Source organism: Ursus maritimus, unplaced genomic scaffold (assembly GCF_017311325.1).
Source record: "Ursus maritimus isolate PB19 unplaced genomic scaffold, ASM1731132v1 scaffold_25, whole genome shotgun sequence".
NCBI classification, from domain to species: Eukaryota; Metazoa; Chordata; class Mammalia; order Carnivora; family Ursidae; genus Ursus; species Ursus maritimus.
The window spans coordinates 26,280,921-26,423,283 of record NW_024425008.1 but is presented as its reverse complement, the minus strand read 5'-3'; the positions used below and the strand labels follow the sequence as shown (position 1 = coordinate 26,423,283).

The 142,363-nt window shown below is 42.2% G+C and overlaps 5 protein-coding genes and 1 long non-coding RNA gene across 13 annotated transcripts in view; 4 read left to right on the top strand and 2 right to left on the bottom strand.

Annotated features, from left to right (window-relative positions):
* The first annotated feature begins 34,767 nt into the window (after positions 1-34,767).
* PTGR2 (prostaglandin reductase 2) lies at positions 34,768-58,625 on the top strand. Its single transcript, XM_008699929.2, has 10 exons — positions 34,768-35,019; positions 39,697-39,780; positions 41,247-41,365; positions 48,991-49,182; positions 51,863-52,033; positions 53,020-53,229; positions 54,143-54,264; positions 55,309-55,396; positions 56,922-56,961; positions 58,080-58,625. Exons 2-10 carry the CDS (start codon positions 39,744-39,746, stop codon positions 58,154-58,156), a joined length of 1,056 nt encoding a protein of 351 aa, XP_008698151.1. The 5' UTR covers positions 34,768-35,019; positions 39,697-39,743; the 3' UTR covers positions 58,157-58,625.
* Positions 58,626-60,756: 2,131 nt separating this feature from the next.
* On the top strand, positions 60,757-99,014 carry ZNF410 (zinc finger protein 410). 4 transcript variants are annotated; one of them, XM_008699918.2, is made up of 12 exons: positions 60,757-60,892; positions 73,085-73,267; positions 74,318-74,453; positions 77,689-77,907; positions 79,080-79,271; positions 83,395-83,545; positions 84,153-84,334; positions 87,891-87,980; positions 90,283-90,408; positions 91,149-91,289; positions 92,759-92,886; positions 98,236-99,014. In XM_008699918.2, the coding sequence occupies exons 2-12, from the start codon at positions 73,235-73,237 to the stop codon at positions 98,254-98,256; spliced, it is 1,419 nt and encodes a 472-aa protein (XP_008698140.1). In that variant the 5' UTR covers positions 60,757-60,892; positions 73,085-73,234; the 3' UTR covers positions 98,257-99,014. The 4 variants fall into 4 exon arrangements, with proteins under 4 accessions (XP_008698140.1, XP_008698131.1, XP_008698136.1 ...); XM_008699909.2 differs by lacking the exon at positions 60,757-60,892 and adding an exon at positions 65,834-66,469; XM_008699914.2 differs by lacking the exon at positions 60,757-60,892 and adding an exon at positions 71,629-71,648.
* A 434-nt stretch (positions 99,015-99,448) lies between these two features.
* On the bottom strand, positions 99,449-112,840 carry FAM161B (FAM161 centrosomal protein B). Its single transcript, XM_008699900.2, has 9 exons — positions 112,622-112,840; positions 109,804-110,126; positions 108,315-108,865; positions 106,413-106,759; positions 105,674-105,801; positions 103,696-103,860; positions 103,370-103,469; positions 101,322-101,464; positions 99,449-100,556 (listed from the first exon to the last, which is right to left on the bottom strand). Exons 1-9 carry the CDS (start codon positions 112,673-112,675, stop codon positions 100,418-100,420), a joined length of 1,950 nt encoding a protein of 649 aa, XP_008698122.2. The 5' UTR covers positions 112,676-112,840; the 3' UTR covers positions 99,449-100,417.
* On the top strand, positions 101,372-105,676 carry LOC103671288. Its single transcript, XR_570825.2, has 3 exons — positions 101,372-101,511; positions 101,724-101,868; positions 105,554-105,676. It is a non-coding gene; the product is annotated as an uncharacterized LOC103671288 (long non-coding RNA).
* Positions 112,841-112,951: 111 nt separating the features above from the next.
* Positions 112,952-127,604, top strand: COQ6 (coenzyme Q6, monooxygenase). 2 transcript variants are annotated; one of them, XM_008699885.2, is made up of 12 exons: positions 112,952-113,178; positions 119,193-119,327; positions 120,694-120,752; positions 121,047-121,170; positions 123,080-123,210; positions 123,869-123,976; positions 124,068-124,130; positions 124,513-124,620; positions 126,069-126,271; positions 126,351-126,466; positions 126,637-126,803; positions 127,480-127,604. In XM_008699885.2, exons 1-12 carry the CDS (start codon positions 112,995-112,997, stop codon positions 127,507-127,509), a joined length of 1,428 nt encoding a protein of 475 aa, XP_008698107.1. In that variant the 5' UTR covers positions 112,952-112,994; the 3' UTR covers positions 127,510-127,604. The 2 variants fall into 2 exon arrangements, with proteins under 2 accessions (XP_008698107.1, XP_008698110.1); XM_008699888.2 differs by lacking the exon at positions 119,193-119,327.
* A 4,893-nt stretch (positions 127,605-132,497) lies between these two features.
* Positions 132,498-142,363, bottom strand: part of ENTPD5 (ectonucleoside triphosphate diphosphohydrolase 5 (inactive)) — a 46,935-nt gene continuing 37,069 nt past the window's right edge. For 3 of the 4 annotated variants that reach the window (XM_040641666.1, XM_008699875.2, XM_040641668.1), the window contains 5 exons: positions 141,668-141,769; positions 140,796-140,936; positions 140,045-140,101; positions 136,867-136,982; positions 132,498-134,331 (listed from right to left, as the gene is read on the bottom strand). In XM_040641666.1, coding sequence (XP_040497600.1) covers positions 134,245-134,331; positions 136,867-136,982; positions 140,045-140,101; positions 140,796-140,936; positions 141,668-141,769 — 503 coding nt within the window. In that variant the 3' untranslated portion in view covers positions 132,498-134,244. Of the gene's footprint in view, positions 134,332-136,866; positions 136,983-138,902; positions 138,967-140,044; positions 140,102-140,795; positions 140,937-141,667; positions 141,770-142,363 lie in introns of those variants that run through there. The other variant, XM_040641667.1, reaches the window with a different exon arrangement.

Here is a 142,363-nt window from a genome sequence, read left to right as displayed (position 1 = left end):
AAAACCTGAGCTTTCTGAAGTACAACCTGGTTATGAAACTCCCCTGCATGTCCTTTAGTATCTCTCCACTGTCCTTTGGATATCATGACCCCTTAGCCTGGCTTTCAAAGACCCCTGTGAGCTGGTGTCTCCTGAACCCTTCAGCCTCTTCTCCCTCCCGTCTTCTCTCCACTTACTATGAGACAGTCATGTTGACACTAGTTATAGTCTCCGAGTGCCTCTAGATATCCTTGACATACAGTCGGTGCTCACCAAACAGTAATTAAGCACCATGGCCTCTTGCCTCCAGGTTTTACAAGTGCTGTTCCCTCAGTCCGAAATGCACCCCCACCCCACTCTCCCATTCTGACTGGTTCTTTTGGGCTCTGCCTACATGTCACCTCCTCAAAGAACCTCCCATGCCCTCTAAGCATTAGGTGCATCTGTATGTGTTCTGACAGTGTCCTGTGCTTTCTTCCATCATCATGAGGCAGAACTACTGTGGAGGAGCTGGAAGCATAGGCCTTGGAGTCAAACTACTTGGATTTAAGTTCTAGGTATGCCACTCACCCGAGCTATGTGACCTCTCTGTGCCTCCATTTCCTCATTGGTAAGATGGAAATAACAATAATACCTACTAACAGGATTCCAGTGAGGAGTACCTGAAACAATGCATGGTTAAGGGTCTAGTGCAGAGTCTGGCACATAGTAAACACTCAATAGATATTAGCTACTATTATTTCAACATGCATCACAATCTATTATAAATACAAGTCCCCTGCTTTGTCTTTCTCACTGTAAGCATCTTGAGGTCACAGAATGGGTCTCATTCACCATTGAATCTCTGGGTGCCCAGCATAGAACCTGACACACAGAGTACTCAATTTATAATGAATGAATGAATGAATGAATGAATGAATGAATGTCTTGCTCCCTGGTTTATCTCAGATGACTTTACCTGATCCTGAAGCTCTCTTTGGATTCCCAAGACAGTTTTCCCTGCTCTGGATAGGCCAGAGCCCAAATCTTGTCTATGGTATTGTGATTTCAGACAGAAACAACTGGGGTCAGTACAAAGCAGAAATACCTCCAGATAGCATAGAAGGAAAATATCTCACACAGTTTGTCCTCTTAGCACTTCCACCTCCCTTGGTTCTAGTTTGTCATGACTGTGTGTGGGCAGAGCCCAAACAGAGCAGGTCAGTCATCCCTTCAACAAGGGTTTGCTGGGTCATGCCCTATTGGGTGTTGAGGATGCCAGGAAGGGTAGGGCATGAGCCTTGCTTCCAGAGAGCTTCCTCAGGGGTGGCCAGGTCCATATCTGGCTGGTCAGGCAAGGAGATGAGCAGTTCTATTGCAAGGCACATTGGGCAGATGTCAGGATCTGACCTAGCTTCACTACTGGGAGCCAGGACGTGAATGCAGGACCAGGGAATCTGGCTCCCAGGATCTGGAGCAAGTCCAAGGTTAGGGCAGGAGGTTAGCCACACTGAGAGAAGGCAGAATTGAGACAGGCAAAGGTTGGAATCCAGCAGGTAAACCCCAGCGCCAGTATGGGGGCTATTATCTGCTTCCTCTTTCTTCTTCTCCTCCCACTCCATCTCCTCTTTCTTCTTCTCCTCCTCCTTCCTCTCCTTCCCCTTCTTCTCTCCAGGGAGGAGATTGAAAGCAGAGAGAAAGCCACTGGGGGTTTCCTGCTCCAGAAAGTAAGGGCAAATAAAGCAGCAACAGCAGCCCCAAGCCAGTATTTGGAAGCAGCTTTGGGTCTCCTGTCAAGACCTGTCTCAGGAAGGCAGTGGCTACGGGGCTGGACAGCCAGGCCTGCTCCCGGGCCAGCTGGTGGCAGCACGATAAGGGGGACACTGAGGACTGGCACAAGACCAGGAGTCTGCCACTAGACCAGTTGTGTGGCCTTGCATAAGTCACTTCACCTCTTGGGCCTCCATTTAGAAAAGGAAGGTTGGGGGGCAACTGGCTGGGCCAGTCAGTGGAGCGTGCAACTCTTGATCTCGGAGTTGTAGTTTCAAGCCCCACGTTGGGTGTATAGATTAATAGAAATAACATCTTTAAGGGGGACCTGGGTGGCTCAGTTGCTTAAAGCATTGGACTCTGATTTCGGCTCAGGTCATGATCGCAGGGTCGTGAGACTGAGCCCCACATCAGGCTCTGTGCTGGGGATACAGCCTGCTTGAGATTTTCCCTCTCCTTCTTCCTCTGCCCTTCCCCACCTCCCCTCCTCCTCAGGCTCATGCTCTCTCTAAAAATAAACAAATTAATTAAACAAATAAAATCTTTAAAAAGAGGGAGAAAGAAAAGAAAAGGAGAGGAAAGAAAAAGAAAAGGAAGGTTGGGACAGTGCTATGGTTTTCTCCAACCTTAAAATATGAAGACTTGTTTTCAAAGCAGAGGATTTCAAAGGCTCCACAGGATGGCAATGGTAATCTGTACCTGTTGATCAAAAAAATGTGAAATGGTAAAAAAAACACACAACAAACAACAGTCACTTTTGAATCCTTTAAAGGAATCTGCATTTTGTTAATTGCAGGAATATCTGTCATTTATAAAAATTAGGGGTACAACATCCTTTGAGGCTCAGAATCACAACCTCTGTGAAAAGCTCCTACCCAAATCCAACCAGGAGAGCTTTTATCTTCCTTAGAACTCACAGAAATTAGTCTCTGACACCTCCAGCTTGAAAAATATAAGGTACACCAGAGCACTGGCCCAGTGTTTTTCAAAGTTGTACTTATTATAAAGTCCACCAATGATAATAATATGATGGAACAAAATCTGAAAGCGGAGGTGATAGGTGACATTTGTCACTTTTTGGCTGTCCAGCTTCAGAATCCCTTCCCAGCTGCGTGGAAGACTCCACCTTATGAGTCTTAGTGGAAGTTCAAGTTCACTGCTCGCCTCTCACCATAGAGACAGAAATCATAAGACACTTGCTTCCCAGCCTCCTTCATTGGCAGGACTCAGACATGTGACCTGGGCTTGGCCAATCAGGAGCACCACCTGGATTCTGACTCAGAGACACAGAGAGAACCCCTTAGAGAACCTTCTCCGGTGAGGGTGGCAGCAGCTGTGGCAGCCGTGTACAGATTCCAGGGTAGCAGCCACAGCCCGGTCACCGTTCAGGCCCAGCCCTGATGGCGGCCCAAGCTTCCCAGGGTTCTGAGGCCAGGGCAGGTCTTCTGTGCCACAATTTTGGCTGTGCTCCTGGCTGCTTCTGGGCACCCTTTGTTCTCATTCATGCCCTGTGCCTGGTCCTCTGGCCTTCCCAGAGATTCCATGGGCTACCCAACATCCTTTCTGTCAATTCCTCTTCAGCTTTACTCACCCAGAGCCAGTTCCTGTTGTGCTTTTAAATCAAAGCCCTGGCTGATTCACAGTCTTAAGTCAGTCTGGGCATCCAACTTCTTTTTTGATTTTGCTTTGGTCACCCAGCTCTGAGAAAAGTCTGATCATATAAATGGGCGGTGTCTCAGTTCGTTTGGGCCGCTATAACAAAACACTGAAGAGTGGGAGGCTCACCAACACCAGAAATTTGTTTCTCACAGTTCTGGAGGCTGCAAGTCCAAGGTCACGGTGCCAGCATGGTGGGGTGAGGGCTTTCCTCTGAGTAGCAGACTTCTCTCCTCACACCACAGAAAGGGCTGGAGAGATCTGTGGGGCCTCTCTCATGAGGGGGTTTCGTCAGGGCTCTGTCCTCATGACCTAATCCCCTCCCAAAGGCCCCTATCTCCTAATACTATCACCTTGGGGATTAGGATTTCAACATAGGAATTCTGGGGGAACACGAACATTCAGAACAGAGGAGATGGTTATAAGTAATAGTGATAGATACCATTACATAGCACCCACTACGTGGCAGGCCCTATTCCACACACTTTACATATATTAAGTCACCCAACAAAACTTTGAGGTAGATCTATCATTAACATTCTGCTGTTACAGGTGGAAAACTGAGGTACAGAGGAATGGAATAATTTGCCCAAAGTCCAAGGTTTTGACAATCCTGCGTGAGGGTCCGTGCTCTTCACACCTGCCAACAGCTTCTTTTTTTTTTTTTCTTTCAGTTTCTCTTTGAGATTACAATAGTATTCAATTAAATCAATCTTGAAGCTAGAAAGGGTAGTGTCAATTTTTGTTTCAAAGTTGAATGAGTAACTATCAACATACCCAACAACTGCTCTTTATTCTCATCATAAACATAGAAGTCAGGCCATAAACAAGTAAAACTTACAACAAGTACTAAACAAACAAGACAGTTTTATCGCTTCATAGTCACTGGGATAAGCCAGGTGGTTTACGGAGCCCAGGGCTCCCTGTGCAGGAAGCGCTCTGCTCTTCGTAAGCAGACATGCCCAGGCTGGTGCAGCGGGAACCTCACAAGGCACACCCACGATCCGTGCCAGCCTGAGCTCAGAGATGCCAGAAGGAGCTTGTGCCAAAGTCAGCACAAAACTGAGTCTACAGAAAAATACGATATCGATGAGGGTATGTCATAGGGACATAGGAGTCAGCAGAAAGTCCTCCCAGGGGCCAAAGCTAGGACATTTGAGGAACAGAATAAAGTAGCATTAGATTATAGCCCAAAGGAGATGCCTGGGTGCTCAGTCGGTTGAACGTCTGCCTTCGGCTCAGGTCATGATCCCAGGGTCATGGGATCGAGCCCCAAGTCAGGCTCCCTGCTCGGCAGGGAGTCTGCTTCTCCCTCTGCCTGCCACTCACTCTGCTTGTGCTTTCTCTCTCTCTGACAAATAAATAAATAAAATCTTTAAAAAAATAAATTATAGCCCAAAGTATAAAGTAAATGTCAGTGAGTCCATACTTATATACGTTTTTTTTAAAAAGAAGACTTGACAGTGGGGAAATCCAACAAACACTACTTCAGCCAGGTGGTCACGGTCTACGTCAATAATCGTAGACCATGTCGGTATGTATTTTTGTACGCTATACATGATGTGATGAAAATGGTACTTTATGTCTGTGACCTTCCTCCCCCAAACCTACAACCCCAGTCTACTTATGAGAAAAGCATAAGACAAATCCCAACAGAAAAGTATCCTACAGAAATCCTACAAAACTCAACCAGTACTCACAAGATCATCAACCAGAAAAGTCTGAGAAACTGTCACAACCAAGAGGAACCCCAGAAGACATGACACTTTAATGTAACGTGACATCCTACTTGGGATACTGGAACAGAAAAAGGCCATAAGGAAAAAACTAAGGAAATTTGAATGAACTACGGACTTGAGTTAATAAGGATGTCTCAACACTGATTCACCAATACTGACTAATGTACCACACAAATGTAAGATGTTAATAGTAGGAGAAAGTGAGTGCTGGGGGGGGGAGGGGGATATGGGAATTCTGTACAACCTGCTCGGTTTCTTTCTAAATCTAAAATTTTTCTGGGACGCCTGGGTGGCTCAGTCAGGTAAGCGTCTGCCTTTGGCTCAGATCATGATCCCAGGATCCTGGGATCAAGTCCCGTGTGGGGCTCCTTGCTCAGCGGGGAGCCTGCTTCTCCCTCTGCCTGCCGCTCTCCATGCTTGTGCTCTCTCTCTCTCTCACAAATGAATAAATAAAATCTTCTTAAAAAAAATAAGTAAAAGTTTTCTTAAAAAATAAAATCTGCTGGGGTGCCTGGCTAGCTCAGTCAGTAGAGCGTGCAACTCTTCATCTCAGGGTCGTGAGTTCAAGCCCCACATTGGTCGGGGAGCCTTCTTAAAAAATAGTAGTCACAAAAATAAAGTCAATTAATAAAAAAGAAAAATAAAAACGGCTGCCCTCCCCTCAAAAAGGTTAGTTTACCTAGCTGTGCGACTTAAACCACTGCCATGTCGACAGGCTAGGCGTGTATATTGAATGCATTCACATTGCTACACACTAAACACTTTTTAATAGCAGTTTTTAAAATACTGAAATATTGTTTCAAATAAACTTCTAATCTTCACATTGCTTCCCTGGATCCTCTGAGTAGCTGAGTACTGTTTGAGCTGCTCTGATGGAGGGAAAATCACAAATAACATCCTTTGTTTCTGTCCCAGGAACACTGGATCTCTGAAACTCCGTCACCTCGAGGCAAAGCAAAACACAATCCCTTCCCCTCCCCCACCGCACCCACACCGCTGTGCGGCAACTGTTGGAAGCCGGGGCTGCAGTTGGCCTTGTGCTGCCTTTGCCTGTCAAGCCCAGCGCCCCTCGGCAGCGGGAAGGGCAGAAGGCTGGTATGAAGCGGGGGAACAGATGGCTGGGACACGTCCTCTTGAGGCTCAGCTGCCCTGGCCAGCCTGCCAAGCTGTGTACATTTCAGAAGTTTGAGGTTCAACCAAGAGAGACGAGTAATGATTTTAAATCACTTGCTGAAGCCCATGGCTAAGCCCGGGGTAGCCAGAGAAGAGCGCTTTAAAAACTCCCTCAAATCCAGTGCAGGACGCGAGGAGACCCTGTGTGCTTTCTGGGCTTTGCGCCCAGATCAGGCCGTCCTGGGGGCAGTCGGGCATTTGTCCAGCATCCCAGGGTGTATCCTGCTTCCTCTGCTTTTAGAAAGGGTGTGATGTTTCAGTCTGTGTGTTTATTTGGGGTGAGGAGGGGCAAGGCTGTTTAGCAAGCAGGTTCGGGTCCTGAGAGATTACGCACCCTGACACTTGCCTTCCCGTCTGGAGTCGGGAGAACTCTAGTCAACCCACTTTATAAGTTCAGTCAGTGCCGTTTCCCTGTCCGCGTTCGGGCGCTTATTTCTTGCCTGGATTACGCCAACAGTCTCCTATTGTCCTTGGCTTCTCAGTCTTGCGTCATTAGAATATTCCATGATGTGAGGTCATCTCTGTTACTGCACAGCATCGCCCATCTTGAATATGCCCTTTTCTTGCCCCTCCATCTCTCCTTTACCACAGAGCTTCCTGAACTAAGAGGTTGCTCTCCCTAGTACTTTTTTAAAATTTTATTTTAAATTTATATTTTATTTTTAAGTAATCTCTACACCCAACATGGGGCTTGAACTCAGGACCCCCAGATTGAGAGTCACATGCTTTACTGACTGAGCCCCCTAGGCACCTGAATGATGCTTTTAAAGGAAAGAACACAACTCATTGGTCACCTGTGGAGGATGCATGTTTGGGGCATCCTTTCTTGCCTGGATTACTCCAACAGTCTCCTACCGCCCCGGCTTCTCGGTACTGTGTCAGAATCTCCCGTTCCAAGAGGCCATTTCTGTTATAACACAGCATCTCCCATCATGAACACACCTTTCCTTGCCCCTCCGTCTCTCTCCAGCCACTGCTCCCATTTCTCCCTGTGGAGGATGTTTTATTCTGAGAACTCGCAAATAAAAGTAAAGCATTAAGCATGTATTCTGACTTTCCTATATGAAAATGACCACGTGAACCAAATAGTTGATGAGGGAATGTTTCCCTTCATAGACATAGTCCAGCTAAGAAATGAAAAAAAAAAAAAAAAAAGAGAGAGAGAGAGAGAGAGAGCATTAGAACATCACAATTTCACAACCTCTAGGGAAATAACCAATCTAGGCCATGATCACCAACAGCTGCTCACATCACAAATCAAGAGTGTGAGATATTATGTGCCTCCTGATGGATGGACACAACATCTCTTGTGAAGTAGTTAGGATTGAATTCCCAATAAATAGCAAATAATGTTTAGTATAAGTATATCTCAAATATTCCATGAGACATAATAAAAACTATTTATTATTTATCTGAAATTCAAATTTAACTGGGCATCTAATATTTTTATTTACCATACCTGGCAACCCGAGACGTAGTCTAGCCAAAAATAAATCAGACCTAAATCTGATAAAGTCTTAAAAATCTAACTACCAGGAAATATGGGAGACAGGAGAATATGTTAAAAACTACACCACCATGGCATTGTCACCAGCAGAATGCAGTTGGTGAGGACAGACCACCCAATTTTTTCAACAGAGAGGGAGACACAGAGAGAAAGGGGGATGGAGGGAGGGAAGCAGGGGAAGTTTGTTTGGATTCTGGTTCAAAAGGTCAAGGGTAGGTGTAGCCACTAGGAAAAATGTCTGGCTTTTGAGGGCCACGTGCCTCTGACTCCAGGCTTCCTCTCTGGTCTCCTGCCGCCTGCCTTACATTTTGGGATTCTGCAGACACATTGAATCGAGGCTCCCCAGAAGCAATCTTGAGAGACACTTGGGGTCAAGTTTTGTTTTACTAAGCCAGGTTGCAAGCAGAGGGTTATTGTGAGGAGGAGAGAAAAGGCTAAGATCTTGCTTTCAGGTTGGGATGAGATAAGACCTGAGATGTGGGAAGTGCAAGGTGAGCGGCACTTCAGAAAAGAAGTAGAGACACTTTGCAAAGAGGGTGAGGGGCACCTGGCTGGCTCAGTTGGTAGAGTGTGCGACTCTCGATCCTCAGGGTTGTGAGTTCAAGCCCCACATTGGGTGTAGAGGGTACTTACAAACAAACAAACAAACAAACAAACAGAAAACAACAGCAACAGAACAAATAAAAAGAGGGTGATCAGGAAGTCTTGTGGGTGATGAGTGGTGTGTGCCTGTCCTTTGCCTGCTCAGGGAATGCTTTTGCAGAGGGTGATTTGAATGCTGGAACAGGTCTCCAAGGCATAGCAGGTGGTCCTAGTTACATTCAGGTCATCTCACAAAATGTGATTATTAGATATATGATTGCCTCCTGAAACACTGACTTTAACTATTGCCATTTCAATACACCATAAAGGAATATTTTATTTTATTTTTTAAAATATTTTATTTTTAAGTAATCTCTACACCCAATGTGGGGCTCGAACCCACAACCCTGAGATCAAGAGTCACACACTCCATCCACTGAGCCAGCTGGGTGCCCCACCATAAAGGAATATTTTAGACTTAGAAACGAGGGACAGCTCACTGGGACAAAAGATGGAGAATCAGTTCCCAGGCATCTGGAGACATTTCTGTCTGTGGTGGAAAGCCCAGCTTGCTTCCGGTTTTGATTTGCAGCTTCCATTCTGAGTGTCTGCCATGTGCACGTCTTGTGACGTGTTATGGCAGCTGTGATGAGGCTTGCATCACAATTATGTCACGACCTTGGAAGGAGATCCCTGGTCAAGTTGGGCAATCAAGAGTCTCACTCTGGGAAGCGCTGGCTGTTTTGAAAGACCTGAGCCTGGCACATCTATTTACTCAAGAGTAAGATCAAAAGAGAGAAAGAAGAGATAAAGATCCTGCTCCCTCAGCTGTTCCCCTCTCTAGAGCAAAGGAAAAACAGAGAAAAAAAGATGACGAAAGGCAACTGAACAAGGACCTAGGGCTTGAGTTGAAAGGGTCTCCTTAAGTGAATGAGAATTTTTAAAAATCTGAATAACATTGTTCTTCCACACCATCGTCTTTTTTTTTCTTTTAAGATTCTATTTATTTATTTAAGAGAGAGAGAGAGAGAGACACCCTGGGCTGGGGGAGGGGCAGAGGGAGAGAGACAAGCAGACTCCCCGTTAAGCAGGGAGCCTGATGCAGGACTCAATCCCAGGACCCCGAGATCACGACTTGAGCTGAAGTCAGACCCTTACCCGACCGAGCCACCCAGGTGCCCTGCCATACCATCATCTTAAAAGTTATAAAAGTAGGGGCGCCTGGGTGGTGCAGTCGTTAAGCATCTGCCTTCGGCTCAGGGCGCTATCCCAGCGTTCTGGGATCGAGCCCCTGCATCAGGCTCCTCCGCTGAGAGCCTGCTTCTTCCTCTTCCACTCCCCCCGCTTGTGTTCCCTCTCTCGCTGGCTGTCTCTCTGTCAAATAAATAAATAAAATCTTAAAAAGAAAAAGTTATAAAAGTATCCCATTGATATTGTTATTAAAATATTTTGGGATTTTTTTTTGGTTAGGTTTTTAGAGGAAAAATAAAGACCTAAACTTTTTTAAATTTTATTTTAGCTATTTTTTTCAGCTTAATCATGCATCTTATTCTGCAGACATGGCTCTGAGGGACTCTGGGTGGTCCCAAACCTCATCTCTTCCTTCAAAGATGGCGGTTTGTTACCACTGGGAACATGCCGTAGTTAGGCCGGTGTTACTCGGGCAGGAGGCATGGAGAGGCGTAGAGGCAACATCGACATGGGTGGAGCGGTGGAGCAGTGTGAGGCTGCCCCGAGGCTGGAGGCCCAGGGAGGCCAGAGGCCACAGCTGCCGGTCCCTGACACGCTGCAGGTGTGCAGTAGGGTCTGCTGAATGAATGAGCGTGAGAAAGACTGTCAGTGCATAGGAAAGTTGTGCCATGTGTGTTAAAAATTAGAAAAAAGAAGCTCAATTTTTTTCATTCATTCAGTCTCACAGAGGATCTGAAAATGGCATTTCCAGCTGCTTCTCAAGGAAGCTGAGCCCACGTCACAGGAGCAAGAAGTATGAGAGACAGCCCTGGATTCCTCCAGCACTCAGGAACAGCACCAGAGTCCCAGGAGATGTGAAAAAAAAATTTTTTATGGAAACAAATGCCAAAAAGGTGCCCTTCAGTTAAAATACTACAGGCTTTTTTATGCACACTGATAAAACCTCAGGCTTGGGAATCTGTATGATTAGTTTCCTTGGGCTGCTGGAACCAAGTACTACAAATTTGGTGGCTTGAAACAGCAGAAATTTGTAGTCTCACAGTTCTGGAGGCTAGGAGTCCAAAACCAGGTGTCGGCAGAGCCATGCTCCCTCTGAAGCCCGTAGGAGCGTCCTTCCTTGCCTTGCTTGTGGTGGTTTGCTGGCAATCCCTGCCATTTCTTGGCCTGCGGCTCCATCTCTCTTCCCATCTTGGCCTCCAGCCTTCACATAGCCCTCTTCCCATGTGTCTGCCTACACACGACCGTCTTCTTATAAGGACACCCATCCTATTGGATTAGGGGTTCTTCCTACTCCAGTATGACCTCATCTTAAATAACCACACCTGCAATGACCTATTCCTAAATTAAGGTCAGATTCTGAAGGACTAGAGTTAAGATTTCAATGTAACTTTCTGAGGGGGGCACAATCCAGTTCATACCAGGGACAGTTTGGGAACATGTCACAATTAAAACAGGATTCCGTGACCCAGTTGACCCAGAAAATCAAACTGGTACCTGTTTGGTTACTGCTTTCTGAAAGTGGATAGGACGCATCACGCTCCAGTTGACCAAATTTCCCAATGGATTAGCCAAGCCTGTCTGGCCAAACCCTTCTGGCCTGCTGTTTTCTAGAGTTCGAGTCCAAGGGTTGTGCTAACTATGGGTAACTCATTTCTGGGACACTCATTTCCTGCTTTTTCTTCTAGAGTAGAAGCTCAACCATCATTAGATGGATCATTAGGACAAAAAAGTTCTTTACTCATCAGTCTCTGGCCCTTCATGATCCCATGGCTGGCAATGCCATTGCTCTAAATCCGTGCTCCTCCTTCCTATGTCTATCATGGCACACAGAGGGAGAAAAGATAGCATTTGGAAAGCACTAGGGAAAAGGGACAGGCCTCCTTTAGTTACTTCAGGCCCTTCCCAGCTTTGTGAGTGCTGAGGACATCACCATCTCAGACGACCAGACACCTACCTACTGGGCCCTGGGGGGGATGCCTAGGGCTAGATGATTGTACCCAGATGTCAGTCTAGAGGTAGACTCTGACTTTACCACCCCAATTCTCCCCTTCAATGGATCTCCACGTCGTGACTCCAGACCTTTTCCTCACATATACCCAATTCACCTGCATAAACGGAAACAACCAGCCTAGATTGGACCATCTCCAGGAAGAACAGCCACAGTTCTAATTCCTTAGGAGAGGAAACTTTCCAGTTCAGATCTAGAATAGATCTGAAGTGTGTGAGATCACAAAGCAGTCCAGAGCCTAGTCCAGGATCAGAGCTAAAACTGAGGATCATCATCTTCCCTGGGTTGAAGTCCCTCCTTATGGAAGATGAAGGTTTCAGCATAAGGACAGGTGGCTGGCTTGTGAGTGGGGAATGGGCTCTTGTCTGGCCTCTCTCTTGGGTTACCTGAAGAGATTTAGCCAGCTTCCCTAGGCTGCAGTTTCCTGAAATGGTAGCATCTCCTCAAGGGCACGGATTCTTCCCAAGTACCTCCTCCTCCAGGCAGCCCTCCTTGACCATCTAGCCTGAATCTGGTGTCCCTTCTCTGTGCTCTGGCACCTACTTTCTCCATTGCACCTATTGTACTGTAAAGTCACTTATTGTCTGTCTTTCTTACCAGGCTGCAAATCTCCTGGCTCTTAGTTTCCTTTTATTGCCGATGGCCAGCACTTGGTAGGCACACCAGCCTATTAAATGAAATGAATGTCACAAATCACTTTTTAAAGAAATTATTTATTTATTTATTTATTTGTGAGCAAGAGAAAGAGAGAGAGAGAGAATGAGCGGGGGGAAGGGGCAGAGGCAGAGGGAGAAGCAGGCTCCCGGCTTAGCAGGGAGCCCGATGTGGGGCTTGATCCAATGACCATGGCCTGAGCCACCCAGGCGTCCCGTCAAAAATCACTTTGAAGACAATGGATGACTACTTCCAGAAGTCACACACAATTTCTGCTTGGTGCCCTTACCATCTCCTTCTCTGCTCACAGCTGGTTCCAGGCAGCCATCAAATTGGCTGTGCTCTTTTACTCAGGGACGATCCTGGCGGCTCCTCTTACTTTCACGCCAATCCCTGTTCCTCAATTCTGGTTTCCTCAGTTTCCATGCGTTGCCACCTACCAGGATTTTCCCACAGAGAAGGGGCTAAGAGGCGTTGGTTACACTTCTCCCCGTGGGTGTCTCCTGATTGTTCTTCGCTCCTTCCTTGGCGGCTTGTGTGTGGGCCAGGTCTGATCACCCAACCCGGGTCAATACCCAGAGCCCCAGGCTCCTGCTCATTAGGGAGAAGGGATCTGGCTGTCTGTGACATTCATTCATTCATTCATTCATTTATGTCTCTCCTTATTTATTTATTTACTTAGCATAATGGCTTTATTGAGATATAATTCCCACCAATTCATTGGTTTTAGTATATTCACAGTATATGCATAGAATTGTGCAACCGGCACCACTATCTAATTCCAGAACGTTTCATTACGCCCAAAAGAAACCTCATACCCATCAGCAGTCCCTCATCAACCCCCTTTCCCCAGGCCTTGTCAACCACGAATCTACTTTCCGTCTCTATGGAAGATATGTCTCTAGATATGCCATATAAATGCAATCATCCACTATGTGGCCTTTTGTGTCTGGCTTCTCTCGCTTAGCGTAATGTTTTCAAGGTTCGTCTATGCTGTAACATATATGAGTAGTTCCCTCCTTTTTTAGGGCTGAATAATATTTCATCTTCTGGACGTACCACATTCTATTTTATCTATTCATCAGTGGGTAGATGTTTTGATTGTTTCCACTTTTTGGCTATTTGAATAATGCTGCTATGAACATTCATGTACAAGTTTTTATGTAAATATATCTTTTCAATGATCTTGGATATGTATGTACCTAAGAGTGCAAAGTAGCTTTTTGTTTAACTTTTTGAGGAACGGCCGACTGTTTTCAAAGAGGCCATATCATTTAGAGGCCCACCAGCACTGTATGAGGATTCCAATTTCTCCACATCCTTGTCAACACTTGGGGTTATCTGTCTTTTTTATTTTAACCACCCTAGGGGGTGTGATGTGGTAGCCCACTGTGGTTCTGATTTGCAATTCTCTGCTAGCTGATGATGTTGACTATCTTCTCATGTGCTTATTGACCATTTGTATGTCTATTCAATTCCTTCGCCCAATTTAAAAATCGGGTTTTCTTTTTATTGTTGAGTTGTAAGAATTTTTATATATTCTGGCTACAAGTTCTTCACCAGATACAGGATTTGCAAATATTTTCTTCCATTCTGTGGGTGGTCTGTTCACTTTCTTAGTAGTGTTTCTGAAGTGCAAAAGTCTGAATTTTTTTTTAAAGATTTTATTTATTTATTCGACAGAGATAGAGACAGCGAGAGAGGGAACACAAGCAGGGGGAGTGGGAGAGGAAGAAGCAGGCTCATAGCGGAGGAGCCTGACGTGGGGCTCGATCCCATAACGCCGGGATCACGCCCTGAGCCGAAGGCAGACGCTTAACCGCTGTGCCACCCAGGCGCCCCCCAAAGTCTGAATTTTGATGAAATCCAATTTATCTATTTTTTTCTTTTGTTGTTTGTGCTTTCGATGTGATATCTAAGAAACAGTCATCTAATCCAAGGTCATGAAAATTTGCTCCTGTTTTCTTCTGAGAGTTTTGTAGTTTTTAGCTCTTACATTTAGATTCGTGACCCCTCTCTTATTTTTGGTTGATCATCTCCCAAGGTCAAAAGCGTTTCATAGCAGTTTGTTTGGTACTGTTCTCTGCACCATCTGTTGCCTTTACCCTGGGATGAGATACTTCCTTAAAGAAGTTGTTCCTATTTAGTTGTTCTGTGAAATAGACATTTACACCTTTAGCAACCTTTGGCTTCCATCACACCAAAAACAAACACATATGTAATAAAATATGCTTTTCAGACTCCATTCAGGCTGATATTCCAGGCATTGGCAATTTTGAAGGTGGTTTGAAGCTTGGTAGTTTAAACCAGAACAGATAATCTCCTGTGACCTCAATCCCGAGGAAGGAGGAATACAACTGCAGAACTCGTCAGCGGGGGACCTTGATGCTTGGCAAACTGTCACCTCGCCACAAGCCGGACCACCCAGGTCCCTTTTTGCTTCTGTGGCTTATTGTTCCTGTGGTTTTGGTTATTCAATTCAGTCATTGTCTGAGCCATTGTCTGCAAAGATGTTTGGGTTTGAAAATCCTTCATTATGCCTCTGAGCAAATGATACCCCATTTTCTCTGAGCCCTGCATTCCTCTGTCTTTGAAAGTTGATGACAAAATTAGTCTTAGTTTCTTGGACATTGGTTTTGTATCGTTGTTGGTCCTCTCCAAATGGTATGTTTTTTCTCCTATTTGTCAGCCAATCCTTCAATTTTTTGTTTATTTGAATCCCTTCCAAAACAAGAAATGAATTCATTTTAAAAATTCAAACTCTATTTTTCATCTGGCTAAGTCTCCTAGGATTTAGATTTAACACAACTGGAAGAACAGTGCCACAGAGAAAGGTAGTTTAAATGTGGTATATATATCAGGGCACCTGCATGGCTCAGTCGGTTAAGCATCCAGTCGGGTCATGATCTCAGGTCCTCAGGTCGAACCCTGCTTCGGACTCCCTCTCCCACTCCCCCTGCTTGTGCTCTCTCTCTCTCTGTGTCAAATAAATAAATAAATAAATAAATAAATAAATAAAATCTTTTTAAAAAATCTGATATGTCTTTACATATGAAGCCATTATTTTATCCTTTTTTGAACCAAACCTCCCCAAACAATATAATGAGCAAGGGCTACATTTATAACTTTCCACAATGAGGTAATCGCCTTCTCTAGGGAGAACCAGCTAGAATCTGGCCATCCAAAATCGTCACTTTCTAGTAAGCCAGCCCAAACAATATGCAGATAGACAGCCTTCCAAGAGAGATTCTGAAGCTGATCTGTGATTATCTTTTGTTATCCTACAAAGGGAAATCACATCCACCATCCAGGAAGCCATTGTGTGGGGAAACCTACAGAAGAGCACAGAGCACACAAGCTCTTGGCTGTCAAAAGCCCATGCCATTTAGAGATGTCGATCCAAGGATGGACTTGGCTTCCTCTGCTGGTGATTTGCTCCGAGACATGCCAGGCTCTCGTGGTCAGGACAACATAACCAGATCCAAAGCCCAAATAATGGTATGGGGTCTCGGCCCATCTCACTCATTGTCAGAATGCCTTTTAATGGAAATACCTGAGTTAATAACATGTATGTAAAATTCATTTAAAATTGAGAGCTTAAGAGATGCCCATGAGATCTTGTTGATCCAGTTGAAAAGAAGCAACTATAAAATGGTATGATGGTCCTACTGGTAAACTGTTTATATGTGTTTAAGTCTGGAAAAGAGATATGTTATAGTGTTTCTCCAGATAATAAAACTACAAGTCTTCCAGTTTATTTAAAAAAAGGTAAAGTAAATAAATAGATAGATAGATAAGTAAATAATTGTAATGAATATATTTTACTTCCATAATAAAAAAAATAATTGGATGGATTCTATTTTTGAAAAAAAGAAAAAAGGAAAGAAAAAGATTTACGTCTTACCCTGAATTCAAATGCATGTTCTGAATTTTTAAAGTATGTAGCCAAGAGTACTTACTTGAATCTGCTACTCTGCAGGGAAACTTAAAAATAGTCAGCCTTTAATGGTGGAGAAGCAGGCCAAATGTCCGCTGCTGGGGAAGGCTGGCCCAGCCCTAAATGCCAGCCGGGTCTCAGGGCAGCCGGCTCATGGTGCTTCTGCCCCCTGCTGGATAACTCTGGAAAGTGCAGGTTCTGGCCCAGGTATTTTCTCTCCAGCGAAACCCGAGAGATGATGAGTGTTGGCAAACCCAGGGATACTTAGGAAAACTGGCCTTATTGCTCAAAGCTATTCCGGAAGGTCTTGCCACAGGGACACTACTCATGTAGCAATCCTTTCGTGCTCCCTGCCCCCCCCTTTTAAAAATATTGTATTTATTTATTTGACACAGAGAGAGAGAGGGCACAAGCAGAGGGAGAGGCAGGCAAAGGGAGAGGGAGAAGCAAACTCCCCGCTGAGCAGGGAGCCCAACGTGCGCTCTATCCCAGGACCCCGGGTTCATGACCTGGGCTGAAGGCAGACGCTTCACGGACTGAGCCACCCAGGCGCCCCTCCCTGCCCATTTTTTAACACATATATTTGTTTTTTAAATGTCCCAGATTTTATTTTAGGCGTTTACATATGGATAGAATGTACAGATAAAAATAGATGGTTTTGTGCCCCCCCCCATTTTATAGTAACATTGTATTGTGTTGCACTTTGTAAATTAATGCAATAATTGTATTCACTGACTTACCGGTTTCACCTATTGATATCTCCTGGCAGGGCCAGTACCTGGTTATGACAAGTGAGATCTGCATGACATTGAGAATGGCCTTCTTGCATTTTGTGGCCTTTGTCATGACAGGCAGGTCAGCCTCTTTCTTTCTGACCTCTGAATAGCATTCTATGGTATGACTAGGTCACGATTAACCATTTCCCTCTCAATGAACCTTTAGGTCATTTCCAGTTTTTAGCGAGTACTAAACTGCTCTGTTGAAGTCCTTGCAGATGCCTCCTTGTGCAGAGTCAAAGTTATCATTTCATACTCTCAGTTTGTGTCTTTTACCTTGTTTCAGAGGCCTTCTCTACTCTAGGGTTACAATAGTGTCTTTCTGTATTTCCTCCTCCTCCTTCTCCTTTCCCCCCTCGTTTTGGACCTCTGCTGCAGAGCTGAGCTGCTCACACTCCTTGGCTCCTCAGTCTGACTCCGCACAGTCATCATTGGTCCATGTAAGACACTTTTTTTTTTTTTTTTAACTCCCTTTACCTGCTCCCATTTCCCCTGCGCACCATAGATGGTCACTCTGACGTGTTAGATAGGTATGATAGTATGTATAGGTTTCCTTATAAAGTATGTACTATAGACGCGGAATATTTATGTAAATGATGCTGTGCCGTAGACCTTATTCTATTTCTTACTCTTTTCATTCAACACTGTTTTACAAGCATGCACATGACCGTGGTACATACTGTTTCTTGCTAACTGCTTCTCCCAACCTTCCGCCTCTACGGAGCCCCTGGAGCCTGCAACTACCATAACCGCAAACAGCCCTGCAGTGAACAAGCCCATGCACGGTCAGTCCTATGTGAGCGGCTCTCTAGGTTGTGTTTCCAGACTGCTCACATTTTCTTCTAGTACTTGTATAGATTTTTTTCTGTTTAGAGGCCCATCCACATTGAATTAGTCCATGTAAGCCCCTTGAGCTTTTGCTATGATCTTCACTCTGTTGGTTTTTGAAATTTTCTTAATTCCTAATTTCCGTTTTGACTATGTTTTTTTCTTTTTTAAGATTTTATCTATTTATTTGTCAGTGAGAGCGAGCACAAGCAGGGGGAGCAGCAGGCAGAGGGAGAAGGAGAAGCAGGCTCCCCGCTGAGCAAGGAGCCCAATGAGGGGCTCGATTCCAGGACCCTGGGATCATGACCTGAGCCGAAGGCAGACGATCAATTGACTGGGCCCCTTGACCATGTTTTTTTGGGTTTTTGTTTGTTTGTTTTGTTTTTTGTTTTCTAAAGATTATCTATTTATTTATTTGTCAGAGAGAGAGAGAGAGAGAGAGAGCGCACAAGCAGTGGGAGCAGCAGGCAGAGGGAGAAGCAGGTTCCCTGCTGGGCAAGGAGTCAGATGCAGGACTCCATCCCAGGACACTGGGATCATGACCTGAGCCAAAGGCAGATGCTTAACCGACCGAGCCACCCAGGGGGAGTCCCTTGACCATGTTTTTTGAACACTGAGGTAGAGTTTGGGCAGGGTTGGGTTTTTGTTTTGCTTTGTTTCGTTTTGTCGGAATCTCAGCTCCCAAATTTATGTTAGATAATAATAATATAATTTGGTTTGAATTCCTCCTCAAGCAGAACTGAGGCAAGGACTTGGGTGACAATCATTTGTTTGTGAGGCTATCGCAAGAAGACAATGAAGAAGCAAGGAGAGTGGCATAGGGAAGAGGGGAAAGCCCATGAAAGATGCGTTACAGAGCTGGTCATCGCTGTGGACAACTGGCACAATCTCCCTGAAGACCCTTTCAAAAACCATATAGAAAAGCCTCCTAGAAATGCCCCTCTGAACTATGGGAGGTTGGGACATTTATCCATCCACCTTCATTCCCCACTGGTTGAGAGTTGCCCCTGGGCGGCACCCCCACCCCCACAAGCACCATACTTCCCCACTGTGGCTGCCTGCAAGCAGACTGAGCAAGCTTCCAGGCTAGGAGAAATCCCAAGGCAAAAAAGCTGCAGGACTCACAGGTGCTTGACTCTTGGCTGCCCTGGGAGTGTGCACATCTCTGTCCGCCAGCTGCCGTCTGACCCACTTTCCCCCCCTGTACCTTGCTGCTCGTGGACAGACTCCATCTGACCTCTCTGTCCTGACCCAGTAAGACCCGCTCAAACCTCTCCCTGGGCTGCACCTGTACAGCGTTCCCTGTGGCGCGCTGACTCCAGCCCCCGCTCCGCTCACCCCTCTGGCTGGCCCTCAGCGGCTGGCCTCTGGAAACCGGGCCCTTTCCTCCCGCACCGCAGACGCACTCCTGTCCTGTCTCTCTGGCTTCAGTGCTACTCTCTCTCCTTCTTCTCTCGCGTTGATGCTTTAAGGCTGCCTGGATCCCCGATAGCATCAGCGAACCCTGCTCAGATCGTCTGTTTACCTGTTCTCACAGAAAGGGCCTCAGCTTCAAATAATAAAAAGAAGAACCATACCGAGCACTGTGTGAGTACGTACCAGGGGCCAGCACTGCGTGAAACCCAGCTCAGTCATCTCCTTACTTTATCTTCACAACGATCTCCTCAACTAAGTACTCTGACACGTCAATTTCACAGAGGAAACCGGCCTGGAAAAGGTGACTCAATAGTTGATGGAATTCGGCCTCAAGCGTGGGTGTCTGGTCTTAAGGATTTCCTTTTGACCCCTCCAGGTAGCTTAGCCACTACCTGCCAACTGACCCTCGGAGAAGGTGTCACCTCCTGTGCCTGGTTTCTGACCTTCCACACAGAACAGCCTTTATGGTTTTCCTTGTTTTTCATAAAAGATTCTTGGAAGTATGAAATAAGATTTTTTAAAAACACTAAATGTAATACCTCAGCTTTTTTTTTTTTTTCTCCCCTTATTTGTTTTGTTGTGGTTTCAGTTCTCTGGGGTTTCGTTTTCTTGGTTCATGGTCTTGCCGCTATGCGACAGTTTTTACCCAGGGCCAACCCTGATGGATTTCTCCCTCAGCTTCCAGATACCTAAAATTCTACAGTGAGAAATTAATGCATTTGATGTCAGTTCACAGTGACAGGGGAGAGGCTACACGGTACTTCTCAACCATTTTCCTAACTTAGCATGAGGGAACGTACGATCTTCTCTGAGAGCTAGTTTTGAAAGAGGAGACGGGGGAAAAACATGAATGCACTAAGCCTGGATTAAAAGGAAGCCACGCTAGGTCATTGCCCTCGAAAAGCTCTTGCACATGTACCAGAATTTATGTGCAAGAATGTTCTTGGCAGCATTGTTCATAATAGACTCAAGCTGGAAACAACCCTATCCATCAAGAAGAGAAGAGAAAGATGCATTGTGGTGTATTCAGACAATACAGTGATGAAAAGGAGTGACCTGCAACTACGGCAGGTGACTCGTTTGAAACTCACAAACATAGTGTTGAGGGAAATAATGGTGACACAGAAGAATGTATTCAATAGGAATCCATACACGTAAAGTTCAGATAGGTAGTAAAAGTACAAAGAATATGAATGACAGGATAATAGTAGTTAATTCTAATGAGGAGGGAGCGGGTTGTGATGACTCAAGGGACCCACAGGAGGCTTCTGGATGCTGACACTTGCTACTTCTTGATCTGGGTGTTGGTTACACAGACGGTGGCTTGCAATTATTTGTTTAACTCTACAACTATGTTTTATGTGTTTTTATGTATATACTTTTTGTTTGTTTGTTTATTTATTTATTTTTTTAATTTTTTTGGAGAGATAGAGACAGCCAGCGAGAGAGGGAACACAAGCAGGGGGAGTGGGAGAGGAAGAAGCAGGCTCATAGCGGAGAAGCCTGATGTGGGGCTTGATCCCATAACGCCGATCACGCCCTGAGCTGAAGGCAGACGCTTAACGACTGCGCCATCCAGGCGCCCCTATGTATATACGTTTTATCTCACTCTTTTGAAAAAACTGAAAGGAAGGAGGGAAAGAAGGAAGGGAGGGCAGGGAAGCTAGTCACTCAAACTAGACCTCATTTCTTTGCAAAGCTAATCCAGACCAGGTTCTAGGAGACCTGGAAGAGAGGGGCTCAGGTTTGGGACAGGTGGCAAAAGGCTCTGTGCATAGCATCTGGGGATATTCATAGCATCTCTACTAGATACTGCCAAACAGTTTTCCAAAGTGATTAAACCAATTTATCCTCTCATCGGAAGTGTGTGATATAGAGTTTCCATTGTTTTACATGTTCCCTTTCATTTGATATTGTCAGATTTTAAAATTTTACTGTTTTTTTTTAAGATGTGTAAAGTTATCTCATGATTATTTACATTATCCTTATAATTAATGAAGTTGAGCATCTGTATATGTTTTTTGTCTTTGTGAAATGTCTGTATAAGTCTTTTGCCCATTTTTTTCTACTGGGTTATTTGTCTTTTTTTTTTTTTTTTTTAAGTTTGTTCTACTCCCAGAGTGGAACCCGACATGGGGCTCAAACTCACAAACCTGAGATCAAAACCTGAGCTGAGATCAAGAGTCTGATGCTTAACTGACTGAGCCACTGGGCCCCTGCCCCCATCTTTTTCTTATTCATATACTGGAATATGCATACATTTTGGATATTAGGGCTTTGCTAGTTGAAAATATCTTTTCCCATTATATGGCTTGTCACCTGCGTTTTTCTAGGTGAGAGGGATGAGGCAGCAAGAGTTTGCCGCCTCTGAATTCTTTTGTCTACTGCTTGGGGGGCTCAGGGAATTTGCTCAGCCTTCATGGGCAATGGCTGCCCTTTGTGACCCAACTTGGAGTTCCTGGCTCCACAACCACCAGCCCTGCTCTCCGCTCCAGAGGCAAGCTGCCTAGGAAGCGAATGAGCCCCGGTGAGAATGAGGATGTTAGCCCTGTGCAAACGGAGCCTGTTTTGTGTTTTCTCTTCTACTCTCTTGCCATTAACAGAGAAAATGGAGGCTTGGCACTGTCTCAACCACATAAACTTCTACTTCATACAACGGTGCCAAAAAGAACGAAATGGGAAAGGACACAGAGGTTGGCCAATTTCTAAAACCCTTTGTACCAGCCTGGATTTTACTGTCTGGACAAGAGTAAGTGCTACCTGAGAACTGTGAGCCTGACGGTGCCAGGGCAGACGGAGAGGTTTGCAGGGTGCCAGGGGACAGTGGGTCACATTACCTGCATCAGCGTTTGAAGCCAACATAAACCATGAGGCTGATGGGCTTGGAGGTCATTAGCAACCCTTCCTGCGATACTTACTTGAACTGGAGACCAGCTTCCAGTGGAAGGGAGGGGTAGTTGGGTTGTAGATGTAGTGTTACTCCGTGCTAATTCTTGCTGAGAGGAGGACTGACTCTCCGGTGGTGGGAAGGGTGTGGTGGATCCTGAATTATGGTCAATTTGAACAGTTCATTTTCACAGGTGACCCAGACAAAATTTTTTGCAGTACAGTCAGTCTTCCCCACCCCCACCCCTACCCCTTCACTCATCCCAACCTCTTTGAGGACCATCTTGGTTTGTGTGACATGGCTGGTGGGCCAGTGCGCGCCGGGGGTGGGAGAGAGCCCCCTGCGGCCTGGAGCCTTTGGAAAACTGAAGATGTAGGCAACTGCCTTACGGGTGAAACTTTGGAGGCTGGAGAACTTCCAGTGTCTATGAGATAATGTTACTCCTTCCTCATCTGACCTCTCGGGAGATATTTTTTGCTAAAGGCATAGTGACTTAGGCTGTCTCGAGTCAGACCTGTGTTTCTTTTCTTTCCCTTTCTTTCTTTCTTTCTTTCTTTCTTTCTTTCTTTCTTTCCATTTTAAAAATTATGTTCAGTTAGTCAACATATAGTACATCCTTGGCTCTTGATGTAGTGTTCAATGATTCCTTAGTTGCCTATAATACCCAGTGCTCATCACCACGCTAGCCCTCCTTAATGCCCATCACCCGGTCACCCCATCCCCCCACCCCCAGACTTGTGTTTCTTTTGACGAGGATGCAGCGCTAAGGTACGCCTTAAGGAAGGAAACGGGGGCACGTGAGTGTATCTGGGTCACATTCACGTGCTTCTCGATCTGCCCCAGCAGTGTCCTATGCACAAACATAGGACGGGTACAGCTGTACAGGATGTAAGAGCATTGAAAACCTGGGACCCTGGGGACCCGCTGGGCTTCCCAGCAGGCGTGATTGACAGCTCTGCGGGGGCGCCCACGCTGGAGCGGTGCTTAGACATTGGCAGTATCTCCCCTGCAGCCATGGATGCGTGGTTTTTGAAAACTTAGGGCACATCTTTACAGTGAAACTTACGGGGTTCAGTCCCTTCTTCCATCCGGTGAGGTCTGTTGTAGGTTGTGTTTTCTCAGAGGCTGACCGGGGATGAATGAGCGCGAGTTACTTATTTGGGAAGCACCTCGGGGAAGCACCAGGGGAGCGGGAGGACCTGGGGGCCCAGCGGCTGCCCCACCCACAAGGTGACCTCGGAGGTCAGCGGCAGCCAGGGCCCTAAACGACCTCGGGAGCCTCAGGGCTGGCGCTTTGCTTCTGCCTTCCAGATCTCCCGCGATCTTTCTCTTGTGGCCAAGCCCAATGTGTACAATACTGGGGAGGGAGTTCTGGAAAACGTAGCTCCAGCAATACGGTAAAAACCCTCCACAGTTCTCCCAATAAATGTGCAGAGAAGACGATTCTCGGGCTACAAAGTCCGACTCGCAGCACAGCGTTTTCTTTGTTTTGCACGTCAACTGCGTTTCTGCCTCAGAGCCCCATTCTGACAGACAGTCCTGCCTGGTGTTTCCCCTCGGGGATCTGGCGAAGATTTCACAATCTTCCCCAATTCCGAGTCCGCCGGCCATTCCCTTCTGGCACGGGGTCATTCGTGAGTGATTCGCCGTGGGGACAGACGTTGTGTCTTTCCTGGGAGCACCCCCAGGTCCGGTGTCACCTTTGTTTTCCTGCCCCACTTGGGACATGGGATTTGTTTGCCAGGCTGAGGACCCCAGTGCTTTTCTTCTCTGGAGTTTTGTCACATCTCTGGGGCCTTGCCAGGAAGCCGAAACTGAGGGGGGTCTGTTCCTTTTAACCTTCTTAAAAAACATTCCACTGTCAAACTCTTGAACCTTTTTCTTTTCTCTTCATTCTACTTCTACCATAAGCTGCATTCTTCTACGCGCTTGGGAAATGAGAAACCCAAGTCTCTGCTTTCTGCCATTTCATATACTTTCTCCGGGCAGTAAAGCATAAAGCTCCCTGCTGGATGGGAAGAGAATATACAGGGAGACGGAAAAAAACAAACACAGAAACCATAACTTCATCTTTTAAAATACATTCTGGAGCCGTGGTGGCTCTTCCTTTGTGTCTGGACGAGGACAGTATGTGGGAACAGCACCTAGAGCTGGAAGCCGGCATCCCCCTTCGCTGTCACCACACTCTCTGCCTTGCCCCCTGCCCAGCCCGCTTCTCCCAGTTGTGCTGAGGCGATGCGGGGAGGGAGCTGCACCAGTGTGAGGCCTTCAGTCCACAAGAAACCTCTGGATACCCTGAGGGGCCGAGAGACACATGCTGTGGAGGGAATGATGCATCTTGTTGCCAGTAGGGTAGGCAAGCCTTCCTGCCTGGGTGACCACCCAGCCGTGACACCTGCTGATCACTTGGGTTCATATTCTTCCCCGCAAAGAAAATACAGCCACTCAGTCAGCCACCAACTCAGGGCTTGACAGAGGCGAGACCCGCTAAATGAAACGCATTTGCAGATTACATGTGACAGAAGCAAAGAGAACCAAGACGAATTAAAGGGAAAAACCATCTCGGTGGATCTCATACCAGTGGATACCTGACCCACCCTGGCCAAGCCCTGGGAACCACCAAAGCAGCTGGCCTTAAGGCAAACCTAGGCAGACCACACCGAAAGGGGCAGTATTAAAGCCAGCCAGGGAAGACTGAGGGAAAAGGGCAGCAAGCTTTTAGGTGTTCCCGTGATGCCAACATGCAATGAGCTGGACGTTATGCTGTTTACAGTAAGAGGTGATGCATTGTATATGCATGCACATGTGATACGTGGAGACTGTGTACACAGGTGTCTAAGACAGAAACCTCGGCAACTCTCGCGTCGCCTGCGCCACAGAGCCTGGAGAGCAATATGGTGCGGCTACATCTTCTGTTGACCCTTGAAGAGCTACTTAGTTTCTTCTGGCTGAGCCTTAAAATAGTCTTTTTTTTTTTTTTTTTTAGTTAGTTAGTTAATTTATTTAAGCAATCTCTCAAGACCCCGAGATTAAGAGTTGCACACTCTTCTGAATGAGCCAGCCGGCCACCCCTAAAATAGAAAATTCTTAGTAATTTACTCAGAATACTCTAACTTCCAACACACAAAAATGCTTACATCTTTATTTACATGTTCACCTACCCACTTTTACTATGTATCTGTCATCTAGCTGTTGCTTGGGATGATGTTCAGTACTCTGGGGCTTGGCCATCCTTTTCCAACTGGAGTCCGAAAATAGTGGCTTAATTGAATGTTCTCCCTGAGAGTAATTTCATAAGGTTGCCAAGGATTTGGTTGCACCAAACTGGTGTTTGAGACCAGTTGCACTTGACACTCCTTTTGCGTTATTTTCACTCCTGATTTTATTATCCACACCCCTTTGCCCCTGCCCTTCCCTAGGTATGTCCTCCACCCCACACACAGCCCAGCACATCTGCTCACCGGCCTTGGGCAATCGGAAGACATTCTTGTGAAGCTGGCTTCCTGATCGTGCGCTCAGGCTGATGAAATGCTGAAATCAACTAGAGGAGGTCGGTTGATTAGTGGTATCAGGAAAAATGGGGGATGGCTGTAGCTGAAAACTGATAACTGATTAAAAACTCGAGTTGGCTGCTCGTGTGACATATATGCTGTTGACCTGGGCACAGTGAGCGTCTCCTGCTTCCAGTACCTTTTCCCTCGTGAATAATTAGATGTACCTTTCTAAAGAGAAAGACACCACATAATAACTTGAATACAATCTTCAACTCTTTTTACTTCCCTAGAATCTCTACATCTTTACATCTTTTAGGAAACCATCTCTTGCCACGAGAAACACCGAAGCAGAGCGTTCACGGCAGCACCGTTGCGTTGGTCCTGGCGCTGCAGAGAGCAGGTGCTGACCTGCGGACCGGCAGCTGTTACAGCAAAAGCCTTTGCCCACTATTCCTTCAGCGCCAGCGAGCTAGGAGGAATAGCCGGGGCCAGGTATCAGGAAGTCCTTTCTGGAGTATCGGAAGGTCCCTGAGAGGAGCCTCACAGGATTTGTGGAGCAGGTGGGGGAGAAATGTGAACTATTGAAAAGAAGTGTTTGAGGCTCTCTGATGCTGGGCCTCTTCTGCTCCTGGCTTCTCACAAACTGAATGTGGAACTAGAAAAGGGAAAAAGATTATGCAAGCAATAGCAGTTCAGGTTGTTTGTAGAGCATATGCCTTTTCTCTGAAGGTCTCTCCTCTAAGCAGTAATGCAGCTGAACTCCTGTTTTAAGATTCTTGTGAAAATGACAAGATCACAGTGAGGGTGTTATTACTGCAATAATGGATGCTTCATTTTTCCATTACTGAAGGAGAAAACTCTCTGGGGAGTGAAATTCAACACTCAATTTAACAGTAGCACTGCATACTAATTCATGCTGAAATGTTAAAACCAATCCAGTTAAAAAAAAACAACAACACATCCAGATAAAATGAAATGGGCCGTGATAATGGTATGGGCTTTCGATTAGATGGGTCTCATGTTATAAGGATTACAAATTCTTTCCTAAATGTTAATTAAGTTCTCAGTGCCTCTGGTAGTAAATATAAAGGTGGTCAGGTCGTGGATGAGAAAATTGAGCCAAGAGGCTCTGTGACTGGCCCCGGGGTGAATGAGAAGTTACAGGGAGGACACAGATACTGAATTCCTGGTTTCAGCTCCTGTCCTCGATTGCATACCTAAAGCTTAGACTCTGACCACAGAGCTTAGAGGTTTAGGCTGAGAGACTGCAGACAACTTAAATTTGGAAGACAGCCTCTAGACTTTTTTTTTTTTTTATTCGACAGAGATAGAGACAGCCAGCGAGAGAGGGAACACAAGCAGGGGGAGTGGGAGACGAAGAAGCAGGCTCATAGCGGAGGAGCCTGATGTGGGGCTTGATCCCATAACACTGGGATCACGCCCTGAGCCGAAGGCAGACGCTCAACCGCTGTGCCACCCAGGCGCCCCTAGACTTTTTATTCAATCATAAATATATATTGCACAGTTTATATATGTCAAATACTGTGTTAGGGGCGCCTGGGTGGCACAGTCGTTAAGCGTCTGCCTTTGGCTCAGGGCGTGATCCCGGCTATATGGGATCAAGCCCCACATCAGGCTCCTCTGCTATGAGCCTGCTTCTTCCTCTCCCACTCCCCCTGCTTGTGTTCCCTCTCTCGCTGGCTGTCTCTATCTCTGTCAACTAAATAAATAAAATCTTAAAACAAAAACAAAAACAAAAACACTGTGTTAGCCACTAGGATTCTCAACCTGAATAAGATACAACTCCTAGGTTCAGGAAGCTTGTCTATAGTAAGAAAGATGTGTAAATAATTGTTAAGTGGGGCAACGATACATTTATACAGGATAGAGGGGCCACAAATGCATTTTTCTGGTAATTACAAAACAAGTGTCAAAAAATAGTACCATCAGTTTACTCCATACTGCAGTCACAATTCCCCATGCCACTGAAATACTCTCACCAAGATCGCCGGTGAGGTCCCTGTGGCTAAATGATCTGTAAGGGAGGAACATTAATTTTCCTCTATGCTTCTGGTTCTTAGCTGAGATGCCTGTAATAAGATTAACAAGAGAAAAACAAACAAAAGTGTATTATCATGTATACCTCATGTACACATGGGAGATACCCAGGAAAAACGAGTAACTCCCCAAGATGGCTTAGAATTCAGGATTAAAAACCATCGTAATAGGGAAAGGAGAGGAGGGCTGTAGGTCTCTAGGAAGATGAATGGGTCCTTAGACCAACAGATGGGAGGTATGATGGTTTGTCACTAAGTTTGTCTGGGTGTGGTGTTGACTTCTAGTCTCCTCTCCTGTAATAAGAGTCCATCTTCCCTGGTTGATGATGAAACTCCAGGGGAGGGCATCTATGACAAGTGGACAAGTGAGTTCCTTTTAGAGGATCTGTCATTAGACATACAGGGGAGTTCAGAGAAAGCCCCTCTTTGCATTTGCTGTTTTACAAGTGCCTACAGCTCAGAATAACCCATACACCAAAGGAGCCTAGTTTTCAGTGGCATATCCTGAACTCCCACAGTCATTATTGGGGGTGACATGTTCGGCTACCCTTCAGATCTGAAAGTCACAGCTCAGTTTTCATGTACTTGGCCTTTCTGCAGCCTTGGACACTGTTGACTTTGTCCTTATTTTTGAAGCCCTCTCTTCCCTTGAACTTTGTGACATTTTGTTATCTTGGTTTTCCTTCCAACCTCTTTGTTTCCTTGCAGACTCTTGCAATCCTTTTCAGGGCTCTGTAGTGGGCTTTTTTCCTATATTTCTATTACTCTTTCTGAGCAATCTTGTCCCAGGAATCCTGACTGTCTAATCTATCTCTAGTTCAGCTATCGGTCTTAAACTCCAGATGGACCTGTATATCTCTACCTGTTGGCTGTCTCCCCTTCAATTTTTTCTCAAGTCCTGTTGATTCTAACTCCTAAATGTCCAATGGTCTGTGCATTTCTTCCCATTTCCAGAACCATTATCTTTATTTAGGTCACCATTATCTTTTGCTTAGACTCCCTGCCTCCAGTCTCCCCCATTTGAAATCCATTCTCCTGGGGTGACAGGGTGGCTCAGTCAGTTAAGCATCTGCCTTCCACTCAGGACACGATCCCAGGGTCCTGGGATCCAGCGCATCCCGCTCCCTGCTCAGCCGGAAGCCTGCTTCTCCCTCTGCCTGCCACTCCCCCTGCTTGCGCACGCACATGTGTTCTCTTTCTCTCTGTCAAATAAATAAATAAAATCTTAAAAAAAAAAAATCCATTCTCCTAATTCCAGCCAGGGCTGACCCCTTTAAAATGCAAGTACAGGGGCACTGGGGTGGCTCAGTCGTTTAAGTGTCCAACTCTTGGTTTTGGCTCAGGCTGTGATCTCAGGGTCCTGAGATCAAGCCCCATGTGCTGGGCTCAGCACAGTGGGCTTGTTTTTCTCCATCTGCTACTTCCCTTGCTTGCTCTCTCTCTCAAATAAATACATGAGTAAAATCTTTGAAAAAGTGCAAATACAATCAGGTCCAAGTCTTTAAAACGAAACAACAAATCTGTTATAGTTCCTCCATTGTTCTTAGGATAAAATTTAAATTCCTTAGCACAGCTCACAAGGCTCCATGTAATCTGATGGTCCCTTTCAGCTTCTCCTACCTCATTCCTTTCCACGCTTTCCCCTCAAACTCGGTGCCTTAGCCATACTAAACTTCTTTAAGTTCCCTGAGTATGCTTTGATGTCTCTTGCCTCCAGACTTTAATATGTAGTATTCCCACAGTTTGGATTGATTCCCATCTACACGCCATTCTGCTCCCCACCCACTCCTGGCCTAATCTGGCCTAAGATCTTTCCAGTTTCAGTTTAGAGAGCTTTGCAGACCCCCCAAGTCAGGGATTAGTTTTCCTCCTGTGCGCTGTCTCAGCATTCTGCACTTTCCCACTGTTGCCCGGGCCATGCAGTATTGGAACTGCCCCGTTACTTGTCCTTGTCCCCTCTAGAAGAAGCTTGGTGAAGGGAGAGTCTGTGCCGGCCTTTTTTACCATTACATACTGCAGCACCTGCATGTAATGGGCAAGAAAGAATTATTTGCGTGATGGATGAATGAATGAAGCATGTATAGCCAATCTCACTCCATTTGGCACTTATTATATACTGCGTATACTGTTACATGCCCGTCTTCTCAACTGGATTGTAAATTTCCCTGGATCAGGGACTTGAACTTGAATGTGATACGCCACTTAGCACCTGAGTAGTGTTAAGCACACAGTGGACATCCATTCACTTGTTAATTAATTTAATAAGTATATAGAGTGTGTTTACAATGTCAGAGGCAAATGTGAACTTTGTGAGGAGGGAGGTTGGTGAGAAGGAAGCTAGGAAATGAGTCTGATTTAAACCTGCTGTAACTACTGCAATTTTTTATATCACATAGTAGTTGTAAATATGGCCTTAATCACAGAGAAAACCTTACCTATTACCAGCTTAGTAAAGGCAACTTGTTATTTCCAGTTGCCAAGGGAGCAAGGAATCAAGGTTTAAAAATAGATTAAAAAAATTTTTTTTAAGATTTATTTATTTATCTTGGGGCGGGGGGAGCGTGAGAGGGAGGGGCAGAGGGAGAGGGAGAGAGAATCCCAAGCCGACCCTGCGCTGAGTGCATGGAGCCCGACCCGAGGCTCACTTCCAGGACCCTGAGATCATGATCTGAGCTGGAATCAAGAGTCTGTGGCTTAACTGACTGCGCCACCCAGACATCCCAACGGATTCAGGGAGAAGCAGACTTCCTGCTGAGTAGGGAGCCCGACACGGGGCTTGATCCCAGGACCCTGGGATCATGATCTGAGCCAAAGGCAGACGCTTAACGGCTGAGCCACCCAGATGCCCCCAATAGATTCTTTAAAAAGTCCCTAACATAAAGGAGAAAAAAGAAGGGAGCAAGAGAAAAATAATAGGACTAAGTAATCCAAGGGGCCAGCATCTCTAGCCGGGAAGGAGCTGCCTCAGGTATCACGTAATTCATGTGGTTTGGCAGAAATGGGGTGAAAGAGCCCTCTTCCCTCCAGTTAAAGGATAATTATATTTTAAATGTAAAATCATGACTCATAGAAATATAAAATTAACAGGGTCTAAGATTCTATTTAATGCATTAATTAATGAGAGAACCAGGAAGATATTACAACTGATTCAAAAGATATTCCGAAGAGCAGACAAATGTGTAGACAATCAGGAATGCTGAAATTAATCCGCTTAATAGACACAACACTGGTTTCTTGGGTGAGGAGGAGAGAGATCAGTTGTACTCTAGGAACACTTTGCATTTGCATTTTTATGGGCAAGAATCATCTGCACTGCTATCAGGGTTTTTTTGCAACTCAAGAGTTGTAAAATAGCTCAAAGACAATGAAAGGTGAAGATAATCTGGAAAGGCTGGACACCTAGTAATCTTTTTCACCCAGTCTTTCAAAGTCTTTCACAATTTTTCCTGACCACTAGAAGACCCCTCAACTTATCCTCCAACGTAAGGCTTCATTGTGTGAAGGCTTAGGGTTTTTCTAAAAAGAGTTAAGGGGGAAAAAGGTTTTTAAAAATTAACCACACAAAAGTAAAGTCTCCAGTCTCCTCAGGTAAGACATTGAGTGGGGGAAAAAATCTCAGTTCTATTTGGATGCTTGTAAGCTCCAAAAGCCAAATTGATCTTTTTCTTTGAAATGTAACTCTCCTGTCCTTCTTAAAACAGTATGTCTGGTAGTTAACCTCTTTTTTTTTTTTTAGTTTGTTTTCATTAAATCTTTTATAAATACAGTTTGTAGAATGATACAGCAAACATCCAAATACTCACCACTCCGTTTAAGAAATACAGTTGTATTTGTCCCGTCCTCCTGATCTTATTTCTCTCCCTCTAGAAGTGACCATTCTCAATATGGATTGGGCGTTTATCATCCCCTTGGGTGTGTTTATGCTTTTGCAGCATAAGTTTTATTCCTAAACAACAGATAATATTGTTTTGCATGTTTTTAAACTCTATATAAAATAGAATCATACTTTGGTTCCTTCTGTAACTTGCTTTTTCTGTCCATTGTTATGTTTTTGAGATTTTAGATCTGGTATTGTTTTTGTTAAAAATGATGACTTAGAAACCGAGTGCTTGATTGGTAACAAAATGGGAAACTGGCATAGTTTTGATCCATTATTCATTATTATAAAAGTCCTGGTCATTGTATCCATAGCAACAGTACATGAAAAGAAGGACAGAGGTGAACAACTGATGGCAATACATTTTTTAAAAGATTTATTTATTTTATAGAGAGAGAACAGGAGAGAAAACTGGAGCAGGGAGAGGAGCAAAGGGAGAGGGAGAGAAATCCCCAAGAGGATTCCCCACTGAGCATGGAGGCCAACATGGGCTCGATCCCAGGATCCTGAGATACTGACCCCAGCCAAAATCAAGAGCACGCTGCCCAGCTGACTGAGCCACCCAGGTGCCCTGAATTTAACAAAGACTTTAAAGCAGCTATTATAAATATGTGCAAAGAACTAAAGAAAACCATGTTTAAAGAATTAAAGGAAAGCACACAACAGTGTATCAACAAAAAGAGATTCTCAATAAGGATATAGAAAAATTTTAAAACAAAACCAAATGGAAATTCTGGAACTGAAGAGTACAATAACTGAAAAAATCACTAGAGGGCTCAACAGCAGATTTGAGGTGGCAGGAATGAACTGGAAGATAGATCAATAGAAATGACCCAATCTGGGGGCACCAGGCTGGCTCAGTCGGGGTTAAGTGTCCAACTTGGTTTTGGCTCAGGTCATGATCTCAGGGTGGTGAGATCGAGCCCTGTGTCAGGCTTGGTTCTTGGTGTGGAGTCTGCTTGAGATTCTCTCTCTCCCTCTCCCTCTGCCCGCCCCCCAAATCTAAGAAAAAAAGAAATGACCCAATCTGAATACAGAGAGAAAGAAAATCAAAGAAAAATGAACAGAACTTCAGAGATCTGTGAGATATTAGCATACTAACTAACATACATGCAATGGTAGTTTCAGGAGAGGAAAGAGAGAAAGGGGCAGAAAAGAATATATGAAGAAACAATGGCTGAAAACTTCCTAAATTTGATGAAAAACGTTAATCCATACATCCAAGAAGTTCACTAAGGAAATATTATGAATAATTTTACGCCGGTAGCTTCTTTCCAACCTATGGTGACTGGTATTGACACTATAAAGCAAGATGGTTCTTTCTTGGAATAAAAGCCTTTATACTCATTGGTTGAATCTGGTTTAAGAAAAATTCAAACAAAATTATTTTCTTCTTCAACAAAGAAGATATTAGGTACACATAGAGAGCATGGACTAAAACCGAACATATTGACTTTTAATCTTAATGTGATTATTTTTGTGTTGATAATGTTTTCCTTTTTTAAAGATTTTTGAAAAAGATTTTGAGAGAGAGTGAGCTAGAGAGAGAGAGAGAGCACGAGCAGGGGGGAATGTCAGAGAAAGAGGGAGAAGCGGACTCCCCACTGAGCAAGGAGCAGAACGCGGGACTTGCTTTATTGGGCTCTCTGCTCAGCAAAGAGTCTGCTTCTCCCTCTCCCTCTGCCTGCTGCTCCCCTGCTTGTGCTCTCTCTCTCTGTGTCAAATAAATGAAATCTTAAAAAAAATTTAAGAGATAAAACTACCAGAAGCTCCAACCTGTTGAATGATTTTTACCCCTTTGCTCACTACCCCAGTCATCATTCAGCTACTAAATACCATGATTTATGCTGAGCTATTAGCTCTGACATGAATACAATATAAATAGCAATTCCTTCACCTGCCTAATTCAGGATGGTCTCTCTTAGGGTTTATTAAAGTCCCTGGGGATCCAAGCTGTTTTAGGAATAAGCCTTGCTCAACCCAGTTCAACACAAAGGGTAATTAATAATTAATGAAATTGAGATGTCAGTCCACACCGTAGCGGGGAGGCGGGGGTACAAGGGCACCTGGCTCTGGGGATCCCAAACAGGCCAGGTTTGGCCACTTGCCGCTAATGAAATACAAAGGCAGAGAGACAAATGGTGAAACGAGAAAGGCATTTTATTTCAGTGAGGCTAACACTGGGAAAACAGTGGACTAGTGTCTCAAAGACTGCCTCCAAAGTGCTGAAAATACTTCCAGGTTTATATAAGGAAAATGTGGGGCAGAGGTCATGGGTATGTGCAGGTGGGCAGTAGAGGTCACATCAATCATTGTCTTGGGGTCTGTCACTGGGGTCTTGCTGGCTCGGGGCAGTCCTTATTGCCCGAGGGGATGCTTTGCCCGCAGGATCTTTTGCCTGAGTTAAGAGATAGACTTGAAAGAATTTAATCATTTAGCAAGTTTGAGGTCAAAAAGGAGCAGTGGAATTCCTCTTTCAACATTGGGTAATCCATCTTTGAGGAAGCTGGGATTCTTAGTGAAAGAAAAGACAGCCCTTTTGTAAGGGAAAGGGTCCTAGCCCCGCGATTTGGAGAGGCAATTTTAACCCCAGCATTGCCCCTAACCAGCGGAAAAGCGGGTGATCCAACCACATCGGCTTTCCTAGTCTCAGTTTCCCTGTTTATAAAACCAGGGATAGGCTTAATGGCCCCTGTCTGAGGCTCAGAGAAGTCCACACAACAAATTAAATTCCTTCAAGGGCTGCTGGACCTGAACTCAGTGGTCAAGGCTAAACGAAGGATTGCTCTTTGGGTCCAGGCAGTACACCGCGGCCAGACGGTCAGCTTATTAACACAGTTTGCCCAGGGGCGCCTGAGTAGCTCAGTTAAGCCACCCACTCTTGACTTGGGCTCAGCTCATGATTCTCAGGGTGCTGAGATCAAACTGGGCCTAGGCTCCTTGCCTGCTTAAGACCGTCTCTCTCCTTCTGCCTCTCCCCCGCCCACAACAACAAAAAACCCATAACACACTACCCAGACAAATGAGGATCTTTCATAACCCCACACCTTCCGCACCTCTCTCAGAAATGTGGGAACCCCGGAATCCTGCCTAAACTGTGAAAGCCCGCCCCCGCACGGGAGGGGGCGGCGGCGAGGAGCAGAGGTCTAGCAGTGCGCCTGCGTACTGGGTTCGGAGGGCAGCGGTCGCTCGGCGGGCCCCTCGCGAGCGCCGCACACCACGCGAGATTTCCTCCCCAGCGGCGGGGCGGTGACTGCCGGGAGTCGGGAGGTCCCACAGCTGCTGTCCCGGGAGCCACTGCTCGGTCGCGCCTTCCGGTTGTGGGAGGATCTAGGAGCCAGGGTGACCTCCACTTTTTTTCCCCCCGGAGCTGCGGCCACGCTGGCGTTATTGCGTAGGTCACTAGGCTAGGGAATGCTCGAGAAGAAACAGAAGCAGATTTTTTTTTTTCTTAATTTTTGAACTGTTGGGAGTAAGCAACCTCGAGTTTGGACGTAATTGTGTTTAAGGTGCGTCTGGGACGTTTATATAACACATATTTATTGAGCATGTGTCATATGACAGTCAGAGAGTGAACATAAATCATTGACACAAATCCCTGCCCTCTCGGCGCTTACAATCGGTCGGGGAAGCCAGCTTGAAATTTGTGCTGTAGACGAAGATTTTTATTCATTTTCACGTGAGTGGTTGGTAGTGGGAGCCAGAGAGGAAGGTGAAGTCAGTGGGGAAGGGGAAGAGCCGGGCAGGAATCCCCACATATTAGACTTGGGCAGAAGGAGGAAACCAGAACACTGGAGATGGAGCGACCAGCCAGCCGCAAAGAGTGGAGGCAATCCCAGAGATGTCTACCTTTTATAACAAGGTCGTGGTCAGCAGAGCCATTTATGGCAGGATAATTGAACGAGATCAGGTTAGGGAAGTGTTTCTTTAAAAAGGTACTAGGAAGCTCATGTTACGGGAATGGGTTGTGTTGTGTTTGAGTGTGGGTTCCAGTGTTGGTCATTACCAGTTATGCAAACATGGGCAAGTTATTCGACCTGTTTCTCCCTTTCCTCGTCTAGACTATGGGGATAAATGACAATACCATCCTCAGAGTTGTTGGGTGGAGAGGTTAAGCGAAACAATGATTATAAAAACTTTAGCCCAGGCCCTGGCACTTAGTAACATTGGGAAGACTGGCTGAGAGAAGAGCCTTTTCTAAGATCCCACGTGACTAGAACTCGGTCAGGTATTCTGTCTACTTAATTGAATGCCCTTTTCCGAATACTACTAGGCTACAAGGTAGACACTCAACACACTCTTTATGACCAGCATGGGTGAATTTTTCTTTTCTTTCTTTTTCTTTCTTTTCTTTCAAGATTTTATTTGACAGAGAGTATAAGCAGGGGGAGAGGGAGAAGCAGACTCCCTGCTGAGCAGGGAGCCTGATGTAGGGTGAGAGTAAATTTTTCAGTTGATCATTGATCTGGTGTTATTTTGAGATATTACTTAACATAATTGGAAACCCACTTAATATCATACCAGACAAACATGGTATGCTTAATGTCAGTCAGTAAAGAGTTGAGTGTCTTCCCCACTCCTCTACTAAGGGTGAATGTAACACCACCATCACCTCTCCTTTCAGATCTAGAACTAAGTGTGTCATATTTTAAGATTTTAATTTTGTTCTTTATGTTTTAAATGTTTGTTGTGCTATCAAGGGATATTGTGCAATTATCCTATCTTAGTTAATTTTAGTATTTGACAGTTGAAAACTTTCTAATACAGAGGGAGAGAAATTTGATAGTGTACTTTTTATCCTAAAAAACAGTATTTGGGCAAATCTACAGTGTGCATATTTTAAAGAAAGCATACATTGAAAGTAATCAGAGAAGAAGGCAAATATGAAACTTCATTTGGGAAGACTCCTTTGATTGAAAATTATGGTGCTGTTAATAACCACTTCAGGGCAGTTCTCTTTGGATCCAGCATCAGATGGGAATATTTTGTTTTTTAATTCTTCCATAATTTACACGTACGGTGATTCAATAGAAAATTTCCTTTTAAAAATATGTTTAGCCCCACAAGACATTTTGGACTTCTTGATGTGATGAAAGAGGATGCACACAGCACCATCTTTAAAGATCCTTACCTAAAAAACTGAACCTGCATCTAATCAAATCTCTAGATGTAACTACTAGTTGGGGATTGCGGGGGCGGGGGGGGTTATGTGGATGGGGAAGATATAAGAATGAGACATAAAATGACATAAAAGAATGTCATTTATGAGAATAAATGACACTATGAGGAAGCAGTCAAAGGACATTCCATAGACAAAGGAATTAAGCAACAAATGTTTCTTCAACAATGGCATGAAATAAAAAAGGTGAGGAGACTCAAAATTAGTATGTGGACCTTGAATCCTGATTCTACTGAACCAACTGTAAAAAGACATGTTTGAGAGTTGCTCGAGGGGAGGGGGGTGGGGGGATGGGGTAACTGGATAATAGATGTTAAGTAGAGCTCGTGATGTAATGAGCACTGGGTGTTATATAAGACTGATGAATCACTGACCTCTACCTCTGAAACCAATAATACATTATATGTTAATTAATTAAATTTAAATTTTAAAAGGGGGAAATAAACTAAAAAAAAATAAATTGTCTACAATTGGCAAAAAAAAAAAGACATGTTTGAGATGATCAGGGAATTTGAATATGTACTAAGTATTAGATAATGTTAAGGAATTACCTATATTATCAGTTCTGTCAGGTTAATAGTATAGTGTTTGTGTTTAAAATAATCTGTTACCAGAGATGCAAACTGAGGGATTTTTGGCAATAGGATAATGTTTGGGATTTGTTTTCAGGGGAAACAGGGAAATGCAGTCTTTTAGCAGGGAACATTGTACACGAAAGAGAGAATGGGTATTGAGGGCCGCTAGCCATTAATGTCACAACCAGTGAGGTTACAAATACATACATTATAAAAAGTAAGAAAGCAATATTCTTCCTTCTGTCTTACTGAATGTTGCTAACATCATTTAGTTAATTGGGAGTAGAATTCCCTTCCTCTAGGAAAGAGTACCTGTAGGACAGTTGGACATTATTATACGGCTATATATGTAAAAACCCTGTTTGGGGGAGATTGTGGGACAATAGTGCAAAGAGTGAGGCATGTGAGATCTGGGATGAGAAGATTTATATTCCAGTTCTTTTTTTTTTAAAGATTTTATTTATTTATTTAACAGAGATAGAGACAGCCAGCGAGAGAGGGAACACAAGCAGGGGGAGTGGGGGAGGAAGAAGCAGGCTCATAACAGAGGAGCCTGATGTAGGACTCGATCCCGTAACGCCGGGTCACGCCCTGAGCCGAAGGCAGACGCTTAACCGTTGTGCCACCCAGGAGCCCCTATATTCCAGTTCTAAATCCTCTGCTTACCTGCTGTATGATCGTGGGTACTAAGTGTATCTCCACTTCCCCTATAAAATGAGAATAGTCATATATTTACCTACATAACTTTGTTTTAAAGAAAGGTAATGGAATCTATGTGAAAGTTCTGTATAGATTATCTCCGTATAAATATTATGGTAAGCAAGATTTGGCAAATACCCTGTGATGATTATTTAACATTTTTTGGAGTATATGTGAATATCAGGTTTATATAGGATACTCAAGTACTTTATAGGATACAGAGAAAAATGAAGAAATTGAAATATCCTGCAAATTTAGAAACTAGATTAGGAGTAGAGTCTTGCATAAACAAAATTGCCCGGTGATACAAGGCAATGGATTATTAGATATCAGATGGATTTACAGATGGTTGTCAAATGTCTAAGTGTGCTGCTATATAAAATCTTTTACAATATAAAATGAAAATTAGAGATGATGTTAAGAACTAAATATGTTGCAATTGTTAAAAAAATAAGTGGTTGATACAGTTGTTTGCCTTTGGGCTTCTCAATGTTATGGACTAAAGATGATAAAATATCTAAGCAGAGAAGACAGAAGTGCTAAGTAAGTATATTAAATTTAAGAAAGATAATGTTTGCTTAGTATTTTAGAAGTCAAACAACTTAAACATACAGGATGGAATTTTTATGTAGTAGTTAAGAGATTGGCTCTGGAGGGTCCGGCAGCCTGGGTTTGAATTTTAGCTCCACCACCTTAGGAGAATGCTTAAACCCTTTAAGGCTCAGCTTCCTCCTCTGTAAAATGGGGATAATAATACCACTTAATAGGATTTTTAGGAGATTAAAAGAATATGTATATTTGGGGTGCCTGTGACTCTCGATCTCAGGGTTGTAAGGTCGAGCCCCACTTTGGGTGTGGAGATTACTTAAAATCTTTGAAAATAGAATATACACATTAAAGATTAAATGAATATATGTGTGTGTGTATGTAGATTTCATAGCACTCACAGTAGTGCTTGTCACGTAGTAGCACTTACTAAGGTCAGGGCCCTTTCTCCCAAGTCAGATAGTGCCAGACTGGAACTTCATTTTGCTTCTTTTATTAGCTCAAATTGAAACCCCAGAATAAACTGATCCTTTACTTTCTTATTTTGCCATTCTGTATTACAGAATTTTCTATAAGGTGAGGATTTCAAAATGCTTTCAATGTTTTACTTTTTTAAATTTTTTTTTTTTTTTTTAGTAATTTTTACACCTTCAAGCTACATGGGACTTGAACTCAAAACCCTGAGGTCAAGAGTCACATGCTCTTCCAAATGAGACGGCCACGCACCTCTGATATTTTACTTCTATTATAAACAAAACTGTTAGTTTCCATTTTGATAAATGAATAAAATAATTTTTGAAAATTTGGTTACATCTCAACCAGCTAGTGTTTTTATTTTGCTACTAGATTAACTGTTTAACTCTGGAGGAATATATCATGTTTTCTTTTAATCAAGCCACAATGGGAGGCTTAATCATGATGGTATAAAGATGAATGTACTTGAATTATGAGGCCAAAAGCATTTTTCTCCTAGTCTTTTGAACTTGTTCCTATTAGCCAAAAATTCTGATTAGATTTAGTCTTTCTTTACATATTTGCTTTAGGAGGCAAACCCTGACAGTAGACTGTATCTTTTCTGGATCCTAAATATGATTTTTCCTCTCCTTGTTCAGAAACACAAATGTGCTCTTTTAAAAAATTTTTGAATATTTTAAAACCTTGTGATTTTAAAACTTTTCTGTTTGTAGGAGTTATTTTATACAGAAATCTTTTGAGACCCCTGTGCAGCAAGGTGATGATTGTACAAAGAGTGGTATTGAATTCCCGACCTGGTATGTATTTGTCTGTGATGAATGAACAGCTGTGGTCTTTGATAATTATTATTGTTATTTTTTAAGATTTATTTATTGGGGGGGGGCAGGGGGAGGGGCAGAAGGAGAGGGAGAGAGAGAATCTCAAGCAGACTCCCTGCTGAGCGTGGAGCCCAAGGCTGGGTCAGTCCCATGTCTCTGAGATCATGACCTGAGCTGAAATCAACAGTGGGACACTGAACTGACTGAGCCACCCAGGCACCCCAGTCTTTGATAATTATTAATGAAAATGAAGGAACAAAAAGTAATCGTCAATGTGGTAAATTAAGTTAGGAAGATACTCACCCTGGTAGAGATATTAGAAGAAACTCTTTAAGCAATGTAATATTCACTTTTTTAAGTGATTACTTATCAAGGCTATTTGTTGAAGAAAGAAAGGTATTTTGAAATTATTATATTTAAAAGGTTATATTACAAATATATATGGCTTTTGTTTTTTTCTTTGTAGTATGTATTGTCAATTCTTAAAATTGGCCTTTCTGTTTTATGTGAAAAGCACTGACCTATGTCTGTGCTGACATCTAACCTGAATCATAGAAACTTAGATGTGGAAATAACCTGGGAGGTTTGGGCACACGCTGCTTTGGTTTTACTGTTTACTTATTTACTTAGTGTGTGGCTTGGGGAAATCACTTACCTTGTCTGTTTTTTCTTTTTTTTACCCCCACTTACCTTTTCTGACTTCAGTTTTAGTAAAGTGAGCTATTAGATAAAAATGTTTACATTCTGTTCCCACCTTAGACACCTGATGATTTAATCAATAGGAAGTTTGCTTATGTTAAACATAACTGAGTAAGAATAGACTTTTAGTGATGGCATTTTCTGCTTACAAATTTTTCTTTCCATACTTCAAATTTTCTAATTTTCAAGACTATATATTTATTTTAAAGTAGGCTCCACATCCAGTGTGGGACTCGAACCTACAATCTTGAGATCAAGAGTTGTAGCTCCACCAACTGAGCCAGCCAGGTGCCCCAAGACTTTACTTTTTTTTTTTAAAATTGCATTAATTTAAGTTTCCATTTCTTCTTAAAATGAGGAAGGAAAGTTTGCTTAACTATTTATTTTGGCTGATGTGTTTCTGCTGCCTTGTAAATTTTGAATTTTCATAATTTAAACTGGCTGTGAGTTTTCACTTTTTGAAATCCTATAATTTTAAAACAGATGAAGTGTTTTATCTGTAATCAGCTTTAAAATTTTTTTTGAAGCTCTTAGCGATATTCCACAGGAACTTCTTGGGGAAAATCAAGAGCAATTGAAACTATTTGAAGAATTTACACTGTGTAACAGAGAAATTACAAAATAATGTAGATTTATTCATGTCTGTATTAAAAGGGAGTTATCTGTATCATAGAGTTAACCTTCTGAAGAATAATAATTACATAGGAAAGTAACTTTTTTATTTTATATTTTCCTTAATATTTTAGGAAAAAATGGTAATCCAGTGGCAGAAAATTTCCGAGTAGAAGAAGTAAATTTATCAGATAATATCAATGAAGGACAAGTACAAGTGAGAACTCTTTATCTTTCTGTGGATCCTTACATGGTAAGAATGAGGATTTTGTGACTTGGTGAAAATTAATTTTATTTTCGTATTTTTCATGTGGCATCTCAATTCTATTGTGCAATCCTTACGATTAATAAATATTTGAGCAATTATATCTTGATACCTGGGAATTACAGATTGCCTTTGTTTTTATTCACTAGCGTTATTAAGGAATGTTGTAGAAGAATGTTTTCATAATAGTAGTACATGTGGTTAATCAGGTTCTTTCAAATTAGGATCGGAAATTCTCTCAACAAGGCAGGCTGTGTATAAGACCTTTATTCTAGCTGGTCTCTCTTTTTTTTTTGAAGACTTATTTATGTATTTTAGAGCGGTGGGCAGGGGCAGAGGGAGAGGCAGAGAGAAACTCAAGCAGACTGCGCCCTGAACCCGACATGGGGCTCAGTCTCATGACCCTGAGATCATGATCTGAGCCAAAACCAAGAGTCAGACGCTTCACCAACTGCACCACCCAGGCACCCTTCTAGTTGGTCTCTTTTTGAAGGAACAGGCTCACTTTTAGAAGGAGATTTATTGAAAGATACTGTTAGAGCTGCAGATGAGAAGCGCTCAGGCACACAGACTTAGACTCTATACAGAGATAGTTTTTGCTTCTCCTTTTCCTATACAAATGCTTTCATTTCATTTTCTTGCCGGATTAGAACCCCCAGTACAGTGTTATATAGAAGTGGTGAGAGTGGACATTTTTATCTTGTTCCTAGATCTTAGGTAGAAAGCATTCAGTCTTTTGGGGCGCCTGGGTGGCACAGCGGTTGGGCGTCTGCCTTCGGCTCAGGGCGTGATCCCAGCATTATGGGATCGAGCCCCACGTCAGGCTCCTCCGCTATGAGCCTGCTTCTTCCTCTCCCACTCCTCCTGCTTGTGTTCCCTCTCTCGCTGGCTGTCTCTATCTCTGTCAAATAAATAAATAAAAATCTTTAAAAAAAAAAAAAAGAAAGCATTCAGTCTTTCATCATTAAGTATGAAGTGGGATTTGGTAGATGCCCTTTATCAGGTTGAGGAGATTTCCTCCTATTCCTGATTTGTTGAACATTTTTATCATAAAGAGATGTTGTTGTTGTTGTTTTTTAATTGTGATAAGATATATATAACAAAATATGCCGTTTTAACAATTTTCAATTGTATAATTCAGTGGCATTAAGAACATTCACAGTGTTACACAGCCATTACCACTTTCCATTTCCAGAAATTTTTCATCATCCAAAACAGAAATTCTGTGCCCATTAAATAATAAAGTCCTCCTACTCCCTCCCATCAGAAGCAGTTTTAGATTTTGTCATGTGCATTTTCTAAAATGCTTCTATTAAGATGATCATGTGGTTTTTGCCTCTTAATCTGTTGATATCGTTTTTTATATTAATTAATTTTTAGATGTTACATCAGTCTTGCATTCTTGGAATAAATGACACTTGTTCCTGGTGTGTAATTCCTTGATATGTTGTTGGATTTATTATTTTTTCTTTAAGATTTTATGTATTTTTTTGAGAGAGAGGCTACAGAGATAGCGAGAGAGAGTACAGGCAGGGAGAAGAGGAAGAAGCAGGCCCCCCACTGAGCAGGGAGCCCAACGTGGGGCTTGATCCCAGGAACCCTGGGTTCATGACCTGAGCCGAAGGCAGATGCTCAACCGACTGAGCCACCCAGGCACCCCTAGCATTTATTTTTTTAAAAAGATTTATTTATTTATTTATTTATTTGAGAGAGAGAAAGAGAGAGAATGTGTGTGTGCATGCACAAATAGAAGGAGGAGCAGAGGGAGAGGGATAAGCAGACTGCATGCTGAGTGTGGAACCTGATGCAGGGCTCAATGCTGGTGACTGAGATGCCCTGATATGATGTTGGATTAGTTTGCTACTATTTTGTTGAGGAGTTTTGCATCCATAAGGCTATGAAACTATATTCGTGGTGTGTTTTCTTGTGATGTGTTTGCCTGACTTTGGTATCAGGGTACTATGGGCCTCAGAATGGGCTGGGAAATGTTCCCACCTGTCCTATTTTTGGAAGAGTTTGTGAAGAATTGGTATTCTTGAGAAGATTGGTAGAATTCACCAATGAAGCTATCTGGCCTGGGCTTTTCTTTTTGGAGAATTTTAAAATTCCTAGTTCAATATCTTCATTTGTCTTAGGTCTACTAGGATTTTCTGTTTGTTCTTGAGTCAGCTTCAGTAGTTTGTGTCTAAGTTGTATAATTTATTGGCATACAGTTCTTAGTATTTCCTTATAATCCTTTTTTATCTCTGAAAGATAGGTAGTAATACCCTTTCTTCCATTCCCAATTTTAGTAATTTAAGTCTTGTCTATTTTTTTCTTGGTCAGGTTAGCTGAAACTGTCAATTTTGTTAATTTTTCAAAGGACCAACTTTTGGTTTTGTTGATTTTCTGTATTGTTTTCCTGTTGTCTGTTTCATTAATTTCTGTTCTTTGTACTAGTTTTATAGCTTCCTGTATTTATGTAAAATAAAAAGTTCAGAGAAAATCAGAATAGCTTATTCAATAAACTGTAAGATCAGTTGACTACATACTTTTAGGGAAAAATTACATTTTTAGCTCAACCCTTCACTAGAATAAATTCCAAGAGATAATAAAAAATTAAAGAAAAAATGAAACTATAAAAAACTTTAGGGGATGTCTGGGTGGCTCAGTTGTTAAGCATCTGACTCTTAAGACTTTGTAAGAATGACAGCAGACCCAGCTAATATGAAAAAACATGATTGATAAATATGACTATTTAAAAAACACTGTATTTTGTAAAACAATAAAATAGCATGTACAAAATCAAAAGATAAATGGCAAACTTAGAAGAATTTGCAGTATAAAGAAGAAAAAAGATGATAATGACTGACATGCAGAAAGCTCCTATACATTAATCTGTGAAAAGTAGAAGGTTGGCCAAAGAAACAAGTAGGCAATTCATAATCTCTTTCTGTGTTACTGTTTCTGTACTGTCTGCTTGCCTCCTCCTTTTGGCTTTTAAAGTACCCTTGTAAGGGATAAGGAAAATCTTGCCTTACCTCTTCTCAGGCTTCATTTACAGTGGCTGCCCAATGGCAGTGCCATGTTCTGCCAGGAGAGTTGTAGCTTTGGGAAGGCTCCTCTTCCCTCTGATCCAGGAGTGCAGTTCAGCCTCTTCCAGTGACACCAGTCACACTTGATTATGTTAACAGTGGAAGGCAATTTGATGACTTCATTCAAAATTCTTCCCCAGGGTAGGAAGAAATTGTTCTTTATGGGCTAGGGAAACGAGGTGGTGATTGGTCTAGAACATTCTAAATAGGCAAATGTTCAAGTTGATACAGAGGGGTAAATTAGGCCACTGATTTCCCACAGACCTAAGGATGCTCCACCTTTCAATGGCAGCTAAGACAAGCTCAGTCAAGCTGTGGGCCTCACTCAACACTCTAAACTGTGCTAAGCAAATCGCATGAAGAGAATAATGACGACAAATTCAGGAGAAAAATGACAGTGCACTATTTAGTGTTTAGAGTCAATTCTTTTTTTTTTTTTTTTTAAAGATTTTATTTATTTATTTGACAGAGATAGAGACAGCCAGCGAGAGAGGGAACACAAGCAGGGGGAGTGGGAGAGGAAGAAGCAGGCTCATAGCGGAGGAGCCTGATGTGGGGCTCGATCCCATAACGCCGGGATCACGCCCTGAGCCGAAGGCAGGCGCCCCTAGAGTCAATTCTTGATGATGACTGGTTTGGATTTCTTAAGACTTCAACACTTCAATGTATAAGACAAAGCTCAGGGCACAAAGTTACACATGCCCTGATGAACAAAATGTAAAGCATATCATTTAAGCCCAGGATAATAGGTACAAAGAAAATTAAAAGAATAAAATTTACCAAAATAAAGCCAAGGTTCAAGGTTAGAAGGGTTTTAAAAATCAAACAGAGCAGTCAAAAAGGAATATTTGAAAACAAGCAGAAGGGATGTGTTTTTCACAGTATTCTTTAAGTTGGAACAAACTTCCTGTTCAGCAGACTTCCCCCTGAGAATCTTATAGTGAGAGAAATTTATGACCCAAAGATTTTAGGAGAGATGATGATAAGATTATGACATAAATTGAATTCATGACCTCCACTTCTAAATACACCCAACCTCAAAACAACAAAAACAGAAAACCTCTTTTTCCTCCAGGGAAGTATATAGCTCCTTCATCCACTCATTTCATGCTACAAAGCGCTGAGTTTTTCTTGAGAATTTTGTCTCTTCGTTCTCTGTATTCGTTCGTCAGTCAATCTCAGGTCCTTACTTCTAAGTACATCTCAATTCAGTGCACTTTTCCATAAACTGCGAGGACATCTACCTAGTCCAAATCACCATTGTTTCTCCCCCAGTGGGGTATCCTTGCGTACACTCTTTGCCCCCTTAGGTGGTCTTCCACACTGCAGCCAGAAAGATATTTTTACAATTTACAATAGCAACTAATCATGTCACCTTTATGTTTAACGGCTTTCCTTTAGTCTTGAGATAAAGAGTAACGTTCTGGACATGGTCTAAGATGCTGCATCGTCTGGTCCCTGTTTGCCTGCCCAGCCTTACCACACCCTACTTTACTTCTTCCCTTTGTACCCTGGCCACATCGGGCCTCTTCTTGTGTAACACACCAGTGGCCCTTTTTGCTCAAGCCTAATATTAGTCGTTTTTTTCCTTTTTTATATTTTTTAATGCTTTCATAGCTTAGGGGTCTTCCTAATCCTGGGGAGACTGCCCCTACCAGCATATTTTTAGAGATAAAAAACATCTTGCCTGGAACATACCAACCACCTCCTTCATTTAACTCTCACATACTAAGCCAATATTTTCCCTGCCCCAAATCACCAAAGGGCCAGGTGCCAGACAACTGGGACCACCCCTATAAGCCAGAGCCCATGGAAATTATTCAAACTGTCTAACCCTAAACTTACTCAAGTTTGCTTACCCTGTCCTGCCCATTTCCTCCCCCTGAAGTCACAGTAAAGACTGGGCCGTGCTTTCCTGTTGCTGCTTTTTCTTCCTGACTCACTCTGGTGCTTCCCCGTATGGCCCTGGGTGGTACTATGTGCTCCTCCTCTTGGGAATTGTAAGTAATAAACTCTTCCTTAAAGACGGTTGTCTCCGTGTCTGTTGTTTTACTGTATCTGACTAAAAATCCCGAGTACAAATTAAAACAAGCCTTCACACATGCTGTCCCTCTGTCTTCTTCCCACCCCTCTCCCATTATCTGGCCAACTCCTGTTATTCCCTCCAAGCCTGCAATAAAAGGATTTGCTTTGGTAAATTACCTTGAACCCTCAGACTAATCCTTTCTCTGTTACATTTTCTCAAAACAAGACCTTGATCTGTAGCATTTATCCCATTTGTAATGAAGAATTATCTGTGTAGTTATTAGGTGTCTGTCTTCCCTAAGAAAGAGTAATCTTATGGAGTCAGAGGTCCTACTTATCACTTTATTTCCATCACTAGCATGGTGTTTATTAAGTATTAATTAAAGGAAGGAGGAAAGAAAATCATTTTGGTTGCTTTTATTAGACACTGTTCTTTTTTTTTTTTTTTTTAAGATTTTATTTATTTATTTGACACAGAGAGAGACAGCCAGCGAGAGAGGGAACACAAGCAGGGGGAGTGGGAGAGGAAGAAGCAGGCTCCCAGCGGAGGAGCCTGATGTGGGGCTCCATCCCAGAAGCTGGGATCATGCCCTGAGCCGAAGGAAGATGCTTAATGACTGCGCCACCCAGGCGCCCCTATTAGACATTGTTCTTAAAAATATATAATTCATAACTAATTTTATTTATTTATTTATTTATTTATTTATTTATTTTTTCCAAATTTTCCAAATCTATTTCTTAGTTCTTACTCTTACTGTGCTGACAGCTGGCATCATTACTATCTGCCCTTATTAAGCAAGATCATAACTAATTTTATTTATTTATTTATTTATTTATTTTAAAGATTTTATTTATTTATTTGACAGACAGAGAGACAGCCAGTGAGAGAGGGAACACAAGCAGGAGGAGTGGGAGAGGAAGAAGCAGGCTCCCAGCAGAGGAGCCCGATGTGGGGCTCGATCCCAGGACCCTGGGATCACTCCCTGAGCTGAAGGCAGACACTTAATGACTGAGCCACCCAGGCGCCCCAAGATCATAACTAATTTTAATCGCCATGTGTTCACAGTATTTTACATGGTTGTATTTAATGTGTATATACTACTTTGATTTGATATTTAAGTGACTTTATGTACATACTTTCATATGAAAAACCAGTCCAAATATCATTATTTTGGTGGTTATATAATATTCTATTATGTTGACATCAATTACTTATTCCTATTTTCTCTGTTAGCCTTGTTTAAGAGTCTGGTCCTTGGGGGGCACCTGGCTGGCTCAGTCAGTAGAGCATGTGACTTTTGATCTCAGGGTTGTTAGTTCGAGCCCCACAATGGGTGTAGAGATTACTTTAAAAAATAAAAATAATTTACCTTAAAAAAGAAGAGAAGTAGGGTCAGGTCCTTGGTATTCAGTGGCTGTTGCACTTGCTTTCTGAGAATACTTGGGAGGGGCACACTAGCCCAAGTGTAGTTAGTATATTGTCATAGAAGCTTCTGTCTCAATTCCCTGTTTGGGTCTTTTCCCTGTTGAAAACTGTACCACATGGGCCCCCTTAATCAAGTTGCCTTCTGTCTTTTCTATCTCCTGGACCACACTGTGGGCCTCTACATCTTGGCCTTCATGAGTGGGCAAGAGTGAGCCACAGAAAAGAGGGGAGCCTTGACTGCTTCCCAGAGATATCTTTAGCTCTAATCCTGTGGAAAGTCATGTGTCATTGTGACATTTTGTCTTCGTAGAATAAAGAGATCATCCACCTGAGGTTAGGGGGTATGATGTAATGCTTGGTCTAAAATTGTGATGAACAGCTGTGTAAAAATTGTTTCATTTCTTCTTGGGTTATTTCCATTGAGGAAGCAGCACTGCTGGGACAATAGAAATGAATAGTATTAGGGTGTATATGTTGCCAGTTTGTGTTCTATAAAAAATGTACAGTTTTATAATAGCAACATGTAAGTGTAGGTAATTTGCCAGAATCCATTGAAACCATTGACACAGTATTTTGTATTATTTTTGCTAGTGTAATGTAATAGTACTTAAATTTCCTTAATTGTTTAAAAATTTTAACAGCTTTGTTGAAATATAACTCATCTATTATACAGTTTACACATTTAAAGTGTTCAATTCTGGGGCGCCTTGCTGGCTCCGTCAGAAGAGCATGCGACCCTTGATCCCAGGGTCATGAGTTCAAGCCCCATGATGGGTGTAGAGATTACTAAAAATAAGTAGATAAATAAATAAACTTAAAACAAGGTGTACAAATCAGTGGTTTTTAGTCTGTTCACAAGTTGTGGACCTAACTGTACTTCTTTGAAACTGATTAGAGAGGGGATACGTTTTTTTTCTGGATAAAAAATAACTGAAAGGAAGATAGAATTTAGGATAAATATAATTTGTTTGACTAAGATTTTATTTAACATTACTGACTCATACCTTTCTTTTAGTCACCAGGTAAATTAAGAAACTGGCGGGTATTATCAGGCAGAATTATCCTAATCAACGTTTTTTCTTTTTTAGCGTTGCAGAATGAATGAAGACACTGGTACTGATTATATAAAAGCTTGGCAGCTGTCTCAAGTGGTTGATGGTGGAGGTATTGGGATTGTAGAAGAAAGCAAACACATAAATTTTAAGAAAGGCGATTTTGTGATTTCCTTTTATTGGCCCTGGCAAACCAAGGTTATTCTAGATGGAAATAGCCTTGAAAAGGTGATGTATAATATACGATATCTGGATCCCCCCCCCCCCCCCCGTGTAGTTTTTACTTTGTGCATTTGGCATTCAGTTTGTTATCAGGGAGATATAATAAAAGCATACGTTTTCTTTTAGATAGCTTCCAAAATGTGGAAAACCCTTCTTTTCCACTGTTGGCCGTAACTGTATATGACAGTTCTTAGATTATTAGTAGATGGTGGTGTTTTCTGTATTTATTTTTCAAATTTTGCATATATAAAATAAAACCTGAATTGTAAGCATCAAAAGCTATTTTATGCCAAGAACCAGAAGGCCCCCTAGAGTTGTATGCTTTAAAGTTTCCTGAGAAATTGCCATTTGACTTAAGAAATGCATTTGGTTTGTTCTTGAAATTACTTTTTCTGTCAAAGTCCTGAGTTCAGTTTCTGCTATTACTTGAATCATGTGAAATTACCAATATTTGTCTGTTTTGACCTATAATACCTGGCAGCTTCATGTAATTCAACCTAATATATGTCATCAGGGAAGTTACTTTATGCCTCTGACCCTTAGTTTCCCCATGTGCAAGATGAAAATAGTAGTTCTCTCACAAATGAGTGTGGAAGTTAGATGGTATGAGAAATATGACTAAGACTTTCTTAAGGGGCTCCTGGGTGGCTCAGTAGTTAAGCATCTGCTTTCGGCTCAGGGCCTGATCCCAGGGTCCTGGGATCGAGCCCTGCATCGGGCTCTCTGCTCTGCTGGGAGCCTGCTTCTTCCTCTCCCACTCCCCCTTCTTGTGTTCCCTCTCTCACTGTCTGTCTCTCTCTCTGTCAAATAAATAAATAAAATCTTAAAAAAAAAGATTTTCTTAAAAGTTTTATAAAATTTTAGTACTTTTTTAAAAAGATATTTTAATTTTTTAAATTTATTTGAGAGAGGGAGAGCACAAGTGGGGGCGGGGGAGGGGTACAGGGAGAGGGAGAAGGAGAAGCAGACTCCCTGCTGATCAGGGTGTCCCACATGGGCCTCGATCCCAGGACCCTGGGACCATGACCCAAGCCGAAGGCAGATGTTTAACCAACTGAGCCACCCAGGCATCTTTAGTATTTTTTATATTATTACAAATTCTTATAATCAGTTAAAAGTGACTGTTAAGATACAAACGATATGTGGCAGATGTTATACAATAATTTTCAGCTTAATGGTACTAGTAAAATATATTTAACTAGAAATTTCTTAGCAGAAAGTGAAAAAGAAATCTGCCCCAGGTTCTGGTTTTCCCTGTCCTTGTGCTATGGTGGGAAATGGAGCAGGGACAGCTTAAAAAGGCTTTAGGCACAGATATTAGAAATGAAGAAAAGGAATTCAGAAGGGATGGAGAAAGGATATTTGCTAAACACAAACCTATCTTTCAATCTTTTTATATTGGCTTTACAAGTAAATAACTGTTACCTACATGAAATATTTCTGTGTAGACCTTTCTAACTATTGTTGACTTTAACATCTCAATTACCTTTATGTACACACTAGATTTAACTGATAGCCATTTAAGACTGCTGAGTACAAACTGCCATTTTATTTGTTTATGACAGCTAAGTACAAATCAAATTAAGGTAGTGAATCTTAATTACTTTTGGTGGTTTATTAAATTTTTACCAAAATCATTCAATTCCTTAAAAAATTATTATGAAGTTTTTATGGTAGGGAGTCTTTCCATATCATTTCTCTTTATCCAATTCCCCCTAACTTTACAGATAAGAAAACAGACACAGAGAATGTAGAAGTATAACTAATTATTGATAGGGCCTGGTAAACATATAAACGTAAAATGCTAAAAAGTTAAGGGAGCCTCATTTTATTCTGTAATTAAACTAAAAGAAATTGTATCACACTTTCCTTATATTTTTATGGTACATTTTAAGCATCAGTAATGAGAACTGTTGGGGTTTGAGCTGATTTTTATATAGATAAATGTTTACTTTAGAATTGCTCAGAGATTTTAAAACCTTCCAACTCTGCCTATTTTTTCCCCTTAAATATTTCTTCTCTTTTTATATACTTGGGGCATTCACAAGAAAGAACGGTTAGTGTCTTTAAATGTGGGAATTCTTTAAAGTTTTTGTTTGTTTGTTTGTTTTACTATAAAGAGAAGTAATATTCATTTCTTTTTTACTTCGTACAAGTAAATTATAGAATTTTAGCAAGACTGAAGAATGGCTCACTGTTCTAGAAACCATATTGGATTGTTTATTAGTCTGCTTGGAATGCCATTACAAAATACCATAGACTGGGTGGCTTAAATGACAGAAATTTATTTTCTCACAGTTCTGGAGGCTAAAAGTCTGAGATCTAGGTGCTGGAAAATTTGATTTGTAGTGAAGCCTCTCTTCCTGGCTTGCAGTTGGCTGCCTTTTTGCTGTGGCCTCACAGGGCATTCAGCCTTTCGTTTGTGCACATGCAGAGAAAGAGCTCTGGTGTCTCTTCCTCTTCTCATCAGGAAACAAGTCCTGTTTAGGGCCCCTTCCTTAGGACCTCATTTAACCTTAATTATCTCCGTAAAGGCCCTGTCTCCAAATATAGTTACATTAAGGAGTAGGTCGTCAATGTAAGAATTTGGGGGGGACACAACAGTCCATAAGAGGTTGTCTTTACCTTGTTGACTTAAAACAGGAATTCCTAGTATTATTTTTTAAAGTTATATATTTTATTTTAGGTAGACCCACAACTTGTGGATGGACACATTTCATACTTTCTTGGAGCTATAGGTATGCCTGGTTTGACTTCCTTGATTGGGATACAGGAAAAAGGTCATATAACTGCTGGATCTAATCAGACAATGGTTGTTAGTGGAGCTGCTGGTGCTTGTGGATCCTTGGCCGGGCAGGTAAAATTTCTGAGAATTATTTGATTTTCTAAAAAAGTGGTCATAATCAAATTTCTGGATACATGTATATAATTTAAAATATAAAATGGAACAAATTTATAATAGTATTTTACACATTTTGGGTAGAACTGATGTTATTACATGCTTAGACTCTCTTCATAACAACATGAAAAATGTAGATTTTTGTATCTTGTTCTCTGTTAACCAAAAACAGACATGGTAAATGCTAGAGCATTGTTTTAATCAATATAAGGAAGAAGCTCATAGAGTACCTATCTGGAATTCATGAATTAAAAGGCAAACTCATATTTTTTTTTTTAAAGATTTTATTTATTCGACAGAGAGAGACAGCCAGCGAGAGAGGGAACACAAGCAGGGGGAGTGGGAGAGGAAGAAGCAGGCTCAAAGCGGAAGAGCCTGATGTGGGACTCGATCCCGTAACGCCGGGATCACGCCCTGAGCCGAAGGCAGACGATTAACCGCTGTGCCACCCAGCCGCCCCCAAACTCATATTTTTGAAAAGAATCTTCAAATAAGAGCACTTACTGTGTTCTAGAAATATAGGAAGGATTATGATAGAGTTTTAAAGTAAATTGTTTCATGAATAGTAGCCTTTATAGTGTGAAAACCATTGAAACAAAACATTTTATCATAATAGTGATTTTAGTTCTTCAGAGGCCTGAAAAATATTGAACTGCAAGATAGTGATGTTTTGAGTCTGACTGTTCCTTTTATGAAATCAGCTTTAAATTGTGTGATTTTAACATTAAAACTAAGTCTAATGTTAGTCTTCATTTTTTTAGGAGTGACATTGTATCTGGTCTCAATTCTCTTGGTTTCAAATTACTTTAAGCCAACAGCTCTGTAATCAAACCTTATTGTGATGAATACTCTCTTATACTTGTAATATCTTGTATGCTTTCCCATTTTTACACATAAATGTGGCGACAGAAAATTGTTTAATTTTTAAAAATTTTCCCCCCTAGATTGGCCATTTGATGGGCTGTTCCAGAGTGGTGGGAATTTGTGGAACACAGGAGAAGTGCCTCTTTCTGACCTCAGAACTAGGCTTTGATGCTGCAGTTAATTATAAAAAGGGGAATGTGGCAGAACAGCTCCGTGAATTATGCCCAGCTGGAGTGGATGTTTACTTCGACAATGTTGGTGGTGACATCAGTGATACAGTGATAAGTCAGGTTGTGTGCCGATTTGTTTGTTATAAATTTGAATACTACGTTTTATTTGATGTGCTATCTTTTTACCTGATACTGAGAAAAAAATTCTATAACATTCTAGGGTTTATTGTGAGAAATAATGTAACATTCAGTATTGTAATTAAATGATACCGGAAGGCTTGCTGACAGCCACTTCCATTTGCTTGCAGATTTGCACGTGAACATCAATTTCAGTTCTTTGCTAGCAATATTATATTTTTTACCTGCAATTTATTTTTATCAAAAATTACTGTTGTAGGGGCACCTGGCTGGCTTGGTTGGTCAGGCATGTAACTCTTGATCTCAGGGCTGTGAGTTCTAGCCCCATGTTGGGTATAGAGATTACGTAAAAATAAAATTAAAAAAAAAAAATTACAGCTGTATTGTTCAAATGGTGAAGTTTTGACCCTAATTCCCTATCAACTAACTCACAGCCATGGCCTCTGACTTTGGTTAGGGAAAGGATTTTCATAGATTATGGGTATTTACATATTTTTATTGACAATGTTATAAAATACAAACATTAGCGATTAACACTATATTGTCCTTTACTATATGTAAAATTATTTGCAGTTGAGGTTAAACTATTTAAGTCCAAGGAAATACTTCATTGCTACTACTAGCAGTAGCAACAACAATGGCGACACCAGTGTAATTCTTTTGCGCGTTACCAAACTCTCATTTACCTCTATGTTCCTTTGGAGGGGACTTGTTTCCTAGCTAATTAAAACTCTTAAATACAAAGAAGGTGTAAATCTTCAAAGCAAAATCAATTAATTGGCACCAGATGATTAAATACAATAATCAAGGAGGCTTTCATTGAAGCAGGCATAAAATCAGTAAACATAGGAAAGGCATATATTTTAGGGTATAATCATCAATTTTCTCTGAACAGATGAATCAGAACAGCCACATCATCCTGTGTGGTCAAATTTCTCAGTATAACAAAGATGTGCCTTATCCTCCTCCACTACCCCCTGCTATAGAAGCAATCCAAAAAGAAAGAAACATCACAAGGTATGGTCTACCCTTTTCCCCTTATTACCAGATTCCTGAGTTTAAAGATCATAGATGTATATGAAATGTATTGTTCTTCATATGTAATTTTTCCTTATTTTTAAAAAAGATTTATTTATGTATTTCAGAGAGTGAGAAAGCACGCTTGTGCATACATGGGTAGGGGGAGGGGTGAGGGAGAAGGGGGAGAGAAGCAGACTCCCTGCTGAGCGTGGAGCACACTTCGAGAATTGATCTCATGACCTGGAGATGATGACCTGAGCCTAATCAGGAGTTGGACACTCAGCCAACTGAGCCACCCAAGTGTCCCTATATTTTTCCTTATTAAATAAAACTTGAAAATATACATTTTAAGCTAGTTCAGTATTTAGGTTTTTGTGAACTAGCACCCTGGCAGAAAACTTTGTAAAAAATGCATCTGCTCTATCAATCTTTTGCAAGTCTTTTTTTTCCCCAAGTGATAGAAACTCAACTCACATTGGTTTGAGTGCAAAGGAAATTTATTGGCTCATGTTTCTGAGAAGTCCGGTATTAGTATTGACTTAGATTTGGCTGGATAAAAGGTTTGCATAGTGGCATCTCTAGTCAGTTTTTCTCTACCTCTGGGCTGTGCTTTCTTTTGGGTTGGTTGTGTCGCAGGCTCTTTTGCAGCACAGCAAGAGGATGACTGTTACCTCTCGTCTTATACCAGGTTAGCAATCCAAGCAAAAAGAGAACAGCTCTCCCCTCTCGGTTTTGTTAAGTCCCAGAGCTGATACTTACTGGCTCAGACTGGCCTGGCTTTGGTCACAGGAGGGTGGGGAAAGGATATTATCCACAAAGTAAAATCACAGTACTAATTACCAAACAGAGTTCTGGATGCTGGCCAGACAAAACAATGGAAGTCTACTATACTTAACTTATAATTACACTTAAAACTGTATCTGACCAGACTCTGTGATTAAGTCCTAATGTTTGAAAGATTAACAGATATTAGAGTTCTGGAATGATTTGGTTTTCACCCTGCATAGTCTCTGATCATTATCCTTTTCTTCCCCACTGCAGAGAAAGATTTATGGTGTTGAACTATAAGGACAGATTTGAGTCTGGCATTTTACAGCTGAGTCAGTGGTTTAAAGAAGGAAATCTAAAGGTAGAACTTGCTTCTGTTCTTTATCTGTATCATTTGTCTGGTACTTAATATATTTTTATGTTATTTGAATTTATGATAGCAAACATTAGCTTCATAATACAAATTCCTACAAATTTGTACTAAATATTGTAAATTAAGTTTACTCCCAGGTGAGTATAACCTCCTGATTGCAAAACTCTTTCCTGTTAGTCTCTTTATCTAAGATTTCATTAACCTTTACTTTTCTTAGACTATATTACAAAATAAATACGTGTTTTTTCCCAAATTTTAATATTAATTACTTCAACAAATATTCATGGAATGCTACTATGTGTTAGAAACTGTGCTTTCTCAAAAATCTTATAAACACCTCCTTGTACCCCTAACCCTCTACCACCATACTTCTTTGGTTCCCTCCCTGATATTCTGATATGTCTTGGTTGCTGACTGAAAATCAAGAGTTATTAACTTGAGGTCTAGAGACCCTGACCTAGGATGTTCTTGAAACTTGCAAATGATAGACAAAGTTATATGTGTGTGTGGTTATGTTCATGTACTTTGTTTTTTGAAAAGAGGTTGTATAGTTTGTGATATTACCAGTTGAAGATCAGACAATGGGAAAAGATTTTTTTTATTTTTATATTTTTAAAAGATTTATCTACCTATTCGAGAGAGAGACAGAGAGAGAGAGAATGTGAGTGGTGGGGAGGGGCAAGGAGAGAGGGAGAGAATCTCAGACTCTCTGCAGAGCCCAGAGACTAGAGCCTGATGCCCACGATCTGATCAAGACCTGAGCTGAAATCAAGAGTCAGATGCTTGACTGACTGAGTCACCCAGGTACCCCAAGAGGATTTAATTTTTAAGAACCATTTCATAGGAAACTTTTCTGTGCTACCTCCATGAAATGAAGAATATCTATTTTTAGACAGAAAATGCTAAATAGTATTGCTGCCCTTTGCAAAAATGAAGAATATTACAGTTGACCCTGAGCACCTCAGGGGTTAAAGGTGCTGACACCCTGCCCCTCCATGCAGTTGAAAATCCCGGTATGTCTTTTGACTACCCCAGAAGCTTTACTGATAACATAAAGGGTTGATTACCACATATTTTGTGTGTTATGTGTAATTTATACTGTATTCTTTTTTTTTAAAAGATTTTATTTATTTATTTGACAGAGATAGCAAGAGAGGGAACACAAGCACAGGGGAGCTGGAGAGGGAGAAGGAGGCTCCCCGCTGAGCAGGGAGCCAGATGCAGGGCTAGATCCCAGGACTCTGGGATCAGGACCTGAGCTGAAGGCAGACGCTTAACAACTGAGCCACCCAGGCGCCCCTATACTGTATTCTTTACAATAAACTAGAGGAAAAAAATGTTATTAAGAAAATCACAAGGAAGGGAAAATACATATATAGTATGTACTGTGTTTATAAAAAAAAAAATCTGTGTATAAATAGACCTGCACAGTTTAAACCCATGTTGTTCAGGGTCAACTGTAAATAGATACACGGACCTAAAGAATACTATATGTAGCTATTTTGATTTACAGATCAAAGAGACTGTGATGAATGGATTGGAAAACATGGGAGGTAAGATGAATGTAGATTTATTTATTATATGCATGAGCTTGGCACAAATACTCCCTTTTTTCCTTGAATTCTACTTCCCTGGTGTTTTTTTCTTTTTAAATCATTTCTTTCTTTCCTGTAAAACCATCCTGCAGGTTTACTTAAATATCGATATCATCAATTTCCATTAAAGTTCAGCTTAGTGGTATTTAAGAAGTATTGTTTTCACATTTCACATCATAAAATAAGTGTTTCTTTGGTTTTGAAACAAGTTATAAAAAAATATAAGAATCATGAAAGTCATTTATCTTCTAGGTAACTTTCAGGTTGAATGGTTTTATTTATTTATTTATTTATTTATTTGAGAGCAAGCGAGTGAGCAAGCCAGTGAGCATGAGCAGGGGGGAGGAGCAGAGGTAGAGGGAGAAGCAGGCTCCCTGGAGCCCAAATGCAGGGCAATCCCAGGATCCTGAGACCATGACCTGAGCCCAAGACAGACACTTAACTGACTGAGCCACCCAGGAGCCCCCAGGTTGAATGGTTCTAAGGCATCATAAGATTATATTAAACAGATTTTCAATATTTAGGTTGGTTTTTTTTTTAAGATTTTATTTATTTGAGAGAGAGTGCGCATGAGATGTGGGGCAGGATGGGGGGGGGGAGAGAAAGGGGGAGAGGCAGACTCCCTGGTGAGCGGGGAGCCTGCAGTGGGGCTCAGTCCCAGGACCCTGGGATCATGACTTGAGCTGAAGGCAGAAGCTTAACCAGCTGATCCACCCAGGTGCCCCAGATTTCTATTTTTAATAGTTTTTGAAAAGTTGTTTTTGCTGACATTTTATCCTCATACTTATTTATTCTAGTCTTCAGACTCTCTAAACAGTGAATATTGAGGTAGATACAAACATTTCTAGTTTGGGTAAAAGTACATTTTTAAGATATAAATTGGGTTAGTTTATCTTGTAACTTTGTCAGTGTTTCACTTGAGGCTTCTTTTCATGATAATTTCCTTCGGTTTTTAATATTAAAATCATCGCAGAAATTATTCAAATTAACTGTATGTGTTTTCATGTACTGATAAACATGTATGATAGTGATATTTATGTTTTCATATAATCTAGGTCTTTTTTTTTCCTTTCTAGCTGCATTCCAGTCCATGATGACAGGAGGTAACATCGGAAAGCAGATAGTTTGCATTTCAGAAGAAACCTCTGTGTAATCTGTATAAGCATCTTCATCAAGGAAATACACAGATTTCTTTCCATTTTGCACAAAGATTTTTAAGATACATTTAAAAAATCTTAGCATACAGATAGCTTATTTAAATGTGATCATTGCTAATATTTTCTAGTTTCATAACATTTTTTCCCTGTATCTTCAATATCGTATATGTTCTCTATATCCAACATGATTATTTACAGTAATAGATTGAAGTCAACATGACCTATTTTCTTTCTTTTACTGAAACATATTATATATGATATTTGATCAGATATTCTCAAACCACTGGAGATTTGATATAACTGTTTAATGGATCATACTTTATAAATTGATTTTTACAGTTAATAACTTTTATTTAAAGTAGAATGCTTGAGAGGACACGAAGTAAATGTATGTTGACCTGAAAATGCTTTATGTAATTCTTTTTTTTTTTTTAAGATTTTATTTATTTATTTGACACAGAGAGAGACAGCCAGCGAGAGAGGGAACACAAGCAGGGGGAGTGGGAGAGGAAGAAGCAGGCTCCTAGTGGAGGACACCGGGATCACGCCCTGAGCCAAAGGCGTAATTCTTGAACTGTAACTTGGTATAAGAATAGAATTGGGATGATGGGGCGCCTGAGTGGCTCAGTCCTTAAGCGTCTGCCTTCGGCTCAGGGCGTGATCCCAGAGTTCTGAGATCGAGCCCCACATCAGGCTCCTCCAATGGGAGCCGGCTTCTTTCTCTCCCACTCCCCCTGCTTGTGTTCCCTCTCTCGCTGACTGGCTGTCTCTCTCTGTTAAATAAATAAATAAAATCTTAAAAAAAAAAAGAATAGAATTGGGATGGCTTTTCTATATTGTAGATGGAAAAGGGATTTAATGGCAGAGCATTGTTGGAGCTTGGGGGGAATTTAGAGTTTGTGGAGCAGTTTTTAAGATAGGAGAGCAGAGGCTTTGTGTTGAGAAGAGAAATAACAGGTCAGTCAGGTTGATGAAGAGACTAGTTTATTACAGAGGATTATCTGTTTGTGCTTGGCTAAATAATTTACTGGATAGCCTAAAAACTCAAATATATAAAGCATGCTTGTTTTAGGTTAGCAGTTACATATACTGTCAAATAGTGTAAAGATTTTGAGGGCAAATAGATATAATCATCACTTGAAGTGATAGGTGATTAGAAAGATTTAGGCAACAAAGACAGCTTTAGAAAATGACAGAACTGACTGAGCAAATTAACAAATGATTGTAAACATGAATGTTTAATATCTAATGTACCTCTAAATAAGAGGGTTTGTTTAATTATAATCAACCCTTTACAACAATAAAATTGATATTTTTCAAGTGTTATGCTGCTTTATGGCCACCTTTTTACACTCTGCAATATATTTTATCTGCAACATTTGTAGGAAGTAGATTCAAATTGTGCCAGTAATGAGTCACTCAGTGTCCTCTTTTTTATGAAGATTTTATTCATTTATTTGAGAGAGAGGGAGAGCTAGAGAGAGAGAGAGAGCAGACAGAGGGAGAAAGAGAGAGAAGCAGATTCCGTAGGATCGGGGAGCCCCAGCACGGTCTCTGGATTCCAGGACCCTGGGATCATGACCTGAGCCCAAGGCAGACGCTTAACTGAGCCGCCCAGGCGCCCCTCACTGTCCTTTTGTTTTATATACCTTTCCTGGACCGTTTCATCTCCAAAGAGCGCGTCATCTCTGGTCTGTATGTTGATAACTCCCAAATCTGCATCTTTATTTCTGACCTCTTTCTTGGGCTTAGGACCTCCCAAGTAAAATATCCTGTTGACACCTGGGATAAACTGTTTATCTCAAGAGGAATTACCTTCCTCTTACATGTTTCTACTTTGTTTTTAAATCACCATTGTTTGCGCACCCAAACTAATACTCCCTCTCTCATTCAGATGCCTGTGGTCAAGGCTTCTGTTTAACCTTGAAAATGCCTTTCTTAGGGAACTCCTTTAATTCCCACTGCCGCTATCTTAGTTGAGTTCCTCATTCTTTGGCACACAGCAAGTATTGAAAAATAGTAATTTCAAAAAGTCTCACCCGCATAAAGCTCTAACGTGGTGGCATCCAGCCGGGAACTCAAGTATTCTACTCCCCAGTGTGGATATTCATTCGAGAGCTCGTTGCATCCTAATGTAGGGAACCCAGACTCTAGGGAATTCATATTACAAGAAAAGTTGTACACCTGAGTCTCAATTCTTACCCTGTCCCGAATGCAATGCAGAACTAGATTCTGCAAGTTCCTTTCTCAAGCAGTGAAGCTTTGAGGTCCTCTTCAGTGAGAACTTTGTTAAATGTTTAAGTAGTGCTCTCTTTCTCGCTGACCTCCATTGTAACTAGTTCTGATCTCAGCTGACAAGAAAAACTACCCCATCTGCTACTGCAAGGAAGCAGTGACGTCACGACTGGAATGAACTGACCCCGTTTTTCGGGTTTCGCAGACCGCGGGGGCCCCAAGGCGGGGAATGAATAGGCAGGAGACCACAACTCCTAGCGTCCGGGGGCCCAGCCCCGCGCACACAGCCCGGCCCCTGCCCGCCCTCTACACCTCCGGCGGAACCCCGCGCGGGACCGCTGAGGTCCAGCCTGGGGCGAGCGAGTGGGTGTGAGCGTTGGGGGCCGGCCAAACTTCCTGTCCCGCGCTGCCGCTGCTTCCGGCGGGAGCCGGAAGACGCTGTATGTGGACGGAATTCGGGACCGCCTGACGGCTAGCCGGGTGCCCGGGACGGGAAGGTGAGCTCCGGGCTGGGCCAGGCCACACCCGCGCTGCTGGGTGGTCCCCGAAAGGGAGGGAGCCAGTACCGGCTCCTCGGGGGCTCGGGCCGAGTTCGCCTCCGGAGAGGACAGGGAAACCGCCCCCCTTGGGCACCCCTCCCAGATCTGGCGGGCCCGGGAGCGGCCGGTCTGAAGCCCTATAGCTTCGGCCCTTCCCCTCGCGGCGTTGGGGCCGATGTTTCTGCTCCTTTGCTTGGTTTTGGGGGCAGCAGCTTAGAAACAAGACGGTCCTGAGAAAGCTGGAGTCAGCAGCGGGTCCCTAAGGGCGGGGGTTGCTGGACTGCACCCACCGCCGGGCCCTGCCCGCGGTCCTTGAGGCCTTACACTAAGGCCGTTGCAGAGGGGGAGAGAGGATGCCAAGAGGACTCTGCCCTGGATATTTCAGCCCAGAGCTGCCCTCTTCGTTCATACGTCCACTTACTTCCTGGGTCTAGAAGAAGGAAGGCAGGCTGCCGGCTCTGAGGGGGTCGGCTGCTGGCTTCTCCTTCGCCTGTCATTTCAAGGCGAGGCTGTGGGCTGTGTTTACAGCCTGTATGCATTCGCAGGTTGAATTTATCCTCTAAAGTTTCTTCAGAGGAAAGAATGCAATTAGTTTATTGAAGTTTATCCTACTTGCTCATGAGGCCCTCAAGTGCATTTAGGCACCGTTTGGAAGTTAAATATTACTAACCTGGGACTTAAGAATTTGTGCTTCTTCACTTTGGCACATAGGTCAGCGTAACATATTTGCAAGGAGAGTAAAAGAAACATTTTGTAATAGAGTCAGTGGCATTTCGTTGTTGTTAGGGAGTGAGAAATTCCACTTTGTATTACTTGGTGTGGACAGAGTAAAGTCCGCTGATTGGAAGATTTAGGTTCTAATTTTTAAAAATTCTATATTTAAGTAAATATCTGATTTTTGACAAGTTACTTAATCTCTAGTGTTTTTCCCCTCCTCTGTAGGTGAAGAGGCTTACCTATTTATTGAGCCAGATACTTATGGTATGCTTAGTTTGTTCAAAGCATCATACTAGGTTAATGACAGTTAGAATGAATAAATTCAACGACCTTAACCAGTGGAAAAAATATGCATGTAGACAACTAATAGCCAAGGCAGGATGGAATAATTGCTAAAGAGAGGTGAAACTGTGTTGTGAGAACACCAAGGTAAAGACAGATTTGTTTTGACTGGAGGGAAAGGATCAGAGTCTTAGTGGATGGCATTTGAGTTGGATTTTAAAGGCTAGAAAGGATTTCAAAAAATCAGAACTGGATTGGGAGTGTTTATTACTGGTTGAAGACTATTGTAAGCAAAGACTTGAGCACTGAAATAGGCTGGTGTGTTCATTCCAAAACCCAGTACATGTGGGCTGGAGTAAAGGGTTATTTGAAGAATACGGACAGTGCTGTAACTGGAACAGTATTTGAGGATATACTGTAAAATATTTGAAATGCCATGCTTCGGAATTTGATAGTATTCTGAGGCACTGAATTTTAAGTGAGTGGAGTAACATAAACATTTCTGTGTTTCGGAAAGATAACTCAAGTGGCTGCATAAAAAGGTGGATTGAAAGGGGAATTTTTAGGGCAGGGTGACCAGTTAGAAGCCTATTTTTTTTTTTTTTAAAGATTTTATTTATTTATGTGACAGACAGCCAGCGAGAGAGGGAACACAGCAGGGGAGAGGGAGAGGAAGAAGCAGGCTCCCAGCCCAGGAGCCTGATGTGGGACTCGATCCCGGAACGTCAGGATCACGCCCTGAGCCGAAGGCAGACGCTTAACGACTGCGCCACCCAGGCGCCCCTAGAAGCCTATTTTAATAGTGTAGTTGAAACATAATGAGATCGAAACTGGGTATCACAGGAGGAATAAATTTGGGGGAATCAGAACTACTGGGATTATTTAAATATGGAGGATGAGACACATTGTTAAGGACCTAGAATTTGTGGCTGAGTGGGAAGAAGGTTGGGCAATAATTGAAATGGTTAATACAGGAAGAAGAACAGGTTTGGTGGTGGAGATGATAATCTAGACTTTGGGCATTGTTACGTTTGAGATGGTTATCCGTGGGGACATATCCGGCAAGCAGTTAGAAATAAAAATTTGGAGTTCAGAAGAGAGGTCAGGAGTAGAGACAAAAATTTTGGTATTATTTGCATGTCGTTCATTCACTGTACAGATATTTTATTCAGTACCTACTAGGTGCTTGCAGGGAAGTTTGTATGGAAGCCCTTAAATCTCATAGTAAAGCCAACCTTAGAGTTTCACAGTATCAGAAATGACTCTTGGAGACCTAAATTCCTTATGAATTACATATAATACTTTGCCAGGCACAATGCTAGGTAGTGGAAGGAAAGTTGTGAACAAGACAGACTAGTTCCTGCCCTTGTTTATGGAGCTTACAATTTACAGGGTAGCCAGACAAAAAATGAATACTATGTAAAATTAGAATTAGAAACAGCAAGATGCCAGGTTGGCTCCGTTGGTTAAGTGTCTGCCTTGGGCTCAGGTCATGATCCCAGGACTCAGGGATTGAGTCCTGCATCGTGCTCCTTGCTCAGTCCTTTGCCTGCTTCTCCCCCTGCTTGTGCTCTTTCTCCCTCTCTCTGACAAATAAATAAAATCTTTTTTTTTTTTTAAAGATTTTATTTATTTATTCGACAGAGATAGAGACAGCCAGCGAGAGAGGGAACACAAGCAGGGGGAGTGGGAGAGGAAGAAGCAGGCTCATAGCGGAGGAGCCTGATGTGGGGCTCGATCCCAGAACGCCAGGATCATGCCCTAAGCCGAAGGCAGACACTTAACCGCTGTGCCACCCAGGCGCCCCTAAATAAATAAAATCTTAAAAAAAAAAAAGGAATTAGAAACAGCAGAGATAGAGAATAAAAGTTTAAGTATGGGGAATCTTCTTTGGATAAGGTCATCAGACAAAGCCTTTCTAAATGAGTTGATAAACAGCCCAGAAAAATGAAAAAGAGCTAATCAATGGAGAGAGCGGTAAAAGTGTTCCAAGGTAGAGGAAATGACATGTGCACATCCCTAACATCAGAAAGAGCTTAATTTGTTCAAGGAACTAAGATGGCTGAAGCTTGGTGAGCCCATAAGGGAGAGTGACTCTGGAGTGTAGTTGGAGAATCAGGAATGGATCGCATAGGTTCTTATAGGCCAGTATAAGGAGTTTGGATTTTGTCTAGGTGCATTGGGAAGCCAAGTAAAGAGTTTCAAGCAGGTGAGTGATATAATAGGACTCACATTTAAAGATGATACTTACTACTGTGAAGAGAATAGAATGGAGGGAGGCCAGGGTAGAAGCATGGAGACCAGTTAGGTGGCACTAACAGTGGTTTAGGACAAGTATTGATGGTGGCCTAAAATAGGCCACATTTGAGACAGTTGAGATAGAAGTAGGTGGATTTGCTGTTTCCGTAGGACTGGATATTGGGAGCAAAAGAAAGAAAGTAATAAAAATGGCTCCTAAATGGGGTGAATGGTGGTCCCATCTTGATTGGAAGGTTGTGGTGAGTGGGGCTGGCAGGACGTGATGGGAAACAGGCTTGGAAGAGAATTCATTTTGGACATGTTGAATTTGAGATATCAAGTTAAAATGTTAAGTAGAGATGTCAAGTAAGCAATTGTATATACAAGTCTGCAGCTCAGAAGCAATATCTGGGCTGTAGATAAAAATTTTGGTGATGAGCACCAGGTGTTGTATGGAAGCGTTGAGTAACTATTATATACCTGAAACTAATATTGCACTGTACGTTAACTAATTGGAATTTAAATAAAAACTTAAAAAAAATTGGAGACTGTATCATTTCAAGCCATAAGTTTACACTAGGAAGAGAATGTGGCAAGAAAAGAGAGCCTGAATACTACCCTGAGGAAAATTAATATTTAGAGGCAGAGTGCAAGAAGAGTATAGGAGTTACCAAAGGAAGCTGGGGGAATGGCAATGATGTAAGAGTAAAATGAGGAACATGTCTCTTGGAAGAAGAGTATAAGTAAAGTGTTGGAGGAAGTAGGCAGTGCTTCTAAGGGGTAATACCAGTTATGACTCTGGTCACAAGTGACCAGTTTGCTTCAGAAGAGGAATTTATAACAAGGATGTGGGCAGCTCCTGGGACCAAAGGAAATGATGAAGGCCCTGGCTTTATGAAGGACAGGAATTGGAGCAGCCCCGGGGAGGCTGCTAGCAGCATTACTCGCATGAATGGGCTGCTGCAGCAGTTTTCAGCCCTTTGTTAGTTCTTTCAGAATTCACATTCTGAGGAAAAGTGTCTGGTTTGTTCACTATGGGTCAAGTGTCCAACAGTTGGGCCAGTGAAGAAGAGAACACCTTGATCTACAGTCTCGACCAAGGATGTATCCAATGGGGGAGGGGTAGATCCCCAGACATAACATAGATCTGTCACCCACACAGGGGAAATGAATGTGAGATAATTAAAAACAGTAGTTGTTCATTGCAAAGGTCAAGAAGGGCTACAAAGTGTCCATTGAATTTGGTAACATGAAGATCTTTGGTAATCTTTACAAGAAAAGTTTTGGTGAAGTGATGGGATTGGATAGTGATTGGAGATTTGAAAGTGGAGACAAGTCTCTTGATAAATTTGGCTCTGAAGGATTGCAGAGAAATGGGGAGGTGACTGGAATAAAAATGAGGGCTGTGGGAATGGAACACCTCAGCAGATCCTGGGAAGGCAGAGGGAAAGCCCGGGATGAATCCTATAGTTTATAAGTTTCATTCTGGCTTCACAGTTCTCCATTCCAAATTTCTTTCACTAGTACCTATTACCACTGTGTTGTTAGAATTTAATCAACTTCCATAATACGCTAGATACGGATATAAAAAGTTACTTGGGTTTTTTTTTTTTTAAGATTATTTAATTGTCAGAGAGCGAGCTCGCGCACAAGTAGGAGTGGCAGGCAGAAGGAGAAGCAGGAGCTTCTCCGCTGAGCAAGGAGCCTGATGTGGGATTTAAGAGCAAGTACAAGCAGAGGGGAGTGACAGGCAGAGGGAAAAGCAGGCTACCCACTCAGACGCTTAACCAACTGAGCCACCCAGGCATTCCAGGACTACTGTTTTATACCAAAATTTACACTGTTCTTTTTTTAATTTTCATTTTTGATCATGGTGATTCCCTACCATTAGTAGAATTTTTGTTTTAGTTTTTCATTTTTAGTGAAGCATTGTTTGGGTCTATATTTGTGGTCAGCCGCAGGTACATATGGACGGAACTGAGAAGCAGATTGGTTACCAATTGAAGGGACCACAGTGTTTCTCAATTTCTTCCCTCTTTTTTCCTCACCTCCCCCCCCTTTCTTTCTGAAACTGGGTCAAGGTCAAGGCATTTTCTGCCTCCCTAGAGTAAGAGCAGTACTGGTATTCTAGGCTTTGTTTTCCTAGGGTGGAATCACATTGCTTTTTAGAAGTTGACACAATGATGTTCTGTTTCTTTCCTGAGGCAGAGCTGTAAAAGCCCCTGGTCATCTTTCCCTTTGGAATACACTCCCTTCTGTATGGCAGTCAGGACTGAGGCAAGATACCACCTGTATCAGGTCTGTTCTCCTGTTGTAGTTTAGTTTATTTTGGCTTGGTTTTCCCGCCCAGTATTTCTCCATGTGGCCTGCATTAGTTTTAGACCATCTCTGCCCTCCTAACATGGTGTTACCACTAATTCCTGTCTTGTGTGAGGATTCAAGTTATTTCAGTTTCCCCAAGACTCTAATGATAATTGCTGATTGTAATATATATTTATAGCAGGTTTATATCAATGGCTTTATGTTTTATGGCTGAGTCTCTGTTTAACATGCATTTTAGACTTTTGAAGATACTTGATACTGTTTTCAGTCTTTGGGATGAAATCTTTTAAGTAGCTTTTGAGATCACTTTAGTGAGTTTTATTTTTAAAAAATTCAGAGTGCCTGAGATTAGCATAGGCTAGTATTGTTTCATGTAAATGTGTTATTTGTATGTGTCTCAGTGAGTATTTCATTCTCTGGGGTATGATGGAAAATGTATCTTACTGTGATTTGCAGTCAAAATGTTTGAAAACCACTGCTTTATAAGGAATTTGGACTCAGTTAATAAAAGGCAGATTTTTTTTTTTTTAAAGATTTTATTTTAAGTAATCTCTACTCCCAACATGAGGCTTGAACTCAAGACCCCAAGATCAAGAGTTACACACTCTACCAACTGAGCCAGCCAGGCGCATTTCTTAATCTTTTAGAGTATAAAAGCATTTGAAACATTTACTTGTTTTTTTTTTTTTTTAAGATTTTATTTACTTATTTGAGCTAGAGAGTGAGCTAGAGAGCAGGAGCGGGGGGGGGGGCAGCAAAGGGAGAAGCAGACTCCCCACTGAGCAGGGAGCCCCATGCGACTCAATCCCAGGACCCTGGGATCATGACCTGAGCTGAAGGCAGACGCTTAACTGACTGAGCCACCTAGGTGCCCTGTTTACTTGTTTCTTAAGCACTTATGCAGAGCTTTGTTTTCTGAAGAATTTTGTGATTATTTCTTTTGACCGATATATAAATAATCCTAGGGTAGATTTGTTTCATCTGTATTTCAAATGAATTTCCTAGGGCCCAGAAGATGAGTAGCCTGCCTAAGTCTCAACCAAAAAGTCAGAGGCAGAATTTAGATTTCTGTTTTAGAGACCTTTGATTTTTCTTTTTTTTAATAAACATATCTCAGCTTCTTTATTTAACTTAGCTACTTAATGCATAATTTGCTGAATTATATTGAGTGTACTGTAGAAGAAAAATGCAGTTAATCAGACTTCAGTTCTCAGGATTTATTTATTTGGCTAAAAACAGAAGGAGAATTGTTCTCAGGAAGGTCTAGATCATAGAGATTCCTATTGTCTTAAATCAGCTTTGCTTTTTTTATGAGTTCTCTTGTTACCAATTTACAGAACTTTTCAGGGCTGCCTGTGTTCTTTGCTTTGGTTCATTGCAAAGGTTTGTATTGCCTGCATTCTTTTTAACCTTTAGGCTGACTGTGGGATAACATATAACATTTTCTGCTATTATTAGCTATTAACATAATAGGATTGGCAGGGTCAGTGGATTTCTAAAGAGTAGAATTTCTGCTGGACCAAGGTTGTTTTCTGTAAGCAGTCTAATGTGCTTTGGTGGCCATAGGGGAACCATGCACACAGTAAAATTCCGTTGTTGCCAAGAGTAAAGGGAGAAAAGGGTCTAACTAGAACTACTTATTTCATATTTATTAATAATATTTATTAGACTAATCCCTGGGTGTCTGAGATAATTTTGTTTTGTTGTGAACTCTCTCCAGAGCCAAGATGCCTTATTTATGATTTGTGGAAAATACAAATTGATGGGCCTACCTTTGGTTGCTGATAGTTAAATGTCATTATCTCTTTTGTTATTTATGGGGCTAAATTAGTAATTTTTCTAATGTGAAAGGAAATAAGGGCATATAAATTTTGCCTGTCTACCAGATAAAGATTAGAAAAAAAGAACAAATATTAGTGTTCACATTGAAGAATTTGGGGTGACTACTCAGTATTACATTTCTTTTTTTTTTTTTTTTTAAGATTTTATTTATTTATTCGACAGAGATAGAGACAGCCAGCGAGAGAGGAAACACAAGCAGGGGGAGTGGGAGAGGAAGAAGCAGGCTCATAGGGGAAGAGCCTGATGTGGGGCTCGATCCCATAACGCCGGGATCACGCCCTGAGCCGAAGGCAGACGCTTAACTGCTGCGCCACCCAGGCGCCCCCAATATTACATTTCTAGTCTCTTATCTTAATTAATAGCATAAGAAGGCTCTCCTTAAGACCCATAATTACCTTAAAAATAGTTTCCTTTTTTTTTTAAACTTAAAAAAAAAAAAAGATTTATTTATTTATTTATTTATTTGACAGAGAGAGAGAGACAGCCAGGGAGAGAGGGAACACAGGCAGGGGGAGTGAGAGAGGAAGAAGCAGGCTCATAGCGGAGGAGCCTGATGTGGGGCTCCATCCCAGAAGCTGGGATCATGCCCTGAGCCAAAGGCAGACGCTTAACGACTGAGCCACCCAGGTGCCCCCCAAAATAGTTTCCTTTTGAGTAAGAGTAGTGCCTTTCACTCCACTGTCATGCAAATTGCATTCAAAGGAAGAACAATGCATTGAACACTATATTGGCCCTCATACTGGCAAATTTTTATTATGATTACTCTAAATATACTTTGACATAAAGCTAGGTAGTAATTCTTATCCTGCCAGTGCTGAAGCTCCCAGGAGCTCTTAATCAACTGCAAAATCAAAACAAGTTTACAAATAATTCAATAATAGCAGTGGTAGGGTCAGTGGATTTAAAAAAAAAAAAATTAACCTATGCTGAACCAAGATTGTTTCCTTTAAGCAATCTAATATATATTTATTTTTAATTGATGAATAGGTGACATACAATGTTAAATTAGTTTCAGGTATACAGCATAATGATTTGACAGTTTGATACATTACCACAATTTGATACACTACTCTGTGCTCACCAAGATAAGGGTAGTTACCATCTGCCATGATACAAATTTATTACAATATCAGCAGTCTAATGTTTTGATGGCTCTAGGGAACCATGTAGGTAGTACAATTTAGGCTATTGCAATTATATCAGTTGTTGCCATGGATTTATATCTTTATGAATGAGTATACAGTTGTAAACCACACCATAAAACAAAATTTAAAATAACATTCATATTTGGTAGAGATGTCGATTTGCTGAAATGCAGTACTTAAATTTGAACTTAATAGTGGAAAGATTTAGCCTTGAATTCAGTAATATATTTCCTGTGTTTCTACGTTTTAACTTCAGTAATACTATGCAGAGAATATCATACAAGGTATGTATTTAAAATGTCAAGACATTGTTAAGCAGCGTGTGATACAGGATTTCGCATGTAACCAAAACTGACTAGAAGTCCTTGAATGCCAGTTTTAATGAGGTATTGTTAAATAACTGCAGAGTTAGAGTTGCCTTGTTCAAATGAAGATAAGATTTGTGTTGCAAATGAGAACACACAGAATGGGAGAAAGTTTGTGCAAATCATATATCTGATAAGGGGCTTGTATCTAGAATATATAAAGAACTCTTACAACTCAACAATAAAAGACAACTCAATTTAAAAAGTGGGCATGTGATCTGAGTATTTCTCCTGAAAAGATGTGCAAATGGTCTATAAACACATGAAGAGATATGCAACATCATTAGCCATCAGGTAATGCAACTCAAAACCGCAATGAGTTACCATTCACACCTGCTAGGAGGGCTATAATAATGTGTTGGTGAGGATGTAGAGAAATCCACTGCTAGTGGGATTATGAAATGGTGTAGACACTTTGGAAAACAGCCTGGTAATTCCTCAAGAGGTTAATCATAGAGTTACTATATGATCTAGCAATTCCACATCTAGGTATATATCCAAAAGAGTAAGAACATATGTCTACTAAAAAACTTGTACATGAATGTTCATAGCAGCATTATTCATAATAGCCAAATTGTAGAAATAATCCAATGTCCATTAAGCGATACATGGATAAATAAAATGTATATTCATACAATAGAATATTATTGGCAACAGAAATTAAGCACTGACTCATATTACGAGAGGGATGAACCTTGGGAACATTATGTTAAGTGATAGTAGCCAAGCACAAAAGATCACATGTGTAATTCCATTTATATGAAATGTTTCGAATAGGCAAATCCATAGAGACAGGAATTAGTGGTCGCCTAGGCCTGGTCAGGGGAGGGTTTGGGAGGAAATGGGGAGTGATTGCTGATAGGTACAAGGTTTCTTTTTTGGGGTGATGAAATTGTTGTAAAATTGGTTGTGGTTGTGATTGCACAACTCTGAATATACTAAAAACAATTTAACTGTAGTCTTTAAATGAGTGAATTGTATGCTATATGAATTATATCTCAGTGAAGCCGTTATTTAAAAATTTGCATTGCGGTTTTTGGAACCTGTTAAATGATGATGGGAATTGAGGATAGAAACAAATTTAATTGCATATTTGCCATCACAGTTCGGCTAATATACATAGCAAGTTGCTGTGTTAAAGATGAGATTCACACAGTACACTTGATAAGGTACTGAGTGCTCCGGTGCAGATTCTTTTAAGGTCAGCCTGCCTATGCTACTCTATCCTACTAGTCACTCTTTAGTTCATATAGTGCACATACAAACCACAAACATGGGCAACAAATTCGGGCAGAACTCAGTTATAATATGGATATCCATTTGTTCCAAGATAATGCTTGTGTTATTTTCTTGAAAAATTATCACTGAAATGAATATACTAAAATAAAAAGATATCGTAGATAACCATGGACCCTTGAGAAATGTGATGAGATGTGGCTCTTAAACTATAAGAGAGATGGCAGCTTCCTTCTTTAAATTGTTATTACAGCTTTGCAAAAGTATCTAAGATCTAGTACATGATTTTTCTCTTGTTCAGTGCACATATTCATAAACTTCATTTTTTTTTTCATTTTTCATTAGGTAAGGATAATGGAAACGCAGCAAGCATCATTGGTTTCTAAGAAACCTAACGAATATAAAAGGCAGCTAATAGTTGTCTAGTTTCTTAGAGATTTTACAATCCTGGAAACTCAGAGTTTGAGGAACCTTAAGAATAACCTAAACAAATATTTGGTTATTTCTTGGCTTCTTAAGATGAACTGGAATTGGGGAGAAGGACTTCTTAAACCCTGGTGTTTCAAGGTCAGACATAGATAGATGTAATCACTATTCATGCTGACCTGCTCTGGGCAGCAGTCCTGGTTCTGCAACTTAATAACTTGAGCAAGTGATGCACTGAGCCTTGGTTCCTTCCTCTGTGAAAAAGAGGGATGAATAAACAACATTGAACTATTATGTATAGAGCTTGAATTAGGAAGAAAAAATCAGAGATTTATGATACTTGATTTTATGTAGGAAACTTAAATAAAAGGACACTTTCATTTACATCTTGTGAATTGTTACTTTTTTATGATGAAAGTGAGGATTTCTGGAAGCTAGCAAGAGGGAGAGGAAGGAACCAACAGAGTAATAAAAATTTATTCCTGAACTTCTAAATGTCTTTTTTGCAGAGTAAGCCTGCCTTGTTCTAACTTTCCAGTCAACTTTGGTATTAATTGAAAACTCCCTCCTGAGTACATTTTACACTGTGTAATTACTTTGTATATGGTAGTGCTCCCAAGTTTAGCAACAATTGTACAAAATACAGAGGACTCTTTTGTCAAAGTCTGAAAAAAATTAAGTGATAAAAAGTAAGAATTTTAATTATGGGGGAAAATAGCTACATCAGGGTTCCAAGGTTACTACTTTTGGGAAACACTTTTCAGATTTTGACTGTATAACTACTTTTAGAAAGATGAGGAAATTGAGAAAGGAAAAATAAGTCATACCAGCCTGCCACCTGATAGCTACTATCATAGTTGTATTAATTTCCTTTTACTTTTTTCTGTTCATATCTTTTTTTTTTTTTAAAGATTTTATTTGTGTATTTGACAGAGATAGAGACAGCCAGCAAGAGAGGGAACACAAGCAGGGGGAGTGGGAAAGGAAGAAGCAGGCTCATAGCGGAGGAGCCTGATGTGGGGCTTGATCCCAGAACGCCGGGATCACGCCCTGAGCCGAAGGCAGATGCTTAACCGCTGTGCCACCCAGGCGCCCCTCTGTTCATATCTTAACTAGTTTTAATAATAGCAAATATATAATTTTGTATTTTGTTTTTGTAATTTAACATGTCATTAGCACTTTTTGTTGTTGCGTTGTTTTTATAACCATATTTTTAAGTGACAGTGCCATAGTCTAATAAATCATTCCCTAAGTGTTGGGTATGTATGTGTATTTATATCTTGCTTGCAGTTGTTTATTGTTATAACAATATGAAACATGAAATTCTGTGGGCATATATTTTTTCTATTTTAAGACCTTTTCTTAAAATAGACTATTAGAAGTTGAAATTCTACGAAGTACAACTTTTAATGGATTTTGACATCTATTGGGCTTGTTCTATTTTAAAGCAAGTGTTTTGGTCTGAATTTTTTATTTGCTTGCTTGTTGTGATTTTCAGATGTGTAGAGAAGTGCCTTTGTTTATTTAGCTACATTTTTCTGCTACTCTAATTCTCTCTCTCCCTTATCCTTTTTTAGGCTAAATTGATTACCCACCCAGCACAGCATCTTACAGGAAAAGCATAGCATTTCCTAGAGGAATATGAGCATAACAGGAAGGTGTCACTGACTCTGAATTAAATTTTTAACCTATCCCCTGAACAGCTACAGGATTTGGAAGCTGAATCAATGTTATCAGATGAGTTAGAATCCAAACCAGAGGTGAGCCCAGGCAGTGCCTTTTATTTATTTACTTATTTTTATTTTTTTTTGTGGGCTATCTTCCAAGGTTTGTCCTTAGTTCAGGAAGTCAGGAAACTTCTGTAATGAGCCAGATAGTAAATATTTAAGGTTTTGTGGGCCATATTGTTTTGGTTGTAACTACTAGTTTATTATTTTTTCTATCACAAAGTACTTTCTCAAAGATTTAAAAACTCCTTTTTACCTATCACTTTTTATGTTTAAGTAAGTATAAGTTATTACAACCTAGGTAATTACATGATGACAAAATTTTATATGCATGATATATATGTGGATGTGTATATACATATATAAATATTTACTACCACAACCATTTTTCAGTAATTTTGTGTATATCTGAAAGTGTTTTCTTTCTAAATGTGATTAGAGGATTTAAACATTATTTATTATTTATTTTATTTTTATTTATTTTTTTAAGTAGGCTCCATGCCTAGCGTGGAGCCAAATGTGGGGCTTGAACTCACCACCCTGAGATAAAGACCTGAGCTGAGATCAAGAGTCGGATGCTTAGCTGGCTGAGCCACACAGACGCCCCTAAACATTTTGTTATTTTTATTCATTTCTCTTGCTTTAATTTTAGCACTTCTCTGTCACATAGTGGAAAGGTCAATGAATTTGGAATCAGGTTACGTAAGTTTAAAGAATTATTTCCCCTACTAGTCATGTGACCTAGATAAGTCAGTTGATGTCTTTGACTTGATTCCTTATCTTTATTTATTTTTTTGATTCCTTATCTTTAAAATACATGTTTAGTCTTACTGTTTTATGGTAAGGTTTAAATGAACCAATATAATACAGCTTTTCTTTGAAACAGAGCACTTGATAAAAATAGCTTTAAATGTTATTTCGTAGTTAATCTAGTTTTTCTGTGAATGTGGTTGAGACTAGTGAGCAGTAAAGATTTAATTATGCTATGAACTTTTGGTAAATTCAGAGGTTTAGATCATTCCTAACAACTTGTATTTTTCATTATTGTCTCTTCGTCTTCCCCTTTCTCCCTCCTCCCCCCAGCTCCTGGTACAGTTTGTTCAAAATACGTCCATCCCATTGGGACAGGGGCTAGTAGAATCAGAAGCTAAAGACATTACTTGTTTGTCCCTCCTTCCGGTGACTGAGGCCTCAGAATGCAGTCGGCTAATGTTACCAGGTAAAAATTAAGATTGCAAGAAATAAGATAAGCAAGTTTTAAGAGCTTAGCTTGCTCTGTCATACTGGTGGAATGGGATAAATGACTTTATAACTGACTGGTAAAAACTGTAAATACTGGGAATCATGGAGAATAAGCAACCATGGGAGTTACAAGTGCATTAGTAATTTAAGCCATAGTAACGGATAGGATCATTCATAGAATGTGAGAGTGAGAAGAAAAGACCAATGTGGAACTCCCTATTCAAGATACAGGGTAAAGCAGGAGAGCCTATGGAGGAGGGAAGAAGGGAAGGCTAGAGCAATAAGAGAAATATTGGTACAGAGTACGGGCATGGAACTTAAGAGAATAGTCAGTGTGTCAGATGCTTCTAAGAGGCCCATGAGATAGGAACTGTCCCAATGAGAGAGGACCAACAAGGCCATTGTTGACGTTGGCAGGACCTGTTCCATGGAAAGGGAATGGAAAGCCAGGTTGTAGAAGAGGGTTGAGGTATCACTGCAAGCTAAGTATAGTTGAGGAAGTAACTACACTTCTCAAGGCTCTCCTGCTATGGAAAGGAAAAAGAGAAGGACATAAGGTAGATGGCGGAATTCTTTTTTAAGATCTGAAATATTTGAGGTTGGTTTTATGCTAAGAGGAAAGAGCCAGTTAGAGAAGCTGCAAACAGAAAGAGTGGCTAATTAGTGGGGAGGCTCCAGGAGAGGTAGGAGTAACTAGAATGCTGATCATGATTTGTGAGATTAACTTTGGATGGGGAGAAGGAGGTCCTATTCCGTGACTGTTAGCAAGGAGAACATTATTTTTGGGTGCAGTGGGTTCTTTGTTTTCTGGAAATTGGAATATTTAAAATTTGGAATATTGATGTTAAATCAGGGGAGGGTCACCACCTATTGGTGATTGGTGATAGCTTATTATAAAACTTTCTGGTTACTGTCCTCTAGTGGTGTCCTTTTTTCTTAGATTTTTTGAAGTGACTTTAAAATCTTTTTCAGTGTTTTAAGGTTTAAGAAGGGCAGATACATTCAACCAATGTTGACTTAAGGTTTCCTTGTCTAGTTCCTAGCTTTTGCACATCTTCTGTCGTTCAACTCCTGTTTTTCTACTGGTATGTTGGAGTTTTCCCAGATCCTTGCGGATTTTCAATATGTGTACTTTTCCATGTGCTAATAAATTTTGATCTTCATTGGGCTTAAATTTTCCTCTCCTGATTTTATTTGTTGAATAATATTTTAACAATATTGACGTGAAAAGAACAACAAAATCAGTAATCTTCTTTTCTGCATTAACTTTAGGTTTAATTTTGATTAAAAATATTTTATTTTTTTAAAGTTTTTATTTATTTATTCATTTAAGTAATCTCTACACCCAGTGTGGGGCTCAGACTTACAACCCTGAGATCAAGAGTCTCATGCTCTTCTGACTGAGCCAGCCAGGTACCCTGATTAAAAATATTTTAGATAGCCAATTATCAATAATAATAAATGAAAACCTATGTACTCACCTCCCAGCTCATGAAACATAATATTACAAACACAAATGTATCTGCACATACCTCCCTAACTTTATTCCTCTCCCTCTTAAATATGTGTGTATCATGCATGGCTGGTATGTTTTCTTTTTAGTTGGGATTTGTGATAGATACAGAAAAGTATAAAACCTGTACTTATACATTTTGAAGAATTATTATAAAGGAGATACCCACCACCCAATCAAGAAGTAGAACCTTGCCAGCTCCCAAGCCCCCAGGGGTTCCTCCCTGATAAAGACAACTTCTGTTCTTCATAGGTCACCACTGCCCTCAACTGTTTGACCGATATTTGTTTCCCAAGTTTAACCACTGAGATCTAGGCAATGCAGTGTAATCTTACGTGTTTTTAGACCTTGGAATCATATGAATGTATGTTGTTGTACCTTTCTTCTGTTACTCTGTAGTTGTGAGATTCTTCCTTGCGTGTGTAGCTGTGGTTTTTTGGTTTCATTGCTGTATAGTGTTCTGTTATATGTTTGTAACCACAGCTTCTTTATCCATGATACTGTTGATGAATATTTAGTTATTTTCCAGTGTTTTACTATGACAAACTGCTATGAACTTCATTAAAAAATTTTTTGTGTATGATAAAATATACATAACTAAAGATTTGCGATTTAAACCAGTTAATTATTTTATTTTATTTTATTTTATTTTATTTTATTTTATTTTATTTTTTTAAAGATTTTATTTATTTATTTGACAGAAATAGAGACAGCCAGCGAGAGAGGGTACACAAGCAGAGGGAGTGGGAGAGGAAGAAGCAGGCTCATAGCGGAGGAGCCTGATGTGGGGCTCGATCCCATAACGCCGGGATCACTCCCTGAGACGAAGGCAGACGCTTAACGACTGCGCCGCCCCTAAACCAGTTAATCATTTTAATCACATAAACTTAACTGTTTAACCAGTTCTGTGACATTAAGGACATTCATATTGTACTATTTCATTAGACTTTGAAATGGCAGTACTATCCCTAGGCTTCCGCTTTCATTCGTGTAATCTTATCTGTTATCTTCCTTAAAAAAAATGATCTGCCTTTTACAAAGATGACTTGAAACCCCTGAAAACATTGGGTGCTTTAGCACTGTAGTGCAATTCCTCATTTTATTGCAACCAAAACCTTTGGAAATTCATTCCTTCCCTTAGAATAAAGTTCTAGAGAGCAAGTCTTCTGAATTATTTCTTTACATTTCAGTGTAAACCCAGAAGTATAATGAAACATATTTACGATTCTATAAAATTTTAGTGATTTCTCAGGCTGTGGCTTTCCCCCCCTAAGACTCAAAAGAACTGTCACGTACATGCTATAAAAATTAAAGGGAGGGATCTCTTCCCGAGAAAAATAATTTAAATTTAGATCCTATTCTTGAGTTAGTATTTATTGTATAAACTATATTTTTCGAGGGAAAAGTACTGATTTCTGGCCTTAAAAGGACAAAGGTCTGTAATGTCCAAATGTGGTGGGTGGTTGGTTGGTTTGTACTGCCAAGTGTCAAACGAGTCTGTCCCTCACATTTTGGCTGACTCCCTTTAAAACTGAAAGTTATCTCTCTGTTCTCTTCTGAGGGAAATTTTGTATTTATAGAATAAAAATGCTGCTCCTCCTGTAAGGGATGTTATAAGGGTATTCGGTGCTGTGTATCAGAATGGCGAGCTCTGTGGCGATAGGTGCTACATAAAGCCGTGGTGTTTTCCCTTTGCTAGATGATACTCCAAGTCATACAAACTCCTCCAAGGAGGTCCCTTCCTCGGCTGTGTTGAGAAGCCTTCAGGTGAATGTGGGCCCAGACGGAGAGGAGACAAGGGCTCAGACTGTACAGAAGTCCCCGGAGTTTTTGTCCACTCCAGAGTCTCCTAGCTTGTTGCAAGATCTACAGCCAAGTGATAACACTTCTTTTATTCTTCTTAACCTAACAAGAGCAGGTATTCTTTTATCCTTTTCTGAACTCTGCTCATGCTTAAGAAAAAAACTGGGGGGGTGGTGGTGCATATTTTACTCAATCATACTTAAAATGGAAAGAAGCCTTATTATTACTTTAGAGAATTGGTATAGTCTGGTGATAAGTTGAATGTGTAGAGGGAGAAGGCAGACTTTAGGATGACTCAGAAGTTTCTCGTTTGGGAAATTAGGGTGTGCCATTCAGCAAGATAGTGAGCCCAAGAACAGGGTTGGGGGGACCATGATTTGTTCCAGTTTGTGGTTGTTGTTGTTGGGATTTCAGAGGGACATTCACGAGGAAGTGTCCTTTAGAGAATTAGAAACAGGAATCCAGAGTTCTAGAAATGTTTTGGTGCTTATCAGCATTCAGGAAATGTCTGAAACAGTGAACATGGATTCTTTGATTCAGGAGCATAAACAAAAGAAGGCAAATCTGGGACCCTGGAAAAAACACATTTAAGAGGGTAACAGAAGAGTAGGGAGGAGCTGCTAGAGAGGATAAAGTAAACAGAAGAAGAGTGGTATGGGAGAAGCCAAGAGAGGGAAAATGTCTTAAAGAAGAAAAGGTAGTAAATTATGCCAAATACCACAGGATGGGCTCGTGAGATGAGGAGGGAAGTGCATGTCTGGTGACCCGAGCAAGAGCGATTGTTACTGAGGGAGTAGAGGAGAGGCCAGGGTTCTAACCATGGTGGGGAGCGGATGACAGGTGAGAAAGTAGATAAAAAAAGTTAGAAGGTACACTTGCAGGAAACTTGACTGTGAAACAGTGAATAGCTAGAGTAGTACTAGGGATTTTCTCTTCTTTTTAAAAATAAAGATGGGTGAGACAGATTTAAAGGCTCTAAGGGGAGGTTGTAAGGTGGCCAGTAGAGAGGAATGGCTTGTAGATGGCAGAGAGAAGATGATGGAAGGGTGGGAATCAGGATACTAGCTTGCTTGCCCTGGGGGGACAGCTTTGCCTCTGAATCCAGAGGAGGTAAGAAAGATAAACCTGGGAGTGGAAAGGTGATAACCTAATGTAGTAGGAGAACAGAAGCTTGAGGTGAGAGGTGAAAATCTGGACTAGCTGATTCAGGCCACGAAGTATCTGGGCCAGGGCTGATAAAAGGGTAACTTGATGGGTAACTTTTACATATCCTCTTGTTTCTTCCAGGTCTGGGCTCTTCAGCTGAGCACTTAGTATTTGTACAAGATGAGGCAGAGGATTCAGGGAATGATTTCCTCTCCAGTGAGAGCACGGACAGTAGCATTCCATGGTTCCTCCGGGTTCAGGAGTTGGCTCATGATAGTTTGATTGCTGCTACTCGTGCACAACTGGCAAAGAATGCAAAAACCAGCAGCAATGGTGAGAACCCTGTGACGTTTTCATTTCCAGTATTCCGTGTGGAGATTTTGGTAATGCAATGACTGTATTTTGAAATGACTGCAATCTAAGTTATTTTGTTGGTGAGAGCAGACAGCTAGAAATGTGTATGTTGTTTGTCTTATTTTCTGTAAAATAACTCAGCTATGCCAGATACGTGTGCAAAATCAACAACACTAGCATTCTCAATTGTCAGCTTTAAATAATGTACAGAGCCCCTTTAAAGGGAAAACATTTTCACAGATCAAGATGTTATCTTGAATTGTTTTTATTGTACTGATCCCTATACTTTGAGCTTTTATACTGTTATAAAGTCAAAACAGTATTGCTAATTAATAGAAATAAAACTACAAAACCAGTGAAAATAAAGTTAATATTTTATTTTGGCAGATGATGGTGTTTTGCTGAAACTGAATTGCTACTCATAGCAGTTTAGCAATTTTAGTAGCAGCTACCACTGCCTTTTTTTTTTTTTTTTTTTTTGGAACCCATTCATCATATGACCTTAAATATCCAACCAGTCTATAGGGCTGTTTCTTTGGAGTTCAGCGTGCCTGTACTAACTCTGTGCCATTTTTCTTTATCCAGTAGTTTTCAAATGTAGTCCTTGAATCATCAGCATCACCTGGGAACGTAGAAATACAAATTCTCAGGCCTCATCCTACTGAATCAGAAACATGCGATCTTTTAGTAAGCCCTCTCAGTGGTTCCAGTACATGTTAAAGCTTGAGGACCATGACTCTATTCAAACCACCCCTAAACCAGTGCACAACCTTGGCTCATGTAACATGCTCTAATACTTTTTGTTTTAGAGCTGCTTGTATATTTTCTCTTTAATCTGTGACAGTTAAGGTACTACAACAAATTATGAAGGTAAGGTACACATTATCATTATCACAAACCAAGCTTAAGCACTGAAATCTTATGTTGGTACATGGCTGTTTGGAGCTCATGTGGCTGATCTAGAATATGCTTATGATTCTTTTGTGATTACTATGCAAGTGAAAATAAAAAATTAAAGACTTTCTCAAGGATCCCTGAGAGTATTTCAGGATATTCCAGTTTTAGAAACATTAACTTAAATCTTTTCTACATAGAGAACTCCAAACTTCTTTTTTTTAAGTTTTTATTTAAATTCCAGTTAGTTGACATACAGCTTAGCATTAGTTTCGGGTGTACAATATAGTGATTCAACACCAGGTGCTCATCACAAGTGCACTCCTTAATCCCCATCACCTATTTCACCCATCCCCCCCACCCACCTCCCCTCTGGCAACCATCAGTTGTTTTCTAGTGGTAAGAGTCTTTTTCTTGGTTTGCCTCTTTTTTTTCCCCTTTCCTCTTTTGTTTCTTAAATTCCACCCGTGAGTGAGATCATATGGTATTTGTCCTTCTCTGACTGACTTATTTCACTTAGTGTAATAGTTTCTAGCTCCATCCATGTCACTGCAAAGAGAACTCCAGACTTCTGTTAATTTCAAGATAATTAGTTCTGCTTTGACTATCGTAGTGCTGCTTAGAATGGCCAATTTTACCATTTTGGGGAGGCTGTACAGTTCAGATTCTTCCTGGGATGCTTTTGCTAATTTCTGGATCCTGAAACCATCAGCATCTCATTGCAATAAGAAGGTACTGCTGTATGTGCTAGGAAGAAGCTGTGCAGGGAGGGAACTTTGGGTTTGGCATCTGGAGACCTGGGATCCAGACCTGGTGCCGTCATTAACTCATCCTCTGCCTGGGGGATTTAACCTTCTTAGCTGCAGTTTTCTCATGATCAGAACACAGAGATCAGGTAGCTTACCTGATTGGGTTGTTTTGGAGATATTTAAATAAGATTCTATCTGGGAAATGCTTTATAATCAGCAAAGCATTGTGTGGATGTTTTTATTACTCTCAAAATAATGTTACCTTACTACCTAACAACTACCTTGTGTACTTGAATATAAAGTGAGCCCAAATATATGATAGTCTTCTATTTTGTCAATGAGCTGATTCCATAAAACCTTTTTAGGGGGCTAACTTAGATATCTAAACCATTAGGCCTATAGATAAAATTAAACACTGTAAGTTGTTTTTTGAAAATTTTATTACTTTGATTACACACACATTTTAAATCATGAAATATATTAACTTAATATTGCTTTTTACCCACTAACATAATGAAATGATTTTATTTGGTATTTAAATGCATCTTTAACATAAATATCTTTGTCGTTACTAAAGCCATTTTGTGAGTCCTGTAGTAGTTTCTCACAGCACATCTTCACTTCTAAGTTGATTGAAATACACATATATTTAAATTTTGTATATGATGCTTTATATAAGGGGTTAGCAAAGGGCCAAATGACCCCCTGTTTTGTAAATAAAGTTTTGTTGGAACACGGGCATCCTCATTCATTACAAATTGTCTGGCTGCTATAGTGGCAAAGTTGAGTAGTTGTGACAGAGACCGTAAGGTCCTCCAAGCCAAAAATACTTAGTGTCTGGCCCTTTACTGGATAAGTTTACTGACCCATGCTATCTATGATACTCTCACTGGAAATTTTATCCCAAATGCAAAGACCTCACATAACTGTGGGGTCTTTAAAATGTTTACAGTGTTATCCAACGTGTGTTATATAAGGTGTTGAATTTCTTTGTCTTTCTCTTTTTTGGTGGGGGGAACCAGTTCATCAGATGATCTCTAAATATCCAAAACTATCATTGGTTGATGTCATTTTAAGCTAATTCATCTTCTGCAAACAGTTTTTTGTATTTTTAAGGGATTAATTTCATAAGGACTCAAATACAGGGCAATTCACTATTTTCTGAGCAGTTTTTAAATTTCATGATTTTGTCAGTGTTCTCGTTTTATCTACAACGTTGAATGCACAAAGCCCCAAATGTCAGCGGTTTAAATTTCTGTATTAGCGTGGGATTTCTACTGATCTTTCATTAGACATTAATTAGCTGGAGTTCTGGAGTTGGTGGGGAGTTTCCTTTATGGTATATACAGTTTTGTACTGTTTAAAATTTACCTATGTGCAGCTCTTTTTCAATTGAATAAAAACTATGTGGGACAATATTAAAAAAGAAAAAAATTAATACTAACTAACAAAAGGCATCTTAGATTCTACTCTGACCTTGGAGCAATTAGTTTTATGATTAGCTCAACTGTCAGGTTCCAGGAAATGTGATGGGCACCACATTTATTGTCCCTATTCTTGGCTTTTGAGAGGGAAATTTGGAAATATAAATCTTACTTCTGAGGTATATGTAGTAGAAAGATAAACTCCGTTTGTTTGTAGCGTAATTAAGTAGTCGTAAATATTTTTCTCTGTTGATATCCAACTATATCTTGAAGGCAATGAAAGAAAAGGAATACTACGTGTAAATCTGGGATTTATATAAAGCTTTAATTAATTGATTTCACTTAAATTTAAGGGAGGCACTGCATTGCACGCTCCTCTTCTTCCTTCCTTTTGTTCTTCTGAACAAAAAACCTCAGTTGATGTTATTTCTAGCTTTTTAAAATGTGGTTAGAAATTATAAAATCAGCTGAGTTTTTGCATTCTTAAAGTGGCACAGGAAATTAGAAGGATATTCTTATACTCTAAAATGATAGAAATAGCCAATTGACCTCAGAAGATAGAAATCTAAGAATGATCATCTACAAAAGAAATCACAACCATAAACTGAGAACTAAGCCAGAATGGCTGCCCCTCCTAAAATAAATATAAATTCGGTAATACCTAGAACAGGAAGCCGTCTTTAGCATCCCACTCCAGGTGTTGACGTATATGCTTTCCTGCCAATTTGTGTAATGCAGACTGGGTTTAACTCTCCTTTTTTATGTGAAACCATTGTGGACATTTCTTACATTTGCCAAAGAGGCCTGGTCTTGTGAAACAAAGCATGATGGCTTTTGATAATTCTCTGGAGTAAGGGGGTGGGAACAAATTGTGTGCTCACTTCTGTGGTTGATGGATATAAAGAGAGCTAGGGAGGCTGAAGATAGATATCTGCTTATTGATCAGTAGGAGTAAAGTACAGGAGCTTTATTGATTGAACCAAAGTACCTCAGCAGCTTCCTTCCCTGGATTACAAATATGTGACTCTGTTACAGGAGAAAATGTCCACCTCAGTTCTGGTGATGGGCAGCCCAAAGATTCTGGGCCCCTTCCTCAAGTGGAAAAGAAGCTCAAATGTACAGTTGAAGGCTGTGACAGGACATTTGTGTGGCCAGCTCACTTCAAGTACCATCTCAAAACGCATCGGTGAGCATAGCTGAGGTTCCATACTTGGAGCTCAAGAATGTTGATGCTTCTGGAAGAGCTTGTCCCCCAGTTGACAAATTAAAGGAAAGCAGGGGCTCCAGTTCACTTGCGATTAAGATATGTTTTGTTTTTTAATAGAAAGGTTTGCATTGTCTCATTTACCTCATTCTTCACAAATATTTAATAAGACATTTGGCACCTAAGCATCTTAGAACAAGAGTTCTGGAATCTCATTATAAAATATAATTTCTTGGAAAACTTAAAAAAAATACATAAGCATGGGTGTCACTCATAAACCTGTGAAATCAGTATTCAAGAAGTAAGGTGTGGGGCACCTGGCTGGCTCAGTTGGTAGAACATGCAGCTCTTGATCTTGGGGTCATGAGTTCAAGCCCCAAGTTGAACTGGGCATAGAGATTACTTTTAAAAAGGGGGGTGGGGAGTAAGGCCTGGGGCATCTGTGGTTTTAATAAACTTTAGATGATTCTGGTATATCCAGGTTTGGGATTTACTGTCTGCTTTGAGAGGCAATACGAGCTTGGATTTGTCCTTTCTAGCAAAGAGCATTTTCAGGTATTGTTGCTTATGTGATTTTTTTTTTTTCCAGAAATGACCGCTCTTTCATCTGTCCTGCAGAAGGTTGTGGGAAAAGCTTCTATGTGCTGCAGAGGCTGAAGGTGCACATGAGGACCCATAATGGGGAGAAGCCCTTCATGTGCCCCGAGTCTAGCTGTGGCAAGCAGTTCACTACAGCTGGAAATCTGAAGAACCACTTGCGCATCCACACAGGTGCGTGCAACCCCAGCGTTCCTGTAGTTAATCTACCCCTTGGCTCAGGGTTTGATTGCCTATCCTTAGGAAAGGCTCTGAGGTGGGAATAGAAATGAAGGTTTAGGTTTGTTGCTAGAACTCTGAAAATGGAATTTCTTTTTTTCACATGCTTCATGGCACTTTTCAGTTAATTCGGTAACATTTATTGACCTTTCACCTGTGTGTGAGGAATGGACAGTGTTGATTTCTGCCTCTAGGAACCTAAAGTGTAGGAAGGGATATAAGACCTTCTCTGATAACAATGATATGATGAGATATGGACAAAATCAGTATTTCCAAATATCTTCAAATGTTACATGGTTGTAATTTTGATCGGTAATATTTATTGAATCACAGAAACCATACAGAGCCTCTTCCAGCCACTAAGTGGGATAAGGTAAGGGGGGAAGTGCAAAAGCTAAGATGAATGCCTGACTTTGAGGAGTTTGCTTGAGAAGCAGAATGGGAAAGTGACTTGATCTGAGTCAAATAGCATGTTAATATCAAAAGTGCAAAGAAAGATACCCTGAGTCTCATTCTAAGAGTTTCAAGGGTGATTTTCCAAGCCGCTTGGCCTAAAATGTGCTAAGTTTCTTGTCAGAGCTTAATCACTGAACCGAGACCAGTCTCTTAGGATGTGTAACTGTTCTTCCCCACTTCTTTGCCACTTTCTTTGTCTCTTTTTTCTTCTCGCATTGCTAAAATGACAGTAGGTAAAATTAAAGGGCATTAAAAAGTGAAACCCAAGCTGAAGCCACATTTGTTCCAGGTATGTCCCTGTGATTCCTGCTAGGTGGACATTACTGTTGGATATGTTTTAGGGCACAATAGCTCTGTTCTCGGCTTTTTCTTGAGAGACTAAACTATACTTGCTCCAAGAAGCACTTTGAATAAAAGAACAAAAAAAAACATCTTGCAGACTAGAAAAGGGAAGAAGTAGAGTTTACCATGCTCTGTGGTTGAATTCATTAACCTCTTCATCCTCGTGTTGCTCATTCTCTTTGTAGATTGGATAAAAACTGAACATCTTAAAATGCTTTCTTTTACTGTGGAGTATGACCTTATTTTCTCTCTTCATTCTAGTTCCTGCTAGCTTTCCCTTGTTAATCTCCTAATTGCTCATCATTTCCAGAACTTGTCGTTTCTCCCATTTCACTCGGCGTGTCTCTCGCTGCAGTCTCAGGGCACAGTGTAATCATTTCTCCTGGATGCCTCACAGATCCCAGTTGCCAGAATTATATAATATTAAAAGTTAGCATTTATTGAGGCAATTTAGTATGTGTCAAGTACATATACATTGTCTCATTTAATCCTCAAGGATACTTTATGAATTAGATACTGTATTTATTGACAAAGAAATAGGGGATTAGAGAGTTAAACAATTTGCCCGATATTACACAGCTAGGAAATGGCAGAGTTGGGATTTGAATTCTGATCAGACTCTAAAGCTCTTTCAAGGATTTTGTTTTTAAATGCTGACGTCTCAGTTTATCTGAAATGTCAAAAGTGACCTCATCTTTATTTTTTTTTTTTAAAGATTTTATTTATTTATTCGACAGAGATAGAGACAGCCAGCGAGAGAGGGAACACAAGCAGGGGGAGTGGGAGAGGAAGAAGCAGGCTCATAGCGAAGGAGCCTGATGTGGGGCTCGATCCCATAACGCCGGGATCACGCCCTGAGCCGAAGGCAGACGCTTAACCGCTGTGCCACCCAGGCGCCCCTACAGTGGGTTTGTTCAAATCACTGTTTATGATGAGATCACTCCCCACTCCATGCTGCTCAGCAGGGAGTCTGCCTCTCTCCCTCTGCCCCTCCCCAATGCTCAAGTGTGTTCCCTCTCTCTGAAATAAATAAATCTTAAAAAAATAAAATTAACATAATATAATCTCAAAAGATTATTTTGAGAACTGAGACACTACAAGTTAAATATGTTCAGCATAGTGTCTGGCACACAGTCAGCCCTCATGGTAAGTCACCAAAATCAGTAGCTTTAATTACTGGTGTCACTACTAATAAAGATGAGGTCACGGAGCGCCTGGGTGGCACAGCGGTTAAGCCTCTGCCTTCGGCTCAGGGCGTGATCCCGGCGTTATGGGATCGAGCCCCACATCAGGCTCCTATGCTATGGGCCTGCTTCTTCCTCTCCCACTCCCCCTGCTTGTGTTCCCTCTCTCACTGGCTGTCTCTATCTCTGTCAAATAAATAAATAAATAAAATCTTAAAAAAAATAAAATAAACCCACTGTAAAAGACATTTTTGAGACAACTGCAAAAAAACTAAACATGAACTGAGTATGAGATATCACCACCCTGATCTCACCACCCTGAAATCACGACTTGAGCCAAAATCAAAAGTCGGACGCCCAATGGACCGAGGCAACCAGGCACCCCAGAATTCCTCCCTTTTCTAAATACTTAAAGCATTTTTTTGTACAGGAATTTATATTAAGGCTATTTATGAATACATTTCTCTCTCACACCAGTCTGTGACCCTCAGATACGAGCTGCATCTCTGATTTTTTTTCGCTTTTTATTTTGAAATAATTACAGTCTCATGAGAGTTATGAAAATAGTACAGAGTTGTATTGTGTACCTTACCCAGTTTCCCCAAAAAGTGACATCCTCTGTAGCCACAGTACAATATCAAAACCAGAAAGTTAATAGTACTGTCAGTTAGTCTACAGGCCTTATTTAGTTTTTACAATGCATCTTTGATTTTTTAAAATAACAATGTAATATGGTAGACAATAAAAATTATGGAGAAGCACAAAGAAGAAAGGAAATCATCCATAATAGCACTATCAGGATGTAACTACTTTCAGCATATTGTTACAGATTTTTCTTTGTACCTCTGACTGAATATCTGTTTTCAGTGTTTGCTTTAGACAGTGGAACTACGTAAAACCTATTTTATAACCTTTAAAAATGTGTACTTTATAGTGGATTTAGAAACTGAATCATAAAAAGGATTGATCTAAGGTAAAAATCCTGACAGCATATGCAGTGTTAATCTTGATACCCTCAAAAGGGATGGGATCACTGAAGAAGATAGGTCAGTGTAGCTGGGGGTCAGCCCTTGAGCCAGGAAGGAGAAGGAAGTGTGATGCTCAGAGGTAGCCACTCTAAAAAAGAGGGCAGGGCTATCTGGTGGGCTGTCGGCTAGGAGACCACTGAGAGGTGACACTTGCTGGATAGATAACCCCACCGAAACTACATAGCCCGAATTCAAGAAATCTGAGCAAGTCATTAGAAACTGGCTAAGGCTAATGGGGAAAGAGAGTAATAGATAGGGGCCCTGGGTGGCTCAGCCGTTAAACGTCTGCCTTTGGCTCAGGTCATGATCCCAGGGTCCTGGGATCGAGCCCCACATCGGGCTCCCTGTGCTGTGGGGAGCCTGCTTCTCCCTCTCACACTCCCCTTGCTTGTGTTCCCTCTCTTGCTGTCTCTGTCAAATAAATAAATAAAATCTTTTAAAAAAAAGAGAGAGTAATAGTTCATCAGAAGACTGACTCTTCATGTCATTTTCTGTCTCTAGGAGAGAAGCCTTTCCTTTGTGAAGCCCAAGGATGTGGCCGTTCCTTTGCTGAGTATTCTAGCCTGCGAAAACACTTGGTGGTTCACTCAGGTACTAGAACCCGTGCAGTCATAGATTTCAGGGAAGGTGGAGAACCAAAAAGATAAAAGGGTGGTGGGTGGGGGAATGGTGAAAGAAATCTAGAAAGAAACAAACTGTTTGACATAAAGTTTGCTCCTCATGACAGAATCAGAAATCAGGGCTCTTGATAATTGCTTTATACTCAGCTGAGCCATTGATTGAATTGCTTCCTAATCCAGAGCTTTTCTGAGGAGATCAGCAAATTTATTTGGCACTGTGTTGGGTGCTTTATAAGTTACGTCAGATATGTACCATGGAGGTTATTCAAAGTAGAGATTTCCAAGGCAGAAGTGAACTCAAGAGTGGAGAGGGATTCTAGAACGGAATCAAGTAATTGTTCAAATGGTTAACCATGGGTAGCGTAGGGAAGCCAAAACAGGAGGAGTGGAGAGAAGGAACTGGAAGTTATTTATGATGAGGACAGCAAAGCAATTCGGTGGGATCGAGGGAGTTGGAGAGGTGTAAGCAATCAGGGATATGAATTTCAGAGTTGCATTCTTACCTGATGACAAGTTCTAAGCAGAAGGTGGCAAACTGATAACCTTAGGTTACGTGTGGACCTCCAGGTATGTTTTGTTTGGCTTGTAGGGTGTTTTCTTACGTAATAACAATACTGTTATACCTTTCAGAATTAACAGTTCTTTAGTTTTATCTCATACTCAGTTCATGTTTAGTTTTTTTGCAGTTGTCTCAAAATGTCTTTTATAGTGAGTTTGTTTAAATCAGGATCCGGTAAGGTTTAATTATTATACTTAGTTTAATTATTACACTTAGAAAATGTTCTTTAATCTAAGTCGGTCTATACTCACTTTTTTTTTTTTTTTCCCCCATGCCGTAGACTTATTCCACTGAAGAGTTAGTTCGGTTTTATAGAATGTCCCACATTCTGGATTTGTTGGTTTGCTTCCTTTTATGTTATTTAACTTGTTTCCCTAGATTTCCTGTAGGTGGAAGTAAGCCCTAAAAGCTTCAAAGGTTCAAAGACTTGGCAAGGATGTGTTATATAAATGGTTGTATGTGTTTCATTTTGTATCATCGTATCAGGAGCCACACAGTGCTTGGTTGTCAGAATTTATCAGTGGGTTCAGGTGGTAACACCCTGATCTTCACATTGTAAAGTTCCCTAGCACCTTTTGCTGTATGGTTTCATCTCTGAGTGATGCCTGAATTGGTTATTTCATTAGGATTGTAAAATGGTGGTTTTCTAATTCTATCATTCTGTCACATCAGCTGGAATTCTTCTGTGTATAATAGGTCTCTTCTCTATCCAGTAGGGCTATTTGGTAATTTGCACAGGAAAGGCAGGAAAAATGTGTGATCCTTTTCTTTTCATTTCTTTTAGTTACGAGTTTTCAAAATAAGAAATTGGTGCTCTTGTTTCTTCCAGTAGATTTATGGGTTTCTGTGTAGTCACTGTGTATCCATCCATTGTAGTTCTCTTTTAACAGCTTTTTTGATGTATGATGCATATACCTTAAAATTCATCCATTGGAAGCATACAAATCAGTGATAGAAAATATATAAATTGTACAGTCATCACCACAATCCAGGTTTAGAACACTTCTGTCAACACCAGAAAGATCCTTTGTGCCCCCTGGTTGTCAGTTCCTGCTCCCACCCCCAGATCTAGGCAACCACCGGTCAGCTTTCTGTCTCCATAGATTTTCCGTTTCTGGAAATTTTCTGGCCATTTCACTTACTTTGGCCACCTACTAATCTCCTGTAGGCATGTGTTTCTGACCGCAGCTATAAGGGTGGTTGTCCGAACAGGAGACTGAGAGCTTTGGACTTGAGGACACAGAGGGTAGTTCAGATCACTGTGTAGAAGAACGACCGGTTTAAATGCTGCCGACTGTGAGTGGTGGCAGGAACTGAGATAAGGGGGTATTTTGAACCCAGGGTTGGAATCCTTGAGGATGGTACATGTTCTGGAGGTCCGTGGAATACTCTATCTGGAAAGGGAAGGAAATATTCTGTGTGGCTTCCATGATCTGCTACCAAAGAGGTTGTGAAGGCAGCAGTACAGTAGGCCTGGAAAGGATAGGAGTTGGGAGCAATGGGTGTGCTCAGCCCTCCTGGTGAACTCTTCCTGCCTTCCCTGGTGTATGAAGGTTTTGAGTCTGGGGACCTCCAAGGCTAGGTGGAGAATGGGAGAAGAAAAATCCTCTTATGTTTAGTTTAACATTCTCTGAACTTCTCTGTCCATTCTCTTGCTGTCAGAAATGTACCCTGTTTTTTTGGCTACCCTGTCTTAACCTGCTCTGTGTTTCAGGAGAGAAGCCTCATCAGTGTCAAGTCTGTGGGAAGACCTTCTCTCAGAGTGGGAGTAGGAATGTGCACATGAGAAAGCACCACTTGCAGCTGGGAGCCGCTGGGAGTCAAGAGCAGGAGCAAACTGGTGAGGAGAGAGGGTGGAGTGGAGGGCTATGTCTTCTGGATTCAAAAAGCCAAATAACTGGCCTCTCTGGTTATTTGGAAATTTTCAGATTCTGTGCTGGGGAGAGAAACCTAGTTTCCTTTGATGGACCAGTGGTTTCCAAATACAGCTCTATAGTAAAATCTGTAAGCTTTTAAAATGTATATATTTGTATTGCCTGTCTACCCCTCACCCCCAAATAAAACAGTACAAACTGATAACTGAAATTATTTGGGAATAATATCTCAGAATCTGTAGTTCTTGTTTCTCTAGTGAGTTTGATGGTAACTAGTGCTGATCCATAAACCAGCATTTGAGTATTATTGTGATAAAGACTTCTATAAGATGAGGGTTTAAACATTTTTTACAGATCAGTCATGACTCCCTTTTTACCCTAACTTAAATTTGATAACTTATTTTGGTTATTTTTTTCAATGTCTTACTTTAATTAGTTATTTCATTCCAAATACTCCTTTCCAAGGATGCATTCATCCCATTTCATATATCAGTTCTCCAAATGCTGATCACAGGCAAGGATATTTATCTATGAGGCTCCACCCTTTCCTCTCCTAGGTTTATTCTTGCTCCCCCAAAGTAGATAGCATCCAAGATACAGGTTAACTTCTAGTTCTGAAAGGAAAGGCCAGCTTCCTGTGAAAGAAAATGGGGACCAGGCACAGCCTTGCCTGTCACGTGTCTCTCACATCCTGTTCTCTGTGCAGCCGAGCCACTAATGGGCAGTAGTTTGCTTGAAGAGGCTTCAGTAACCAGTAAAAACCTGGTGCCTATGAATTCCCAGCCCAGCCTTGGTGGAGAGTCCTTGAACCTACCAAATACCAATTCTATCCTAGGAGTTGATGATGGTAAGACTTTCAACTCTCCTTTATTTGGGGAAAATGGGCTGCAACTAGGGACTAAGGAATGGGGTTGTCTCCAAAATGGAGGTTTTAATTAATTTCACTTCTTGTCAGTAGCTGTGGTAAGATTGTGTAGTGCATTTGTGTTCTTTGTCTCTGGGATGGATAAGTGAATCTGTTAAAAAAAATATATTTTTTTGTTGGACAGATAATGTAACAAAAGAATAAAGAGAAAAAAATTTAAGAAGAAAATTATCCATCATCCTAGCATCCTAGCCCAACTATTTCTATCTTTCCTATTGCAGTTATGGAAGAACTTAACTTTTAAAACATTTAAACAGAACATAACCAGGTTTTACAGAGGAGATATAAAGCAATTTCTCCATACCTTCAAAGCCATACCTTCTGGAGAAAAGAAAGGGCTCTCTAGGAAACAGTTGCTCCTCTCTGGTATAGAAATTTCACCCAAGTTACACAGGCCAGGCCCTCTTCTCTGAAAAACTTAACAGGTGAGGTCAGCATGCATTTATTCAGTGCCTACTGTGTGCCTGGCACCATGGGAAGGATAAAGGTAGAAAACAGGGACCTTAAAATCTAGTTGAGAAGTCAAAACTTACGTATGGGAAATAACATTGAGTGAATAGAAGATCGTATATAAGTAAATGCTAAATTACACAGTACTGTCTGGAAGGGCAGTATATATTGAAAGCCCCATAGAAGAAACTTTCGATTTATTAGAGGCCTAAGCAGTTTATGTATAAACTATTTCCAGAAGATTTTTACAGTGATCCACCGATGAAGTCCGAGATCCTGTGTTTTAGTCACTCGTATCCCACTCAGTCAGTTTTGTGTATAAGTGACCATGTTTGTGTAAACTTCTGTGTGGAGCCTACAAGGCCCAGTGTGTGCTTTCCACAACATGCCTCCTCGGTTTCGTAATAGGATACCAGAGGATAGTTGAAGCATGAGACACAGAAATTGCATGGAACTACTTTGCCATTCTTAAGGAAGAAAGTCTCAAGGGAGGAAGGGACACTGAATAGGAACTTTGAAGCCAGATTTAAGTTCTTAACTTCTGCATAGTATGCTGTTTATATCATTGGTGGCTGCTTTAAGGGTTGGCTGTGGTCCCCTGATCTGCCTGCCGCCACAGCTTTTGCCCTGTTTCATGCACGGCCCCTCCAGCTAACAGTGCTAAAGCTATACTCTCTAAATTGGTATATTGAAAAATGGCCAACTCTTGATATATATGTATCAAGATTTTTTACCTTTTCTTCCCATTCCCCTTTTGTAATACTTTCCAGATTTCACTGGTAATGATTATTATTATTATCAGACAGGAATTAGTTTGGAAGAAATACTGGAATATGGGTTTTTCAGGGAGCAGTTTTTAGTGTTCTTAGTGAGAGGCTTGATAATGTAGGTAGGTGTATCTGTGGATTCACTTTTCATTGAAACATTTTCTGCTGTTTCAGAGGTGCTTGCTGAAGGATCCCCACGTCCCCTGTCTTCAGTGCCTGATGTGACACATCACTTGGTGACCATGCAGTCAGGGAGGCAATCATACGAGGTTTCTGTCTTAACTGCCGTAAATCCACAGGAGGTAAATCTATCTCTTGCCCTTTCTTTGTTTCTGTGGAGACTGTTGTGGACAGCGGTTGGGAATCTATTTTAGATGACCTGAAAATGACTCCAATTCCCCTTTCCTGGAAACTTTGGCTAGAATATCCTCCTTTAAGTTAAGCAAGAGTCCGCTTAACTTGAGCTTGATTGTTAGGGTCTCCTGGATTGGGAGATTGGTCACTCACGTCTGGGTCTCTCAGCTTTAATTTCCTTTATAGACATACCTTACTGAGTGATATCTGCCCCTACTGTTCTCTGGCTATAACGTGAGGATGCTGCTTTTATTTTATAAAGAAAACAAAATCCTGGACAGAGTGGTCCTTGAGCAAAAAAGATAGTGACAAAATCATTGAAAATAATCATTGTTCATTTTATTAGGGTCATAGGTCTATGAGATACCAGGCTGAACCAAGCCTTTAGGAATGTGTTCATTTGCTTGTGGAATGAGAACCATCATCTAAATCAGGGAAAGGTTTTAGGTTGATTCTAAGCATTCCCAACTCTATGGTCTTGGCTCTAACCCAGAAAACAGAATGAAAACCAGTCAGGCTTCTAGAATCTTAGGGTATTTTGTCCTGAGGGGGGGGTAGATCACTTCATCATGAGCTCATTTCATATGCATAAACTTTTGGCAAAATCCATGTACCCTGGATGCCTTTGTATTACAGTATCTCTTACAGTGCTCTCCCGTCTTTTCCCCTGACCTTTTCATTATAACCTGATACCACAAAATCAGCTCTTCCAGTATTCAGATGACTGCATCCTATATTAAATATTCTGGATTATTCTGTAAGATTCCTGGGGATGCCCAGGATCACAGGGCTCTGGACATGCATGTTAATGATTCCGCCAGAACCTTCCCTTGTATTCATCATTGTGACCCATCGTCTGAGCCTTGCTTATATTGAAAGTTTTTTTGCTGTTGGTTTCGTTGGTTCTTTGCTAAGTCACCTTCTCCTGGCTACTGCTTTGGAACGTAACTCACCTACGAAGACTTCCTTTATTATTTCCTCTCTTCTTTATGTATTTAAAAATTTTTATTATTAAAGTTTTCAAAGAGTGTAGCGAGAGAAAGTATAGTGTAATGAACTCATGTAGCTCTCCCCCCAACTTCAACAGTTAAGTTTCTGCTATTATTTTCCTTTCCCTGCCTACTTCTTGTTATTGCTGTTCTGTTTGTGCTGGAGTATTTAGAAGCAAATCACAGACATGCCTTTTTATTTGTAGACATTTCAGCATGTACCTCTAATAGATAAGTATTTTTTCATAGCTGTAATATCTTCATCATACCCAGCAAAATTAACAATTGTTTATTGATATCCTCGAATACTTAGTCTGTGTTCCTTTTATTTTTTCTCAAAATGTCTTTTAGTGGTTGGTTGGTTGAAATCAGGATTCAAACAAGACCCATTCACTGCATTTGGTTAATAATTCTCTTTATCTCTAATAGTTTTCCCCATCCCCCTACTCCCTACCCCTGTTTTTTCAGAATGACTGCCTATTTAATAAGAATTCCCCACGTCTGGTTTTGGCTGATTGAGTCCTTTTGTTTTTTAATATATTTCTCTATCTACAGATTTCCTAAAAACTGGTAGTTAGGAGCTTAGATTCATGTTTAGTTTTCCCCCTTGGCAAGAATATTCTATAGGTGGTGCTCATGCTTTCTGTTACAGCTCACAGCAGACATGAGCTTAATGATTTACCAATGGGTTACGTAAAAATTTTGGCAAACATTACTGATCATGGCCTAGATCAGTTTTTTTTTATTAAGGCTTGCAAATGGTGATTATCCTAACTCCCTTTTTCTTTCTGCTTTTACGAATTGTGATTCTTCTATAAAAGAAATATTTTCTCTCATCAACTATTGGATTGGTCTGAAGCAGCTCAGAAAAATCATCTCCTTTTTTATCTAGTGGAAATTATTATCCTGACAGACCAACCCACAACACTCAACCTTTTCCTTTTTTATATTTGTAACCTTGGAGCTTTTCTCCAAGGTTTTGCTTTGCTAAATACCTTTTTTTATCGAAGCATTTCAGGTTTTCTCAAACAAATGCCAGGTGTATAGAAACTTAGTCAGCAGTACTACATACCTAATGTGTGCAAGGCCCTCTGTTGGGGACTAAACAACAGAAAACCCAGTACAGTCTCTGCCTCAAAGAGCTTACAGCCAGACTTCGGACCTCTGCCTTTTGTAACTGTGCACAGTGGTGCCCCTGGAGTTGTGCTGTACAGAGAGAATGGGAAGGGCAACAGATCAAAAAATGGGCAATTTTTAGACAGTGTAGGTAAGTGGTAGTCTTGAGGGGAGGCAGGGAATAAGTTTTAGAGTTTAAGTTGAGACCTAGGGATGGATAGCAGTTATATTGATGGATAAGTGGGAGGGATTGGAAGAAAATAACAGGCAGCAGTGTGTACAAGGGCAGAAGGAAGCTGAGGGAGCAGGACTCAACTATGGAACCACAAAGGGTTGAGTAAGATGGAATGTGGAATGGAACGTGAGAGCAGGAAAGATAAGCTGGTTTCTCTCTTGAAGGGCCTTCACTTCAAGGACATGATTTTATCCTGGGGACAGTGGGGCGCCACATTAAGCCGGGTGTGACATGGTCAGTTTGTGTGTGCAAAAAGTCCAGTAATAGCACATTTGTTCCCCTTGGACCTAGGCACGTGGGTCTGGAATTGGCTTCAGAGTGTCCTTGTCTGGGTGATGCTCACTCACAGCCTCAGACAGACACAATACCACAGACCACCTATAAAAAACAGAAGAAAACTCAGCCTTCACCCCAGGAGGCCACTAAGGGAGTACAGGCCCTAAGCACCCAATTTCATGATGGAAGCCCCAGACGCTTCATAGAAAAATATTAACAACACAAAAGAGAAAGTGCTGCCCTTAGTGGAGCTGACGATGCTAGACGATCACTTTTCCCTCACGGGTCATCGCATATTTACAAACACACCTTCTGTCTGAGCCTCACTTCTGTGTTTCCTTCACTCTTACCTCTGTTATTTACCTCTTATCACAGGCATTCCCACTGCTCCTCCCTTTGCCTTATTACGGCAGGCTTACCATACCTTCATTTTTAGAACTACAAGCCCCGCAAGGCTCCAGGTTTAGTCCTCTTCCTCATCCAAGCTCCTGGTACTAACTAACCTTCCTCCGCTGACTGAGGAATGTTGACTAACTGACCTTCCTCTTCTGACAGGAATGTTGATTCCTTAGGGATTCACAGATAGAAGGAGGCTATTTGCAACCCCCCCTTTATGTATGTATGTATTTGACAGAGATAGAGACAGCCAGCGAGAGAGGGAACACAAGCAGGGGGAGTGGGAGAGGAAGAAGCAGGCTCATAGCAGAGGAGCCTGATGTGGGGCTCGATCCCATAACACCGGGATCACGTCTTGAGCCGAAGGCAGACGCCTAACCGCTGTGCCACCCAGGCGCCCTGCAACCTCCCTTTTTAAAAAAATTTTTTAAAAAGATTTTATTTATTTGAGAGGGAGAGAGTCAGCAGGGTGGAGGGGCAAAGTGAGAGACGGTCTTTAAGCAGATCTGAGCTGAGCGAGGAGCCCAATGATGGGCTTGATCTCACCCTGAGATCATGACCTGAGTTGAAACCAAGAGTCAGACGCTTAATGGACTGTGCCACCCAGGCACCCCAGCTATTTGCAGTCCGTAAACCAACACATGTCCATTTCAAATTCTGGTTTTGGAGATAATCACACATTATAGATCAGACCTGTAAGAATTTACTGATGCACTTGTACTTGGACTCCTGTAAATATGCTCTAAAAATAAGCTCATCAAGAATATCAGAGAATAACCAAAGCAAGTACCAGAAATTATCATGGGAGGGGCACCTTGCTGGCTTAGGTCAGTAGAGTATGGGACTCTTGATCTCGGGGTGGTGAGTTTGAGCCCCATGTTGGGCATGGAGATTACTTAAAAAGAAAGAAATGAATGACTCATACTTTAAAAAAAGTATCCTCTTTAAAAAAAAGAAATTATCATGGGAAATATATCAAAACTACATCTTATTCAGATGGTTCAGATTGGACAATTTTTATTTTTCCCTCAGTGTTACCCAGTCTCCTGCAAATCAGACAGAGGACTCATTGTGCTGGCCCAACTGGGACCCCAGGGCTTTTGGACCTCTGCTGACTTAAAGGCATCCCAAGTGGGGTTCTGTAGGCACATTGAGCTCACATTCTTTTTTTTTTTTTTTTAATAATGATTTTTTATTATATTATGTTAGTCACCATACAGTACATCCCCGGTTTTCGATGTAAGGAGCTCACATTCTTGAACAGGAAGCAGTGTAAATGATTGTTGGCTAGCCTTGAATGTATCAGAATTTGTCCCCAAAAAGAGGAAAACAAATTACAAATTCTTTAAGATTTCTCATCAAGTGCCATTGCTAAATTTGAGCGCAAACATCTGGATCTTGACCTAGATTAAAAAGACACCATTCTTACATCCCCACCACACAGCATCAAATGAAATTTGTGCTTTCTTTAAATTTTTAACTTTTTCTTTAAATTTTGTTTAAATTTCTTTATATTCCATCTTATTAAATTCTACTATATAAATTACCTTCTTCCAAATTGAGATCACCAAGTAAATCTGTCTTCAGCCCAAGAATTTATCTGGTTATAATTTAATAAGCCAAGTTTTTATTCTGAATTTCACTGTGTTACTCGCATTCTCATTCTCATAATGAAATAGAACCCAAGTTCTTCAGTTATTGTACAGAACCACCTTTCAACAGGAAGCCTCGAGTGTAGAGTAGAAAGTCTGTTTTAGCTGCCACCCTCGTGGAGTCTCAGGCTTGTCTCCATCATAGGAAAGACATCCTTTTAAGCCCTGGGAATCCCTGGATTCCTTATGAGCGGTTTCTAGCTCCCATATAGAACTCATTGGGAATAGCTTCCCATTCCTCTTCTACTTGAGTGTTCTGCCTGTACTTTGGACTAACGCTGACATAAGATTTTTGGTTCCACTATTTCTGATACATCTGTAAGTTATGGATGCCTCCATCACTGACTGGTGAGTATGTGACTACACAAACAATAGTTTGGCTTATGGTCTCAGGATCTTTTATTGCCATAGTGGAAATGCCAGCATCATGAAGTGGCCAAAATGCTGTCCCAGCGTCAGGATGTGAAAGAGATCCATCAGTCCACACGTGCCTCTTGCTTTGGAGCTAGGTATCCATGACTCACCCTGGCAGTGCATTCCCCACTCCCACTCATAAACCTTTTCCTTAGTACGAATTATTTTTCCTGGTATTCATTGGTAGCCTATTCCAGATTTGGTTTTAATCTTTTACAGTTACTAAACCAGGAGAATTAACTGAAAGACGGATATGAGCACGGGCACTGACTCCTGGAAGAGCGGCTCTGTCTGAGCCCAGAGTGCACACAGTGGGAGCAGGATGCTTCTGGCTCACGGTCTGCCAGACCAAAATGAATCTGTGAAGGACAGGACCCCGCTTCTGCCTCTGTTCATCTTTCCCGACATAGAAGATGAATGTGGGAGAGCTTCTCTTCAAACTACATCTGATCCAGACAAGGAAGAAAGCAGTGAATGTGGGCTGGGTAACTGTACCTACCTCTCTTCCCACTACAAATTTTTGGGATGGACTTCTCCCAAAAGGGAATTTGATTATGTGTTGGCTGAAATTTCTTCAGTATGACTGTTAAGGGATTTTTCTCTGAAGAATTTTCATCCCAGACTCAGCTGTCTTTTCACATGGATGAACTAAGTCCTGCCACCAACCATAAAACTTCACCAAGAAGTTAAGCTTTCCAGATGCCTTGTTGCTTTGGAGAAGGGAGTGATGTCAGTTCTGTTGTGGCATTCTCCCTTTAGCAACCTGAGTAAGAGACTCTCTGCCACTGGGCTGCAAAAAAATAAATTACTTGAATCCCTACTCGGCCCGAGCTGAGGTACTATCTTGTCATACCCACTTCTACTTGGTCACTTTGCTTTCTTTGTTTATGGAATATACAGTAGCATGTTAAAAAGTTTTTTGTTTTTTTTCAAGTTAAATATCACATGATTCAGAGCTTCAGTTGTTTTCCCTTTAAATAAACAAGACAGCCCAGTCAGTTCTTCGGTTCCTTGTTTTGGTCAAAACATGTTTTCTTAGAGAGGAGGTTAAGAAAAGAGTTCAGGCTTTCCCTTTAAAAGAGGGCACTGATTTACCCTTTGGATTCCATGCAGGTAAAACCGAGCCCAGGAGTCTTGGGGAACGGGACATGAGCATCTTCTCTAACTAGCAAACCTAGATAGTAGTGATCATAGTACTGCTCTGTCATCACCAGAAGGGACCATGTCTGAGTCTGGAAAAATGGCAATAATAGATACTTTTGAATTTTTCCATAAAGTTAAAAAATAAAAACATGAGAAATATGCTTTTTTTAAGAGTAGGCACTCTTGCTATCACCTTCATCTCTACAGCTGATAGAGAGTATCTGATTTATCATTGGTGAGAAGAGGAGTGTTGCAGAGATCACTTACTAGTAGAAAATCATGGCTGTCAGAGAATTTTCATATTTATTTAAAATGAACCTCATGCTGACACATACATACCATGCACACAGTGGCATATTCCAAGCAGATAACAGGAAAGAATTAACTGCTGTAATAAATAGAGTTCTAAACTTGTTAATGACATGCATAATCATCCTTTGTTATGTAGAGTGAGTTCATGTCAATTTCTTGTATTCTTAAGATTGCCAGTTTTTACTTCCTGTAGCCTTACTTTTATACCTTACAGCATGGTTCTTAATTGGGAACGTTTTTGCCTGCCCCCTGCCCCACATGTGGCAATATCTGGAGACATTTTTGTTCGTCAGACCGGGGAGAGGGAGTTACTGGCATCTAGTGAGTAGAAGCCGGGGATGCTGCTAAACACCCTGCAGTGGATAGGACGGCTCCCTCTGCTCCCTCTCCCAGCACAGACTCATCTGGCCCCAAATGTCAGCAGTACTGAGGCTGAGAAACCCTGTACCAGAAGTTGCGAGCTTGTATCCTGCAGGTGTTTTGTCACTCCCACACAATATTTCTAAGTAGTTTTTAAATTAGTTGCCAACATGCAAATTTCTGGCTTCTGTTGAAAGCTCGGTTGATCTGGCAATTCTGGGCCTGTGTTCTAGCAGAGACTCTAGTCTTTACTGTCTCCTACTATCTTATACCCAGCCCATGAGATCCATATGTTTCCTGACTAGCCCCTTGTAGGCATTTGGACTTGTGCCCTTTTTTTAAAAGTAGGAGGCACAAGGCAAGAATGCGTAACTCAGCTCTGTTCCCTCTGTCCTGAGGTTTTTCACTTTGATTTACTTAAACCATTCATTCTCTGTTTGTTACCTTCCTTTTTTCCTCCCTGATACTTCTCTTTTCCCCATTCTCCAAGAGTAGCCATTGACTCAGAAGCCAAGTTTTGCCTGTCTTGATTCAACCCCAAGTTAGCTGGTTAATATTGAAAAGCAGTAATCTTAAGTGTTACTGATTAAGCAAGTGATTTGAAATTATTTAGCAATTCGTAAAATGGCTCTTCCAGTTCTTTCTTGGGGTTTGGAGGCTGTTGTAGAGATTCTTCTAAATCCTGCTGTGGATTTCCGGTGCTGAGTTTTGTAGTTTCATGGGTGCTAGAGAATAAATTAAAGCATTATGAAATAAAATGTTTTTAATTAAAGCATTATATAAGGCTTAAGGATGGTTTCAACATTTTCATTATTTTACATGATGTGTAAAGGGAAATTTCTAGGGGGAAAAGTGGGATAGGAATTGGAGGGGCCATTAGGATTTAAGAAACCAAACAAAGTTGAGAATAATGCCGATACTATGCTTTTCTCCCCTTCACTTATACCAATGGAGGGGTAGTGCTAATGAGTTACTTTTTTAAGGAGTGTTAGATTTTAACAAGCAATGGTGACCATCCTGAGGGAAAAAGAAAGGCTTTGATTGTTCAGGATAGTATAGCTTTTATTGTGGTTCTATACAGGTTTTTACCTACAGTTATCCAAACAAAAAGTGCTAGAAAAATAGTATTATCATTTTATAGTAAGTAAAAATATACATTGGGGCAACTTTACACCCACAGACACACATACGGTTTGTTCCTCAAAAGTGAAGTGGAAATATTTTTGACTGATGGCCCTGGAACTAGAATAGGAAAAATGATCTGTTTCAAATTGAAGAAATCTACACCTCATATACTGTGGTTATATTTTATTCACAACTGCACTATTCTCCCAATTGAAATGTGTTATTTGGAGATCTCTGGGTTAGTATTCTCTACAGGATTGTGATCTCAAGATCTACGAGTGGCTGTCCTGAAGCTCCCCAAACAGTGGCATTACGAGGGATGGCAGTTTGAGAGCTGCAGAATACCAAGGAGCATCTGAGATTACCTGGGACAATCACGGACTTCTGACTGCTCCCGCCATTGTACAACCCGGCTGTCCTGAACCTTGTTCCTCACAAAGTCTTCATCCAGCCCAGCCTGCTTCAGGGTGTCTCGGTACCGTTGTTCTGCGGCTTTCCTGGCAAGGTCCTATGGAATGGAAATTAATCTGCTGTAGCTGTCTTGTGAATTACCAGGTAATTCTGAATCACTTGCTTAATCTGTATGCCTAAAATTGCCCCCTACCCCAACCCCCCATTAGTGCTGGGCACAGACATGCATGGAAATTTCTTAGAGTCTTTTCAAGCCTTAAAGTGCATAGGAACTACCTGAGGATCTTATTATTAATGTGAGTTCTCATTGGTAGGTCTCAGATAAGGCTCTCATTCTGTATATCTAATACTCCCAGGAGATGCCAACTGTTGATTTGGAAGCTCAACTTTTGGGAAGGATTTAGATTTTTGGAAGACCAAGTGAGACTCAGATGAAAAAAATGGACTTAAAAACACTTTAAGATTTAAAAACAACCAGGGGCGCCTGGGTGGTACAGTCGGGTAAGTGTTCAACTCTTGGTTTTGGCTCAGGTCATGATCTCAGGGTCCTGGGACTGAGCCCCGAGTCTGGCTTCACACTCAGTTCGGAGTCTACTTGAGATTCCCTCTCCCTCTGCCTCTCCTGCTTGTGCTTTCTCTCTAATTTAGAGCAAATAAATATCTTAACAACAAAAAAAGATTTAAAAACAACCAAACCATCATCAGGAACACTAAAATATAAAAAAACAAACCCACAAACATATAACAAATAGGAAATAAACTGCACTAGTAACACGCTTAACAGGATAGATGGTCTGCATATGGACCAGAAAAAGATTATTTTTTGTTTGTTTTAATTTAAGCAAAATCATGTAGAGCACTTTGTATTTTTCCTAGAGTGGTGAAAGATGTGTTGAGATCTGAGAGTGAGCTTTGCTTGAAAAAATTAACCTAAAGAGGAAAGGTCATTATGAGAGATTTTTGAGCAATGCAAGTTGCTAAGTAAACCCAAGACCGTCCAGCGTGTGTGAGTATGTGTGTGGTATGTATGGGGGTGGGCAGGAGTGTTCCCGGGAAATGCCTAGATAACACACTGGCTGTAAGACAGAGATAATGTCCAGCAGTTGGAATCAGGTCACTAGGAAGCCCTACCTTTTGTCTGAAACTGGAGAGAAGAGGGATCTACAGAGCCTGATACAACCCCAAACCTCCAGGGGGTGGCCTTTCTAAGGCTGTTCAGATAGCACCAGAGCTTCCTTAGGGAGAGGAGGTTGCAACTGGTCCAACTTCCCTAGAGGTCTAGAGAACACCTTAAAATGAGTCTTCCATCCTGAAAGCCACTTAATCTGAAAAGGGCTTTCTGGGGTGCTTGTGAGCATCCCAATGTCTGGAGACCCATAAATGTGCCACAGCTCTGGAGGCTGGGGATGCCCAGCACTGCAGGGGGAGAGATGTTAGTAAGTTAAAGAGCATCTCACTACACAGCTAAACGGTCACTGGGTATGTGGGATCTAGGCCTCACCATGATTCAAACTGAAAGCCAGACTGGAGCAAACACTCCAAGAAGTGAAATACTTTATAGATGCCTCTGAAGTCATCTTGGATGAAATCAGTCCAAGCAACATTCACCACTGCACTACTTATTTGGGGGAGGGGGGATGGTAGTTAATAAAACAGGCCTGATTTAGAGTCTTTTTGAGGCTCCAGGAAATGTTTAATACCCAGATATTAAACTGTTCAATGACTTGGGACGCCTAGGGTGGCTCAGTCGATTACGCATCCTCTTTCGGCTCAGGTCATGATCCCAGGGTCCTGGGATCGAGTCCCGCGTCGGGCTCCCTGCTCAGCGGGGAGCCTGGTTCTCCTTCTTTCTCCCTTGGACCCTCCCCGCTGCTTTTGCTCTCTATGTCTCTCTCTCTGTCTGACAAATAAAATCTTTAAAAATAAATAAATAAACTGTTCCATCATTTTAAAAGCCCTTTCATCCAAGACTGAGAGAAAGAGAGTGATGGTTGGGTTTTACCTTGGTAACTTGTTCGAAGAGATAGGGCCTTGTCTGTATTCTTTTCTTCATTTCTTCCAATTCTTTCTTATACTCGTTTGCTCTTTTACGGTCATTGTTCCTGGAATTAACAAGATTTTTAGAACGAATTCTGTCTTTTCCTAATTTGAAATACCCTTCACTCCAATTAAGCAAAATAATTCCCAAGGACATTGTAAATTCCTAACTGTGCGTAGCAAAATCCCTGTGTGCGATTATAGGAGTCTACTAACTCCATTTCGCCATTTTTCAAGGCCAATGATCTGCTGAATCCCAAGACAGGCACCCTTTGACACGTGGACACTGACCGATTCTCTTTCAGCTTTGCTCTGAACACTTCCTCCAGGCTTTGATGGGGATCCATGGCTTTTGCACGCAAGGTCACAGATTTAGACATCGCTTGACACTTCTTTTTGTGCATCTCCAACCACTGAGTACTCTCATCTGCTTTGTCCTTTTTTTCAAGTGAACTTCTAAAGAGACGAGGCAAAACACATACAGATGACCAACTTGAGTATATTTAAAAGCAATCTTAGTAACCTTTCTGGAAAGTAAAATGGTGTTTTCTATGAAGGGGGTGGTTTACCACATTGGCATTTCAGAAAGAATAGGATTCTGAGATTGGCAGATGAAGCCTTCCCAGCGCTATGGATGCAGTGATTTTCTGCCGCAGGAGAAGTTCATTAACTGAACTGAAAAATATGAGTTAAAATATCCTTACACTCAGGCTTCTGGCCTGGTCTGGAAACAAAATGATACTAAGAGCTGCCATTTGCAGAGCTACCTACTCTGAACCAAGAGCAGAAAGGAATCAACTGCTTTATATCCATTATCTTCATAACTGCCCTATGAGGTAAGAACTGTGAGCTCCCCCTCTTTTATAGGCAAGGAGATCGAGGTTCAGAGAGGGTAAGCCACTTACTCAAAGCCACCCAGCATGCCAGTGGAAAAGCCAAGATTTGAACCAGGATGTCTGACTCCCAAACCTCTGCCCTTGACCACTGTTCTGGAAGGTGCCTGGGTTAATGGTCCTTTGGGAATACAGATCTGCATTTTCACAAAGATGTGAAAATAGGCCTCTTTCCATGCACAGTTTAGGGTTAACTTATAGCACTTAGTTTGTGTAAGTATCATTTGACAAGGTACTATGGAGAGTTCTACCAAAAGAAAAAACAGTCAAGACTCTTGCATTTGGATATTTATATTCAAATGAACAGATTAGGAAGGAGGGCATGGAAGTTGTCTGCTATGGTATCAAATTCCCTGTTGTTGGAAAGCAGATATGGACATCCCTAGGGGCGCCAGCCTCTGGTTCATAAGGCCTACCTTACTGGGGCCTCAGGATACTGATGCATTTAGCCTTGATTTAGTCACTCTAAGAAATTTGAGGCAGAAGGGATTCTAAATACATTTCTAAGATCCCTGTTGTGGGTCCTAAAGAGCCAAGTAGGTCCCATGCACTCCTCTGTGAGCCCCACAGGAAAGCACCAAGATGCTAGTCCTCTCCCAGAGCTTGTCATTACCATGACCTTTCCTGCCGACTTCAGCTCAGAGGTCTAGTGGAGGAACTCTTGCTGGGGTGCTGGTTTGATGAGAACAATACCATGACAGAGTCTGGTCAGTTAGAGAATTAAAAAGTAAGGAGGCTCGTGCTTCCTAACCAATTTCTGATAGTTCCCCAAAAATGAATCTCAGAGAACCTCTAATCTGCGTGGTGGATGCCTTCTCTGTGACCAGGTCTGCCACCTGCCATCTGTCATGCTTCTCTGAATTCCTGTTCTTAATGGCTTCCTCTTTCGTCTGTGGGTCTTCACCCATGTGGTTTTCTCTGGAACCTTCTTTCTTTCCAGCCTTCGGCTAATTCCTCATTCTTCAGAGATCTATTAAAGAGACCCCTGCCCAGGCTGTCCAGTGCCCCCAAGGTTCCCTGTATTCCCCCACCATTGCACTTCTTGCAAAATATGGTAACTTTTTTGCTTTTCTGTATTTCATACTAGATAATAAACTAGAGGTTCCTTAAGGTATCTCCAGCCTTAACATTGTGACCGGCACAGAGTTGAGTTCCCCGTGAATATTTGCCGAATGACGGCCAGGTGTTCTCCAGCACTACGTGCGGAGGGTTTTGTGTATTCCCGTCCTGATCAGAGTTCCCTTCCACCCCTATAGGTTTCTCTGATAACCGGAGAGGAGGCCCAGCGGCAGGATGGTTTCTAGCATCGGGGTCAAGATTCGAGCGCTGAACACTGATCTTGATCCTGGGCCAAGATCTCGAGCCCGACTACTCACCTGACTGCAGATTCCCTCTTCCTGGTGGCATCTGTGATGTGCACAGGGAGGGTGTTGGCCGAGAGGGAAGCAAGGCCACTCAGAGAACGACTCCTTGGCAGGGGTGTGGCTGGTGGCTGTGGAGAGTCCTGGAAGAAATGAAGGTTGGTATTGATGGAACAGCAATGTGTGATTAGTTTCTATTCTAACTAGAATTCAATTTCAGTGAAGGACTGGTCAGACTGAGAATATTTTTTTTTTCCTGGAATATTTTTTTTTTCCTGGGATTACGGAATGAGTTTATTACCAGGCCAAGAGTTGGATATCAATCCTAAAGTTTTAAAATCAAATGAGAAGAGTTCTTTAGAATTGATAGAGGGATGTGAGCAATTGATCCCAGCTCCCTACATTCTAGACTTGCTTGGACTTATTTCTGCAAAATTCCTCTAGAAAAGTTCCCTCTAGGAAGGCAAGGAAGGGAAGTATTCTTATGGTTGTTCAGAGGAATTGTGGCGCTTACAGCAGAGCCAGTGTTTTGTTTTGAATTTTTTTTTAACTTTTAAAAATTTAAATTCAATTGATTAACATATTAATGTATTATTAGTTTCAGAGGCAGAGGTCAATGATTCATCACTCTTCTATAATGAGCCAATGTTTTTAAAAAAAGATAGGAAAATGTCATGAGAAGTGCCTCCTGTTGAGACTGGCCTGTCTGCTAGGTCCCAGGCCCCGACCCTCTTGCAGTTGCCTGAGCTCTCACCCTCTGCCCTCTGGGCGTGGCAGCATCACAGGGCCGCTGAGTGCGACGCAGGCTGCCAGTTCTCAGCAAGAAGGGCTTGGTGCGAGTCACTTCTCTGGTGTCCCTTCTCTTGGCAGCTCTTCTCTGGAAGGCCCTGTAAAGGCCTTCATAGTCAGGGACGGCAGGATTCACACGAGGCTGGAATCCAAAGTCTGTGTGCAGAAACGCAAGCTTTTCCTTCTGGGTTCGGGTAGCTGTGCGAGGCTGTGGGTCAGCCCGGCTGCCTGACGAGGCGATAGGGGAGGAAGCCTTCTGGAGCATGTCTAGGGCTCTCATCTGGATGCGAATTTTCCTGAAGAGTTCCGCTTCTGTGGAGAAGAAGTCGGGGTGGTGAGAGGGGGCCCTGCCTCATACCTAAAGGTTTGGCGAATGTTCCCTCTAAAGCACTAGCGTGCTGGAGCTGACCGACAGTTATGCAGGAATTTAGGGCACCAGCTGACATTGTACGGGAAGCTCCACGTTGGCTAGGAGAGGTGTACTTAATACCACGGAAAATGGCAAACACTACAGATCAGCTTGCTTTTTGTCTTTTCTGGAGAGTTCGTTCACAAACGTTGGCCAGGACACGGCTGCCAGGTGCAGGTAGGCTGCAGAGGCAGCCACCACTGACACCCACTGCTTTCTGTGGTTCCTCCTTCAGAGGCGGAGCTGGAGGGGCAGGCCGGTCACCCCCGTCTCCCAGGTCCCCCTGGCTCAGGGCAAGTCCCTGCAATCCACTCGGAGGCCCATGCTGTTGCCCAAATCATTCTTGCCTGGCGTCTCTGGTCAGTCCCAAGTTCTGCGGTCCCTGCTCTTTGACCATGCTCCAGTCTGGCGCCTCCTCACCATCCCTGCTGCTAATTTCACAGCCTCGCCACTGAATTGTTGACACAGTGTCCTACAGACCACCATCCCTCCAGGCCTGTCCGTCCCCCCTTAATCATCTCCATGGCATCCAAGTGATCTTCCCGAGCTGGTACCCAATCCTGAGCCACCCTACTAAACAGCCCTGTGGTGGCTCCCAGTGCCCTTAGGGTGAAGTCCAAATTTCCTCCCACAGCCTCCAAGCCCCTGGGTCTGGCCCATGCCCGCCTCTCCCTCCCTATTCCTTCTTCTCTCCGGTCCCTTGTCCCTTGCATGTATTCAGCTTCCTCTGACCTCCGCGCTGTTCTCTCTGGCTCACTCTTCCTCCCTCTTCCCATCCTTCAGGGTTAGCCTCAGTGCTCACTTTCCCCGGGACCTTCCCTGTCTGCTCCCACTGCCTCAGCACATCCGAATTGAGGTCCCTGTCCTGTGCTCCATATGAGGGGGAAGCCTTTAATCCTTGCAAACCGCTCACCACATCTATAGTTTTGTTACCTAGTATCTGTCTTAGTCCCTTGTCCACCAACTCCACGTCTGTCTATTCCGCACAGAGTCGTGCCTGGGGCTTGGCACGTTACCGAGTGAGTAAAGCCTGAGTCCTTTCACCGAACCCCATTTCTTGAAATGTGCATCACACCAGGATGAGGGAGGCGTGGGCACTTCGGTCAGGGGCAGCTGGTGGTGGCACTGGCCTAAGCTGGTCGTTGGGCGTCTCACTGGTTCTCTCTGTTCTTGTACCTGAGCTGCTGCGAACGCATTCGCGTCCTCACTGAGAGATTGGTCACAGGACCAACCTGGGGAGTGCTGTGCCAGCTCTCGCATCCTGCTCCTGCGAGGGCTCCCCCACAACACAGACAGAGCCAGCCCTACCCTGTGGCCTGCCCTCAGCGTGGTCTGGAGGCTGGACCTCCCAAACAATGAATTTTTCTCCCAGCCAGGCTGACCCCTGAGCCTAAGTCCCCACAGCACCTCTTGGTAGCCCCCAGGCAGCAGGCAGCAAGGTGGGAAGGAGGTCTTTACCCTGGAGTTTGTCCCCGAGGGCTGGCTCCAGAATGGACTTGGGGATCCTTCTGGTGGCTTTCTGCTTGGGGACCTTGGCCTTGGCTGTGGCGGCCAACTCCCTCTGTTTAGCGGCTTCCTTTCTCTGTTCCTCCTTCACTAGGAAGCTGAAGGGCTTCAAGGAGGAGAGGAGCAGTTCCTTCCTCTTCTGGATCCCTGCCTGCCTGCGGGCCTCGTTGCGCTCAGTGATCTCCTGGTAGAGGGGCAGGTAGACGTGTGCGGGCACGGGCTGTGCCCGGAACTGCCGGTGGCACTCAGCCTCCTCCTGCCCCTGCCGCTGGGCCTGCTTCCTCTCCTGCTCGAAGGAAGCAGGGGAGGCCAGCCACTGGGCCTTCTTCTGGGCCTCACGCAGCGTCATGCAGAACGGCCGGGGCACAGTGATGGTTGATGCCCAGGAGCAGGTGCTTCTGTGCTGCGACGGAGGCCTGGAGCCTGAACGTGGCTGCGGCTGACCCTTGGGATCGTCAGAGGGCAGGCTGCTCAGGGAGCTGCAGCGCCTTGTGGAGCCACACCTGGGGGGAGAAAGCAGCTGCGTGGAGGGCATGTGGAGGAGCCGTGGAGGACCCCGGAGGCCGGAGGCTGGCTCCTCCTCCTGCTCCTCCCTGGTCCTCCCTTCCAGGAGGTGGCAGCCGGCTTCTCAGCCTAACATCATGGCCCCACAGGCCTCTAAGCCCAGGCCTCTCTCAACTGGGCCTCCCTCCTTTCCCTCAGGCTATCTAACAGCCCACTGGGAAGTCTTGTCTCAGAACTGAGTCAAGAATTGCCACTTTGCATTCTAATATTTTCTGGTTTTTTCTCTTAAAGATTTTTTTTTTTTTTAAAGTAATCTCCACACCCATCCCGGGGCTCTAACTCTCATCCCTGAGATCAAGAGTTGCACACTCCACCGGCTGAGCCAGCCAGGCGCCCTGCAGTCTGATATTCCGCATGAGTCATGTTCCGCATGAGAACAGTACAGCGGTACAGAGCAGAGCTTTAGAGGTGGACCCAGGTTCAAATGTTGCTTCAAACAATTAGCAGCCATGTGACCTTTAGCAGGGTTTGCTTGGAACCTTGATTTCCTCATCTGGAGAATGGCAAAAATAATATCTACTTACAGGGTTAGTGGGAAGGAAAATAAATATTATATAAGTGCAGCATCCATGCATATAACAGGGCTTGGCCAAGGTAGATGGACCTCGTTGCCATCCTCGGGGAGGGAGTGAAAAAGGCGTCCCATTAATCAATTCCAGTACTTCCAGTGACTAAAGTTTACCCAAAGTGATTTAAGACGGCTGGGTAGCAATCAGAACACGTTTGGCTCCGAAGGCTGATTCTGAGCTGGAGCCTGGGTAAGGGACAACTTGCAGAAGTGGTCTTTGCTTTACTGAGGAAGAGGATGAGGTCCAGAGTCATGATGTGACTTGGCCAGAGTTGTGCATGAAACAGCTGGTGACCTGCAGGGTCTTACCTCGGAGACAGGGGATATTGGACCTGTGGCTTCCCCCTGCCTACGTCTTGGAAGAAACTCTCCAGGTCTTCTTCATCTTCGGAGACGTTCTCACTGCTGTCTAGGTCAGACTGATAAAGGGATTCCAACAGGCACCACCTGCCTTTCTGCTTTAGTACCTCCAGGGTCTTGTAAAAGCTCCCACTTGAGTCAGAAGAGTCAGAAAGCGTCAAGTGCTCTGGGCTGAGGAACTCATCCAGTTTGCCAGCCCTGGGCAAAACCAGCCCATCCCCAGACAGCTCCTCTTCTGTCTCCGAGTCTGAGGAGGATTTGGGGGGAAATACCTACAGGGAAATAGAATAAACGGTAGGTCGACTATCATTTCAAATTTACTCAAAACGTAACTGTTAATTTCACTTTGAATAAGTCTCTGTATATTAGGGAGTGGGAAGGAAGAAAAATAAAACGTGGTCCTTGCTTTAAAGAAATTTCACAAATTGGTATATGGGGTATGCTTGGTTGAAGGCCAGGGAAGGGAAGCAGATGGGTAAGCAGTTAGAGTACGTTCTCTGCAGCACGCATTCTGCCCCCTGCACTCCAGGAATCCCACCCAGATCTTGGCCACACTCTGGGCCTTGCCCTATTTGGGTTTTACCTACTTGTTGCCAGTCTTCCTTTTCCTGCTTCTCCTGTCTACACCTCTGCTTTCCTCCTATTCTAAGATCCACCCTGTTACTAGGAATGAATAATTAACTGGACAGACAGTGTGGTCTAGCTGAAAGAACAATGTCATAGAAAGTGGGTTTAAATACTCCATTCATCTAGAAAATATCTATTTGGTGCCTAATGTGCACTGGGCATTAGGCTGGGAACGAGTCAAACAAGGTCCCTACTCACAAAGCTTACATTCTAGTGAGAGGGAGACAGACAGAATAAGATGATAATATATTCAATGAAAGACATTAACTTGAGAGATTATACAGTGATGAAATGGTTTGAGGAAGCTTTTCTGTTGATAAAAGCCCATCAGATAAAGACCACTAGGAATGTATCTATAATCAGAGTTAGGTTTATTAATTTGTTGGAGTACACCATGAAAAATTAAGGGAACTTGCAGGGTGGGGGGATGAGAGTGGGGACTTCCAGTGAGAGGGTAGGGGAAGGGCTTTTTCTAGGGTTGGCTTGTCCTAGATGATTCTGAGGAGGAGAGTGGATCCCTCTGGATGGATGCTTTTGTGAAGAGGGCACAGTTCAGTGAGTGAGTGAGTGAGTGAGCAATTTTTATTCAAGCTAACTAGAACAAAGTGGGGCTGGGTATGTAATTGATAGGTAAGCATCATCATTTAGAAGGGGGTCCTAGTCTTTTTGTGTACTGTGGGCCTGTGAGAAACTGTTTTCTGCTAATCTGGCTGCTCACCTTAGCTGTGTCTGTTACAGTCCGCATTGTACTCTCTCAGTTCTGGGCTGATTTTTACTTTCTCACTGCAGAGGAATTTTAGACAGACACCTGATTGATGAGAGGGAGCCAGCTTTGCTAAGATCTGGGGTAGGAGGGTTCTGGGTTCAAGGAAAAACAAATGCAAAGGCCTTGAAGCAGGAATAAACTTGGCTCTTGGAGAGGTAGAAGGAGGGCCAGCATGGCTGGAAGACAGTGGAATGAGATACCCTTAGAGAAGCAGGTGTGGGGTCAGGATTGGACTGGGTAAGATGACTGCATCCAGAAATCAGTTGGAAGTAGGCTGCTACAGGCCTCCAGGTGACAGACACTTGGTGATGGTTCTCTAAGGTCCAGCTCTAATCCTGAGAAGAACACTGGATTCTGAGTCAAAGGTATGTATGTGCTCCACCCCTGCGCTGCTACTGAGGAGCATGTGATCTTGGGAAAAAAAATTTTAAATGACTTTATTGAGATATAATTCAGACATCATACAATTCACTTACTGAAAGAGTACAATGCAGTGGGTTTTAGTATATTCACAGAGTTGTGCAACCATCACCACCATTAATTTTAGAGCATTTTAATCACCTCAAAGAAAGCCTATATACCATTTAGCAGTCACTCCCTATTTTGCTTAGTCCTTCCAACCCTTCCCTACCCGCCAGCCCTAAGCAACCACCAATCTACTTTCTGTGTGGATACTGTGGCAAATTTCTTTTCTTTTTTTTAAAAGATTTTATTTATTTGAGAGAGAGCGAGCGAGAGAGAAAGCACACACGAGTGGGGGGAGGGGCAGAGGGGGAGAAGCAGACTCCCTGCTTGAGCAGGGAGCCTGACGTGGAGCTTGATGCCAGGACTCTGGGATCATGACCTGAGACGCAGACAGACGCTAAACGGATGGAGCCACCCAAGCGCCCCTTCCTTTTTTTTTTTTTTTAATTTAATTTTTTATTTAGAGCGAGCGCGCACGCAGGAGTAGGGGGAGGGGCAGAGGAAGAGCAGACTCCCCGCTGAACAGGAAGCCTCCCCCCCCCAGGACCCTGGGATCATGACCTGAGCCGAAGGCAGAGCTTAACTGACTGAGCCACCCAGGCGCCCCACTGTGGCATATTTCTTATTCTCTGCCTGCCTCGGTTTTCTTTTCTACAAAATGGAGACAACATCATGCTCTCAGTCCTAAGGCAGTTGACAGGATAAGCGAAAACCGAGGGCCATCGCTGTGGTTCTGTGCGGTTCTATGAAGAGCTCAACCCCTTAGGGAGTCCGCCTGCCTGTCCCTAAACGCCCCTCTGCGACACGCCCTGCCCTCTGTCTCCAAGGCAACGTCAAACAGGTTTCCTCTCTTAGAGATTCCTTTCCGGGGCGCAGACCTAATTCCTCTCCTTCTCGTTCTCTCCTCACCTGACGGCTCCACTGGGCGCCGCTGGAGGCTCCCGCAGGCCTCCCGATGGTCATCTTGTCCGCGGGGCAGAGACGGAGGCGGCGGTGACAGCTGCGTGCTCCACGCTGGCTGCGGGGGCGGTACTAGCTACGCGATCAGGTTCCGCCCCTTTCTAGCTTTGGCTTCTGATTGGCTCCCAGGCGGATGCCTGAACCAGTCCCCCTTCCCAGGGAGCCTCTAATCCTTCCCGCCCAAGTTGGCAGGGATCGCTTTCTGATTGGCCTACTCTTTGCGCGTTCTATTTCCGGAACTGAGGCCGGGCCGACGCAGCTAGCGATTGGACAGCTCTGCTCCGGAAGTGCAGCAAAAGGAGGCCCTAAAGGTGCGCTAAGTATGTTGCGGGTCAGCACCATGGCGGCCCGCCTGGCTGTGAGCCGGTGGAGGGCTGCACCTTCAGCTGCTGGGAGAGGCCCGCTGCTGTCCTGCCGGAGGTGGTCGGGCGACAAGGCAGACACGGTGTACGATGTGGTGGTGTCGGGCGGAGGCTTGGTGGGTGCAGCCATGGCCTGTGCCTTGGGTAAGCGCTTCTCCAGTCAGGTAGGGGCGGGGAGTGGGGCCGTGGAGGAACTGTGAGGACCGTGGGAACCTGCGCTCCTGTGCTTTTTCTCCTGCCCGGAGGAGCCCCAGGGCAGAGCGTTTGGTCCTTCAGGGTTCCGAAGGTCAAAAGTGGGAGGGTCCTTAGGAGTTATTTTAAACCCTGCCTGTTGTTATTTAGGAATGGGCACAGTTGGAAGCAATTAGGCGTTGTATCGGGCTAGGCGTTTGTTTCTTTTTAAAAATAGCTTTTTTGAGCTATATTTGCATACCATAAGATGCCCCCATTTAACCATACAATGTAATGGTTTTTAGTATATTAACAGGTTGTGCATCCTTCACCACCATGCATTTTAGAATATTTTTATCACCTTCCAAAGAAACAGGAACGAATTAGCAGTCACTGCCCGTTTCCCCCCAAAGCTCCTCAGCGCTAGGCAACCACTTGTGAGATTTTGTCTCTATAGATCTGCTTTTTCCTGACATTTCCATATAGTTGGATTTTGCTTAATGTTTAAAATTTCATCCAGGCTGTAACGTGCACCAGTACTTTTTTTTATGGTTGAGTAATTCTTCATTGTGTTGGCTGTACTACATTTGGTTTATGCATTTATTGATGGACGTTTGGGTTTCCACTTCTGGACTGTTTCAAATAATGCTGTTATTTTGGGTACAGGCTTTTGTGTAAACAAACATTTTTGGTTACTTGGATATATTTCTAGGAGTGGAATTGCTGGATCACATACATAGTAACTCTGTGTTTGTTTTGAAGAACTGCCAAATGGTATTCCAAGGTGGCTGCACCATTTTACATTCCCACCAGCAGTATATGAGGGGTCCAGTTTCTCCACATCTTGGACAGCACCTGCTGTCATCCTTGTGTGAAATGATATCTCCTGGTTTGATTTGCGTTTCCTTAATGACTAATGATGTTGACTATCCTTTCATATGCTTATTTGTATATCTTTGAAGAAATGCCTGTTCAGAACCTTTGCCATTTTCTTTTTTTTAAGTAATTTCTTCGCCTGATGTGGGTTTCGACCTCAGGACCCCACGATCAAGAGTTGCATACTCTACCAACTGAGCCAGCCAGACACCCCCCTATGCCCATTTTAGGCAATTTGTCTTTCTGTTATTGAGTTCTAAGAGTTGTGTGGCGTTTTTTTGTGGTTTTTTTTTGTGTGTTTTTTTTTTAATCTGGGCACAGGTCCCTTAACAGCTAAGTGATTAGCAAATATTTTCTCTTATTTTATGGGTTGCCTTTTAATTTTCTTGATGGTGTCCTTTGAAGCACAGAAGTTTTTAATTTCGGTAAAGTTCAACTTGTCAAGTTTTTACCACTTATACTTTTGGTTTCACATCTAAGAAATCATTAGCTAGCCCAAAGTCATGAAGATTCACTCTTGTGTTAAGAGTTTTGTAGTTTTGGGGCGCCTGGGTGGCACAGCGGTTAGGCATCTGCCTTCGGCTCAGGGCGTGATCCCGGCGTTCTGGGATCGAGCCCCACATCAGGCTCTTCTGCTGTGAGCCTGCTTCTTCCTCTCCCACTCCCCCTGCTTGTGTTCCCTCTCTCGCTGGCTGTCTCTATCTCTTCCAATAAATAAATAAATTCTTAAAAAAAAAAAAAAAGAGTTTTGTAGTTTTAACTCTTAGATTTAAGCCTACGATCTACTTGGAGTTAAACTTTGTGTGTAAGGTGAGGTAAGGACTTTGTTTTTACGTGTATAGTTTAGGCTGGTTTGCTTCACTGTGATATAGATCCTGTTTTCGTATTTTATGTGAGGAAACTTGCTTAGCAAGGTTAAGTAGGGACCAGAGCCTTAAAAGTCAACTGGTAGCAGACTCAGAACTTGAACCCAAGCCACCAAACTCCAGATCTTTTGCCTTTTTTCTTTTTTTTTTTAATTTATTTATCTGAGAGAGCGTGCGTGCACATGGGGGTGGAGGGTAGAGAGAAGGGACAGACAGAGAGGGAGAGAAGCAGACTCCCTGCTGAGCACAGAGCCTGCTGCAGGGCTGGATCCCAGGACTCTTGAGATGATGACCTGAGCCAAAATCAAAAGCCGGACCCTCAACCAGCTGAGCCACCCAGGCGCCCCCAGGTCTTTTGCTTTTAACAATTGTATAGTGATTTGCAGAAACTGGATTTGAGTTTTCTGGCCTCACAAATTAAAGATCGCTAATGTGAAAGCATTTGTTGACTTAAGAATAAGGGGTGCAAAGGACCACAGGGGAAGGGAGGGAAAACTGAATGGGAAGAAGTCAGAGAGGGAGACAAACCATGAGAGACTGGACTCCGGGAAACAAACTGAGGGTTACAGAAGGGAGGGGGATGATGGGTATTAAGGAGGGCACGTGTTGTGATGACCACTGGGTGTTAAACGCAGGTAATGAATCATTGAACAGTACATCAAAAACGAATGACATCTATGTTGGCTAACTGAACATAAAAAAAAATTTAAAAATCTATTTTCTGGTGCTATAATAAACACATTTTAAAATTTAAAAAATAAGTAAATAATTAAAAAAAAAAAAGAATAAGGTGTGACAGCCACATCTTCCCTAGGGTGGCTCCTCTTCTGGGAAACAATGCTTTGTATGAACTAATCGGCTTGAATCTCAAAGTAATTATATAAAACATAGTTATCAATTATTGAGTACTCATTATGGATAGGCATCTTTTAAAGTATTTTGTGTACGTTTTTACTTAATCCTCATCTTTTAATTGAAGTCTAGTTGACACGCATCCTCAATAATCTTGATTGTAGATTGTGCAGATAAGGAAATTAAAACTCAGAAAGAATAAGTAACTTGTACTCAAAAGTTGGAAATTGGGAGATACAGAGCCTTTTTGAGACACAGAACTCTCTGGCAGGTTTATATACCTTTCCTTCCTGACAGCCATTTTGGTTGTACCTACTGGTCAATGGGCTAAAATAGCGGTTCTTGGGGCGCCTGGGTAGCGCAGTCGTTAAGCGTCTGCCTTTGGCTCAGGGCGTGATCCCGGCGTTCTGGGATCGAGCCCCACATCGGGCTTCTCCGCTGGGAGCCTGCTTCTTCCTCTCCCACTCCCCCTGCCTGTGTTCCCTCTCTCGCTGGCTGTCTCTGTCTAACAAAGAAATAAATAAATCTTTAAAAAAAATAATAATAAATAAATAAAATAAAATAGCGGTTCTTGAGAACTCAAAGCTTGAGCTTGAGTGCATTTAAGAATCACGTGGGATTTTCCTTTTGTTTGGAGGTGTTGAATAAGGCATATACAGAAAATTCAGAAGGGATTTTGAGTTCTGAAATACAAAGGGGATAGGACATGCAGTATAAAGGATGTAAAGGGAGACTTCCTTTTTTTTTTTAAGATTTTATTTATTTGATATATAGAGAGAGACAGCCAGCGAGAGAGGGAACACAACAGGGGGAGTGGGAGAGGAAGAAGCAGGCTCCCAGCGGAGCAGGGATCACGCCCTGGGCCGAAGGCAGACTCTTAACAACTGAGCCACCCAGGTGCCACCGTTTTTTATTTTTAGCCACCCAGTTCTCCTTGAAGATAGGCGCCTGTTACCAGTTTGTGGGGCATATTTTAAAAATGAGGATTCCAGGTTTCACGTCCATTGACTGATTGGGTTTATCCAGGTGGGTCCCAGGAGCCTGTACTTTTAACAAATACCTCCAGAGGTGGATGCCTGGAGACCACGCTTTGAGAAAGAAGCAGTGGGAAGAGCTTAATTTTCTTCTAGTGACTTTACTTCTTAACTTTTTATATAATTCTGTATGACGTATACCTGAAAAAATTTCTAGTCTTACTAAAACTTTAGTGTTAATACTTGTATTTTAACTTTTTCCTCCCTGTCTTTTTGTCTTACCCTCCCCCCCCAATGCCTCAAGGGAGGGAGAGCAGCAGTGCTCTCTTTTACAAACTTAAACAGAGAATTCTGTATTGTAATTGTTTCTTTTTTCCGTCTCTTGCATAGAAGTATAAGTCCTCAAAGTCAGGACTGACTTTAAACAGTTAAAATACAGAATTCTCTGTGTAATTCTACAAAAGAAAGGTCAAGGACCCGAGTACACTGGGCTGTGAGCATCACTGCTCCAAGTCGAAACTACCAAACGGAGGTTTACAAAAGAAAATTCACACACTGGCTAATTTCCTGAAAAAACTCAGAGAAAATAGTAAATGTTAAATGTGAAAGTTGAAACTCTGGTAGGTTTGGAATCTTTCATGTGATTTATTCAGTGAGCAAGCCTCGCTGTTTTCCTATAAAGCAGCTGGGACCCTGGGCGGATCCTCAGCCTTTCAGAGGCAGGTGTGGTGTTGGGAGTGTTTTCTCTTGTTGAGTCAGATAAACTACCAGCCTGCGATTTTGTGCTGCCGGTGTTTCCCCTTGATCCTCACAGCATGTATCCCAGAGAATATTGGCAGTAGTTTATATGGGGATCAGCCTTACTTTTTATTCCAACGTCCACTTAATTTTAGACAGCTGCTTTTTTTAAAAGTGAAAAATTTTCAGTAGGCTCTATATTATTTCCCAAGTCAATTTGTTTTCCTTGATTCTTCTTCAGACTCACATTAGTTGATGTTTCAGCCTTGAAACATCTATATTTCCCTCTCACGTTATTATTTGTAAATTGTATTCTGTAGTATTCTTTCTCCAAATGAGTTTTCTAAAATGTTACTTTAAATGGCTAAAAAATAAAACACTGAACCCGGCTATATTTTCTAATGTGTTTGGAAATATACTTCGTTTCCTGTTAGTTTCCTTGTCTCTCATTTAACAAAATGTCCATTGAATATCTGTTTTCTGGGTTGAGGAGATAGAGCATTTGCTGCTGGGAATATTAGCCGAAAGAAAAGGATTGGTTCCTGCCCCCAGGGAATTTAGAATCTAGCAAGAAAGACGTGTAAGTAACTAATAGAAGGGATTATGAAATGAAAGCTCCCCTGGAGCAGCGAGCCGCTGACTGTGCTGGGGGCGGAGGTGCGGGGAGCGGCATGAACACCGCTGGGGAGGTGAGACTTGAGCGAGTAGGATCCAGAGGGAGGGAGGAAGGTGGCCAGGGGGGGCATTCGGGTGGAGCAGGTGCTGGAAGGCAGCCCTCCCCGAGGAGCGTGGAGCGTGGCTGTTCCCACCCTCCAGTGTAACCCGGCCCCGCAAGCTGGGGCCCCGTGATCATGGTAGTCCTGGTGCTGCTCACTGCCTGGTCACCGGAGCGACCTTGGTTTTCACACTCCCTAGTTACGTCTTACGGTAATGCCACTCTTCTTATTTAGATTCCAAAAAATGTGGGGTTGTCATCATTACTAAAACCTACCGTGTTTCTAATGATCCTGTCACCTTTTTCCTCCTTTCTTGGCTGCAGCAGCTCCCTGCTTACCGTTTCCATGTCTTTCCCTGGGGCATGGTGGAGGGACTATCTGGGCTGCAGACACCTAGTAACCAAGGCCCCAGGTCCCCTTTTTACTTCGCTCTACAGATGTTTGAGGACCAGATCTGTAGGTACAATTGGTGTATCTTGGGGGCTCCTTTTCTTTTACAAGTAATTCTTTATCCTTGATTTAATCTCAAGGCCACAACGAATTTTGCTTATTAATATTCCATTTTTCTGTTGAACAGGATTTGTAATTTTTAGTGACTTAACAGTTTAAAGATTAGAAATGTCTGGTGTCTAAATACTTCAGCCTTTCTGTTTTACTTCATTCTTCCTTTCTGGGGAATTCTGTGAGTTTTGCCATTATTAGCTTCTTTGCACATGGCAGGTGTTGGACTGTGAAGAGAAACCTTACAGTCATGGGCAGGGTGGCTCACGTGGCTGAAATAGTGGCATATGTTCTTGCTTAGGATTTTGTCTGGTGTTTCCTTTTTGTGTGCCCGAGAGAAATTTGTATACTAAGGGCTAAGGAATTAGTTAATCTGTTGCTTCTCTTGGAAATGAGAAAGGGAAGAAATTCTGACTTTCCCAATATGATATAAAATGTTGATTCCTTTTTTTTTTTTTTTTAAGGATATGATATTCACTTTCATGACAAGAAAATCCTGTTGCTAGAAGCAGGTCCAAAGAAAGTATGGGAGAAATTGCCAGAAACTTACAGCAACAGAGTCAGCTCCATTTCCCCTGGCTCTGCAACCCTTCTCAGTAGTGAGTAGATCTTTCATTCAGCCAGTACCTTGTCTGTCTTGGCTTTCCAGTGTGTCCCATAGGGCAGAGTCTCGAGCATCTGGTGAGGGGGCTGAGCATGGGGAAGGAGGGGTTGGTATGGTAATGTAGCGCACCGTTGAAGAGGAGGACCCCTGACACTATGAAAGTGTCCCCTCCCAGTCTGAGGAAGCCCTCCTTGGGACATGTGGGTTCAGCATGTAGACTTCGTTTGTGATGTTGGGTCATTATGAGCTGGTGGAATTGAAACTGTCTGAACGAATTATGACCGTTCACTTCTAGTACGAGTACCCTCTTTATTCCCAGAGACAGCCTGCTCGGGGTCTGGGGAGTTTGCATGCTAAATGCTTTTGCAGTGTAGGTCCATGTGTGCACACAGAACCCATTAGAAAACTGTCTTTAGGTCTCTGCCAAACATTATGCCCCCGGCTATCCTGTCTAGAACCACCCTGTCAAAACTTAAGGTTCTTCCGTCACTCCTCAGCCCCTCATACTGCTTTATTTTTCTTTAGAACACTTAGTACTACCTGACAGTGATTATGTGTTTGTTTTCTTACTGTCTCTCCAGCCAGAATGTGAGCTGCAGAAGGGCAGGACGTTTGTTTGGTTTCACACTTCACGCTCAGTAACTAGGATTGTGTCTGGCTCAGTAAATGTGTCCACACTGAATAAATCTGTTTAGTGCTACGGGGTTTAAAAAAAAAAAAAAAAAAAGTTAAAAGACCGTCTTTTTTTTTTTTTTTTAAGATTTTAAGTAATTTCTATACCCACTGTGGGGCTCAGACTCACGACCCTGAGATCAAGAGTGCTGTGCCCTTCTGACTGAGCCAGTCAGGCACCCCCCAAAATAGTCTTTATCCAGAGAGTTTATAACTTCTATAGGATGATGAAAAACAATATGGGTTTGGTTTCCTTTTATATTTTCCCTAACTTTAATGTGATTTGACTTTCAAAAAAAATATTTGGGGGGGCAGAGGGAGAGAGGCAGAGAGAATCTCAGGCAGACTCCCCACTGAGCGTGGAGCCCGACATGGGGCATGATCTCATGACCCTGAGATCACGACCTGAGCTGAAACCAAGAGTTGGACACTTGACTGACTGAGCCACCCAGGTGCCCCAGATTACTTTTTGATTATGACAGCTGGGTCTTTTTTCATGCTGTATAATCTGAACTGGGGAACAGAGTAGTTTAACTCCTAGCATCAAACAGGAAGAAATGGAGAGTATTTTTCTGTCATTGGAGGACACTGAAAATGATCTCTTACTTTACAGGTTGGAGAGACAGAGCCCAGGAGGGGTGTGTCCCGTGAGGTTGCTCTGGCCTATGTATGGATCCTTTCTTTTGTAGGTTTTGGAGCCTGGGACCACATCTGCAACATGAGATACAGAGCCTTTCGGCGAATGCAGGTGCCTCCTTTATCACTTTTGGCATGATATCTTAGTTGTCCATATTCTTTTCTGTATCTTGGAATCCATATTCTCTGTATTTTGTGTGAAAGTGGGAAGTTCCCAGTCAGTCTAAGGAAGTGGGAGGAAGCATTCTCAAGAGAATTTTCTTCTCGCCTTCTGTCTCCTATCAGAGGAACTGATACTGTGATTTTTCTGCTTCTGTCGCTTAGGGAAGGCAGTACTGTTTCTGATGGGAGCAAGAAATCTTCTCTTCCTTGGGTTATAATACAAACTTTCCCTTCATGTTTCCAGGTGTGGGATGCCTGCTCAGAGGCCCTGATAATGTTCGATAAGGATAATCTGGATGACATGGGCTATATAGTGGAGAATGATGTCATAATGTGCGCTCTAACCAAGCAGCTGGAGGCGGTGTCAGGTGAGGCACCACCCTCTTGCATCTTCCTTCTACTCTGCAAGGGGAAATTTTTCTAGGACTTATTGGAAAAAAGAATCCCTTTCATGGAGACTATCCACCATAAAGAAACCCTCTGATGGATATCTTAGGGTTTTTTCTTTTTTTTTTTCCCCAACAGTTTTATTCAGGTATAATTTATATGCCCTAAAATTCACCCATTTTAAGTGTACAATTCAGTGATTTTTAGTGTAGAGTTATGCCACCGTCACAATATCATTTTAGAACGTTTCTGTCACCTCAAAGAGAAGTCTTACCCCATTCCCAGCCCCAGCCCCTGGCACCACTGATCTACTTTTGGTCTCTCGGGATTTGCCTGTTCTGGACATTTCATTTCATGTAGAGTGAATCATAGTGTATTCTTTTGTGTCTACTTCTCTCCCCGGACATATCTTTGATATTCATTCATGTTGTAGCCTGTATTAGCAGTCCATTCTTTTTTTCTTTTTTTAAGATTTTATTTATTTGACAGACAGCCAGTGAGAGAGGGAACACAGGCAGGGGGAGTGGGAGAGAAAGAAGCAGGCTCCTAGTGGAGAAGCCTGGTGCGGGGCTCGATCCCAGGACTCTGGGATCACGCCCTGAGCCGAAGGCAGACGCTTAAGGACTGCGCCACCCAGGCGGGTGGGTACTGAGGAGTAGACTTGCTGGGTCATATACTCTATGTTTAACATCTTCAGAAACTGCTGAACTTTTTCAAAGAGGCTGCACTTTCCTACCATTAATATATAAGGGTCCCAGTTTCTCCACATCCTTGCCAACACTTCTCCTTTTATTTTTTTATTCTATCCATCCTAGTGACTGAAACGGTATCTTATTGTAGTTTTGATTGTATTTCCCATCTTCTCCTATGCTTATTGGCCATTCGGAGAAATGACTATTCAGAATTTTCTGCCCATTTAAAAACTGAATCGTCTTTTTCTTTTTGAGTTATAGGAGTTCTTTATGTATTCTGAATATAAATTCATTATCAGATATATGATTTGGAAATACCTCAGGATTGTTCGAAGTGAGAGAAAAATCGGAAGTAACTTAAATGCTTTCTGATATGGTATAGTAATTTATCCATTCAGTGAACTTATGTGCAGCTTTGTTTTCATAAAGATTTTATTTTTTTAAGTAATCTCTACACCCAACATGGGGCCTGAACTCACAACCCTGAGATCCAGAGTCCCATGCTCTACTGACTGAGCCAGCCAGGTGCCCCACTTAGTGCAACTTTTAAAGATAATTTAGGCCTAATCTTTAGTCACTTAGAAACACGTTCCATAACATATTGGTGAAAAAAGTACATGTCATATCCTATGTCTACACGCGCATCTATACACATAGGAAATAGCTGGAAAGCTACATGGGAAAGCTTTAAGTGTAGTTGCCTCTGAATCGTATGATTCAGGGTGATTTTTCCATCCCTTTTAAATCTTTGTTGTTCAGACTTTGCAGGCATATCATTTTTATGATCAGAAGAGTAGAATGATTTCCAGTGGCAAAAAAAATCTTAGGAAATCTAGAACTTTTTTAAGCCCCTGGGATTCCCACCCTGTTGATTCTGAGGCACAGAGTGAACCTAGAAGAGCAGGAATGTGGGGGTGAGAAGGAAGAATCCCTGCTGCGGGCTGGTCATTCAGTGAGGGCTGATTTTTTTTTTTTTTTTTTTTGACACTGACTCATCCCTGTGGCTCTGTCATTTACCAGCTCTCAGACTGCAGCATTAATTATAGTAGCTATATTTTAGATTTCACTTTTCTTGTTTAGGAGTAAACGATAAGAGACAGCTGTCCCGAGAACTCGCTTTAGATTTAGTTACAGCTTTTTCCTCAGCCCGTGTGGGCTCCCTTTCTAATGTTTTGTTTTCTCTCTTCTGACCTCCTAGACCGGGTGACGGTTCTCTACCGGAGCAAAGCAGTCAGCTACACCTGGCCTTATCCGTTTACCATGGCAGACTCCAGCCCTTGGGTTCATATTACCCTAGGTGATGGCAGCACCCTCCAGACTAAATTGTTGGTAGTTGAAAATTCTTATTTTGCCAGGGGTCTTGCATATCCATAGCTTATCCTAGACTCTAGGGCCTTCTGTTTTAGATTTAAGCTATAATTTTTGGCAAAGTTTTTGGTTATAAGGACCAGTACGCACTCAGGCCAACTCAAGTTAAGATGGTCTTGTAAATCCTGTATGGGAAGCAGTCTCCTGGACAGTCTTAGGTCTTGAAAGAAAAGGGGAACAGGAACAGCAGTTGAGGTGGTTCTTTCCCTCGCAGGAGTCCTGTAGTCACTTCATCTCCTTGCACTTCCCATGTCTCTGTTCGCCAGCTTCCCCTTTTACCTGGCAGCCATTCCTAACCTTCCAGCAGGACTGTTCAGCTCCAGTGCCTGCCATATTAACTTCTAGTTCAAGTATCAAGAGAATTTGGCTAAGTTAACCTATAGCTGACACCTCATGGGGCAGATGGCCAGCTTTGGTCCATTAGCTGACACTGGGGCCACCTATGTAAGGCCACCCCTCCCAGGGGCTGTGAGTGAGGTGGGCGGGGTAAAAGTTGCCTGCCACGGATGAGCTTGTGAACAGTCGGGACTAGAGAAAACTTAAGGAGGCAGAGACAAACTTCTGGAACAGCTGCATGTGTTAGGAGGTTATAAGACAACAGACTTTTGTTTCCACGCAGATCGGTGCCGACGGTCACAACTCAGGAGTGCGGCAGGCTGCCGGGATTCAGAATGTCAGCTGGAACTATGATCAGTCTGCTGTTGTGGCCACTCTGCATTTATCAGAGGTAAGATCCTGAGCCCATCATCTGGGGACCCTGCTCGAGTTTAGTGGGTATTAAGTGCTTTTCGTGAGAACTCGTCCTTTCTCTGTTGTAGGCCACAGAAAACAACGTAGCTTGGCAGAGATTTCTTCCCTCTGGGCCCATTGCTCTGCTCCCGGTAAGAAGTCCTTCTGGCTGGTCTGCTTAAACATGCCCAGCCTTCTTCTCTTATGGCTTCATTTTCTCTCAACCTTTTTCTGGTTTCTAGGGAATATGCCCAGGCCAACTTTGTTTCCCCTTACTTCCTGTATGCTGGAGAGCTCCCAAGAACAGAAGTCTTACCCTTATTTTTTTATTTATTTTTTTCTTTATTTTTTTCTTTAGTGCGTGTGTGCCTGAAAGTGGGGGGAGGGGCAGAGGGAGAGAATCTCAAGCAGTCTCCCTGCTGAGCACGGGGCCCCGCGTGGGTCTCGAGCTCCCGGCCCTGAGATCATGACCTAAGCTGAAATCAACCGACTGAGCCACCCAGGCGCCCCAGTATTGATGTTCTTTTGACACAGCTCTCAGACACCTTGAGCTCCTTGGTCTGGTCCACATCCCATGAACATGCAGCAGAGCTCGTCGGCATGGATGAAGAAAAGTTCGTGGATACCATTAACTCTGCGTTTGTGAGTATGAGCTTGTCCCGCTGGTGCTGTGTTGCAGGGCGGATACAGAGAGGTGGTTTTGATGAGGGAAAAAGGAATAAGCAACCAGTGGCCCCTTTGTAACTCTAGGGTTTGATCTGGGCTACGTGGAGGGGAGGGCATTCAGGAAAATGCAAAACAATGGAACTTAATAACCTCCGTGCTTTTTTTTGAGGGTTGTGGGCCACTGTTGTAGTTAGCATTGGCCTGTTTTTTGAAGCTGTAACACTTGGCTAATTTTGAATAGCTGTACTAGGTTCAAAGTACCTGAACCTTTGAAGCCTGATTCATTAGAAGGGTTCTTAGAGGAGCTGAGCACATTTTAGCAGGGAGCGTAAGAGAAAGTTTTGTAGATGGACGTGGGTTCAGTATTCGGAAGTAGACACAGCCTTTAATAATATTGGCACCAAGAACTTCAGAGCTTAAACACCACGTATATCTAAATTCACTAACAGTAATAATCAGTAAGATTTACTGGACGTTTGCTGTGTGCTGTCTACGGTGAAAACACTGCTCTTCTGGCTGATTTTAATGCGCAGAACCGTCGAGGAGGGTATTGTTGTCGTGCTCGTTTAGAGCTCAGTTACTTGCCCGAGGTCACAGAGCTGGCAGTAAAGCCGGGTTTAGAAGTCAGGCTGGCCCTGGAACCTGTGGTTTTAACCACAGACTCCACCACCTCGCCAGTGACTTCGCAGTACTTTACGCCGAGGAACTTAGACGTCAGGGCTCTGGAGTTGCAACGAGAGGGAAAGGAACTGCACGTACTAAGCGGCTTCCAGGGTAGGTGGTGAACACTGCCCCTCTGGCCGCTCAGCGTGTACTCCTGCCACGGGCTTCCGCAGTGCGAACGTTTAGCAGCAATCACACGTGCCTTCTGGTAGAAGAGTGGAGGGTTGGGGGGGAGGCTCACAGCTTCTGGATGCTCTGAGGGTCACCCTGGTGAATTTAAGATTTTGGAGAGAGTGTGAGCGAGCGCGTGCAAGAGCAGAGGGAGAAGCAGACTCCTCACTGAGCACAGAGCCTGACGTGGGGCTCAATCCCAGGACCCCAGGATCATGACCTGAGCTGAAGGCAGATGCTTCACGGAGCCACCCAGGCGCCCCTAGAAGGACATTCTAAGCAGAGGGAGGAATGCCAGGGGCGAGAGGATGTTGTTTGGTTTTTGAGGGTTAAGGTGAAGTGAAAGGTGGAAGTTCACAGGCAGGGGCAGCTCAGGAGCAGTTTGGTTTGATCCTGAAGCCTGTGGGGAAGGGTAAGGACTTGTGTTCGGCATTGTTTAAGGGGCTGGTCGCCTGTGGTCTAGATCAGTTTAGACATGTTAGGTGCCATTAACGCTTGGCTTTAGTGATAAAATGGGTTTCCTTGCTGTTTTTTTTTATTTCCTGTTAATCACTGATGAATTTCCACTGTCTGTGGCTGGCGCTACTCAGTGGAGTGACGCCAACCACACGGACTTCATCGACTCGGCCAGCACCGTGCTGCAGTCTGTGGTCGGCTTTCTGAGGCCCACTAAGGTCTCAGCTCGCCAGCTGCCCCCAAGCGTAGCCAGAGTGGACGCCAGAAGCCGAGTGCTGTTTCCACTTGGGTTGGGACATGCTGCTGAGTACGTCCGGCCGCGGCTGGCGCTCATCGGGTAAGACGACAACGGAGCCGGGCCGCTCTCTCCTCACCTGGCTGCAGGGGTCCGCACCTGAACTCTGCTTTCTTCTTAGGGATGCGGCCCACAGAGTCCACCCACTTGCAGGACAAGGTGTCAACATGGGCTTTGGGGATGTCTCCAGCTTGGTCCATCACCTCAGTGCTGCAGCCTTCAATGGGAAGGACTTAGGTAAGGGTTCACGTACCTCAGAGAAGTATCCGGAGGTCATGTAGTCAGGGAAGGTCGGGACCCCAAGGTGCCCCTCCGTGGCCAGATGTGGTAGACATGGATGTGTCTGGCTTGCTAGGAAACAACTTCACTATAAGATGAGGGATTTATACCTTTCCTCCTTCCTCCAGGCTCTATGAGCCATCTCACAGGTTACGAAACAGATCGACAGCGTCACAACACTGCTCTTCTGGCTGCTACTGACCTACTGAAAAGGCTCTATTCCACCAGTGCCGCTCCGCTGGTGCTGCTCCGGACGTGGGGTCTACAGGCCACAAACGCAGTATCTCCACTCAAAGTAAGGTCGCTCACGGCTCTCCAGGAGTTGCCCACTGAGGAGGGACTTGGCCAATGATCTGAATTTCTTTGAATTAATTTTCTTGGCTGTAAAATACTCTTTTTATGCATACCTCCCCCATTGGTTACGAGCAAAAACATCCTTGCTGGGCTTGTGGGTGCTAGAGCCCACATCTAAACAATAAGTTTATAGGAGGAAGAGGAACTTAAAATAGTGAATAGGAACTTTTAAAGATAAAGATGCATTAGGGGCGCGTGGGTGGCTCAGTTGGTTAAGCGTCTGTTGATTTTGGCTCAGGTCATGATCTTGGGGTTGTGAGATCGAGCCCTTCTTCAGGCTCCGCACTCAGTGCAGTCTGCTTGTCTCTCTTGCTCAAATAAATAACAATATTTTTAAAAAAAGCTTTAAACTCCTTTTGCTGCTTGGCCTGCTTCTTTCCTGAGAAACTTCCATTTAAAGACACTTCGGAGGGACTCTTAAGTAGGCTCCACTCCCATCATGGAGCCTTGAAATCACAACCCTTATACCAAGACCTGAGCTGAGATCAAGAGTTGGACGCTTAACCAACTGAGCCACCCAGTCACTCCTGGATATTTTATTTTAAAATATTTTCTTCACTTGCTCTCACACCTTAACAATGTCAAAATATCATTTTTTTTTTTTCATTTTTCTCCAGGAACAGATTATGGCCTTTGCAAGCAAATGAATGCTCCTCTTCTGGACATTCTGTTGAAGAAAAATGAACACCTTTCCTCAAGACCGTCACATATTTTCAAGATTTAATAAATTTGCTTTATGTTAGAATTCTCTAGTCACTTTTTCTCCTCTGCTTAATGGGCCTGTGGAGTCCAAATAATGAGTGATCGATAATTTGCTGTGAGGAGGGCGTATCAGTCAAGCCAACAAAAAACCCCAAAGGAAGACTATTATGATTTGGTTGAAAAGCCTTTTTATTACTAAAAGAAAAATTGCTAAGGTGCTGTCTTGTTCATTTTTGAGAGAGGATTTATAAAAGGGAAGATTTCTAAAAGTAAGTTGCTATCAACTTGAAACAGGCTTCTATTTACATAGCATATTTTATGGTAACCTCCTGGTAACCACAAGGGAGAAATACAGTAAGTACACAAAAGAAAACGAGAAAGGCATCTAAACGTAAACTAAAGCCATCAAACCACAAGAGTGAAAGAGAGGAACAGAGAACTACATAAACGGCCAGAAAACAATGAACAAAATGTCAATAAGTATATACCTATTAATAAGTAAATGGACTAAGTTTGCCAATCAGAAGACACAGAGTGGTTGCGTGGGTAAAAAAAACAACACACATCTACGTACTGCCCACAAGAGACACTTAAGGACACACCCAGACTGAAAGTGGAAGGGACAGAAAAAGATACTTCATGGAAATCCATGAACAGATTAGCCACACTCCAATCAGACTTTAAAATAAACACTGTAATAAGAAACAAGGACATTAATAAAGGGGTCAAGCTAGTAAGAAGGTGTAAGATTTATAAATACACATGCACCCAACGTAGGAACACCAAAATATATAGAGCAGATACTCAGAGACCTGAAGGGAGATACTGAAAGCAATATGGTAACTGTAGGAGACTTTAATATCCCCCGCTCATCAGTGGATAATTCAGACGAATCAATACAGAAACACTGGCCTTAACACATTAGACCACATGGACTTAACAGACATACTCAGAACATTCTATCTAAAAGGAGCAGAATACAAATTCTTCTCAAGTGTACAGAACATTCTCCAGATAAATCATGTTAGGCCAAAAACCAAGTCTCAATAAATTAAAGAAAATGGAAATCCTATCAAGCATCGCTGGTATGAAACTAGACCACGATGGTATGAAATTAGAAATTAATTACAAGAAAATGAGAAACAGCACAAATGAGATTAAATAATATGCTACTGAACCAATGTGTCATCAAAGAAATCAAAGGAGAAATAAAAAATACCCAGAGACAAAACCGAAATATGACATCAAAATACATGGGATGTAGCAAAAGCAGTTCTAAGAGGGAAGGTCACAGCAATACGTGCCTACCTCAAGAAACAAGGAAAATCTCGGAGTGACAACATAACTTTACACCTAAAGAAACTTTCTAGAAAAAGAACAAAGCCCCAGATTAGTAGAAAGTAGCTAAGAGCAGAAACAGAGACAAAAGACAATAAAAGAGATCAATGAAACTAAGAGCTGGTTTTTTGAGAAGATAAAATCTACAAACCTTTAGCAGACTAACCAACAAGAAGTAAGAGCAGACTCAAACTCAGACATGAAAGAGAAGTAGTGATAACTGATACCACAGAAATCTAAGAGACCATCGTGAACAATTACATGCCAGTGAGCTGGACAACCTAGAAGGAGTGAATAAATTCCTAGACACACACTCTCTTCCAAAACAATCATGAAGAAACTAAATATTATGATTACTAATGAGATTTGAAGCAGCAAATTAAAAACCTCCCAATAAGCCCTAGTCCAGAACCAGACAGCTTCACTGGAAAATTCTATCAAACTTTCCAGGAAGATTTAATACCTATCAAACTCTTCCAAAAGAGGAGGAATAGCTTCCAAATGCATTTTACGAGGCCATCATGACTCTAATAACCAAAACCGGGCAAAGACACCACAAAAAAAATTATAGGCCAATATCCTGATGAACAGATGCGAAAGTCCTCCACAAAATATTAGCAAATCCAATTAATGATACATTAAAAAGGATCATACACCATAATCAAGTTATTCCAGGGATGCAAAGATAGTTCAACATATGGAAATCTGTCAATAAGATACGTTAACAGAAGGAAAGAGAAGTCATTTTATCATCTCAATAGATGTAGAAAAAGCATCTGACAAAATAATACCCATTTGTGCTGAAAATTCTCAACAAAGTGGGTACATTAGGGAATGGGGAACGTACCTTAACACAATAAAGGCCATACGTGACAATCCTATAGCTGACATACTCAACGGTGCAAAACTGAAAGCCTTTCATTTAAGAACAGGAACAAAACAAGAATGCTCATTCTTGCCTCTTTCATTCAGTAGTACTGGAAATCCCAGTTACAGAAATTTGGCAAGAAAGAGAAATAAAAAGCAGCCAAATCAGGAAGAAGTAAAACTCACTATTTGCAGATAACATACTATATATAGAAAACCTTAAAGACCGCATTAAAAAGTGTTAGAACTAAAAAATTCAGTAAAGTTATAGGATATAAAATTAATACACAGAAATTGGTGGTGTTTCTAAACACTAAGAACAAAGCCTCAGAAGTTAAGAAAACAAACCCATTAAAAAAAAAAAACACTTCCAATTGCATCAAAAAGAATAAAATACCTATGAATAACTTTAATCAAGGAGGTGAGAGAGCTGGACATTTAAACTACAAGACACTGATGAAAGGGACCGAAGACGCAAATCAATGGAAAGCTATTCTGTGCTTACGGACTGGAAGAATTAATATTATTAAAAACTCCACACTACCCAAAGCAATCTCCAGATTCCGTGCAGTAGTTCTTAAAATTCCAACAGCATCTTCACAGAACTAGAACACGTAATTCTAAAATTTGTATGGCTCCACAAAAGATCCCAAACCGCCGAAGCAGTCTTGAGAAAGAGCAAAGCGGGAGCTACCATGCCCCCTAATTTCAAACTAGACTACAAAGCTGTAGTCATCCCAACAGTGTGGTACGGGTACCAAAACCAACACAGATCAAACGGAACAGAACCGAGAGTCCAGGAATCAACCCACACATACCTGGGCAAGTCATCTACCACGAAGAAGCCGAAGAACACATGGAATGGAGAAAATCAGTTTCACTTATGTGGGGAACCTCAACAAAAGGACAAACAAAAGTAAAGAAACCTCACAGAAGACACACGAGCGGTTACCGGCGGCGGAGGTCAACCGCACGGCGACGAGATCCGTGGTGCACGATCCCTTTGTAGCGTAGACGCGTGTTGATTATAAAGCTGGACACCAGAAACTTAGATAATAAAAAAATTTACGTAATTCTTTTTAATGCTGGTCATAAATTTACACAATTGCTTTCTAATGAAGATAAAAATTAAAAATACCCAATTCATGCATTTTTGTTAGAACTGCTGTTTTAAAATTCCTAACAATGCGAGTGAAACATAAATTAACCTTTGTTAAAGGTGCACATGGACTTTCTGAAAAAAAAAAAAATCTCATTAATGTTATTTCCTTATCACAGCACCAGGTTTCAATTTTATTTATGGTTTCTCTCTGGGACACCATTGTCTGTTCAGTCATAAAACAATAAATAACTTAATTGCACAGGTCTGACAAAAGGAACCAGGGCAAAAAGGAAATTCAACTAGCAGCAGAATCTGTTCATGTTTGGTTGCAGACTGGTGGCTGACTTGTGGGGAAGGGGTGTCTTGCTTTGGGTTTTTGGAAAACCTCACTTCATAGTACCAGAGAATCCTTTTAAAGGGACCCATGCATCCACTGGATTTGTACACTGTGAAAAATATCTTGCCCAGAAGTCTGATTTGAAGATGAAATGAGAAGAAACAGTCTGCTGTTGAACCAAACTAAGCTATTCTTAGAATAATTTTTGAAGGAACGAGAAATTTGTTACCACAGGGGAAGCTTTACAGGCAATGCAGAAAATTTTTAAGATACTAAAAAAGTGACAGTCACGAACCTTCCTGGAATCTCAGGAAAAATGTGCCCAGAACGGAAAATGACAGTTACCGTGACAAGCTGTGTGAATACTGGCAGAGTCCAGAAAGGGCACCGTAGGGAAAAAAGGTCATCTTTAACAAAAAATGGAAAGGTAGCCCACCCAGGTAAGGAGAACATGGACTCCAAAAGTATGCAAACCAAATCAGGCAAGACAGGAAGAATTTTAAGGCACACCTTGCAAGGACCTCCATGACCCACAGAGGGTGTTCTTCATACGATGGTGATGGTAACAGACACAGAACGTCCCTCTGTGCCAGGCCATGTCCTCAGTGTTAGAAACACATTTACAGAAAGGAAACAACCAGCAATATTAGATTCTGTAGGACCCCTTAATAAGAGGCCCAAAAGGTACCCTAAGGGGCAGTAAGGACAATTATAGAAAAATTGTTTTTTCTAAGAAATAAAACTTCCCACTCCAAATTGCTCCTAAAATGGATAAAATAATTCTCTAGATGTTCTCATCAAGATAATCAGACTATATGTGGATACGCTTCTGGAATTATACTGCATCTACCCAAGATTTCTGAAGGTACCCAGGATGATCAAAGGAATTGGCTGAACAATACCTGGCCCCTGTTCAGAAGCTTCAGGTACAAGCTGTGCTGGTAAAGACCATGGACTCTTAGCTCTCTGGGCCCATCAAGCTGGACGAGCCTAGTGAACACAGCTTACCTCTTGGGAAAACAACTTGGTTTCTACTAGAGGAAATGGTCTCTCTCCCTAATCATAGGGAACAACATTTAGTGTATGATGACTGGTTCTAATATCCTACTTTTCTGGACAAAGATGGGTCTCGAAGCCATATGGTATGTTAAGGAAGAGATCATAAAGGACTTCGGAGTTTTCTCAAAAGACTGAAAGGCTGTGGAAGGAGGGATTAGAGCAGAACCAAGACCACTGAGAAGATAGGTAATTTCAGCTCAAGATAAAGGGGATTTTTTTTTTTTTTTTAACATCAGTGCAGTCCCAAAATGGAGTGAGCTGTCTGAACACAGGCCAAACAGAAGCTGAATGATAACCAGTTAGACATGTTAAGGGGATTCTGCAATGGGCAGAAGATTGGGTTTGATCTTTGGCTGTTTCTAATCTTAAAGATTCTATTATTTCATTAGGTAGCATTTTTTGAGAAAGACAACAGGTGTAAAGGTGACCTCAGTATAATAAGAGTCGGAATAATCTGAAGAAAGTCCACATTGTATTAAAAAACAACTAAAATTTGGGTGATGAGGATACAGAAATGAGCCTAGTTACTTGCACATCCCAGATGTCAAATACTGACTCAATGGAATGACTAAAAAATAAGGTTCCCCGGGAGCCAGCGTGAGGGCCAGGTGTAGTAACATCTTTTTTGAAGGATCTGCAAGAGTCTATTGTGAAGGGTACAAGTTTGAGGAGATCTAAACTGTGCTGGAAAGAAGCTGGAGGCAAGGAGCCAAGGCAAAAGAGCCAGACTGTAGAAAGATCTTTCAAGTCCAAGAGCACTCGAGTGGGTAGACAAGCAGCAGAGAATGGTCATGTAAAAAAAAATACAAGATAATGAATTTTAGGGGAAATAATTCACAAAATCAAGAGCTCTGAGCACTCAAACTCAGAAAGAGAATCCACTGTACTGATGTGGGCCCAAATGCCCAACCAAATCGAATGTTAGGTACCGCCAAGAAGGATCTCCGAAATTGTGGAACTAGGCAAATAATTTATAGGAAATCAGCTAAAATGATCAGGGCCAGGGCAGGAAGAGACACTGCTATAAGAGAGTAAAAGAGCAAACCGAAAGGAGCTGTGACCAAAATCTAGAGGCCAGGGTAGATGTATTTCTTAGAAATACAAAGAAAACATGTTTAGGGTGAGAAATTAAACACATTAGCTTGCGAGGAGGTACGGGCACTGAATACACACATTCCCGTAACGTTGGATATGTTAATCCCAGGGTTGTCTGATTAGAAGTTGATTAAAGAAGGTGGTCCCTTCAAGGGAGCCGCACCCTCCCAAACCTCGTCCCTCCAGACTGGCTGGCCTCCATTTGTAAGCTGGGGTTGCTCTCCATCTTGCCAAGATGTCGGATGGCTCTCGGCTGGCTGACTGGAACTGGCACAAAGCAGGATCATATAATTTCAGACACGTTACCTCCCCCCCCGCCCTTGAGTTACACATGAAAAGCAAAACCAGGTATTTTTTCTTTCTCTTTTTTAGGGGAGGTGGGCGGAAATAAGGGTGGCACATATGTGTAGGGAGGAGAAAAATAATGGTGTTGACAGCTCATGGGATTGCCATCAGTGGGCTTAGTTTAACGTGTAAGAGGAGAATGAGTATGTTCCAAGGAATGAGGCACTCAAAGGGCTGAAACGAGATTTTTTCTTTGGTTCCCAGGGACCTGTCCCCGGGCTCTCCAAGGTTAAGTTCCAAAGCTATTCCTTTTGGCTCTGTGACACACGAAGAATCTCGAAGATGTAGATTCTGGTGCCAGCTATGCAAGCAGAGTGGTTAGGCCAACAGTTCACATTTGATGTATAAAATTAATTAGACCCAAACCTCTAGACTCAAGGGCAAGACCTGTGTCCAAAAGCCCCTTCTACCTGATGAATCCAGCGGCTGGGCTTCAGTCCAGGCTCTCCTTAGACTAGCTCAGAACATGACTGAGTCCTTTCTCCTACTTTTAAAAAGGGTGTTGGAGAATGCGATCCTCAGGAGAAGGGCTTGGCCTCAGTGGGAGATGCCCAGAGACTGCAGCAGGTGAAAGGTGGCCCCCAAGGCCCAGCCTGTCTCTATGTTGTTCACTTTCTTTGAGAGCTGTCGAGGAGAAAAAAAAAAAGCTCACATTTTCATCAGTTTTCAACTCTAGCAAGCATGACACAGGCAGAGAGTATCTACAAAGATCCCCCACATGGCCAAACCTAGGTAAAATCTGGTGTAGCCAGTCTTGGGAGGCTTCCCACTACCCGCTCTGTGACAGTTTCCCTCCTGCCACGGCTTACACCTGCCAATCTGATCTCTCAACCTCCTGGCCCAGGCGGTGGTCTCACCGAGGCCTTCTAGACAGAGAGGCTTCTGAATTCTTTCCCTAATCCTGGAACTAAATACACGAGGAATTGGGAATAGATGCAGGGGTAGGAAGGGACATACTGAACTTCTCAATTCATACTTTGTAAACAACTGAAACTTCTTAAGTACTAATTAGTAACCAGTCAAGGCATTTAAGGCCTTCCAGCCAGGCTGTGCCTCAATTAGTTCAGAGACCGCGGGCAGGTGTTCAGACCTGATTTCCTCCACTACATAACAAGAGGATCAGATTAGTATGTATCAAATTATTTTCTTTAGAATCTTAGGAGTTCTTGGAAGTGCTTCAAAGGAGAAAGGGAGGCCAAATGCTAAAGGAGTTCCAGGCTCCCTTCCTCTGCTTCCACCAGACAGCTCCACTTTGATCAGCTTTACCGGCGTTCTGTGTAAGCTTCTGAGGAGCACTGACGACACCACACACAGATGAGTTTGGAAACCAGTGGACTGGACTGTCTTTCTTTCTAGGACTAATTTCTTATGATACAATACTTCTGTGTTGAGCTGATGAAATCTACACTAGGCACTGTGCCCAAAACTGGGAAGAATGGCATGTGAACCCTCACTTTGAGATTCAGTCTGCGACACGTGAGTCAAATTGGGAGTGGCCTCCACCAAAGGCTCCTCTGCCCTCAGGACCGGGCTGACAGCCCAAGGGCAAAGAAGCTGAAGTGAAGCGACCTCTGGGCCAGGGAACTGCCTGTCACTGAAGTTAATTCTGCTACCATTAAAATAATAAAGACTCAAAGGATGCCAGCACTGGAAAGGGCAGAAAACGGTTTTTAATGACGTGGTTATTGTCGATCCTTAAGTAGAGGAAGTTACCTTTGTATGTATTAAGGACTGAGGATGACCTTTCTCATCCACAATCTATCGCCAACTGGTGTGAAATGCCCACACTAATACCACCAATATTAACGACTGACTTTGTGCCAGGCATTGTCTCAATTTTCCTAACAGCCCTATGAAATAGGTACTCGAAAGATCCCTAAGTTTGGACCAGAAACTAAAAGCTAGAGAGGGGAAGTAAATCGTCTAAGGTTACGGAGCTGGTGAGCTTGCAGACTCAGGGTGCGAACCCAGGTTTGATGGACAGGGCAGCCGTTCTGTAAATACTGTGTGATACTGACTCTAGGGGCAAGTAATTCTTTGTGAAGCACCTTAAATGCCGATGTTCTTGTCAGACACGAAGCGTTAAATCCAAATACCTTAGTGCAAAGTTTATAAGTTTATAAAATCTGTGCAACACAAGAAATGGGGCCATGTAATCTCATCTGGAACTGGGGAAACAGGAAGGGCAGTGGCACAAGCAAGAACACTTCGAAAGCAAAGTACAGTCTACCTACCTGGCCCCAGAGTTCAAAGCCGCCTGTGCCTGCCTGTATTTCTGTCACATCTCCTCTAATAGACTAACTGCTATCTGAGGACAAGATTTTATCTTACTCATCTTTGTAACCATAATGTACGGTTCTGGGATGGATGAAACATAAAAGCTGGGTTTAGGACAGATAAATAACTTCCTACAGATAAACTGGAGCCTGCACGTGCTGAAACAGATGGATGAACTGGAAGAAGAGGGACCCGAGATTCAGGAGACACTGATACGAGGCACATAGAAAATACGTAAGACGTACTACATATACGCAAGGCATTCAACACTAATGAGAACTTGAATAAGCCACTCGCTGGTGATGCCCTTTTGTCCTCTGCCAAATAAAACCATCTAATGGGCTGATGAGTGAGTGAGTGCCACCAGCCAGTGTACCTGCCCCGTGCCTCTCCAAACGGAGCAAATTTGTGTGATGGCCGCAGGCACCTTCTGTCCCTGCGCCCCCTTGATCAGCTCTAGTACTTACAACCATACTATCAGCGGCACAGGGAGAGAGAAGCAGGACATATGAACACAGGATTTAAGAACTATGGAGCTTCCCACCTGCCTGCACCCTATCCTGTGGGTTCACCTAGCCCATTTCTTGCCCTTTGCTTCTTGCCCTGAGTTTTGAACTTGCTTTAATAAACCATGTGACTTGGGCACCTTAATTTGGGATGCAAGCCTTTCTGCTCTGTGACCCCTGGGATAGCCTGCCTGGGAATTACTTAGAAGCTACCATTGCACCGAGCTCATTTCCCACATTCGTGGTGTCTTGCACAGTGCCTTGCCCACAGCCCTAATGAAAACCCCTCACAATTCCACCTGCAGCCACTCTGATTACCACACAAGTGCTTTTCCTAACTGCCAAAAAAGCGGACTGTTCTGTGATTCTCTCTTACCTGTAAGACAGTACTGTCTGCAAAGCCGAAGCCATCCTTCAACAGGGCTGTGATGTAACTGAGATCCATGCACAGGAAAGGGCTGCCTGAGGTGAACTTTTCCAAGTTATCGCACACTGAAAGGGAGAGTGAAGAGTGCAATTCAAGTTTGCAGCCAACTGGCAGGTGTACAATTTTTCTAAATATAGACTTAGGATAAGCAAAGCAGAATTCTCCATGTGGTTGATGCCTGAGAGTTGTGAAGACTAGAACTGTGTGCGCTGACAGCCCCCGCAAGACCACAGCCTCTTGCACATTTCGGATGTCCCATGTCACCCTCTCAAATGGACCTGGGATCCTAGTTTATTTGCTAAATTTCTATAACCTATTGTTGGGGCTTAATTCAACTAAGTCCCTATGTATTATTAATGCTGAGACCCGGAAGACAGGGAAATACCAGTTAGCCCCACTTTGGGGCCAATGGATAAGGTCATTTATCTGTATTTCCATGGACTCTCTCCAGCAAGCCTCTGTGGCTACTTCCCATATATTGTGGTGCTCAGTGTTTCATTAACACTGATAACACTATCTCAATCTTTTTTTTTAAAAAAGGAAGGACACCATACATAAAAATAAACTCAAAACAGATTAAATACCTAAATGTGAGACCTGAAACTATAAAACTCCTAAAAGAAAACAGGCAGTAATCTCTTGGACATCTGCCTTAGCAACATATTTATGGACAGATCTCCCCAGGCAAGGGAAACAAAAGCAAAAATAAACTACTGGGACTACATCAAGATTAAAAGCTTTTGTACAACAAAGGAAACCACCAACAAAAACAAAAGGGCAACCTACTGAATGGGAAGAGATGTTTGCAAATGGTATGTCCGGTAAGGGGTTGATATCCAAAATACAGAAAGAACTTCTACAACTCAACACCAAAGAAAAAACAATTCTATTCAAAAAATGGGCGAAGGCACTACATTTATGGTAACTTATCACAGCAACAGAAAACTGACACAACTTATTTTTCTTTAGTGATGATCTAATATTTAGACATTAATTTTTTATATAAAATGTTAATCACTTTTAGGACCATTTTATATGCTAGTGTTAGCTTCACCTATTTTATATGCTGCAAATAATGTCTCCAAGTTTATTATTCCACCCACAAACTTCACAGACAATGTCGTTTCCCATATACAAGTTTTATTTTTGTCAACCATCAACCTCTACCATCATTTTTAATGCATTCTCAATCTTGAAACTTGTCTAAAGAATAATCTAATTTTAGGGACGACTGGGTGGCTCAGTCAGTTAAGCATCTGCTTTCGGCTCAGGTCATGATCCCGGGGTCCTGGGATCGAGCCCCGCATCAGGCTCCTTGCTCAGTGGAGAGAGTCTGCTTCTGCCTCTGCCTGCAGCTTCCCCTGCTTGTGCTCTCCCCCCACCCCCCCAAGTCTCTCTCTCAAATAAATCTTTTTTTTTGAAGTGAAGTGGAAGTTTATTAAGTGAAGGTGAGAACATAAAGGAAAGAAAAAAACTCTCTAGAGTGAAAGGAGTCCCGAAAGGGTTGCCCCAAATAAAACCTTAAAAAAAAAATCTAATTTTATACACATGTATTCATACTTCCATATATTAATTTTCAAATGCTGAAAATTTGTTTTAGAGGCACCTGGGTGGCTCAGTCAGTGAGGCATCCAACTCTTGATTTCGGCTCAGGTCATGATCTCAGGGTTGTGAGACAGGGCCCTACATTGGGCTCTGCACTGGGCATGGAGCCTCCTTAAGATCCTCTCTCTCCCTCTTCCTGTGCCCCTCCCTCCACTCTCCCTCCCACCCTCCCTAAAAAATAATAAAAAAAATAAGATTTATGTTTTAATATTTCATGCAATATGTGAATTGTACAAAAAAGTATAATTTGCTTATATTATCCACTGCAGGAAATAAATCTTTACTAAAGTATTTGGGGAAAAAATGGGCAAAGGACCTTAACAGACATTTTTCCAAGGAAAACATACAGTGGCCAACAGACACATGAAAAGATACTCAACATCATTCATCATCAGGGGAATGCGAATCAAAACCACAATAAGGTATCACCTCCCACCAGAGTGTCTAATATCAAAAAGAAAAGAAATAACAAGTGTTGGTAAGGATGTGGAGTAAAGGGAACCCCAAGCAAATTGGTGCAGAAACTGTAGATAACAGTATAAAGATTCCTCAAAAAATTAAAAATAGAAATACGATATGATCCCATAATTCTACTACTGCCTATTTACCCCAAGAAAATGAAAACACTAATTGAAAAACATAGAATCACCCCTGTGTTTATTTATAATAGCCAAATTATGGAAGCAGCCCAAGTGTCCACTGATAGACGAATGGATAAAGAAGACGTGATGTGCGCGGGTATATACCATGTATGCATACACACCCCCCACATCTTCTTCTATATATATGTGTATACATAATACACACACACACACAGGAATACTACTTAGCCATAAAAAAGAATGGTATCTTGTCACTTGTTATGATGTGGATGGATCTAGAAGGTGTGAAGTTCAGTATATCAGAGAGGCAACTACCATGTGATTTCACGTATACGTGGAACCCCCCCCCCCAAAAAAAAACCAAAACAAATGAACAAAGAAAAAACCAGACTCTTAAATAGAACAACTGATGGTTGCCAGAGAGGAGACGGGTAGGGGGATGGGAAAAATAGGTGAAGGAGATTAAGATGTACGAACTCCCAGCTCTAAAATGAGTAAGTCACAGAGATGAAAAGTACACCATAGGGACTAGTCGGTGATACTGTAATAATGTTTATGGAGACAGACAGTGGCCATAGTATCTTGGTGAACACTGGGTATGTATAGAATAGTCGAATCTCTACGTTGTGCACCTGAAACTGATAGAACACTGTATGTCAATTATACTTCAATAATAGGAAAAAAAAAAAGGAAGAAAGAAAGAAATGTAGAAAGAAGAAAGGTTTTCACCATCTCCCCAAAGCCTTCTGTATCCCATGGATTTCTGTGTCACTTAATGCTTTTAATTCTGGGCAAACACAGAAAACCAGGCTTCTGAGCGGCTTTCCGCTGACTGCGGTGGTTTGCGCCACTTTCAGGTCACCGGCGTCGGCAGGCACAGCCGCACGGACTCACCTTCACGGGCCTCCACTGGCACTTACCTTCCCTTGCTTTTCTTTCAAAATCTTCAACTTTTAAAACACCCCCCGTTTCATAATCTACAACGAAACAGTAGCTAATGTCAAAAAGCCTTCAAGTAAACAAGGAAATTCAACCTACTGATGGTTATTATAATGAAAAACCAGAAGTAAAACTTCTAACATTACAGAATGGGCTAAACAAACGTGACACAGCCATCAGATATAATCTAGGTAGTCTATTTTACTAATAATTATTCTATGTATATTTAACCACAATAAAAAAACTGACCAGTAAAAAAACAGAATATTAACTCATATCTCAGGCCATCACAGATCACATACATACATTCGCAGAGCTAACAAAAAGCATTACTACTGTGATAAGGAAGTAAAAGTTATCAATGGGGAGGAAGAAATTTCTTGGGGTAATGGACATATTATTTTGAATTCGGTGATGGCTTAATGGGTATACACCTATGTCAAAACTAAGTAAGTTGTACACTTTATTCATATTTTATTTTATATTATACTTCAATAAAAATGTAAAAAATATAGACTCATATGTATCTGTTTATGCCACTTTCTAGCAAAAGATTCTAAATCATGTTCACCCTTCCACTGCAGCAACTAATGTCATTCAGCAGCCAGCACGGGAGAAGAGTAGTGCGACCACTTATGACAAAGCATTTCAAATGCTCCTTTTCTCCCTTGCCCATCCCCAGGACAGCTCTGCCCGGTTTCCTCCCCGGGCTGATACCTGAAATAAACCTACCAATCATGTCCGTGTCAGCAGCACGATCATAATAGTAAGAGAAAGCATAGAAGGAACTCTTCCGGACCTCGTCGGGCTGGTGAAGTTTCCCTTGGACCACGCGCAGCACCTCAGCGTAGCAGGGCTCGAAGCCCACCTCCCCTGCCAGGGCACGGGTGAGAAAAATGTGAGCTCGCTGAGGTAAGCTGCCGATGCCAACAAAGAAACAGCAGGAGGGTCAAGGCAAGCAGAAAGCTGAGGCTCAGGCCAAAGGGCTGACACAGATGAACAAACTTCCACAGCCCTGTCGCTCTGGAGGAAAGGCACCGGCTTCCCCATGGCAGCCTCCCTCCCTAACCTGTGTTCACCAAAAACAGTCATATCCAACCTCAAGCTGCTGCCTAGCCTATGTCCCATGGTATTTAAAAGAAGCACCCAGAAGTCTCACCACTTCCTTCACTGGAAACATTGAGATTTTTCCTTGATTTTAAGGTCTTTGCTTTTTATAATGCCTAAGATGAATTATTCTTTCTAATGTCTCAGTTTCAAATGTTACTATAATCTAAAAAGCTAAACATTAACTGAACCTAGAGTTTTTAGATAGAGTTGCTCCTTGCGGAGGGCAGACACCCTTAAAGCATTAGACCCAGGTTAAGAACAGGTTTCTAATGGACCCATACACACCACACAACACTTAGGCAGGGAAAGAGCAGGACAGAGGAATAGTTGCCTTGTTCACTGTCATTTCACATTATTCCTTTACGCATACCAAGATCTACTTAGAATGAGTCCCTGCAAAAGACAAGCTTCTCTTGAGTTGGTGCTTTTCCCAGGGAACTTTTCCAGACTTCTATTGTAAAGGTAATTTCAACCCGTGAAAAAACATCACTTGCCTTCTTTGTTGCCACCATACTGGTACTTCACACCCCCAAAGATCCACTCCGCTTCCAACCATCTCGGTAGACAGGCACTTCGGAAAGTGTGTCCATCAATCCCTGAAAGAAGCCAGACCACAGAGTAAGAGGCAAGGATGTGAGAGAGGGCGTGCGAGAGAGTGAGAGACAAACGCATGCATACACACACGCACGCACACACGCACGCAAGAAGCCAGTCAAGTTGAAAGGAATTACCAAAAAGTAGGTAGTTCCATGACTTCATCCTACAACAGGAATTCTTTTTTTTTTTTTTTAGATCATTTATTTATTTATTTATTTGACAGAGAGAGAGAGAGAGAGAGACAGCCAGTGAGAGAGGGAACACAAGCAGGGGGAGTGGGAGAGGAAGAAGCAGGCTCATAGCAGAGGAGCCTGATGTGGGGCTCGATCCCAGAACCCCGGGATCACGCCCTGAGCCGAAGGCAGACGCCCAACGACTGAGCCACCCAGGCGCCCCATACAACAGGAATTCTTATCTCAGGGTTCACAGATGGGCTCTGTGGGGTTGGAGAACCTCTGAAACTACAGATAAATTTTTGTGCATCTGTGCATTTGGCAGAGGGGTCCGTGGCTTTCATCACATCTCAAAGAAACCCAAAACCTACAACGGAATAAGTTCTCTCCTGCCTAAAAAAAAGGGAAAAAATACTGTTC

What these genes read in the sequence shown, in the direction of transcription:
- PTGR2 (XM_008699929.2), top strand. Translation starts at nt 39,744, where the DNA reads ATGATTGTACAAAGAGTGGTATTGAATTCCCGACCTG. An exon ending in TTAAAGAAGGAAATCTAAAG is followed by an intron (nt 55,397 to 56,921) that starts GTAGAACTTGCT and finishes TTTGATTTACAG; the next exon opens with ATCAAAGAGACTGTGATGAA. An exon ending in TGGATTGGAAAACATGGGAG is followed by an intron (nt 56,962 to 58,079) that starts GTAAGATGAATG and finishes TTTCCTTTCTAG; the next exon opens with CTGCATTCCAGTCCATGATG.
- FAM161B (XM_008699900.2), bottom strand. Translation starts at nt 112,675, where the DNA reads ATGACCATCGGGAGGCCTGCGGGAGCCTCCAGCGGCGCCCAGTGGAGC. An exon ending in GCAAAGCTGAAAGAGAATCG is followed by an intron (nt 103,470 to 103,695) that starts GTCAGTGTCCAC and finishes TGTTAATTCCAG; the next exon opens with GAACAATGACCGTAAAAGAG. An exon ending in GAAGTCCGTGATTGTCCCAG is followed by an intron (nt 100,557 to 101,321) that starts GTAATCTCAGAT and finishes TTTATTCTCTAG; the next exon opens with CACCCATGAAACTACAAAAC.
- COQ6 (XM_008699885.2), top strand. Translation starts at nt 112,995, where the DNA reads ATGTTGCGGGTCAGCACCATGGCGGCCCGCCTGGCTGTGAGCCGGTGG. An exon ending in CCGCGGCTGGCGCTCATCGG is followed by an intron (nt 126,272 to 126,350) that starts GTAAGACGACAA and finishes CTTTCTTCTTAG; the next exon opens with GGATGCGGCCCACAGAGTCC. An exon ending in ACGCAGTATCTCCACTCAAA is followed by an intron (nt 126,804 to 127,479) that starts GTAAGGTCGCTC and finishes ATTTTTCTCCAG; the next exon opens with GAACAGATTATGGCCTTTGC.
- ZNF410 (XM_008699918.2), top strand. Translation starts at nt 73,235, where the DNA reads ATGTTATCAGATGAGTTAGAATCCAAACCAGAG. An exon ending in CCACTTGCGCATCCACACAG is followed by an intron (nt 84,335 to 87,890) that starts GTGCGTGCAACC and finishes TTCTGTCTCTAG; the next exon opens with GAGAGAAGCCTTTCCTTTGT. An exon ending in CTGCCGTAAATCCACAGGAG is followed by an intron (nt 92,887 to 98,235) that starts GTAAATCTATCT and finishes AATCTTTTACAG; the next exon opens with TTACTAAACCAGGAGAATTA.